The 139415-nt window shown below is 38.6% G+C and overlaps 2 protein-coding genes across 4 annotated transcripts in view; one reads left to right on the top strand and one right to left on the bottom strand.

The window, feature by feature from the left end:
* Positions 1-18074: 18074 nt before the first annotated feature.
* On the top strand, positions 18075-75697 carry BFSP1 (beaded filament structural protein 1). Its single transcript, XM_072634515.1, has 8 exons — positions 18075-18436; positions 24197-24257; positions 37808-37903; positions 39582-39674; positions 56174-56281; positions 66805-67025; positions 72231-72316; positions 74344-75697. The coding sequence occupies exons 1-8, from the start codon at positions 18075-18077 to the stop codon at positions 75258-75260; spliced, it is 1944 nt and encodes a 647-aa protein (XP_072490616.1). The 3' UTR covers positions 75261-75697.
* Positions 75698-82296: 6599 nt separating this feature from the next.
* Positions 82297-139415, bottom strand: part of PCSK2 (proprotein convertase subtilisin/kexin type 2) — a 318578-nt gene continuing 261459 nt past the window's right edge. For all 3 annotated transcript variants that reach the window (XM_072634512.1, XM_072634513.1, XM_072634514.1), the window contains 4 exons: positions 108790-109005; positions 104218-104318; positions 94285-94512; positions 82297-82996 (listed from right to left, as the gene is read on the bottom strand). In XM_072634512.1, the coding sequence (XP_072490613.1) occupies positions 82510-82996; positions 94285-94512; positions 104218-104318; positions 108790-109005 (1032 nt within the window). In that variant the 3' untranslated portion in view covers positions 82297-82509. The remainder of the gene's footprint in view (positions 82997-94284; positions 94513-104217; positions 104319-108789; positions 109006-139415) is intronic.

Below are 139415 nucleotides of genomic sequence, written 5' to 3'. Positions count from 1 at the left end.
TCTCTGTCTCTCCCCTTCCTCTTTTCCTTCTTCCTCCCTCCCTCTTTCTGTCTATCTCTCTGTTTCTCTCTGTGTATCTGTCTCTGTCTCTGTATGTGTGTATGTCACACACAAAGGGTAGAGAGGAACGAACATGAGAGCATCTAAGAAAGAGTGGATAATCAACAGTGTCAAAAGCTACAGATATGTGTGTCAAGTAGGGTATAGACTGAGAGAGGCCCTTTTGATTTAGTAGTGAAAAGATAAAATATTAATCTTGGAGAGAACAGTTTCATCTGGGTGGAGTTACAAACTAAGTTGTAGATGAGGAGTGAGCTTCCAGGTGAGGAAATGGAGCCAACATGTATATACAACTCTTTCTTGGAGATTGTCTGTGAAAGGGAAAAGCAATATAAAATTTCAAGGTTTTAAAAGGTCAGGGAAGATATGGGTGTATTTGTAGATAGGGGAGGAGCCAGTGGATAAGGAGAGAGTAAAGATGATAGAAGGCAGAGTGATGGAGATTCAGGCTTCTGGGGGAGATGGGAGGGGATGGAATCAAGGACATAAGTGGAGAAGCTCACCTTGGGAAGTAGAAAGGACATCTGTTCCTCAGAAACTAGAGAAAAAAGGAGAAAATGAAAATGACTGAAGATGAAGAAACATTTTAGATGTGGAATAAGCATTTATACTCACACCCAAATGTTTTGGTAACTTTACTGTGTCCATTGAGAAAACTAGGAGCAAAAGATCTTATTCTTATTTATCTTTATAGATTCTAAGTCATAAAAATCGAGAAATAAAAGATGAGCTAGTCATGTTTGAGGGCAGGAAGAGGCACATATTCATGCAGATGGAGTTGGAACCATATATTTGGGCATTTGCCAAACAGGAAGCAGCTTGACTAGTTTATGTTTAACTTGGCTTCCATAATTCGATATTGGATTTTGTTCTTTGCTCTGTGTCTTAAAATGTCAGAGTTTACTTAGGGATGGCTTCTTAGAGTGTATTTGAAGTATCTGAATTAGATGTGTATCTTAAAAACCAAGATATTTTGCTTTCTCTATATCTGAAAATAGAAATCTGTTTCTTGCCAATTTTTTTCTTTTAAAATATGCATCTGTCATGTTTGTTACTGTAGGTATTCTTCTGAGGGTCTCATTTTTTGTTTGTTTAGTTTTTAATAGCAGTTTGATACCCTGTCCATATGTATGTTCCTAAGCATCTAAGGGAAAAAAATAACCATTATTCGTGAGTAAAAGAGTAGTTTTCACTAGATTATACTAAATTTGACATCCTTTATATATATCTATATATATTATATATGTTTATATTATATATATGTATATATATTATACACACACATACACACACATATATATATGTATATATATATATATTCTTTATAACTACAGTGTCAGCTACTGTCTTTGGGGTTAAAAATAAAAAAGAACAAAGTCATTTCCAGTACAACCATGTGCTTAGATCTTTGGTCAAAGAGGAAACGATTCCTCTTTTCTCATACTAATCTTTCTCTTCCCTATTTAAGAGGCCCAACAAATTGTAGAAGATAGGTCTTTCAATACTTACGAGTTTCAGCTTCTATATCAGGTTTCTAATACCATGCGTTCAAAAACCAAGGTATTGTGGATTTTATTTTATCTCTGCAGACTCTTCTACCTTTAGTAGTTGAGTGGTTTGGCAACCTACAAGTGAAATCTGAGATAAGTTAGACTTTGTTTTGAAAATAGTTTAGAATAATTATTTTTACTTTCTCTGACTTAAATTAAGCAGACTTTTAAAAGGACACCTGTCCCAGTGGGAAATGTGAATGGATTTCATTGCTTTTTGAAGCAACAAAGTAAAATTCACAAAGCCTGCATTTATCATGTAGGGAAAGAGGGCCCCAAGTATAGAGAGGCCCACCTGTGGCAAGAACTGTCCTTGTGAAGTTTGAAAGGAGGCAGAACAGACATTTCTAACCTCTTTTCCCTCCACCCTTCTCTATCAGGAAAGGAAATAGGAAGTAGGGGCTAGAAGTTTCTCAGTTCTCCTCAGAGAGAGGGGGTGTACTAGGCCTGAAGTATATGTATCTGCTCCCTTAATCATTGTTAGTCTAGGAGGGGATTTGATTGGGTTGAATCTAAATTCTGGTCACTGTGTCTTGTTAAGGGGGATCCCAAGCTCTGTATTCAAGTCAACCCCTTTCTCATGAAATACTAGTTTCATAATGAATATACATAGTGAATAGCAAAGAAAACTCATTTAACCAAATCCGTAGCAAAACAGAAATCAGAGAAGGTATACAGAAGAGGATATATACCAAACAACACAGAGGGAAGTGAATCTGTCCCCTTAGGAGCAAGATCACTCACCTCAATTAAGAGAGAGTCATTGATCTTACTCAAAGGGAAACTCCCTGCCCTTTCTGGTGTAGCAAGCTGGAGACATGGATATAACAGAGACTGCTGACTCCTTGCATCTCCTCTTCTCAGAGTATTTTCCTACAGCGCTTTGAAGTGGGGTTGGCTTTTTCCATCATCCCTCTAGAAGCTGGAAGCCAGAAATGTTTGAAGAGACTTGAAGCTCAAAGAATACTTGAAGCTTGCAGGGTCCTGAAGAAGAATGAAGAAGTCTGTAACTCTTTTGCTTTTGCCAACTCTACCCCATCCCACAAACAGGACAGGGCCTTTTACTCTACCAATTAGGAAAGAGTCCCACACCACTGAACAGGGATTTGGAGCAGGGGTTACAATTATCAGTACTTCTTTCTAGGGCAAGTTACTTAACCTCTCTTTTCTCTCATTTGTAGAATGGCGATAATGATCATCGTATCACCTAGCCCAGAAAATTGTAGTCAGGGAAACATTGTTGGTGTAGGAGCAACACTTGTTTTACACAGGCTGGGCTGGGTCCTTTGGAGGGCCAGGGAAGCCATTTGGTTTCTTTGTTGCCTTAGGTGTAGAAGGTCCTGCCCAGGAGAGTTAGAATTAGAAGATTCACCTTGCTGCTTTCTGCTTGCGAGGAATTCTTCCCTGGCTGTATTGATTCTATCTAAGGAATCAGGAATTGTTTATTAATATCTTATATTTTTAAATGGTTCTTTCTAATCCTGTTTTAATAAAGTTAGATTTAATTTGTTTTATGTTTTGTAAGTGCTCATTACCCCTTTTCAAACCATGGAACTCCTTGAAGCTCAGCCTACAGTAACTGTTTAAAAGTCAAAAGACATTAATAATGATAAAAACAGCAGTATCAACAATAGTTTTGTTTGTTCTACTTGTCTAGTTATAAATAGCTAGCCTTTACATTGTTAATAGCTATTATTTGAAATGGATTGATGTTTCAGTTGGTCTTGAGATGGGGCCCTTCAGACTTGGACAAGATGTATCTGACTAGCCCACAAAATAGCTGTGTTCTGAATATGAACATACTACTGAGCATTTCATGTAAAACTTCCTATGCAGGCTGGTTCTGAGAGTTGAGGATAAAGACTTTTGTAATAACAAGCATTCTTTACCCTTAACTATGTCTGAAAGAAGTAGGTGACAAAAAACAAGCCTCCAACTCTAGTCTGAGGTTGAAATGTTGGCCAAACATTGTAAAATAGTTAATTCCTCTTTTCTTGCTAGTGGATGAACAAGAATACAGATTGTTTGCTTATGAAATACAGGTACATATATCAACACTGAGCATTTAATGTTATTAGAGTACAAATAACAATACTAGAATAAAAGGAATGGAGTTTTGTTAAGATACTTTCTTATCACATTGGGAGAGGAGGCCTCAAGTGTAGAGAGGTTCTTAAACTATGTCTAAAACAAGTGGTTGACAAACCAATTTCCCAACTCCACACTGAGTTTGAAATATTAGTCAACCATTGTAACATAGGTAAATTCCTCTTTCTTGCTACTGGATAAACAAGAATTATTTGCTTTTTAAATGCAGGTACATGTATTAATACTGAACATTTAATATTATTGGAGTGCACATAACAATACTAAAACAGAATAGTTTTGTTGAGATACTTTTGTCATTAATCAATTGTTTTATGTTGCATGAGACAAATTCATTAATTTCAATCAGCGACTTGCTTTTGGGTGTTCCAAAGAGAGAGGCTCAGGTAATCAAGGCTGATATGTATAGGGAAAACAGAAAGAATAGAGGGATTGTAGTATGGTATATTGCCCTTGGAGGTTGTGTTGGGAGAGCATGGAAATGAGGACTCAGTAAAGCATATGAGTCAGGGACATTGAGATCATCTCCTTTGGTGGTTCCCAATTAGTGGTTTGAGAAGCCCTTGGGGGTTTGCAACAGTGGTCCAAAGGATTTGCAGGAAAAATCCTTTAATGGCACCTTAAGTAGTAAATAATTACCTGATTATGTCACAAATGTGTTTTTCCTCTGTGATACCAAGATTGTGCATGTTTGAAGCAGTATAGGTTTGTTTGTACAGCGATTCAAAACTGTCTCATGCACACAATGATTTTGGTATTTTTACATCAATTACATCAAACTCTGACTGCTTCTAACTAAGCACGTGTTCTTTCAGTTTCTCAACCTGCCATCAAATTGTGTCCAAACCACCACAAGGGTTCAATATTCAAAAGCAAACCAATTCCCAATGGATGTTCAGATGCATGCTCATACTGTCATTTCTATCCTGTATGTTGTGCTAGAATAGTTTTCTCATTCCCTTCCTTTAACTGTATTTCTAACTCATCAGCTGTATAATTACATGACCAAGATGTTATAAATCTTTGAATTCTTGCAACACAAATGTCAGAATGCTTGAAAGCCATGAATGCTGGGCATGTGCCATTTTGAAACCATTACAGATCATCGCAAGTGTTCTACAGAAACAAACCTTATATTGTCTCTTATTTTAAATCAGAACATAGAAATGAATTCAATGTGGAACAGGATTTAAGACTATGTTTGTCTGGTGTTGAAGCAAGATTGCTAACATTTGTTCAAATAAAAAAGTCCAAAATTGAAATTAAATTTGTATGTGATTATAATGTTAAACATCTTCCAAGTTGTAACTCATTTCACTAAAATATTACGTATAGTCAATAAAATTTATAAAATAAAAAAAATTAATGTGAAGTCTTTCAGATAATGGTAGACATATGAGATCTTGCTGGATTTCTTCTTTTTAATTCTTATAGAACATTCCACATAAAACATTTGTACTTATTTTATAATTAATTTTACATTTTAATGTATTGAATTGAATAATTTTGAGTAGGATACAATTTGATTTGAATAATTTTGAGTAGGATACAATTTTACATTTTATAATTATGTAATGTAAATTTTAATTTGGAGCTTTTTTGGGGGCAAAAGTATCATTTAAAGTTATTATAAGCACTTAATGAATGTCTAAAAAATAATATGAATAGCCTATCAAATTACCCTCTGGGGATCCCGACACATTTTGTTGTTGCTATTGAAAGAAGTTCGTGGAACAAGAAAAGTTTGAGTCACTGATCTAGTATAACTCCTTCTTAGTAAAGATAAGAGACTGAGGGCCTTAGAGGAAGTAGTGGAGAAACTCCTCCCTCAACCCTTCCTGACTTCTGTTGACCTTGATACTATATCATTATGCTCATGGGTGACTCAATAACCTCAGTCCTTTCAAGGCAATACTGTGCTCATGAAAATTACTTGGGTCAGAAAATGGTATATTCTCTTCTTCCAATTAGCACATTATCTGGAAACTATCAGGCTCCCCGAGATTTTATTAAGAATTCCAGCTCTCTGCAATATATATTTTTTCCATTGCCATATTCCAACCACATCCATGTAGCTCACATCTAGTAGTGCTTTGATAAAAGAATATTCCCTGTTGGCTAATATCTCATCTTCTTTCTTTCTTTTAGACTTACCACTTTCTTGGGTTTACTACTTCAGTCATCAAGGATTAAGAGAAATTAATATAGAATATTTTAACAACGGTAATAAAATACACACTCACACACACACACATACACACTAATCCCACTCCCCTCCTCTCCTCCTTCTCCCCACCTCCCCAAATTCCCCAAATTAAAACAACCTTGTTAAAGTCTCCTGTTATTTTGTGCTATAGTGTCCTTTGAAAAGGTCTTGCTGAATGCCAGGATGAAGAAAGCTATTTGGCTTGTCTTAGGGTTGGTCCTAAGGGTTCTGGTCTAGTTCTAGGCTAGTTTTGGTCTAGAGTTGCTGCAGATAAACAACTTGGTCTAAATTGTGGGTTTCTTAGCCTTTTTTTTGTATCATGGACACTTTGGCAGTCTGGTGAAGCCAATGCATCTTTTCTCAGAATAATATATTAAAATGTATGAAATGAAATATGTAGGACTATTAAGAAAATCAATTACATTGAAATAATTATCTCTATATACATCTCTGTATCTACATATATACACATATACTTTATACACATACACACACATACATACAAAATTCAGGAACACTGAATTAGGGATTCCTGACAAAAAGATTCTGCCTAAAAGACTGAGCTTTTCTGGTGGCCCTGACCATGCTTGAAATTTTGATTTCTGGTTCTTTCTTAAAGAAACCCAGAATGGACCAGGTCTTTTGTGGGGAATGGCTAGGACTGATCCCACTCCTATGTGTGGGAAGATAGAGGTGCTTTAACTTGTCACTGGCCAGGAAAAGCTGCTGTTTTCTTCATATAAGAGCACAATCTGAGCAAATAGGAACACACCCTTATGTTCCTTTTCCCTTGTGATATGAAACTTAGTCAGACTTTGGAATCTTCTTGTTTTAGCACAAAGTGAGATGCCAGAAAGCCAGCTGTGGTCTGGTGAGCCTATCAGACAACTGTGCTTGGAAATCTATTCCCAGGAAAAAAGAGGGACTGTGGTCAGGTGTCGGACCAGCTGAACTGTAGAGTGCTAGTATTTTAAAAAGAAATCTTAAAGATGATTATAGAGTAGAAACATGAATAACATAGTTGAATTTAAATGTACAAAAAATTATATATGTAAAAGTGACTTCTTTCAGTTGAGGGTTTATGATAAGGACTGCTAGGACAATGCCTCATTTTTGGGTCCCCACAGTCTCTTGTTTGACCCCTCCTACCTTGCCAAAATTATGATGAAATAACAGCTGTGAAAAATAACTTAAATTCTTCTTTCTTCTTTAAAAAAAAATATTATGAGTTCCACAAACATCAACTAGCCTGAACATTTCTGTGGACAAAGGACAGAAAGAGAGGAGAGTACTTTATGTGAAACCATAAATATTTATTATATACAACTCTACGCATTTATTACGCAGCCATACATATATAGATAGATATACATATAATTTAGTATAATAATCCAACTCTGTCCTACTGGTCTGTACTTTCTTCTGAACTTCCTTCTTTTCTATACTGTGTATTTTTTAGATATTTCTTTAGTATTCTTTTCTTTCTTTTTCCCTCACCAAGCACATGAAAAATATCTCAATAACATCCCTAAAGTGTTCCAGGTTTGGGAGCTCAAGGCCCAGCTTTTATTTCTCTGATTGATGTCAAGTTAAAGCCTTTTAATAGTTATAGCAGTTAAATCTCTGTTGACTGAGATTATAATACCATCTTGTGGTTCAAATTGGGGAATTATCTATTTTCCATGTGGTCAGTATTTTTCCTTCATTTTTTTCTTCTAGAATCCTAACAGCTGTTCTCAACATAGCATTCCCAGAGCACTGGTGCTTAATTTATTACTTGTTGAGTTGAGTTATTAGGGAATGCTCTTCTGGGTAGAAAGATCTTGGAGTGCGATGCAGGAGCAGCCCAGATGTAAACTTTACTAAAAAGGACTTTGATTTTACTCACTGAGTTATTTTGGAGAGGCTGGGAAGGCCTTAGAGGGGCATGTTAAATATTTAAGGAAGCCTTGTGTGGTTGCACTCAAATAAGGATTTTCAAATCCTTTGATGATTGTTTCAGAAAAATCTCCACTTTGTGTTGCTCAATTCTTTCCTGGGGACATTTTTTAAAAAATGGTCCCTTACTACTTTTCCTTCCTTCTTATATTTTTCTCTCCTCCACTTTATGATTCATCTACACTGACCTTTTTGTTGTTTTTCTGAATGTGACACCCAGTCTCCTGACTCTGTACCTTTGAACTGGCTGTTACCCATGCCTGGAGTGCTGTCCCACATCACCTCCACCTCTTTTCTTTCCTGGCTTCTTTACAGACTCTTTTGTAAAAGACCTTTCCCATAGTCTTCCTCACCCCTCCAGTCCATTGCTGGTGCCTTCCCTCTGAGATTATCTCTCATTTACACTGTATCAATCTTGTATGTACATTGTTGCTTGCAATGTTATCTCCTCCATTAGAATGTCAGTTATTGGAGGACAGAGATTATGTTTTTTACTGTCTTTGTATGCCCAGTTTAGCATGGGTGCTCTACACACTGCACCACCTAGCTGCCCAGTTTTTCTTTTTCTTTTTTAAGGAGACCAAACCAAGTTTATCTTGAAATGATATTCCACACCTGACTTACAAATGTGTCCTACATGGAGATTTTTCAGAATATCCATTATGTGAGGGAAAGTGTCCCCAGCAGCCTCTAACCAGTACTTGATAATGATTCAATTTGTATCGGTACAGGTTATGCTGCCCTTGGAAGTGATATGTGTCCACGTGGGTTTGTCTAGGTGTAAATTGAAAGGACACAGGAATCAAGATATCTAGAGTCTTTTCTACCCACTCTCTTCCAAGGAAACTTTACTTCTACTAGAAGAAGAAGAAGAAATTGGGCCTAGAGGTTGGCCACTCTGTTCTCCTCAGAGAAAGGAGAATACCAGACTAGATTTACATCTATCTCTTCACCAAATTATTGTTAGTCATGGGGAAATAGTTTTTAGGCTTAAACTAAGCTACTCATCACTAATTCCTTAATGGGGAAAGAGTGCCTTAGGGCACTATAGGTCCAAGGTTTGACTTTTTTTCACCAAATACCAGTTCTTAAAAAAAATGTAACAAATAGCAAATAAACCCATTTATTCAAACTGCTAGTGAACAGAAATCAGAGACAGGATACAGATAGATTAAACCAGATAATACATAGAATAAATGAGTTTCACTGGGAGTGAGATATCTCAGCTGAACCAAAGAAAAAGCCAAAAGAAAGCTGAACCCAAAGGAAAATTCCTCCAAGTCTTTAGGGTATTAAACTGAGGATGGGGCATGACTGAGGTGCTGGTTCCTTTACATGTTGAGTTTTTCTCTTTCTCCAAGAACCTAAAGAAATATGGAACCACACATCTTCTTTCTCAAAACTGGAAACCAGAAGAAATGCGCTCTTTTATGCTCTTGCCAGCTTGGCCCTTCATGTGGGTTTGGAGCCTTGAGTAATCAGTGTCCACCAATGAAAAGAGTCTTATGCAAATGAGCTTTGAGCCTTGAGGTATATATAGACATGTAGAAGACGAATTACTTTGATTCAAAATACCATTATTGTAGAACATAGTGAGGCTTAACAGTGATTGTTCTTTCATATTTCTGCTTTTCTGTATTCCTTTTTCTTCAAAATTTTCTACCCCATATTTTTCCTACACCATTGTACCTCTCCTTTGGGATTATTTCTCCCACAGCCCTTGAAAATATACATTACTGAGTACAGGTCTTCCTGACTCCAAGACGACTTCTCTAACCACTATTTTGGGCTGAGTTTGTGACAGCAAAAAAACAAAACAAAAGAAAACAAACCAACCTCTTTTATGGTCTTAAATTGTTCACTTGTTGCTTCATGTTTATATGTCTTGTCCTCCTAGGCAGATGGAGAGGTCATGATTTCTACTTCTTGTATAGGGGGAAGCATGATGGTGTAGCTGCAGAAGAATAAGATTTCAGAGGAAGAAGTCTCGGGTTCAAATCCTGATTTGTCACTGACTAGTATAGATCCAAGGTGACTTCATATCTTTGTTTCCTTATCTCTACGATGAGAGGGCTAGATATTCCAACTGTCACTCCTATAATTTAGTCATCTTTCTAAGCATTTAGGACAGCACTGGGCACACAGTAGGAGCTTTAATAAATTGGTTTATTTTTAAAGGTCTTAATAATAGTGGTGCTGTCCTTCCATTTTAAAGCTTACTAGATAATTGTCTGTAGCTCATTGTCTCAGGCAAGTAACAGATACAAGTAGAGACATGCTTGCATTGTTGGTGGAGCCATGAACCAGTATAATCATTCTGTAAAACAATTTGGAGTTATGCTACAAAAATGGATTTGTGGTAAATACTCTTTGACTCAAACAATCCCATAAACCCAAAAGAGGTTAAAAATAGAAATAAGGCTTAATATATTCTGAAATATTAAAAACAGGCCTTTGTTGGGGGCATGGGGTGGCAAAGAACTGGAACCAAAGTGGTTTTCCATTGACTGAGGAATCACTGAACAAATTATGGTATATGTGAATCTAATGGATCATTGTGCAGCAAGAAGTGACAAAGATGAGGGATTCAGAGAAACATGGAAAGATCTATCTGAACTGATATAGAAGGAGATAAATAGAACCAGTAGGACAATATGCACAGTGACTAAAACGATGCGTATGAAAAGATCGTGAAAAGGAAGACAAAATGAGTCTGAAAAACCAGCAGTGGTCCTGGAGAATAGAAACTAAATATAGCTCTCTCTACTCTTTGAGAGGAGGACTACCAGGACAGAACGTTGCCTATAGTGTTGACATTGTATTGCTTTTTTTCTGCTCCTAAACTCTTTTACTTTGTTAGACATGAAGTTTTTATTGCAGGGTGCAGTCCCCTGGGAGTGGTGGGGATGCATATCTAGGATGGATGTGATATACAAACAAAAGGCATCAATGACATTTATTTTTTAAGACTAGAGAGGGCACTGGACTTGAAATCAGAAGACCTAGGGTCTAGTTTACTTCCTCCCACTCCTTAGCTATCTGACCTTGGATGTATAACTTACTTTCTTTGCACCTCAGTATCCTCACCTAGTTTTTAATAAAGGTTTATAATCTCTAAGATTCTTTCCAGCTTTAATCCTCTGTGACTCTCTCCCTCCCTCTCTCTCTTCCCTCTTTCTCCTTATATTCTCCCTCCTCCTCCCCTTGGCCCCTCCTCTTTTCTCTACCCTTTCCCCTTGTCTTTCTTTCCTCTTCTTTCCTCTCCTCTTTCTCTTCTCCTCCTCTTCCCCCTTCTCCTTCCTGCCACAACTGTTCAAAATGAACCTCCCTATTCCTAATTTGCTGAGCCATAGTTAGGTTAAATAGCCTCCAATTGCCCATAAGTGATCCTTTTTTGCATTTCTTTTGCCTTAGACTGCTAAGTTCCTAACTCCACAAGTATAAAGAAAAGACACTATCGCCCTCTTATGGCAACTCTAGAGTAGAGGCACAGATGCCTACAGCGATAATACATCTTGTTTTATGGGTCATTTGTATGCATGAAAGTGGAAATATTCACTGTGAACTGGAAAATATCCCATTTGTTGAGATATGAAACAAAGCACACTGAGGCTGTAGCTTATTTGCAGAGTATTGTTTTGCAAATCTAAAACATCAGATCAAATAAAAATTCATTCCATTAATAAATTTTGAACAGCCTTTAGAAGATTTTTTTAGGTCTATTTTATGATTGTGAGAAGACAGAAATTAGATTTCACATTCAAATTTGTGAATTTGAACAAATATTTTTAAATGGAAATCTAATAAGCTGAAACAAAGAAGTTAAACATTATTTCAGAATGAACCAGTTTCTTCACTCCATCTTTCAAGAACATTTACAAATTTTACTTCCCTTTCCCTTCTCCTTCCTCTTCTCTTTCTTTTTCTCTTTCCAATGTGGTCTCCTTATCTTGTCCAGGCTGGAAGTGCAGCAGCTACTCACATGATGGATCCCCCATATCGATCAGCATGGAAGTTTTGACCTCCTGTTTTTCGGATGGCAGGCATGTTTGTCTCTCCTTAGGCAGCCTAGTGGCCCTCTGTTCCCAGTGACTCACCACATTGATGCCATGTTTAGTGCAGATACCTGCTTGGCTCTACTATAGCTTGCAACTCCTGAACTCAAACTGATCCCTTAGCCTCAATCTCTGTAGCCAGAGGGTGTTACTGGAATGCACGACCACATACCGCCCATCTATAAACTTTTTAAGAACTTTGTAATGGTTCTGTGTTATTAATTCCTGCCGCAATATTTGTAATTTACTTGGTTATAGTAATCATACTATTACTCAGGCTTTTAAAAAAACCTTTCTAATAATGATTATGAAAATAAGACATCACTAAGCATATAGATTAAGGATTTTTTTCATTCAATACTATTGACAGTCACTGCTTTCATAGGAAAGTCTTTATTTTATCAAAGTCTCAATATTTTTCCATTGATAAAAAGTACTTATTCTAAAAAATCTAGTTTTATTTTTATAGCAAAAATTAATGAAAATAGCAAAATAAAAGCAAAAGTAATTAACCAAAAGTGTTACCTATTACCTGTTAATTTTCAATACTTCAAAGAATTTCTAAGCTCATTGATGTGGGTACTTCTTCCAATAATGCAGACTGCAACCTATCCATTCTTGCTCATTTTATGTGATTCCAGTCCATATTCTTCTATCAATTTTCCATAGGGAATTCCTTCAGCTAGCTGTGAACTTTCCTCTAGATCCCTTCACATTTTATAGATGCCAAGGAAAGGCTTTTTATGCACTGGTTTTTCTTTCCTTCTGCTAAGTGACTGGTCCATTTTTTTCCCCTCTTGGTTATATGTTGATGTCCTTACATGACTTATGAAATTCCTTGTAATGTGTACTCCTACCACACTCCTCACTTCCCCTTCTATGACCCTCAACTTTGATTCTTCAGATACCATGGTGTGCTATGACTCATAGTCATGTAAGCATTGCTGGAAGAATATTATGAAAAATATATGCGTTTGTTTCAGAGAGAAAAATTTCAAAGCCCTGCACAGACTTTTAAAGGCAATCTAGTCTGCTTTCTTTCTCCATAACTGTAATTGTAGACCCAGTTCATTTTCCATTAGCTTTGTCTGTCCAGTGGACCAGCGGCTATGGTTCATTTAGTCACTTAATCATAAACAGGACAAGAGGTGTTATTTATTCACTTATTTTTTCTCTGTGGATAGTTTAACAAAATTCTTTTGAATGATTCTAGGTCTTTTTTAGGAGGCTATGCAGTGGACTGGGACTTGATGCAATTAGCAAGATGTCATTTGTAAACAAGAGCATCTGTAGGACCTTTCTATCTAGGTGGAATTGATCAATCAATCAGGCATTTAGTAAACTCCCACTTCTGCCACACAATTGTGCGATTAAAAACACAAACGTAAAGTAGTCCTTTCCCTCAAGAAGTCTGTATTCTTTTGAGTTATCATACTTAAGGTTTAGAAAAGCACTTTACACATGTTATCTCATTTGATCTTCACAACAGCCCTGGGAGGTAGATATGAATATTAACCTCATTTTGCAGAGGAGGAAATTGAGGCAAATGGGACTTGCCCAGGGTCACACAGTTAGTGTCTGAGGAAAATTTGAACTCAGGTCTTCCTGACTCCAACTTCAACACTATTCATTGTGCCACCTTCCTGAAATTCTAAGAGGTGGAGGTGAACAGGGAGACCCTTTCAGGCATGTGGGGACAGCCAGTGCCAGGGAGAGACAGAGGATGGAGCACCACATATGAGATGGAGCAACGAGGTCAGTTCAGCTGGATTGTAAAGTATGGGAAGAAGGCTAATACGGAAGAAGACTGGACAGATAAGTTGGGGCCAGGTTGTGAAGAGCTTTAAGAGCTAAACAGAGGGGTTTAGAGTTGATACAATAGGAAATTTATTGAGTAGATGAATTAAATGGTTAGACTTGAAATTTAGGAAAATCATTTTCTCAGCTATAAGGAGGATGTATTGAAGTTCAGACAGAAGAGGCAGAAATTGTGAAGCCAGAGGTAATAAAGGCCTGAATTAAATTATGACTATGTGAGTGGAAGGAAGAGGGAAGATGCTAGACACAACGTAGAAACAGAAATGATTCTTTAATATAGGTTTCGTGCTGGATGTTGTTATACCTTTGTCAAACAAATGGCTCCCTGTTTTATGTCTAACCAAGTATTAAAGTATATGCTAATTTAATATGGAAAATAAATCATTAAAATTTCCCTGCATCATCTTCTGCAATAGATGATGGTATATAAACTATAATATTTTTTTTAAAAACCCAATCTATTTTTTTCCTCTTTGCTCTTCACTCTCCCATTGGGGAAAAACAAAACAAAATTAACAAAACCCTTAAGGGTTATGTTTAATTATATGCATAATTAAGCAAAACAAGTTCTTAATTTACCATATCCAAAAAAGATGTGTCTTATTCCTCACCTTGAGGCTATCAATGATTTATTTAACAGGAGGTGGATAGCATGCTTCATCACTGATTTTCTGGAATCCTAGTTGGTCATTGTGTTGACCAGAGTTCTTAAGCCTTCCAAAGCTGTTTGTCTCTGGAATGTAGTTGTTATTATCAGTTCATATAAGTCTTTCCAAGTTTCTCTAAAATCATACCTTTTATAAATTTTAATTAAAAATATTTTATTTTCAATTCAGGGAACAAAACAAGTATTTTCATAACAGTACAATAAAAAAGATGATTGCATATGAAGTTGCAAATCCTCCATGTACAATTTGCTGTTTCCTCCAAATATACAAAAAAGTTTTCACATAAATTTTTTTCCTCCTTTTTCTCCCCCCACCCTAGAGATGGCTACCATTAGACACAAGTAGGTGCACATATATGTAAAATTATTCTATATATACTTCTATTTATCAGTTCTTTTTCTGGATGTACACAGTATCTTCTTTCAAAGGTCCTTTATTTTTAATTTGTGTATTTTTAATAGTCAAAATGACTTAGTCCCTCAAAGACAAAAAGAATTTCTCTGCTTTGTACTCTGCAAAAGATAGTGACACGAACTGCAAAAGTCTTCTTGGTGATTTGTTTGGATTTTTATTCACTATGAGCTTTAGGAAATAGAATGACAAAGTGACTCTTGGACTGATGTCTCTGGTCCCCATTGTGCTTTTAAGGAAGCGCCCTGTGCTAATGCCTTCATTCATCTCTAAGAAGAAGCTTTGTGGTGGTACTTTTTTCTGTAAATGCTGAAGAAGGAAATGGCAAACCTCTCCAGTATGTTTGCCAAGAAAACCCCAAATGGAGTCATAAAGAGTTGGATGCAACTAATTGACTAAATAACAAGAGCAGAGAAGCATCTGTGTGACCCTGTAAAGACTGACGGGATCTAGTTAAAGACTCCAGACTGAGCTCCATTCCTCATTCTGGCTAAAAGTCTTGGTATAGATTACAGATCATAGTTATTTCACTATATGACAGTCATGTGGGGCCAGAGACACCCACACCTTGAATATTGTGCACCTGTTAGAGTTCCTTATTCTTATAAAGGTTCCCTTTGGAAACCTCTTCTCTCTGTCAAATGATGTCATAACCTATGGATGTAAAACTTTCTATTAATCAATATCTCAGCCATTCAGCAAGAAGACTTGTTTATACTCCTTAGGAACTGTACTAATTTTCAAATTCCTCTTTTGCTCTGAGCTTTGGAAATAACCTAAGATTTATAAACCTCCATCCAATCAGAAAACTTGGTAACTATATTACACAAGATTATGTTATTTGATTGATTCCTTCCATTTGTCCTTGTACCAACTGAGTTGGTCTAGAACCCACGTTATTGGCAAATTGCCAGCCATTGCTAATAAACTGATTGTGCTTGGAACTTTTTGCTTCAGTTTCTCTTATTCACAGATTTCAATCACCATAGTTGGTCAAGGATATGACATTAAGAATCCCCCAAAGAGTTAATCTTTTTGTGAATTGATCTAAGAACTGTGATTCTTATTGATGTTTGGTCATTTCAGTCAGGTCTGACTCTTTGTGTCCTCATTTGGGGTTTTCTTGGCAAAGATACATTTCCTTCTTCAGCTCATTTGACAGATGAGGAAACTGAGGCAAACCAGGTTAAGAAACTTGCCTAGGGTCACACAGCTGGTAAGTATCTGAGGCCAGATTTGAATTCAGGAAGCTGAGTCTTCCTGACTCCAGAATTCTTATTATCTTTATCATTACAATAGTGAAACACTTCCTCAGCACCCTTTTAAAGGAGACTATCAGCTAACAGAACTTGTCATTCCTTCAGTTTGAGAGTAGAAGTCCAGATGGAGAGGTGGGGAGGTGAGGTTTCTATCCTTGTTGTTCTATTTTTTTTTCCTGCTCTTAGATGGAGTATTGTGATCTCTGAGGCAGCTAGTTGGTGCGGTAGAGAGAATGCTGCATCTCAGGGAGACCTGAGTTCAAATCTAACTTTAGATATTTATTTTGCTGGATGAGCTTGGGTAAGTCATGCCTGTCTGCCTCGGTTTCCTTAACTATAAAATGGAAATCATAGTAGCACCTACTTGATAGTGTTGTTGTGAAGATAAAATGACATAATATTTGTAAAGAGCTTAAAGACACAGTACCAGGCATGTAAAAGGTGCTTAATAAAAACAAATGCTTGTTTCCACCTCATCCCCCACTATGTGGGCTTTGTAAGGTAACCTGCCAGAGATCCAGGATCAAGAGTCCGTATCTGAGCTGCTAGTAGCCCAGCTCAAGGAAATACCAGCACAAACCATAGAGAAGGACATATGGGCACTAGCCCAGGGGTCTAGCCCCCAAAGAGCAGCTCCTTCCATGGCTATATCACATTCAAAAGTGAACAGGTAGGACCAATGCTTTTTAGCAGTGACTATTTTAAGTTTAAGCCCACTGCCCCCAAGAACCAAGACCAGCCCCCTTATGGATAACAAATCAGGCTAAAAGTAGTAATTAGCTCATAGGTAGGCTGAGTCAGTATGATAAAAATTACAATAATACCTAAATTAATTGACTTATTCAGTGCCCTACCCGATCAAACTACCAAAAGATTACAGTTAGAGTAAAGCAATAACAAAATTTATTTGGAAGTACAAAGATCAAGCATCTCAAGGAAAATAAAGAAAAAAGTGAGAAAGAAGGGGGCTTAGCATTATCAGATCTCACAAATCTTACAAGATCTCACAGATCTTACAAAATAGTAATCATAAAAATATTTGAACTGGTTGAAAAATTGAGAGGTCAATTATTTGAACAGATTATGTACACATTATACTAAAGCAAATGAACCTAATAGCTTTGTGTTTGATAAACCCAAGGACCCCAGCTTCTGTGTTAGGGGCTCACTATTTGACCCAAACTGGGAAAACTGGAAAGCAGTTTGGCAGAAATTAGCAAGTTTGTAATTGATTTTGGATCTTCTTATAACTTAAACTTCCTAGAATATTTTTGCTTTGGAAAAGATAGATGAATTTTATATTCAAGGAGTACCCACGGTGGTCTCATAGAGAACTTCACAGACAACAGAGCTCCTGGGACATGCCTAAAAGAAGTAATATATTTTATTATTTATATACTGCATTACTGCTTAATTTATTTACTGATGGCCTCATGAGGATTGAGAAAGCAGAACTTACTTGTCCTTTGGTTTTCTTTATGTATACCAATCTGCCCTCATTTCCTTCACAATAACCTAACAATGAAACCTATCACAGAGAAGTCATGCCTCTCATTCTTACTAGGCCTGCCATTCAGTGAAACAACCAGAGGCCTAAACAAATATAGAACAAAAAGCTACTGACCCATGATCCCAATTTAGCCTTTTCATTCTCAGGGCCTCTGCAGGGCACCTGATCCATGGCCTTCTAAACCAGCTTGCCAAAGACAAAGCCCCCTCTCTTTTATTTTCCATGAGCTAGGGGATGGTGATACTCTGCCCAAATGCTGACATGGTTCTAGAAAGGCAGAGAAGAGTGACGTAAGGGCACGCGGATGTTTATTTAGAGGATTGCTGGAATTCAGGCTCTTGGGACAAATGCAGAAAGCCAAGCATTTAGTTATTGTAATCGTCTTGTTCCCCTACCACCCAGAAGTGTTTTATTTGGTACCACATCAGAAAGAGGGAGACGCTGCCCTTGGAAGGACAGGGGAGAAGGAGGTTCATAGGTACCCCAAGTAGTCATGTATAGGAGCACCTACCTGCGTGAGACCCGAAAGGAGAAATATGAGAGGGCCGATGAAGTGCATGGCTCAGGAGAGCTGAGTAGCTTGGGCCGTGCTCAAGGGCTGGAGAATCTACAAGAACTCAATGAGCGTTTTGCCAGTTACATCAACTGGGCCCGGGGTCTGGAGCAGCGCAATGCCATCTTCCGAAAGCAGCTAGAGACTTTCCAGCGTCTAGATGAGTTGACTAGCTTGGAGGAAGCATTTTCTGAGCAAATAGAGCTGAACCTTCAGCGGGCAAGGGACCTGGCTATTGACCGGGCCAAGCTGGAACGGGAGGACAAGGATGCCCAACGGGTACTCGATGAGTTCCGAAATAAGTAAGCTTTGCTGGGGTGGACTCAGAATGAGACATGGCCCTCAGGAGGTGGGAGTCGTGGGGATGCTTGGCAGGAGCCAGTTAGCTAGAATAGGACTTTTCTAGGATCAGGGTGGGCAATGTCCATGTTACCACTTACCAATGACCACAGTCATATTGCTTCAAAGGGGGTGAAAATATGATTCTAGAAGTTGTTCAGAAAACTGATTTGCTAATTGGTGCATGAGCATGGTACTCCTAAGTATTTTCTAGGGCCTGGGTTTTTTGCATGTCCCATTAAGTACTAATACACATACATATACATATATGTACAGGTACATATAAACACATATATGTTATATACAGAAATATATATATACATGCAAATCCAGAGTTAAAATAGTTTGTTTAGATTTACTATGCATATTAACAGTAGGAGACTTACATTTAACAAGAATCTTTGTTGATGAGTTGTTTCAGTCATGTCTGATTCCTCGTGACCCCTTTAGGGGTTTTCTTGGCAAAGATACTGAAGTGGTTTGCCATTTCCTTCTCCAGCTCTCTTTTAACTCTTTTATATTGTGTCTATCAAATGATATAAATTTTTCGCATGATGCCCTTTATTTCTAGCTCTGATTATTGTTGTTTTTAAAAGTGTGATAAGGACAGAGATTCATATGTGCCATATCCAATAAAAGGATCAAATTTTGGCTGACTGCTTTTAGATTAATTTTCATAAAATTCATTTATGTAAGATGTGTGCTATGAGCCAAAGTAAAGGGGGAAATTGTGTACTTGTCCTAAAATCCAAAAAGGTTATCAGGATCATTTGGGTCCCAGAATAATCTTTGTCTAATAATTTAGGAAGCAACTTATTTATTTAGATCTTTGAATTAATGGTGCTATGAGCTTTCAGGTAATGAAATCCCAGTTTTAATTTTAGTCAATTTTTCTTTATTTTACTTGGTTCTTTTCGTGCCTTTGTGATTTATCTGAGAAATTTCGTTCCTTTAGAAATGATCTGCTAGGAAAGTTTGCACTTAGGAGAGGAAAGTTGAAACTTATTTTAAAAATGAAATTACTTTTTCACAATGCCATTCACATATAACTTGGTTATTCCTCAGTTGAATTCACAAGTAGTTCGAGCTAGAAAGTAGTAAAAAAAAAATTGAGACACCTTGTGCAGAAATATATGTGGCCATCTTTTATGAACTCTACTAATTTAAGATTTATTCTAGACCTATAGAGGACTTTCAAGGGCAGAATTTTAATATATGAAAAGTAGCAAAAATTTCTACTGAGGGATTTATAGGCCAAGTTTAGGCTATTTGTTTTTTGAGTCCAAACCTATGATTTTATCCCTTTGGGGGATTCCTCCATGCAGACCATCCCTCTACCCATGCAGGAAGACAATTGTTCTGCAGTTTTTAAGTTTAAACTTAAAAGTGACCTTAGGTAAATCATGTAAAGTAGTAAAGACTCAGGTCTTTGAGAGATTTAGTGACTTGTCCTCAAGTCATAATCTCGTATGGCAGAAGGTCTTCCTGACTCCACAGAGAGGTTCCCTGTTCACTATGTCATGCTTCACACTAGAGTAGCAAAATAAAATAGGGTATTGAGGCAATAGTTCAGACTATTTAACAGAAATACTGCTTTTGTCTCAATAATTTTATACTAATAGCATATTAGAGTGAAAAGAACATTGCCAGAGGAGTTGCTCACTGGGGTTTACTACCCATGCAACCTTGGGCATATTACCTAACTTTTCCTAAGCTTCGGTTTCTTTTCCTATAAAATGGGAAGAACAGGGAAATGAATAAGCATTTATATAATACCTACTCTGTGCCAGGCACTGGGCTAAGCACTTTTTTTAAAACAAATATTGTCTTGGGGGCAGCTAGGTGGCACAATGGAGAGAGTGCTGGCTCTGAAATCAAGAAGACCTGAATTCAAATCCAGCCTCAGACACTCATTATCTGTGCCACCCTGGGAAGTCACTTAACCCCAATTGCCTCCAAAAAACAAAACAAAAAATATTATCTCCTTTGATCCTTAAAGAAACCCTTCAAGTTGGATCTAATATTTTTACCCCCATTTTTCAATTGAGGAAACTGAAACAGACAGAGGTTAAGTGACCTGCTCAAGGTCACACATAGATGGCAGATATCTAAGGCTGGATCTGAATGCCATTCTTCCTGATTCCAGGCCCAGCACTGTAGCCACTGTGCCATCAGGTATCTAAAATAATGGGATAGGATTAGATAAAGGCTTCGGTCCCTCTTATGGTAGCTCAAGGTAATAATAACAACTAGTACTTTTACAGTGCTTTAAGGTTTGCAAGGGGCTTTACATATATTATCTCATTTTGTCCTCACAGGAATCCTGTGAGGTAGGTGCTATTATTGTCCCCATTTTACAGATGAAAAAATTGAGATGGAGGTTACATGATTTACCTAAGGTCACGTAGTAAGTATCTAGGGCAGGATCTGATGTCAGGTCTTCCTGACTCCAGGTCTAGTACTCTTTGTCACCTAGAAGCCTGGTAGCAAAACCCTGGTTGAAGTTTTTAGTAGGAAGGAGAGAGGACAAAGTTCATGAAGTTGACTTCTATTTCCAAAGATATGCTCAAAACTAATTTTATCTGTTTAAGAAACAACTCTTGCCTTGATTAAAACTACTATCACAAAATCATAGAATTTTGGAAGTGAAAGGGAACTTAGAGACTTTGTAGCTTAAAGCATCATAAAATCGGTTTTTAAAAATGCATTTTGAAATACATTTTTCTTTCATTAAATATTTCTTAACTATTTAAATTTTTTATAATTTTGAGTTTCAAATTCTTTTCCTCCCTCCCACCCCTCCCTTACCCCTTGAGAAGGCCATATGATATTGATTATACATGTGAAGTCATGCAAAATATATATCCATTATTAGTCATGAAAAAAATATAAAACCTCGGTTTTTAAAAAAAAATTGACAACCTATTTCAGTGTGATTGGCTTCCTTTGTAATCCTATGTGTTTTATTTTATCTCTTGGAAAGCATTCTGAGAAGGAGTCCACAAGTTTCACTTGTGGAGAGGTCCCTAACACAAAGGGATCCTTGACACAGAAAAGGTTGAGAACCCCTGATCCAGCCCACTGCCTCAGGAGAATTCAAGCCTTTCTAGGTGTTTTATCTAAGGTCTTACATGCTAGTAGGTTGGATCCTAGTCCTGTGAGTCTATCCTTGGACCATGGGCCTCTTCCTTTCCCTCCTCCCCCTGCCCATTATGAAATATAAAAGTTATGAAATTCAAGTATACTTGCAAAATGCCAACACACTCCTTTGTTGAAGGCCAATAATCAAGACAAAATGAGGGGAATAGTTTGATAATGTGGACAGAGTGACCTAGGAGTTAAGAAAACCTGAGTCCCAGTCCCTTCATCGACAGATGTGTGTGACCCAGGGTAAGTCACTTGACCAACCAGGGTCCCAGTCAACTCTCTAAAACTATCAGTTGCAGAGAAGGTGCCAATTATGTTGACAAAGCAAATTCATCATTGGAAGTGCCACCTATAATGATGACATTTCAGGTCTTGTTCTTGTCCTCTATCTTGGAAATAAAAATTTAAACACACAATTCAAAAATTCTCTAATTGTATTTCCCTGTAGCAACCTCCAGGTTAGACTGGGTGTATGTGAATACATAAAAGAACCTGTGCTGAGTTAGGTAGGGGATGCAAAGGAAGGAGGAAAGCTATTTTAAGAATCGGCATCTCCGCTCTCCACTTCCTGCATGTGGAAAGATTTCCCAAATTTCCTTTTCTCAGTAGAACATTTTGCTGAGTTGCTCTCCTTTGTTTCCAAAGCAGTGGTATTTTCCCTAGAGTTCGTGAGAGAAACCCCACAGAAATAAGAGGATGCTAGTCTGTTAAATTGCAGTACTTCAGAAGGTCTGTGATTTTATCTCTGTGGGTACTTTCTCCATTAACGTGGATTTTAGCCACCTTACCCCCTTTACCGTAGCAGTAGATGGTCTTCATAAAAGGGAAAGGGGGTAAGCATTTATATAGCACCTAATAGGTAGCTGGCACTGTATTAATGATTTTTTACAAATATCATCTCACTTGATCCTCACAAGAACTCTAGGAGGTAGGTGTTGTTATTATCCACATTTTACAGTTGAGGAAACTGAGGCAAATAAGGGTTTAAGTGACTTACCTAGGGTCACTCAGCCAAATTTGAGCTCAGATTTTCCTGACTCCAGGTCCAGAGCTCTATCCACCATATCATCAACTGCTTCCATATGCCTTCATGAAATGTTGTGGCCAAAAAAGTCATTGCCTACTGACCAGTACAGTGGCCACTAGGCTGATGGGCCCAGGGTCTATCTCCAGGCTTATCCTGTAACTAAACCTTTCCAGCTTGGTAGGATCTATCCAGAGCTTGGACTGTTTGCTATAGCCTTTGAAAATCTGGGGTCATCCCTATACCATGAGGAAGTTAGCTTCAGAGGAGGACTTTAGTGTAACATATACATATATACATATACACATATATACATATACACATATAGACATATATTTATAGAATGTGTATGTGTATGTGTATAAATATATGTATATAATTGAGGGCAGCTACGTGTGCAGTGGATAGAGTTCCAGGAGTCAGGAAGATTAATTTTCCTGAGTTAAAATCGGGCCTCAGACATTTTCTAGCAGTGTGACCCTGGGCAAGTCACTTAAGCTGATTTGCCTCACCTGTCAAATGAGCTGGAGACGGAAATGGCAAACAACTCCAGTATCTCTGCCAAGAAAACCCCAAAAGGAGTCAGGACTAGTCAGATATAACTGAACAACAACATGTATACAATTCTGTAAACCTTTTTAGGATATAATAATAGGTAGAATTAGTGCTTCAAGTGCTTTCAAATATTTTCAGATTTCAATATTTACAAATATTATCTGATTTGATCCTCAGAACAACCCTGGGAGGCAAGTGCTACTATTATCCGCTTTTTGCAGATGAGGAAACTGAGGCAGACAGTGGTTAAATGACTTGCCCAGTATTCACAGCTAGGAAATGGCTGAGACTGGATTTGAACTCAGGTCTTCCTGATTCTCAGTCTGGTGCTCTATTCCCAGCACCACCTAGCTACCTTTGAATCTTTTGAAATCTTTGAATCTTTTTGAAAAATCATAAACAGAGGTCGGTTTAGTATATATACCTGTTATATGTTGTGTACAGATTGTAGTATCTAATTCTCTCTAGGGGAAAATATAAACTCCTTTGGCCTTTAAAACCCTTAGCAACTTGGTCTCAGCTAATCTTTTGAGTCATATTATATACAATCTCCAGCACACACTCTATGGTCTGGTAAATATGGTCTTCTTACTGTTCCTTATACATGGCACTCCATTTCCTGTCCCTGTGACTTTGCCTTGGTTGTCCCTCATGCCTGGGGCACTCTCCAGCCTCACTTTGACCTCTTAGAATCCTTGGCTTCCTTTAGGGCTCAGTCCAAGTCCTCTCTACACAAAGCCTTTCTTGAACCCCCAGCTACTCAAGCCTTCCCTCCTTGTATGATACATGGTAGAATGTAAGGATAGGGTAGTCGTTCATGAGCAGGGATTGTTGAATTTTTGCCCTTGTAGCCCCAGAACCTAGTTCAGTACCTGGCTCATAGAAAGTGCTTAATAAGTGCTTGTTGATTGATATTAGAAGGCTTGTGGATTGTTAACACAATCTGTGTGATCCCTGCATAAGCTGCTTACCTGTTGTTTATGTGTTCAATTTGCAGGTATCAAAATGAATGCGAATATCAGCTTCTGCTGAAAGAAACGCTTGAACGACTGAACAAGGTGAGCTTATTACATCTTTGGGTTTGGGCCACTGTACAGACAGTGCTGTAAATTGCTCACATGTCTGCTTATTGTATTTCCCCTTTAAGCAACTTTACAGTTTAGATTTGGTTAAGTAGTTATTGTATTCTCCCCGTTTCTCTCTGTCTCTGTCTCTCTCTCCCTCTCTCTGTCTCTGTCTCTTTCTGTCTATCTATCTCTCTCCTATGTCTCTCTTTTTCTCTGTCTTTGTCTCTGTCTCTGTGGGGTGGTTACTAGAGGCATTGTTATTCCCACTTTATAGGTGATGAAACTGAGGGTCACAGAGGCAAATGACTTTTCCAGGGTCACAATACCAGTACAGAGCCACACGATAAATGTTAAGAGGCTGGACTTGAAAAGTCTCCACAGTTGTTTTGGAGGAATATATTTTTAAGGGGGCTTGTTTGCTTTTTTGTTGCAAAGTGTCTGTTGTATCCAAAACAAGTATAAAATTTAAGAAAAATATGATACATCATGGACACATAACTAGAAGGGATAGTAGGTCAGGATAAGAGTCCAGAAGGTCAAACCAGCTTGTCTAGTGACTATACTTCAGGTAGGTCAATCATCACTGGAAGCAATAGTTCACTAGTAGGGGTAAGCACTTCCAGGAGTAAGACTGGTGAGATGACCTGAAGCTAAGGGTCAGATAGGCGAATGGCTTCTTACAGGGTCAGGGCACTGTAGCCTGAACAAGTAACTTGGCAGCAGGTTCTGGAAAGAGCAAGGTGGTCTAAAGGAAAGATCAGGTGTCAGGAGAGCTGGGTTTAATCCACAGTGTGTGCCCAGAAGGAAGACACTTAATCTCTAAAAGCCTGTTTCCTTAGCTGTAAAATTTGCATAATAATATTTACATTACTTGTCTTGTAGGATTGTTAAGAGTAAATCTTAAAGTGATACACACATATGTACCTAGATCTATATCTATCTATATTCCATATCATCTCTGAAGATTTTTATCTTAACTACCAATCTTACTGATGACTAGAGTCCTGGAAAAATGCTACCTTTTCCCCTTGGTGTTCTTGGGGTACCTTTGAACAGTCAGGGTGGTCTCTAATGCCACAGGTCCAGTGTGCTTCCCCCAGGATGATCAGGTGAGAATCATTTTAGTCAGCCAGCCTTCAGAAACTTTTAGGAAGGGTATTTTATGAAAGTTTTTAAGAAGGAAAGAAAGAAGAAACAAGCATTTATTAACCATCTATTACGTATGTGCCAAGTACTGGGCTAAGTACTTCACACATATTTTATTTTGATCTTCACAACAACCTTGGGAGGTAAGTGCTACTATTATTCCCATTTTACAATTGAGGAAACTAAGGCAGATAGTTAAATTACTTGCCCCAGAGTCAGACAGATAATCTGAGGCAGGATTTGAGCTCGTCTTCAGTAAGAACAGTTGATATAAAATATCTATCAAAAGTTTGAGACTTTTTCCCAATGCAAAAGACCAGGGAAAATGGACTTCACTTTCACTAGCACATGTGGCAGAAGGGTAGCCCACAGTTCCTGGTTGTTGCAAACCCCTTTCTCTCATTTGTGAGCTGATTAAATAGTTCCCCTTGGGTGTGATGTAGTTTCTTTCCCAGGTTCCTTGCAGAGTCACACATTTATGGCCAGTCTATCTCTGGCTCCCAATACTGACAATGACATTATTTGCTCTGAGGATGCTAAGGACACTGAGGGGAACATGGAGTCTCAAATCCTTCAAAGCTTAAAAGGTCTTCCTATGGCTAAAAAGGAAGGAGACCTAGGGCCAAAACCAAGGCCTCTCTTCCCCAATCAGGTAGTTCTTTCTCATGGGGGTTTAACTTCCTCCAATTTCTGGAGAAACTGTTGTCCTAATGATATAAGATCCCTAGGATACGGTCTAGGACTTCTTATGTAATGTCTCTCCAATTTGAAGACATCAAGTCTGAAGTCTCCAATTAACTGATTAATCCATCAATTACTGAGCATCTTATCACTTTAAGTGGGGGTGAGGTCACTGGAGCAATTATTAAAGGACTCCATCCTTACACACACACACACACACACACACACACACACACACACACACACACACGCCAGGGGCCATCCAGCACCAGGCTCTGACCATTGCAGACAATGGTATCTGAGCTAGATCTGGCTCCCCAATAGCTGAAGAGCTGGAGCCCTCCAGTTTAGACCCAGAGCTTTGTACAAAGTCCTCACTTCTTTCTCTTGTTTTAGGCTATTATTTCAAGCAGCTATGTGGGAAGGTTACTCAACTCTTAAGAACGGTTTTCTGTTTCACAGAAAGTTTTTCTACAAAAGGAAAAGAAAATAAGTCAAAAGTTTGAAATGGGATTTGTGCAATCTTCAGGGTTATGAAAATAGTAGATCCTCTGCTGCTCAGTTTTTTCCCTTCTCCCTCCCCCTCACTTAAACAAAGGGCAACAGTCTTCTCTTTAAAAGAATGTCGTTCTCTCTCTCTCTGTTTCTCTCTCTCTCTCTGTCTCTGTCTCTCTCTCACTCTCTCTTCTTTTCTGCACAATTCAGTAGGGAAAGGGACTGGACTCGTTATTTCATCCATAGAAGGAATTCCCAGATGAGGAAATACCTTCCACTAATACAAATTGGCACCTGCTGTATAACATCTAGAGAGCTGTCTAGACCACTGAGCAGTTCTAAGTGCCTCACCCAGGGTCAGGCAGCCAGTAAACGCTAGCAGAACATGAAGCCAAGTTTTCCTGGCTCCAAGGCCATCTCTCTAACCACTGTGTCTAATTCAACTGAAAACAAAAATTTGGGCGGTGTAACTCAATAGCTAGTGAAAACAATTCAGGTCTGTTGTTCAACAAGCGTTTTCTTTTTAAAGAAATAGTTTTGGTCAAATAGCATAAACACAAAATTAAATGGAGAAATGGAAACTCTTAATCCTGGCTGAAGAAACAAGGAAGAGAAAAAAGGAAAAACAGGAAGTGAAAGGACTGGTTGACAAAAAGGGAAATTTGACCTTTATCCAGATTGTGAAAGGGCGGAAGGGGGAAAGGAAGAGGGTTGCCATCTTGTCCTTCTGAGTCATCCAATAAGGAGGAAAAATCCAGCAGATCCTGCCCTGATACCTCCACCACCCATCCATTCCTACCCATTGTTCTCCTCCACTTTTACTCACACACACTTTATTCTGACCCTCTCTCAGCTATGCATGGTGAGTCCTCCAAAGTTGCCTGCAGTGGGCTTCCTCCTTCTTCCTAGAAGTCTATTGAAATTCAAAGTCAGGAGTAAGAGTACAGGAATCTTATAAACTCTGGATAATCTGACCAACCGGTAGGTGTGTCCCCCTGCGAAATTTTCTAGGCAATATTTGTGGGTGTGGTAAAGGCAAATCACACATAAATATTAATTAATGGATTTATTTGTGAGTGTGGCAAAGGCAGATCACATATAAACATTAATTAATAAATTTTTAATTGGTGAGAGTGAGATTGGCAAATGGATAGAGAGCAAATCTGGAACCCAGGGAGACCTGATTTCAAATGTCACCCATGATGCTTATTGGCTTTGGAACCCTGGGCAAGTCACTTAAGCTTTTGATGTTCTAGGTAGCTCTCCAAGACCATCTAATTTTCAGAGAAGTGGCTTATCTCCATTGACTGAAAGAGTAGGATCCAGGAATATCTTACAACTAATGAAATCACAGGTGGAGTCCCTATCTCTATCCTTGTTGATTGATGTTCCTTCCACACCTATATCCAGTACCAAGGCAAATTTAACTTGCTAAAAGTTTGAGTGTCTTTGTTTGAACTGCAAACCAGTTCAGAAGTGTGTACCTTCTGTCAAGCTCCTTCCTCATAACTCCATCCACCTCATGCAATCCTTCTTGTACTTTGCTTCCATTGTCATGTTTCTTGGTAATGTGACTCCCTTGAAAAGTCAGTGGTACTATTGGGGTAGGTGGATAAAAAATTAGCTGGCTCTTTACCTCAGAGAATATAGGTAGGGGAGTAGGATAATTTGGAATAGGGGTAGCAGAGACAGAAGCGACTCTCTACTCTGGGGAAGTCAGGGGAGCTGAGCCAGTCTGGGAGCAGAAATAAGAAATATTAGAGCAGAGGTGGCCGTTGACTGATGGATCCTCCTTGCTCTCCTCTTGGGGTTGTGGATACAAACAGTGCCCTAAAGGTTAATATTAGAGGTTGCTTTTTCAGTACCTTGTGAGGCCCCTCCTGCCCCTTGAGGGCACCCTAAAGTCTCTTCCCCTTATCTTGGAATACCATAAAGCTTCCCCCTTAACCTGGATCATAAAATTCCTTGTCTCCCTCATCTTGGGTCATAACATTTCCTTGTCTTTCTTATCCTGCTCCTTATAAAAACAAGCCCCTGTCCCTCTGTAAATTGTTAGTCCTTCTTCCATAGTCAGCCTGCTGCTTTTGTATCAATAAAGGAGAGAATCATCTAAGTAAATTCTTTCACACTTGAACCAGCTCTCCCAACTCTAAACCTCATCATCAGGAAGTTGGGCATTGCATAAATACAATGGCTCAGATTTCTTCTTTCAGTTGTATGTTATACTTTGAATTAAGTAAATATAGTAACTGAGCCGCCAAATCTGACTGAGAATAGCATTTGTGATGGACACATCTCTGATTAAATAATTCGATCAAATAAACAAAGTTCTAGCATTCTTGTAGCATCTTATCTCCAATATCTCACCACCTTTTTCTTAGTGTCTTTTCATCCCAAATGGTATCTTTAAAAAAAGAAGGCACAACCTAGAGTTATGGAAACATTCAAGTCAAGTCCCAAAACATTTCTATGTACCAGGTACTGTGCTAAGATCTGGGGATACAAATACAGCCCTCTCAGAAAGACCATCCTTGCCCTCAAGGAGCTTATATTCTTTTTGTTGTTGTTGTTGAAAAACTTAATTTTATTTATTTTTATTAATTTCTTCATTTGTTTCCAGTTTTCAACAATCACTTCATAAGTTTTAAATTTTCTCCCTCCTCTTTCCCCATTTCCTTCCCAACACAGCCTTCAGTCTTATATGGGTTCTACACATACATTCTTAATAAACACATTTTTCACATTATTCACGTTGCATAGAAGAATTAAAATGAATGAGAGAAACTATGAGAAAAATCAAACCAAAAAATAATACAAAAGTCTGTTTCATTCTATGTTCCAACTCCATAGTTCTTCCTCTGGATGTGTTTGACATTTTGCATCAAGGGTCCTTTGAAAATGTTTTAAGTCCTTGCATTGCTGTGAAGGGCTAAGTCTATCAGCGACAGTCCTCTCATCCTGTGGCCATTACTGTGCAAAATATTCTCCTGTTCTGCTCTTTTACTCAGCATCAGTTCATGTAAGTCTTTCCAGGTTTTTCTGAAGTCCTCCTATTTGTCATTTCTTATAGCACAATAGTATTCCTTTACATTTATATAAAACAACTTGTTCATCTATTCTGCAATTGATAGGCATCATCTCAATTTCCAGTTCTTGGCTACCACAAAAAGAGCTGCTATAAATATTTTTGTACATGTGGAACCTTTTCCCATTTTTATGTTCTCTTTGGATACAGCTCTAGAAGCAGTATTGCTGGGTCAAAGGGTGTGCACATTTTTGTAGACCTTTGGGCATAGTTCAGAAGCTTACATTCTAATAGGGGAAGACAACACATAAAAGGAAGCTGAAAATAATATTTGTCTTGTGGGGAGGGTACCCATTGGGGGTATAGTGAGGAAAGTCTGGAAGGTCAAGAGTGGAAGCCAGAAAAGAGTAAAGATGTGATTGGCCTTGTGCTTTCCTTAAAATGAAGGTACTGGGAGGAACCAACCAATTAGAGAAAAGATTTGCAGGGACACTATGTATGGCCAATGTGAGGACACCCAGGTCAGAGATAGCTGCTAGGGTGAGGAGGCTGTGGAGGAGGCAAGGTGAACATTCAGGTTGGGGATGCTGCTAGGATATGGTTAGTGGGTGAAGACTAAAGAATCAGAAATGAAATCCAGAATGGAATGAAGGAATTGCATTCGAAGGTAAGGTAAAAAGAAAGTGCCTTTTTAGAAATAATTGTTTGAATAATTGCTTCTCCAGGCTAAAATGTTATTATGCATTGAAAAAGCTTAGTTTTAAAAATTATTTTCACAAAGCCCATCAGACATAAGCAGTACTCATTGCACAATGAATGGTAGCCCTGTGGCTACATCCTTCAAACAGGTTAGAATTAAATTTACATCACAATTTCTCAAGAAATTCTTTTAGTGTGTGATTTTGTTGAGAAACTCTGGTGATGCTCAAATCACAACTTTTCAAACTTTAAGAATTGTTATGAAATAGGAATTCTAGTCAGTTGAATGAATACCCAGAATGCTTTTGGAACTCTTTGTAAGTAATTTAATTTGACAGGCTTATTAACTACTATGGGGATGGGGAACCTGTGGCCTCGAGGCCACATGTGGCCCTCTAGGTCCTCAAGCATGGCCTTTTGACTTGGATTCTGTTGAAGGGCAGCACTTGAAGACGTAGAGGGCCACATGTGACCTTGAGGCTGCAGGTCCCTCACCAATGGACTACTATATTCATTGTATTTGTATGTAGGGGTGGGTGGTAGCGGAGAGGAGAATTAGGGGTTAAAAGAGGGAGGATATAAAAATTCATCCATTCATTCTTCTGGCAAAATTCATTCAGGGACTATCACATACAGAGCACAGAATTCCTAAAAAGGGATAAATTCAAGGAGAGACAAAAAGTTTGGGTAAGATAACAGTCCTTAGCTTTTATGGACTTTAGTAGGGGAGTAAGACACAAGTACAAATAACTATGGTACTTGACATTATATGGTACCAAGGTTGTTGACATAGTGGATAGAGCACTGGACTTGGAGTCAGGAAGTATTAAGTTCAAATCCTGCCTGAAATACTTACTGTGTGATCCTGGGCAAGTTACCCCACCTCTCTGTACTTTGGCTTCCTCATCTGTAAAATGAGGGGATTGGACTAGCTAGCCTTGCACTTCCAGCTCTAAAATTATGCCTTAGAGAGCTGTAAAACAAAGTGAAGTTCAAGGAGAGAGAGCAACTGTGATCAGGGAAGCCTTCCTGGAAGAGGCACTTGAATTAGGCTGTAAAGGAGTGGTTGGAATTCAATGGGCAAAAAGGGAGGGGAAAGGCCTTTTAGACTTTGGGAATAGTGTCACGGAAGGTGTAGAGATGGGGAGGTGCTTTGAAGCTAGGGGATAGGAAGGTCAGTTTCGATGGAGGGTGATACTCTGAGATAAGACTGGACACATTTGATGTCACCAGACTATGGAGTTGGTGGTGGTCTATAATACCAGGCTAAAGGGTTCCAGCTCTACTTATTGAGAATTTGGGAAGCACTGAAGGGTTTTGAACAGGACTGACCAGGTCATTTCTGGCAACCATATAAAGAAGGTATTGGAGTTAGGAGTCTGTTATAAGAGTATAGGTGAGAAGTAATGAGGGTCTGAACTAAGGTACAGCAGTGAGGATGGAAAGAAGGGGGCAGAGGTAAGAGAGACTAGAAAGGCTAAAATAAACTTTTAAAGGGATTAGATTTTGGGAGGGTCAGAGACAGATGATGAAGTTAACAGACTGGGTCACTGGAAGTCAAAAGGCATAGAAATTTGGAAGGAGGAGTATGTTTTAGAGGGAACAAGATGAATTCACTTTGGGACATAAAGATTTGGATAATTCTAGACATAATAAATGGATGTTGAATTGAAATTGTTGGCATGTTGAAGTCTAGGTGACTACAGGTCACATCCCTAGGTGGAGATATCTAGCAGAAAGTTGGACTTGTAGGATCAGAACCTGGATCCAGGGACCTGGATAACCTTGATATTTGAAACCATGACAGTGATGGAGATCACTGAGTATAGAAGGAAGGGAATGACTATTTATTAAGCACCAGACTGTGCCAAGTGCTTTATAAATATTATCCCACTTAATCTTCATAAAAGCTCTGTGAGGTAGGTGCTAATATCCACATTTTGTAGTTGAGGAAACTGAGGCAGACAAACATTGTGACTTGGCCAGGGTCACCTCCCCCTCACATCCCCTTCCACTAAGTGTCTGAGGTCAGACTTGAGGTTAGGTCTTTCGAACTCCAGGCCCAAGACCTTTATCTATTGCTCTATGTACCTGACTCTAAAAGGCAGAATTTTGGGGGACACATTTAGAAGGTAGGAGGAGAAGAAAGGATAATTGGCAAGAGATACAGAAAAGGATGGAAAAGATTTACTTCCTTACTTGGCCTAATTTTGCATATCAGTTGATCAGCCAACAGATATTTATTAAATGCCCACTAGGTGCCAGGTGCTAAGCTCTGAGAATATAAATATAAAAAAAGATGGTCCTGCCCTCGAGGAAATCACAGTCTAATGAATAATAATAGCTAGCATTTTACATAGGGCCTGCTATGTGCCAGGCACTGTGCTAATCATTTTCCATATATGATCTCATCTGATTCTTACAACAACCCTGGGAGGTAGGTGTTATTATTATCCCCATTTTACAGTCAAAGAAACTGATGCAAACAGAGGTTAAGCAACTTTTCCAGGGACACCCAGACAGTGTCTAAGGGTGGATTTGGACTCAGGTTTTCCTGACTTCAGGCCTGGTATCCTCTCTACTGAACCATCAATTGCTGGGCATTAAAGTAGGCAACAGGCTTTCTTTCTTTTTCCATTTAGATTATTTTGAGAAAGTCACTTTAAAAAATGTTTAAACAAGTGCTACATAACTATGAGTTGTCACTTTTAGTATTATTGTTGTAAGGAAGAAGAAAAGGGAGAGTAATGAAAAGAATGGGAGTAGTGGGTTGGGGAGGAGGGGATAAAAGAGGTGATTGGTGCTTCCACCAGTGGGAGAACCTCACCAGCACTTGTCTTGTGGAGCACCTGAGCAGTATCTGTTCCATAAGCTCATTAATTACCCTTGTTGAAGGATCTCATTAATAATAATTCTTCACTTCTGTTAGATGCACAGAAAGTCCCTCAGAAGATAGTTCATGCTAACCTCCCCTGTCCCAGGATCAGGAAGCAGATCTTGAAAGCATTTGATGCTTTGGACGCTGAACCTGAAATCTGCCAGTTTTCTCCCAACACAAATACAGTAAAATCTTGATGAACTAGAACCCAGCTCATTGGAGTCCTCAGTCAAGCAAAATTTATCTATCTGTGCTTTAACTTATTCAATTGAGAAGAAAAAAGTGATCTAAGGATTTTGTAGAGACAAATAACTTTCAGGGGTTAAGATGGGGCTGTAACAAAACCGACTCCATCAACCCTGGCAGCTACATGTCTCATAGCTATTTCCACAATAAACATTGATGTGAATTATGACCTGGAGAAATGAGAATATCCTGAATTATTAGAGAAAGATTAAATACGGAGAGGTGCAATATTGTAGTAGCAAAACCCGAACCAGAAGCCAAAAGGCCTGAGTTTAAGTCTCAGATCACATACTATTTAGCCATGAGGCCATGGATGGATCATAGAATCTCTTTGTACTTCAGTTCCCCTATATCTAAAATGAAAGGAATCATCTTGTAGTATCTATCTTGCAGGATGGTTGTGAGCAAAGCACTTTAAAAACTATAAACCTGTGAATATGAGTAATTATTAAATTTCAATAATATTGAATAAGGCAGGAAGGGAATTGGAAGAAGTCCTTCTGTAGTACCTACTAGGTGCCAGGTACTGTGCCAAGTGATTTGTGAATATCTCATTTGATTCTCACAATAACCCTAAGAGGTAGGTCTTGTTACTATCCCCATTTTATGATCGAGGAGACTGAGGCATGCAGAGGTTAAATGATTTGCCCAGGTCATGCAGTAAGTGTCTGAGGCTAAATCTGAACTCAGGTTTTCCTGACTCCAGAGCCAGCACTCTAACCTAGCTTCCCCTTTAGACTTTCAATAGCAAAAACTGAAACAAAAAGAACTTTCTGGTTAAACGGTATTTAACTAGAAATTCAAATCACATCTATTCACCGGCTGAGCATTCTGGATTTGAACTGAGGTTTTTGTTATGTTTATGAATTCTATCAGTGGTTCCCATTGTAAAGCCTCACCAGGCCCTCATTGTTACTTTGATCCTCTTTTCAATAGCTGATCCTAAATGTGATGGGGCACATGCGTGTTTTTGATGACTGGGTCAGAATGGGTTTTTAGAATCAGTCAGGATCTCAATGAGGAAAAGAGAAGTTTTTATTGAGGGCTCATCTGAAAGACCAGCTGACAGTGTTAGTGGCATAATGAAAACACATGCATCTTCACTTCTTAGTTTTGGAAGCATGGGTGGTGAGGGAGTTGGGGAGGTCAGTGGGGGTGGGGAGACACAGAGAGAATCCCCTCAAATGCAGTAGCAGCTACAGTCTCATTTGGGGTCAGGCTAAGGTAGCAGCTTGGGTAGCTAGTGGATAGAGTGCTCTGCCTGGAGGCTGAAAACTCATTTTCCTGAATTCAAATCTGGCCTCAGACGCTTACTAGCTATGTGACCCTGGGCAAATCACTTAACCATGTTTACTGCAGTTTCCTCATCTGTAAAATGAGCTGGAGAAGACATGGCAAACCTCTTCAGCATCCCTGCCAAGAAAACACCAAATGGGGCCATGAAGAGTCGGACATGACTGAAAAAATACCTCAACAACAAGGTAGCAACTCATCAGATAAAAGCCCTTAAAGGAAGAAGAAATGCTATCAGAAGCAAGTCAATAACCCTTGATTTTGATAAAAAGAATTAGTTGTGTCTTAATAGATACTCTGAACAGGTGCAACTTTAATTTGAAAGACAATGTGCTGCAGTCCCAACCTGGACTCTAACAAGGTCTCCTCCAGAAGTTTTCCCCAGGGCCTTAAAGACCTTGTTCCACTTGGACCTCGCGTGGTATTTGACTTGCACCTCTCTTATGCACATGACTTTATTTTGTGTTATAATAATTTCTGCATGCATCATGATTTCCTACTATATTGTAAACTCCTTGTGGATGGGAACCACATTTTACCCAAACTTTGTATCTTTCTTAGGGCTCAGTACAGCAGGGAGGGTGCCAACTCCATTCCATAGGTGCTTAACAAACATCCATTTTAATTTAATTGTTGGATGATGTTTCACAAAGAATTCTTGGTAAAATTTGTTTTAGTTTAAATGGCCTAGATTAAGAAAAGAAAAATCTGACATACTTTTTATTCTTTCCAGTTTCAAAGGCTTTTCAGACTCTGTTCTCATTCTGTTCACCGTTTTTGATCTTCTTTGAAACTGTGATCCTGTTGACACATTGTCAGGTGATTTGGTTAGTGATAGAACACCGCAAACCCAGAGCCTATAGCAGTGGCTTTCTCCCAGGACTTTGCACTAGGCCCACTGATGTTTTCAACAGTGACTTGCTTGATTTGGAAAAAAAATTTGCTCATTAATTTAGCAGATGACCCCACGCTAGATATAGCCGAGTGCTGACTCTTGGAGGTTAGGATCAGAATTCGGCACTTGTAATCGAGACTTTTTGATTTAGATTATATGTGGGTCTTCAGTTTATTCAGCTCTTTGCCCTGCTGTCGAATGTGTCTCTTGCCCTGTGGTCTCCAGGGTAGGTGCCATCTTATTGCTTTCCGCTCATTCAGTTAAATTAGATCTGCATACTTCTGCATTGTTTGTGTTCTCTTCACCACCAAGAAACAGACTTTTTCCCTATTCCAAAACCAATCAATCACTTGACAAGCATTTATTAAATCCCTACTATTTGCCAGGCATTGGGTTAGATGCTGAGGATTCCAATATAATTAATAAACCAATGCCTACACTCAAGGGAGTTACATTCTAATGGGGGATAGAAGAAGTCCATAAATCTGATTGTTTTCTTTCAATTGTCTATCAAATTTCTATGTGAGGAATGTTTTCAGATTGATTGATATACCTTGATCCCGATGAATGTTTAGTCCTTCTGTTCATGCCCATCGGCTCAGTATTCTAATTCCAATGGATTACTCAGACTGTGGGAGTAGTTTTTCTAATTATCTTATTACGTTGTCATATTTATAAAACTTTAAATATGCAATTGAAATGCTATAGGCATGTTTCATCAAAGAAAGAGGGAATATTAGAATTGTTTAAAATAAGGGTAAATATGAGTAAGGACCAGAAGGGTTGTCTAAGATATAAAGCATATGAGCTTTTGTGGCATTAATTTTGACTTTTCAGAGGACTTTTCTATTGAACTAATCAATCTGCTAACATTTATTAAACTCCTTATATACCAGATGCTGGACTAATAGGTCTCAGAGTTGATTTGGGTCCCATGGGATAAAAGCCTATGAATATGAACAGCTTCTCCGCTTCTCCCCTGCACTGTGATTATCTAACAGTTGCCCTGGAGTAGAAACACGTGGAAATTAGATGTATTTGCACTCACAACCCAGAGGAAATTCCTAAGTTCTGGAATCCAGCCTTTTGGAAAGAAAAGGGAACATTCCTGGGTAGAACCAGCCTTGGGGTTGCAAGCACAACTTCCAGAGTTTTGGGACCCAGCCTTCTAGAGTTTGTTTTTCTTTCAGGGAAAGTTCAAGTCTTTAGGATAGTATCAAATGTTGGGAAGCCTATATGCAAAAATATGTTATTAGATGTTTAATAACTGACTTTCCAGGAAGAAAAAAATTACTGTGACATACCTTAAAATTCACTTTTTAAAGTCCAGAATGATTAACAAAATGATAAATCAACCTCTAATTTATAGCGTTTACCAATTTCTGAGGTATAAATGTTCACACTGAAAAATTTAACAATCTGCTCTACTGAGCCAGTACAAATTGGCTCCAGCACATATCACTGCTATGGGGTCTTTGGGGTGGAGATGAGACTTGCTGTAATTTTTGGTGGCTATTTCTCTAGCAACCCCAAATTTCTTCCTTTTCTGAAGAGAATCCATACCATAGAATATTACCAATGAAACTGGGGTCTTTTGGGATCCTGGATAGAAATGGAGAATTCAATGGAGTGGGAAGAAAATTGTATTGCTTGTTCATGAGTTATTGTGGGAATTTTCTGAGGGTGAAGTAAAGGCCATGCGATCCATTCTTCATGGATTCTATTTCTTAGACTGAAAGATTAAGTCGCTCTCTATGGCTGGGGCCAAAGAAATTTAGGGTTCAGGCACTTATCGTTTGGGTGGTATAGGTAAGAACACATGCATTTTCATATTTATATGAGTACATACTATATATATGAATAAATACTTTATATATGAGTACTTTAAATATACAATTGAAGTCCTATAGGCATAAATCTCATCAAAGAAGTGGGAATAGGCAAGTCTCAGGTACCTGTGCCCACTCGCTGCATCCTTCAGAGTACAGCTCAAGAACCTACAGAAAGTTGTTTCTGATTCTCTTAGCCTGCTTTTCTCTGATAACTGAATTTGAATGTACCCAATAACTTCCTTACTCATATACATGTTGCATCTTCCATTAGAATGTAAACTTCTTGAGGATTTACTCTATCTCCTGAATTGGGGAGACCAATGTGAAATTTTTCCATTTTTGGTATTTCAGGAAGCAGATGAAGCCTTGCTGCATAATCTGGAACTTCAGATCGAATCCCAGTTTCTGCAGGATGACATCAGTGCAGCAAAGGACAGGTACAAGAAGGTAATATGAACCATTTCCCAAAACCTTCTCACATGTCTTAGTCAGTCAGATAAGTCCAAATAAATTTTAAAGGGGCTGAAAACCTGAGACCTCAACTGCCTTTCTTTTTGTCTAATTATGTCTATGCAGTCAGCTGGTTACTCAATAACACTCAATGAATATTTTCTATATAGGTGAATGGGCTCTAAACTATGTGATCTGGTCATTGAGATGAAGAGTTATTATCACTGATGCTCATCAGTTATTCCAATTAATCAACTGTGGTTACTGAATGTAGGTTTTTCATGAAATCTATCTTGAGGCCTACCTGGTTAAGGAAATAATGAATGTCAGTGAATCTTTAACATATGGTGGCTGAGTGCTAGAGGCTACTGTCACATATCCTCATCCTTTTATCATTTAATAATTCATCTAATCATACTTTACTCTTCACATGGAAAATGAACCTGAAGATAGTTTGCTGTCCTTGTGTTTTTCAATTTGTTTTTCCCTTTTGTTATATAATATTTGCCCATTGTCTCATCCCATCCTTAGATGTTCTATTTCTTCTGCTTATTTGCTAACTTTGATCCCTTGGGAAATCATAGTGGGTAGAATGGTGGGTGGGTCAGAAGTGGCCCAAGGCTACTTTTAGGAGTTGAATGGGAAGAACATCTGCATTGGGAAGGGCATTTTTTGCCCTCCCCATCCTCAGATCTTAAGTGGATGATTCCTTCTTCTTCCACATGCCTCTTGTATTTGCTCATTGAGTTGGGTGATTCACAAGATCGGATGGGCTATTGTAGATGGTCATTTCTCTAATAGCATTCCTGGCAACCTACACTTTGTCCTACTTTGTCCATATGATAGTGTGTCAAAATGACCAATCCTTTCCTCGATAGAGGATTACAGGGTAGTTTTAGAGCAAGAAGAGATCTTAGAGGCCATATAGTCCAACTCCTTCATTTTATAAATGAGGAAACTGGGGCCCATACTGATTTGTCCAAGGTCAAATAATAATAAATGGCAGAGGCAGGATCTGAACCCAGATTCTCCGACTCCAGATCTATTGTTCTTTTTATTTGTACTACACGACTTCCATTATCACTCCTGAAGAGCTTACCACTATGTCCTAGAATCATGAGAACCTGTCTAACTTGACAGTGAGACCTGACTCTCTTATGATCAACTCCAATTTTCTGTATGAGTGAAGGAAAACAGTGGCACAGACAACACAAAGCCAATAACCCACAATTCTTTCTTATTGGACTCTGGAATTACATATATATCTGTATACAGATATATATGTATATATTTTAGAGTAGGGTGCAGCAAATTAATTTTTATGGTTATGTGTTACTTAGGTCAATATTATAACTAGTTTGAATTTCCTCAGCATCAGGAAACAGGAAGTATACTATTCATCTGGAAAAAAATGACCAGAGATGAAAACTTTCCATGCTTAATCTTTGAAGCAGAGGAGAGAAATCAAAATAATCTAAATTCAGAGAAATAAGAATGGATAGACCCATGACTTTACAGAAAATCTAAACTTTGAGAAGTCAACAGCATCAGAAAATACTCTCACAGTCAAATTAAGAGATTTAGGATCCCTCCACCCCATTACCTAGCATAGTCCTAGAAGGAAAACCATAGCAAATGCAAAGTTTCAATGGAAATACTTCTGTTCCTCCAACAGAATCTCTTGGAAATCCAGACCTATGTTAGTGTCCTCCAGCAGATCATACAGAACACTCCTCCAGTGACCACAATTACCATTGGCGTAAATGAGGTAAGAAACTGGGAGAGGGTTTAATGGTCCAACTTCCAGAAAGGGAAGGATTTTGATAATTGAAGTGTGATTGATAGATGTCCAGGGTGGTATTTTCAGGTCTTGAAGTGTGTCCTTCTCTAAGACCTGTTCTCTCATGCAAAACAATATTCACTTTCCTTACTTCACCATCTAACATTTCTATAGGACTTTCTGATTTCTTCAAATCTATGTGAATGAAGCAGTATGAGTGCTAGTCTTTTAGTATCTAGACTAGAAGAAGAATTTAGAGATTGATTTCATTCATCCCCTTCTTTTTATATACGAAGAAACTGATACTCAAAGACATTGAGTTACCCAAGGTTGTCCAACTGGTGTGTGGCAGAGATTGGATTTGAACTTAGGTCTTCTGATTCTGAGGACACTGACTCATCATGTCACCTCTCTTCTTCTGAGAGTACACATAGGCAGAAGCCATCCTTTTAACTAATGACACCCAAATGCCCAGGGGACCACATTGTGATAGGAACCATGTGTTTCACATGTTGCTCATACTAAAGTGGTTTGCTATTTCCTTCTCAGCTCATTTTACAGATGAGGAAACTGAGGCAGACCAGTAAGTCCAGGATCAGACAGCTAGTAAATGTCTGAAGACAGATTTGAACTCAGGTCTTTCTGACTTCCAGGCCACGCACTCTACTCATTATACTACCTAGCTGCCTATAGCCATAGCCCTGATACTTCTACATCATGAGTTACTTTTGTTCTCCCTGATCAGCACTAATTTCAGAAAAGCAGTTCCACTTTTGGCTTTCCTTGTTTTTTAAAAGAGAAAACAGCAAGAAAATGCTCATTTGTAAGGGACAACTAGGTAGTATAGTGGCCTGAGCACTAGAGCTGGAGTCAGGAAGACTTGAGTTCAAACCAGCCTCAGATACTTATTTGTGTGACCCTGGGCAAGTCATTTAACTTATGCTAGATAACTAGGTTTTGCCCTTCTTTCTTTTCAAACTAAGGCTTTTATTTTCTATTACTGTGCTACCATCCCATCTGTTTCTCCTTTCCTTCTGGGCCCAATGGGAGAAGAGTACTTCAGTGAGAACCCTGATTCCTTCTCTGCCCCTCTTCTACCACTCTTCCAGGAGTATGATTGGAGGAGGACCAGGAGGAGTTTTCTTGCTTAAAGGAAGGGTGAAGTTAAGGATTTTCTGGATCCTAAAGGCTGTGGCGAATTCAACTTGTACTAGACTCTTTTTTTTTTTATTTAACTTTTAACATTTATTTTCACAAAATTTTGGGTTACAAATTTTCTCCCCTTTTCTCCCCTCCCCCGCCAAACCCAAGCATTCTAATTGCCCCTGTGACCAATCTGCTCTCTCTTCTATCCTCCCTCTCTGCCCTTGTCTCCGTCTTCTCTTTTGTCCTGTAGGGCCAGATAGCTTTCTTTACCCCTTAACCTGTATTTCTTATTTCCTAGTGGTAAGAACATTATAGTTGATCCTAACACTTTGAGTTCCAACTTCTTTAGCTCCCTCCCTCTCCACCCCTTCCCTTTGGAGGACAAGCAATTCAATATAGGCCAAATCTGTGTAGTTTTGCAAATGATTTCCATATTAGTTGTGTTGTATAGGACTAACTATATTTCCCTCCATCCTATCCTGTTCCCCATTACTTCTATTCTCTTATGATCCTTTCCCTCCCCATGAGTGTCGACCTCAGATTGCATTCTCCTCCCCATGCCCTCCCCTCTATCCTCCCCCCCACCCTGCTTGTGCCCTTGTCCCCCACTCTCCTGTATTGTGAGATAGGTTTTCCTATCAAAATGAGTGTGCATTTTATTCTTTCCTTTAGTGGAATGTGATGAGAGTAGACCTCATGTTTTTCTCTCGCCTCCCCTCTTTATCCCTCCACTAATAAGTCTTTTGCTTGCCTCTTTTATGAGAGATAATTTGCCCTATTCAATTTCTCCCTTTCTCCTCCCAATATATTTCTCTCTCACTGCTTGATTTCATTTTTTTTTTAAGATATGATCCCATCCTCTTCAATTCACTCTGTGCACTCTGTCTCTATGTGTGTGTGCGTGTGTGCATGTGTGTGTGTGTACTCCCACCCAGTACCCAGATACTGAAATGTTTCAAGAGTTACAAATATTGTCTTTCCATGTAGGAATGTAAACAGTTCAACTTTAGTAAGTCCCTTATGACTTCTCTTTGCTGTTCACCTTTTCATGATTCTCTTCATTCTTGTGTTTGAAAGTCAAATTTTCTTTTCAGCTCTGGTCTTTTCATCAAGAAAACCTGAAAATCCTCCATTTCATTGAAAGACCATTTTTTCTCCTGAAGTATTATACTCAGTTTTGCTGGGTAGGTGATTCTTGGTTTTAGTCCTAGTTCCTTTGACTTCTGGAATATCCTATTCCATTCCCTTCGATCCCTTAATGTAGAGGGTGCTAGATCTTGTGTTATCCTGATTGTATTTCCACAATACTTGAATTGTTTCTTTCTAGCTGCTTGCAATATTTTCTCTTTCACCTGGGAATTCTGGAATTTGGCCACAATGTTCCTAGGAGTTTCTCTTTTTGGATCTCTTTCAGGCGGTGTTCTGTGGATTCCTTGAATATTTATTTTGCCCTCTGGTTCTAGAATCTCAGGGCAGTTTTCCTTGATAATTTCATGGAAGATGATGTCTAGGCTCTTCTTTTGATCATGGTTTTCAGGTAGTCCCAGAATTTTTACATTGTCTCTCCTGAATCTATTTTCCAGGTCAGTTGTTTTTCCAATAAGATATTTCACATTATCTTCCATTTTTCCAGTCTTCTCGCTATGTTCTGTGATATCTGTCTTTCTCATAAAGTCCTTAGCGTCCATCTGTGCCATTCTAGTTTTGAAAGAACTATTTTCTTCAGTGAGCTTTTGAATCTCCTTTCCCATTTGGCTAATTCTGCTTTTGAAAGCATTCTTCTCCTCATTGGCTTTTTGAACCTCTTTTGCCAATTGAGTTAGGCTAGTTTTCAAGGTGTTAATTTCTTCAACATTTTTTTGGTTCTCCTTTAGCAGGGAGCTGATCTGCTTTTCATGCTTCTCTTTCATCCCTCTCATTTCTCTTCCCAGTTTTTTCCTCCACCTCTCTAACTTGATTTTCAAAATTCTTTTTGAGCTCTTCCATGGCCTGAGCCCATTGGGTGGGCTGGGACACAGAATCCTTGATTTCTGTGTCTTTGCCTGATGGTAAGCATTGTTCTTCCTCATCAGAAAGGAAGGGAGGAAATGTCTGTTCTCCAAGAAAGTAGCCTTCAATCGTTTTATTTCTTTTCCCTTTTCTGGGCATTCTCCCCAGCCAGTGACTTGACCTCTGAATATTCTCCTCACACCCACCTTGCCTCCTGGTCCTCCCAGACAGCGTTTGGGGACTGAGATTCAAATGCTGCTTCCCGCCTTAGGGCTTTTGGCGGGGGCAGGGCTGCTATTCAGTGTGAGATTAAGTTCAGGTGGTCAGGTTGGGGCAGGGCTGCCTCTCAGGCTCAGTTCCCTCAGGGGGTTTATGCACAGACCTTCCACAATGGATTCAGGCTCCCGCCCACTTGGGGAGCCCCTGTCTGCAGCCACCTCTCAGCTTCTATCTCCCGGGGGGGCCCGAGCCATGGGGGCACCCCACTCCCCTCTCGACCCGCCAAAGAGACTCTCTCACTGACCCCCGTCACCTGTGGGTGGAGGGGCTTGTGCTGCCACTGGAGATCCCATCCCTGAAGCCTGCTCAGATCTGTACCTCTCGGAGCCGCGGCCACCGCAGGTCTGGGCTGGGCTCCGCGTCTGCAGTGCGACGGACCTTTTGCGAGAGGTTTGCAGGTCCCTCTGTGGGTGGAGGGACCCGCGTGGCCGCTGGAGATCCCGTCCCCGTAGCCCGCTCGGATCTTTTCCTCATGGTGTCGCGGCTGCTGCAGGGCTGCCCTCTGCTCCCAGTCCCAGCGCCCTGTCCACAGCACGAAGGACCCCCCGCGAGAGGTTTGCAGGTCTCTCTGGAACAGAAATCTCCCTCGCTCCAATATTCCGTGGCCTCTGGGTGCAGAATTCACAGTGAGTTGGTCCCCTCTAGCCGTTCTGTGGGTTGTGGGTTCGGAGCTATGTGTATGTGCGTCTTTCTACTCCGCCATCTTGGCTCCGCCCCCTGTACTAGACTCTTAATAAGAATTCAATAAGTAGATCTGGTTTTTAGAAAACCGTTTGGCCCCAAGTGCCCTGTGTCTGCTTCTTGGGTTCCCCTGCCCTTTGTGGGAGAGATTAAAAATTAAAACCCTCTTTTCTGGCAATAATAATAGCAACTACCTCCCAAGGTTATTGTGAGGATCAAATGGGATAATGTTTGCAGGGTATTTTGCAAACCTCAAAGTTTTATATGAATGCTAGCTGTTACTACTACTATTACTACTACTACTACTACTACTACTACTACTACTACTACTACTACTACTATTACTACTACTGCTACTACTTCTACTACTTTCTATACCCACTCAGAAAGTAACTTGTCTGCAAGATACTTTTAAGTACTTTCCTTCAGGCATATTTAGACTTCCTTTGGTGTAGAAGAGCTGGTGGACAGAAATACATTTTAGGGAAAAGATTATGGGTTCTGATTTAGATGGTTTGAATCTGAGAAGCCTAAAAATGTCTAGTGGTAGTGGTGGTGGTGGTAGTGGTGGTGGTGGTGATGGTGGGAATGTAGACTGGAATTCAGGAGGGAGGGCTGGATATATAAATATATATGAAAGTCATATGTATAAAATGATAATCAAACCCATGGAAGCTGAGATCACCAAAAGGGAAAGTTTTTACGGACATCAGAAGATGGCCCAGGCCAGAGCCTTGGAGATCTATTCACAGTAAGAGGAGGAATATGGATGATGATCCAACAAAGGAGAATGAGGAAGAACAATCAGACAGGTCGAAGGAGAATCCAGAGAAAGCAGTAGTGTGAAAACTCAGAGAGCAAAGTGACTAGGAGGAGAGAAGTTGGTTATTAGGAAGAGGACTGAGAAGAGGCCATTTGATTGTTAATTAAGACAACATTGGTGATGCAGCACAGAGCAGTTTCATTTGATGAAGAAACAAGTAAGAGAAGAGGAATTATTGAGTTTTTTCGGTTGTGTCCAACTCTTCATGTCTCCACTTGAGGTTTTCTTGGCAGAGACACTGGAGTACTTTGCCATTTCCTTATCTAACTCATTTTACAGATGAAGAAACTGAGGCAAACAGAATGAAATGACTTGCCCAGATCACGTGTGTCTGAGAACAGACTTAGAAGGAAGATGAGTCCTGACTTTTGGCCCCATCCTCTAGCACTACCTAGATACCCTAAGTGAAGAAGAAGTGATGAGTACTATAAACAGTTTTTTTTTTCCCTATGAGTTTAGTGATGAAAAGAAGAGAAATAGGACATTAGTTTGAGTTAAGGGTTTTGAGTTGAGGGTTAAGTGAGTTTTTTTTTTTTTAAAAAGTGGGAGCCTTAGATATGCCCATAGATAGCAAGAAAGGAGCCAGTCTACAGAGAGAGGCAGAATATTGGTGAGAGGGATGGCTGCAGGAGCCATCTGCAGGAGGACATTTTTATTCTTGTATTATTTTTGTTATCAAGAATACAATAAGGGTAAGGCGTTGGTGAGGAGATGGAAAGCTAGGCTCCTGTTGTCATGAGAGGCTGAAGTCAAGGAAGAGAGAATGGGGAATGAAGTGAATAAGGGGTTTTAAAGATGGTAACTAGAAGGAGCCCAAGTCAATTGGCCTGGATTTCCTCAGTAAAGTTGGAATGAATGCTTCCCTCAGCTGAGAGGGAGGGAGGAGTTGCTGGTGGAGGCTTGAGGAGATAAGAGAAGTTTTAAAACCACTGCCATTGGTGTGTTAGAGAATCAAATACAAAGTAAAAGTATTTTCTCCTGGCAATGGGGTGGCCATAGGAGATCAGATATCACACATATGTAATGGACCCAGTCAGGAATTGTGGGATTCTAATAACATTGAGCAGCAAGAAAGTAGGAATGAAAGAACTAGATGGTAGAGATAATCTGGGGGTGGGGCTTGGCAAGGTTGGAGCTGCAATAGGGATGGGGGCAAGAGATTTGAGAGGGAAATTATGATTTCTTTTGTTCATTCCTTTTATCACTGTCCACATTATTTGTATTTTAGATCTCACAATGGTCTATTTCTATTCATTTTTTGGGGAGGGGGTAGGGAGGTAATTGGGGTTTAGTGACACAAAGCTAATAAGTGTCTGAGGCTGAATTTGAACTCAGGACCTGTAGAGAGCAAAGTGCTGCCCCAATAATTTGTTTCTTTAAAAAATTTTTTTTATGGATGGCTTTTGTTTCTATATTTTCAAGAATTCCAAATATATACATCCATTTCTCTCCTAGAGAAACATTCCTTATAAAATATAATTTTTTAAGAAAAGAAAAAAAAGGAAGAAGAGAAAGAAATTCAGCAAAACTGATCAACATATTAAAAAAATCAGAAGTTATTTGTAATGTTCACATCTGGGAACCCTTCCTCTGCCAAGTCAGTAGGGACATGTCCCATTTTTTTCCTTTGGAGCCAAGATTTTTCTTTATACCTTCATAACAGACAGTTTTGATGGTTTTGTGGTTCTTGTTCTTTTCATTTATGTAGCTAGAGTCATTGTTTTCCTCACCTGCACGCTTTATTTTGCATCAGTTCATGTCAATCCTTTTGTACTTCTTTATATTGATCATATTTGCTATTTCTTTATATTCTATAAGGGCAGCTAGGTGGTGCAGTGGATAGAGCTCTGGACCTGGAGTCAGGAAGACCTGAGTTCAAATCCAACCTCGAATACTTACTAGTTGTGACCCTTTAGAAGTTTCTTAACCCTGTTTGCCTCAGTTTCCTCATCTGTAAAATAAACTGGAGAAGGAAATGGCAAACCACTTCAGTATCTCTGCCAAGAAATCTCCAAGAGGGGTCACAAAGAGTCAGAAACAATTGGAAACAACTAAACAAAAATAATATTCATTACATTTAAATATCACAATTGTTTAGCCATTCCCCACCTGACTAATATCAACTATGTTTTTGGTTTTTTGCTACCACAAAAAAGTGCTGCTATAAATATTTGGATGGAGGAATTCTTTTTGTCAATGACCAGCAGAATCTCCCAGTCAAAGATTGTGGACTTTTTAGTTACTTCATTTGCGTAATCTCAAATTGCTTTTCAAAACAATTGTATTTATTCACAGTTTCATCAATAATGCACTAGTGTGCCTATTTCTCTGTAACCCCTCTGGATTGACTCTTCTCTTTCGTCATTTATGCCCATTTGCTCGATGTGAAGTGAAACCACAGAATTTTTTAACTTTAATTTCTTTTATTTGTGATTTGGAGCATTGTTCCATATCGATTTTAATAATTTGTCCTTCTTCCTTTGAGAACTGTTTTTGCATATACCTTGACAACTTCTCCATTGTATTAGTACTACTTTCTTAACAATCCTTGCTGCTTCTCTTCCCCTTCTAGCAGATCAGTTTTAAACAAGCTGTTTGGTCTTCCATTGTCAGGGGTGAGTCTTACAGAGTCTTATCCCATCAGACCCCTGTAATAACTGTGAGATTATAGTCATCTCCTTGTGCTGAAGTGACAATTTAACTTTATTTCCCATGTTCTGTGCCTTAGGATAACATATCGGAGGTCAGAATATTCTTCTTCCCTTCTTCCCAGATGCTTTTGTTTAGGCAGCTAGATGGTGCAGTGGATAGAACCCTGGACCCAGAGTCTGAAAGTTGTGAGTTCAAATTTAGTACCAGTCACTTATTAGCTGGGTGACCCTGGGCAAGTCACTTAATCTCTGTCTGCCTCAGTTTCCTTATCTCTAAAATGAGATGATAACAGCATTTACCTACCTAGGACTGTTGTTTGGATCAAATGAAATAATATTTGTAAAGTGATTAGCTTATTGCCTGCTATCTAGTAGGCACTTAAGTGCTTGTTTCCTTTCTTATTTCTCCTTCTATATTTACTAGCTATTTCATAAAGAATCATAGAATCTCATAATTAGAAGAGACCTCAAAAGTCATCTAGTCCATTTCATACTTGAAGAGGATGGCTCTTTACCATATTCCCAAGACTAGTCTAGGATTTTAAAGCTGCAAAATTTTTCCGTCTGCTCTACTAGGTTGTATCAAATCCCAAGCTATCCCATTTCACTTTTTGATAGTTCTAGTTGAAGAGAACTTTTTATTCCTTAAACAGAAATTTCTCTCTCTACAACCTTCATTTATTGCTTCTAGTTCTGTCCTGTAAGAATAAGCAAAACAAATCTAACTCTGCTTCCACCCAACAATCCTTCAGCTATTGAAAGACAGTTGCCATGTCCTCCCATAGGTCTTTTCTTTTTCTCTGTGACAGACAATCCCAATATTAGAACTATTTTAAATACCTAAATTAACTACCAAGGATCTATGAAGGAAGATGCTATTTGCATCCAGAGGAAGAACTGATAAATAGAAGTATATATAATAATTTTACATATATATATATATATATATATATATGCACCTATTTGTATCTAATAGTAGCCATCTCTAGGACAGGGGTAGGGGTGGGGTAGAGAGGGAAGTAAAAAAAGAAATTTTCATGATACTTTATTATATATTTAAAAGGAATAGCAAGTTATACATAATAGATTTCCAGTTTCATGAGCAATCATCTTTTTTTATTATGCTATATTATGGAAATGCTTGTTTTATTCCATAAATTAAAAATAAAATAAATTTAAAAAATTTTGAGGTTGCCTAGGAAAGTAAAAGAGATGTACCTGGAAGATAATAAGAGGACAAAGTTGTTGGCAATTGATAATTATCCTTCTCTCTTACCTATTTAGTATCATTGTCACTGGCATTAGATGATATGATGGGGTATAGATAGAAATATAGTTATCAAAATGTTTTTTAAAAGTTCATAGATCCTAGATTAACCAGTTCTAGAGTGAGTGAGTCGGGAGGAATCTATCTGGGTGTGTGATGACAAATGTTTAAAAACCAAGTCTCTGAAAAAAAAACCCATCAAAAAAACCAACAAACCCAAAACATATGCATGACTCAGTTTGACCTGATTTGTAATGTTTGCCAGTTTCTTAGTTATAAATGCTCACGCTGAAAATATCACATCTCTTACATACGAATTGACTCTGGTACATGACTGAATGCATCTTATGCATCAAGACATGATGTATGGGAGTGAGAAAGAGAGGAAGAGTTTAGGAGCCTGGGGCCCCATAGTGATTATATACTTGAGAAAAATAGTCAATGTTATGGTAGGGGCAGAGGATAGTATCCTCGGGTCTGAACTGAGGTCAAAAGCAAGGAAAACTGTATATGGGAGTCTGGTTCCTAATGCTTTTAAGTAGCTAGAGTCAAGTTTAGAAGTAAGGATGAGGATCAGATTATGCATATGATATCTGAATGGATTACCACCTGTATTCTTCATATGGGAAAAGAGTATGTCTGGGGACACAGATGCTTATATTGAGGGGTGTGCTGGTAAATGCTTAACAAATCACTCTCCAAAAAATGTATATGTGGCATTCTTTTAAGTTTTATCTGCTTTATTAATATTTCTCCATCACTTTTTAAAATCTAGACAATCAGCAAAACAATCAATCAAGCTGTGTTTTATATTGACATGTTAATGCTCACACTGCAAATTAAACAATTGCCTTTGAAGAACCTGTTTGAGAAGTTCCATCACACCCCTGCTTATGTCCCAGAACTTGGGATGTAAGATCAATGGCGACCAATGAGTTCATTGACTTTCCAAGTCAACTGACCATCATACAAAATAGTTCGGAGACCCTCTGCCATCTGGGTTCCTGTTTTTGGCTAGGTTCCAGTTTGTTGATATCTCTCATAAGGTGCTGTTCCCAGAACAAAAGCAACCATCTCAGACGAGGTCCGATCAGGAGAATATGGTGAGGCTTACCCTCCTCCTTCTTATTATTGCTTCTTTCATTAAGGATTCTTGTTATCCTCACCGAGGCCAATCTGACAGTTTTCATCTTGGCTCTCTTCTATACAATTTTGCTGTTAATTTTAGATAGGTCCAAAGACTCATGCAGTTTCTCACAGGACCACTTGGTGAATGGTCCTGATAAATCTGCATTTACGTTTATTTTGGATATAAGGAAGTATCAAGCTATCTGTGAATACATTTTAAGATACACAGTGCTATTTATTGTATGAGACTATGACCTTCAAGACATATGGAACAGATGTTGATTATCAAGAAGGTTATAAAAAATAAGGCTTAAGAAGTAAAGTAAAAGCTTATTCTTAATACAATATTCCAGAAGTTTTCCTGTGACTGCTACCTATTCTGTGGGGAATTTGGATGTGTATGTGTATATACGTATGTGTGTGTATTTAAAATAATATGTACATATACATATGTATATATATACACACATATACATGCACACATATTTTAAACAACTTGAAAGAGTTCAACTATCCTAGCAGTAACAAAATGCTTAATTAGAACTTGAAAGGAATGCTATTTTTTTCTTTTTCATAACTCCCTTTATTCTTCCTGTAGGGGGCAAAGTAGGCTGGTAAAGATTTTGCTGAGCCAATAGCATTTTATATTTATTTGCAGGGCTGGTTTAAGATTTCTCATCTGCTGTATAGTGTCATCTTTTCTATTTCTTTTTGCCAAATCCTTGCATGCAAAGGAGTTCTGCATTCTGTTAATATGGATGACAAACTACATTCTTTGGTGTAGCAATTTAAATTCAGTTAAGGAACAGCTGTGCCATGGGGGATGGTGGGGGTTGGAGAGACATTTTTAGCCTTTACAGTGAAATCACTGTCCTGCAGCCCACCTTTCAGCATTCCAAGTTCAGCACCCTTAACTATTCTCTTTGATTAATATAATTGAGGTTTGCTCCAAATGCTTTGAACATTTCCTTTTGAGTGTGAGTGTTAAAGCCTAATTTTCTCCCTCAGGGTTTTCCTTTGCAAACATCTCAGTTCTAATTTTTAAAACTTGAGTTTTCTTTTCCAGTTCAGCACTAATTTATATCAGAGTGCATATAAGCGCTCTTGAACTATACCTTTTAACTGAAATGATTTAAAATTGCAATAATTTAGAACTCACCCATCTTATTTATAAATTTTAGTGAGTTTTTAGAGTATTAGTAGATGTATAAAATTGCCTAGAGAATTTCTTTTAAATCATGGAAGCTGGTATAACCCTGTTATCAGATTGCTTATTCATGTAGCATACTGTTCTTAGAAAAAAAATTCTTTTCAGTTATCCACAGATGAAGCTACAGACTGTTGTTGAGTCCTTTCAGGTGTGTCTGACTCTGTGCTCCTATTTGGGGTTTTCTGTCAAAGATCCTAGAGTGGTTTGCCATTTCTTTTTTCCAGCTTATTTAATAGATGAGGAAACTAAGGCAAACAGAGTTAACTGACTTGTCCAAGGTTAGATTTGAACTCATTCCAGGCCTGGTTCTCTATCCACTTTGCCACCTACCCACCCCAAAAAGTACAAAATGTCAGTGATACGTATAGGCCTCTATGATGAATGAATAAAAATGACTTATTCAGCACTTCCTATGAGCTGGACATTTGCTAAAGTGTGGAAATATATTTATAAAAGTGAGATAGTCCTTGCCCTGAAAGAGCTTACATTCTGGAAAGGGTCAGATGAGATAATAATTGTAAAGCACTTACTTCAGAGCCTGGCACATAGTAAGAGTTATACAAATGTTAGTTATTATTATAAAAAGAGAGATAGCATATGTAGAAGAGTAGTAGTCAGGAAAGGGAATTTTGCGCTGAGTAGTCACAGGGATGGTAAGTAGAACCATAGGACAGCCAACTGACAAGCACTTTTCAGATAATACCATTACTGTGTTGATAGCCTGGGTGTCGGTATAAAGCATGGTCTAGGATCAACAGATAAGATGAGCTAGGTGAGCTTGTACTCACTTACCAATTAATTACATCTCATACCACAGAGCAGAAGTTCTAAAGCTGAGTGGACTAATGGATATCAACTAGATAGTCAACAACCTTCCTTGACAATAGAAATTATCTTAAATTTCTGTGCCTCTCACCTATAAAGCTTTCAATAAGTATTATTAGGTTATTGGCTTAGGTGTTTTATTTGTGGCCCAGCTTCACTCCCCAATGGACTTTGGGCTCATAAGGACAAGGCTGAATCCCAGGGGCCTGACCCCTAAAGATCCCTTAGCATCTCCCTTTGATTCTTTGCCCTCACTCTGGAGCTTTACTCCAGGGGGCATCTGATTAAGAATGGTTTGTGTTTAGGCTGACTCACATGTTGGTAATGGTCACTAAGACCTGAATAGGCATGCGGTGCATAATACATGGATGTTAATTGTGGGGCAACATTTAGTAATTCCCACTAGAAAAAACATTATATGTTATTTATATGTATATATTATATATATTTTTACTTAAATACATACATATTTACTTTATATATGTATATAAAGTGCATTTACTTATACACACAGACATTATATATATAATATGTATATAAGACAAGTATGAAGCAAAGGATTCATTAAAACCCATGAAAAAACAAAGAAGCATAAATCACTCAAATAGTTCATTAGACTCCCCCAGAAAGGAAATACACTTTGGGAGATTACTGGACAAATACTCCCCATTCATTCACCTAGCACTTGCTCTAGCTAAGCCTTCATGACAAAGTTTTGCACTTGGTAGCTTTCTCAGATCGATTGGGGGCACTCATCAGTTTTAATAAGCACTCCCCTGATCATCCCCATTATATGTGGATCTATAGAAACATCCATGCATCAATTATGTACTTTTCTTGTGCATTTAAACTTTGGAAATAATAAATAAATAGTGGAAAATGTTGAGAAAGGGAAAGAGAACTTGACAGAGGAAAAATAAATCTTTACCTCTGCATTTAAAAATCACTAAATAATTTTAAAGAATCTAAATGTATGAGAAAAGTGTATAAGATTGTGTATTTTATGAAAATCTATACAAATCATCCTCAAAATTAACAGCTCATCAGGACTGTTTTACCACTGTTTCTCTCCCCATTTCCCTACCCCTTTTGAAGCTTGATGTCTCAGGTATTAATGTTGACAGGTTTCAGTTTGGAAGTTGCCTATTTTAAGCATAAATTAGTTGAGAAGTTAGTCTTTATACTATATCATAGACTCAAAAAATGTTAAGCCTGGAAAAAACCTAGGATTACCTAGGTGAACCCCCTCATTTTATAGGTGAAGAAGGTAAGATCTAGAGATCTAAGGTCACATAGCTAAGTTAATAGTAGAGACAGACCTACAAGCATCTTGGTGGTTCAGGAGATAGAGCTCTGGGCCTGAAGTCAAGAAGACTCATCTTCTTGAGTCCAGATTTGGACTTGCTGGGTGACTCTGGACAAGTCACTTAATTCCATTTGCCTCAGTTTCCTCATCTATAAAATGAGATGGAGAGGAAAATGGCAAACCACTCTAGTATCTTCGTCAAGAAAACTCCAAATGGGGTCACAAAGAGTCTAACACAACTAAACAGCAAAAAAAGGCAGACCTATGTATGCTGGAAGACCCAGCTTACATACCGCCTTACTCATAAAGTCCCATCTTATATATATGTGAAATACAGTAATTACTAAGAACAGTCATAATTATTAATAATTATGTTATATATTTTATGTATTTATATAGTATATTTATATAATAATTTTAATTATTGTTATTGCCTCCACCAGAAATGACTTCCCCCCTCCCTCAAATCTCATACATACCTTGCTTATGTCTCTCTGGTGTGCTCATCATCTTTCATTTTCTATTAGTTATTTGTGCTAAGGATTATCTCTTCTTTATTAGATTTGAGGAGAAAGAATGTGCCTTATTCATCATTGCTTCCTCTCATGCCAACCAAGCACAATGTTCTCTCTCTTATTGTTGAATAAAGGAAGGATTTTAAATTTTATACTAAATTTCCTCATGGGATTGTTGTAAAAAAAAAAAAAAAGCCAACATTGATGCCTGCATGTAAATTGTTCAAATTTAGATTCCTTGACACCTGACCCTGATCTTATGGCTGTCCTCTTTTCTCCAAATTTTCTCTCTTCTCCAATCCATCCTCCATACAGCTCTCAAAATCATTTTCCTAAAGCACAGGTCTGACCAGATGACTCCTCTACTCAAAAAGCTCTAGTGGCTCCCTATTGACTGCAGGAAAAAAATAGAAATTCATTAACTTGAAGTTTAAAACCCTGTAACAATCTGGCTCAAACCTACGTTTCTAGATTTATATCACCTTACTCCCATTCCAGCCAAACTAACCTTGCTGCTCTCAGAACTTGGCATTCCGTAGCTGTCCTTTGTACCTTTGCATAGGCTGCTGCAAATGCTTGAATTTATTTCATCCTCACTTCTGCCTCTAAGAATCCTTAACTTCCTCAGAGTTCATCTATACTGCAGCTCTTCTTAAACTAGGTCTGGACCTCATGCGTTGCACAGTTTAAGAAGCATTGCTAGGGGTCACGAGGGGAAAAAGATTAAGAAGCCCTGATCTGTAGGAAACATTTCCTGATTCCATTGGTTGTTAGGACCTTTCTCCTCTTCAGATGACCTTGTACTTACTTATATGTCTCCATGTGGTATCTCTTACTAGACTGTAAGTGTCCTGAGGATAGGAGCTGACATTTTGTCTGTCTCCAGCCCCCATTAGATTTTTATTGTAGTAGTGAATAGGAAGGAAACAAGCATTTATTAAGCATCTGCTATGTTCCAGACTCTGAGCTAAGTGCTTTATAAATATTATCTCACTGAATCCTCACAATAACCCCAAGAGATATTATTATCCCCATTTTACAGTTGAGGAAACTGAGGTAGTCAAAGACTAAGTGACTTGCTTAGTGTCACACAGTTGGTAAGTGTCTGAGGTTGGATTTGTTAACTCCAGGCCCAGTGCTCTATTCACCATGCCACTTAGGAGCCATGAATAGGGCAGAAGTTCTTAATTTGTGCATGTGTCATGAACTGCTTTGACAGATTGGTGAAATGTATGGATTCCTTCTCAGAATAATTTTTTTTAAAGTTCATAATTATAGGAAATGCTAAGTTTGGTTAGAAGTTAGTGAAAATAGAGATGTATTTTCCTAAGTTCATCAACCCCCTAAAATTTACCCACAGACCCCTTCAGTGTCCATGTACTCCAGGTTAAGAAACTCTAGAATAGAATGTGCAAAATAGAGAGGAATTCTTCTCATTCTTTACTTGGACTTGTATTTATAGCTCTCCCCCTACAAATTTATACGTGGAATATTTTGTCTAGAGGAGAGGAGATTTGAATTTAATAAAATTCTAATAATATTGGTAATCAAAATAGCCATAGTATAAGCTTTCATTCCTAGAAATAGAACTTGAGAATTTTTTTTTTAAAGAAAAGAAAGCAGAATTTCTCCAGCTGCCTATTGGGTATCTTGTCAACATAACCAAAATTGAACTCTGCCCCCAAACCCCCCTCCTTCCTAACTTTCCTGTTTTTGTGGAGTGTACCACCATAGTCCCAGGAATCCTGGGCTCAAAATCTAGGTGTCATTCTCAACTCTTCACTCTTTCTCACTGCCCCTCCTCCAGCCTCCTCCACCCCTCAATCTGTTACTTTTGAGCCCACTTCTCTGGTGAAAGTCTTCATCACTTTATGCCAGTAGGCTTCTGGTTGGTCTTCCTGCCTCCAGTCTCTTCCTACTCCAATCCATCTTCCACTCAGTTGTCAAATTGATCAAGTTGATGCACAGGTCTAACCATGTCACCCTCATATTCGTTCAACTCCAATGAGTCCCTGTTACCTTTAGGATCAAATATAAAATCATCTGTTAGATTTTAAAGCCCTTTGAAATCTATCCCCTTCCTACCTTTTCTGTCTTACATCTTATTTCCCGACATGTACTCCTTATCCAGTAACACTGACTTCCTTGTTGTTATCACATAACACACTCCATCTCCCAACTCAGGCATTTTCGCTGGCTGTCCACCATGCCTGGAGGTTTTTTTCTCCTCATCTCCAGCCCTCTGGTCTGCCTGGCTTTCTTCAATTCTGAGCTAAATTCCTATCTTCCCCAAGAAACCTTTTCCAGTCCTCCTTAATCTATGTGCTATCCCTTAGACGGCACCTCCAATTTATCCTGAATATATTTTGTTTGTACATTAGTTTTTGCATGTTGTCTTTGTCTCTTTCATTCAACCATAAGCTCTTAGAGAGAAGGGACTTTTTTGGGAGGGGGCTTTTTTTTTAACCCTACCATTTAGCAAGGTGTCTGGCATTTAATGGGTACAGAATGCATACATATGGACTTGACTGGATTTGACTTAACCTCCCTCTCTATTTCTCCCTCCCAATCCCAACGCCCAACATCTTTGCCTGTTGCTTTTGGGATTTCATCTGCAAATTTTGATAGTGTGTTATAAGCAGCAAATATTTTCTTATTTTGTTCCAGGAGAAGCTCATAGCTGAAAGGAGAGTGCCTATTCTGCAGAGCCAGCTGGAAGAGTACAAAGGGATCCTGGCCCAGCTACAGATGCAGAAATCCAAGCTGCAGGCTGAGGTACCTTTCATGCCAATCCCCAGGGACATTAGGTCCCCCACCCCTTTACCACCATGACACCTGCAACAGCATTAAATTGCCATGTGATGCACCAGTGCTCCCCATACTTCTTTAGACTGTCATGATGAAGAGGAAGTGTGTCTTGATTTTTTATCCAACACCCCATTTTCTCTCTGTATGCTCTCTTGTCTCCTTGTGGTAGCACCAAGCTTAGAAAACATAATGATGCATGTCTTCTCTTCAGGCTAGAAGTTTGGTTGGAACAAACCCTAAGCGCGTGCTTCATTGGGAATCGAGTTTGTTTGGAAAAACAAAAGAAACCAAAGAGCAGCTAACTTTAGTTTCTGTCATTTTTTCTTACCACATGCCTACCCCAGCCCCAGCCCACAGTTTCTACCCCTGCTTTTGCTCTTCCTGTTTTCATATCCAGTGTTAAAACCTCACACTTTAAACTAAAATGGCAGCCAGCTCCAAAAGGGAAGAGAAGAGAGTAGGCATTTATATAGTGCCTACTATGTGCGGGGCACACTATGTGCCAAGTGTTTTGTACAAATATTATCTCATTTGATCCTCACAAAAATCCTAAGAGGTAGGTGCTATTATTTTCCCAGTTTTACAGTTGGGAAACTGAGGCAAATAGAGGTTAAATGACTTGTCCAAGTGTCTGAGACTGGGTTTAAACTCAGGTCTTTCTGACTTTGGGACCAGCATTCTACTGTGTCACAAACTGCCTCAAAACAAAATTCAACCAAAAATACAGAAACCATATCAGAGAATTTTCTTCCCATTCTAGATCCCTTTAAGACTATGATTAAATTATGAATAGGAAAGCCAAATCATCTTGTAGAGGGATTAGAAACGGGCGAGGGGAAAAGGCTAGGGCAGCTAGGTGGCACTTTGGATAGAGTACTGTGCCTGGAGTCAGGCAGATGTGAGTTCAAATCTGGCCTCACACATTTACTAGCTGTTTGACCTTGGGCAAGTCACTTTACCCTGTTAGTCTCATTTATCAAATGAGCTGGAGAAGGAAATAGCAAACCACTCCAGTATCTTTGCAAAGAAAACTCCAAATAGGGTCACAAAGAGTTGGGAATGACTGAATAATGAAAACAGGGCAAAGAGTTATTTTCTGGGAAAGCTTCACTTGAGTCATTGTATGTATCAGACTACTGTTGCCTATTGACTGTCACAGAGAAAGAATTGTAGAATCTCAGATTAGGAAGGGAACCCAGAAATTAGATAGGCCAGTCTTAATCTTGACTTTGAGAGTAATGCTGCTGCTTATGCAGGCCAAATCACTACTCCTGAAATTAAAAAGAAAAGTTGTATCAAGAAGATGTAAATATTGTTTGTATTTATTGTTATATAACATTGTTATAGAAAGAAACTTATTGTTTCTTTCAAGAGGAGATATAGTATAATCATCGTATCTATTACCTATTTATCTGTATATATATGTGTGTACATATAGATACATATATACACACACACCTATAAATGGATGCTTGAATCTCTATGGGATTTATGTAACTATAGGCACTAAATATCCTATACTATGAACTACATATGCACATATATAAGTTCATATATATGTATGTGTACATGTGCATGTACACACATATACACATATGTATGTGTGTGTGTGTGTGTGTATGAACTATTAGATCTCCAATGGGATCTTAAGAAAGGCAAAGGAACCAGCAAAGAACAAGGACTACAATGTGACAGAAATGAGTAGAACTTAGAAAAGGTGCAAAACTAAGGAGGGTGACAAATACTTTTACTGCCAAAATAGAAGTAAATCTGTTAGATTCAGTGTCAGAGAAGTTACTGTTAGGAAGAAAAAGCGCAGTTGAGGCAATGGATATTGTAGCCAAGTCACTAGCTTGGATTGAAATTCTGTATCAAATCTCACAAAATAATTTTTCAGTAAAATGGTTTGGCACCACCTTGTGGTAGGTTTTAGCAAAGCTACGTGTTAATGAAGCATGTAAGTAGTTCAATAGATTTGGAAATGAAAAAGCACCTGAGAGGTCATTTAGTCCCCAACCTCCTCATTTTTAACAACATTGTATAAGTGAACAGTGTTGAAAGATGTAAGCACTCTGATCAATGCAATGACCAAGCATGATTCCAGATCACCAGTGATGAAGAATGCTTCTCACCTTCTGCAGAAGAGATGATGGATTAAATGTGCACAATTTGACACAGGTTTTTAGGACACGGCCAATGTGGAAATCTGTCTTATTTGACTATATGTGTTTGTTACAAAGGTCTTGTTTTTCTTTTCTTTCTTTCTTTCTTTTTTTAGCAGTGAGGGGAAATTGGGGAGGTGTTATAAAAATGCTTGTTAATTGAAAAAAATGGTTAAAATAAAAAGAAAGTGGATCCCAGAGATGTTCGATAACTTCTTGCCTAAGGTCACATTGTTAGCCAATCAGCCAGTGAACATTTATTGAGCACCCTATAGGGAGGGTCCAGGCACTATGTTAAGTGCCTGGTTCTAAATACAACAAAGACAGTTCTTACTTTCAAGGAACTTACTATCTAATGAGGGAAGAAAACACATAGAATGAAGCTGAAAAGGAGGGGAGAGGAACCCCAAGGGATGGAGAAATTAAAGGAGTGTAGCCATGAGAGAAATGAAGAGATGATTGAAGAGAGTGGCAGAGGCTGCTGCTGAGGTATGAATGGCAAGGTTGATGCTGTCTTTGCGGGATGATAAGGTTCCTGATGGTGAGGTTTCTGGGGGCATGATGGAAAAGGCCAAAAAAGGGCAATTGAGTGTGAAATAAAGTAATGAATGAGGATTTGTACCTAGGTTCTCTGACCCACAAATCTAGCACTTGAAAAAACAGTTCAATTGCTGCCATTTGTTTTTTGTACTGAAGTTAATTCCTCACCTGTCATGGAAACTTCCCTGCTAATAAATTAAAGTAGTTAAGAAAAACTGACTGGAAAATAAAGACATCTGCTATCATATACATCATGGAAATTCAACATTCTGCTCCTAGAATCCCTTACCTTCTCTAGAGAAAAGGAGAGTATATTTTATTATCTACCTTCAGACACAAAGGCTGGTTGCTGCTTTATTTCAACATGAACTTTTTAAAAAAAATGTAACTTTTATTTTGTTTTTCTTTTTGCCAATTATTGAGCATTTTCTTTCCTTCCTGCTTCTGCCCCCATTGAAAAAGAAAAACAAAACTTATGTAACCAGGAGTGCAAGGTTAAATGTTTAACAGCCAACTCTAAAAAAAAAAAAACAACAAACAAAACACTTTTAAGTTGCATTATAAATCTGCATTATTAATATTTTCCTCATCACTTTATATAGTCTAGATAGTAAACAAAATGATAAATCAAGCCCTGATTTGGAGCACTTGCTGATTTTTGAGGTGTAAGTGCTTGCACTGAAAATCAAGTTAGGGCTGCCTCTAGTACCCTCCTACTTACAACTCATATGAATAATCAAGCAAGACAAATTCTCCCATTGGCTATATCCAAAAATGTATGTTTCCTTCTGTAGTCCGAGTCCATCACTTTTCTCTTAGGAGGTAAGTAGCATGCTTCGTTCTTGGTCCTCTGGAATCATTGCTGGTTATTGAATTGATCAGAGTTCTGAATTCTTTACTTCAGCTGAAGCATACTAGATTTTGCTACAGGCTTTTATTTTAACTCTATGTGAATGTTTGAAGTGTGTTTTTTTTAAACAATATATTGTTGGATTCTCCTTTCTCATCCATTGTGCTATCATCTTCCAGTTATGGGTGAGTTTGTTCCATTCACATTTATGATTTCTTCCTTTCCTTTATTTCCCATTGCTTTCCTCCAGCAGGTACTTCTAAGTCCTATTAACGCTGGCATATTACATTTTAAGTTGCCTAATTTCTCACCAAAATGCTTAAAGAGAAAAATATTATTTATTTTATTTTTAAAATAATTTTTTTATATCACCATAATTTCCCTAGTAGCTTTCCCACTCCCCCTGCTGCAAAACCTTTTCATATAATAAATAGCAGTTTCTAAAGATGAAAACAAAAGCAGAGCAAAAAGATCAGTATATTGAAAATATGTATACTGTACCACATTTATGTACCTCTCATCTCTGCAAAAGGAGGATATTATTTAAATGATAACCTTCAGTATTCTTTTACATTCACAAACTATAAGCAAATTTTTATAGCCCTTTGAGGTTCAGTTAAAATTAGAAAAAATTCTTGTCTCTTTTTTAAACATTTTTTCCAATTACATGTAAAAACAATTTTAACATTTATTTTAAAAAAAATTGAGCTTCAATTCTCTCCCTTGTTCCTTCCCTCCCTCTCCCCTTCCTACTCACTGAGAAGGAAAGTAATCTGATATAGATTACATGTATGCAGGTATACAAAACATATTTCCATATTAGTCATGTTGTGAAAGAGGACACAGAAAAAAAATGACAAAAAAGTAAAAATTACTATGCTTTGATATGCTTTCAGACTCCATCAGTTCTTATTCTGGAGGCGGATGACATTTTTCATTATAAGTCCTTTGGTATTATCTTGTTTTTTTGTATGCTAAGAACAGCTAAGTCATTCACAGTTGGTCACCATGTAATGCTGGTTTTGCTTATTTCGCTTTGCATCAGTGCATGTAAACCTTTCCAGGTTTTTCTGAAAGTATCTTGCTCATCATTTCTTATAGCACAATAGTATTCCATTACAATCATATAGTACAACTTGTTTAGCCATTCCACAATTGATGGGCATCCCCTTAATTTCCAAATCTTTGCCAAGACAAAAAGAGCTGTTAAAAATATTATTGTACGTATAAGTCCTTTGTCTTTTTAAAATTTCTTTGGGATATAGACTTAGTAGTGATATTGCTGGGTCAAAGGCTATGCACAATTTTATAGCCTTTTGGACATAGTTCTAAATTGCTCTCCAGAATGGTTGGATTAGTTCACAATTCCACCAACAGCACTTTAGTGTCCCAGTTTTCCCACATCACTTCCAAAACTTGTCATTTGCCATTTTTTGTCATATTAGCTAATCTAATAGACATAAGGTGGTACTTCAGAGTTGTTTATAGTATGAGTTTTTTTGGGTGTGGTGCTTGCTCATCTTCCCAGTCAAATACTCTTCTACCTCTCTTATTTGATTTTTACAACCCTTTTTGAGCTGTTTCTGGAATTCCTTTTGGGCTTGACACCAATTCACATTTTTTTTTTTTGAGGCTTCACATGTAGCTGTTTTGACATTTTTGTCCTCTTCTGAGTTTGTCTTTTGATCTTTCCTGTCACCATAGTAATTTTCTGTGGTCAAGTTGGGTTTTTTTTATTGTTTGCTCATTTTTCCCAGCCTGTTTCTTGACTTTGGACTTTATGTTAAAGTTGGGCTCTGTTCCTGGGGTGAGGGGTCACTCCCCTAAACTTCAAGTTTTTGTGCTCCTGTTTTTAGAGCTAATTCTGTCCACCTGTAAGTTTTCAGTTCTTCCAGGGTGGTACAATCTAAGGAGAAGTATGGTTAGTTACTGTTCTGGACTGTGCTCTTATCTGGAGTAACCACTAGAATTATTTTCTACCCTGGAACTGTGACCAGGATTCCTGCTTCCCTGTAGCCACATGCTCTTGTGTATTAATTCTCCTTTTCTCCCTGTTACTGCAACTCGGGTCTGCGACCTGGATCCACATATGGCCAATGCAACAAAATTCTGCACCCAGTGTTAGCAAAATGTCCCTTGTAATGTCATTCTGACTAGTTGTTCAGTCTCCTTCCTGTTTGTGGGCTGAGACCTCCAGATGTGGCCATGATGGATTCAATTGCCCCCAAGGCCTATGTTGGTTTGTGGGGGAATGGGGGAGAGGGCACAGCCTGCTGTTGGCATCCTGTACTCTGCTGGAGACAGACCTTTCCTGTCAACCTTCCAAGTTGTCTGTTTCTCTGATCTCTAGAGATCATAGGATTGTAGACTAAAAGGTAGAAGGGACCTTAGAGGTCATCTGTCCAACCCTCTTAATTTATAGATGAGATGAAAAGTTTGACTTCATGTTTCTCTTATGCTAAGGAATAATTCTTGCCTTTTGAGCCTTATGCTTCTTGAGCAAGTCCCCAGGCTCTTTCAAATCCTTTTGTTCCTTGGAAGCTTTTCTTTTTCAGTTTGTAAAATTTTTGTCAGGATATTGTAATACAAGGCAGCATGACTTAGTGGACAGAGAACTAGACTTGGAGTCTGAATGACCTGGGTTCAAGTCCTGACTGACTTATTCTGGCTGAGTTTCCTCTCATGACCCCAGGTAATTCTCTGACTATAAACTGCAGGATAGTTGAAGACATACATTAACACAGGCATTTCCTCACTTTTACATCTCTGGTTTGATGAAGTCATACATCTAGACCCTTTCCCTTTGCCCTCTTTTTCTCCCTTCCCACCTCAAAAAAAGAATAGATAAGTCCTACATACACTCTGACAGAAAAAGTTAGTATGTATTGTCTGGAATTTGAGTACATGTGTACTTTACTTTATGTAATAAATGTGTGCCTGAAAAGGGTAGTTAGGTGATGCAGTGGATAGCATGCTGGGCTTGGAGTCAGGAAGACATCTTTCTGAGTTCAATTCTGGATTCAGATACTTACTAGCTGTGCAACTTTGGGCAAAGCACTTAATCCTGTTTGCACCAGTTTCCTCTTCTATGAAATGAGCTGGAGAAGGAAGTAGCAAATCACTCCAGTATCTTTGCTAAGAAAAACCCCATATGGGATTATGAAGAGCTGGACACAACTGAAAAACGGTTGAACAGCAGCACGCCTGAAAAATGGTGTATGTATCCATTTTTTGTAAGTTTATTTAAAGGAATTTTGCTGAATTCATTTATAATTGCAGTGAGGTAATTCGCAGATACAGATCCAGCTTGGATGATACATTCATTTCAGTTTGAAATTTGGAATTTTTCTTTGTTAGATTCTTTTCTCCCAAGGCACATCTCGAGCTTGTGTGCATCTCTTCTAAACAGGGACAGTGCTATATGAATATTGACCAGAATGATATCTCAGGGAAGCGATGGGAGGTCTATCTGTTTACCAAATGAGGAAATGAGACAGAGAGGGAAGACTGAAATATTAAAATATCAACCTTGTAGATATAAATACCAAAAATGTACCAGGCAATAAACATTTTAATGAGTTTTTCACATGAGGAAATTTGCAGGTTGCAGCTACTATGTTGGTAGTAAAGTCAATTAAACAGAACATTTATTTCACCTTAATCTTTCTTGTCTGTAATTGTTATTTTGTCTGGGTAATTGTGTGAGCCAATATTCCTATGAATAGTTCTCTTTTCTCTAGTGCTTTAATGTTCAAAAAGTGTTTTTCTCAAAAAGTGAGGTAGCTAGTGCAAGTGTAAGTATTATTTTCTCCACATCCCCTTTCCCTGCACCCATTTCACAGGCAGGGTAATTGAAATTCAGAGAGATAAAGAGATTTGCCTACAGTCAGAAATGGGATGAAAGCAGTAAGTAGGATAGGGTGACCAGGGTTTTCTTTTTCTTTCTTTCTTTTTTTATTTTTTTGGCCAGGGTAAAATCTTTAAAAGGCTCTGCTCTAATTTATAATCCTTCATCAGTGTAAAAATCAATCAATCAATCAATCAACATTTGTTAAGCTTACTCAATGCCAGGCATTGTGATAAATTGTTGAGATTACAAAGAAAGACAAAAATAGTGCAGGCCTTCAAGTAGATTATGTTTGAATAGGGAAGACAGCATGTATGTATAAATAGGTATTTTTATATAGGTATATTTATAAATACCTACACAAGCATATATATAACTATACCTTTTATATACCTATATATGAGTATATAAACATTATACCCATATATAGGTATATAAAAGGTATGTACAAAATAAGAAGCACCTAGGTGGCTCTGTAGATAGAATACTGAGCCAGAAGTCAGGAAGATCTGAGTTAAGATTTGACCTCAGGGACTTACTAGTTGTGTGACCCTAGTCAAGTCACATAACTTTTGTTGATTTTAATGCATTGGAGAAGGAAATGACAAACCACTCTGGTGTCTTTGCCAAGAAATCCTCATGGACAGTATTGGTATATGATGGTCCAAGGTGTCATGAAGAATTGGACATGACTGAACAACGACAAAATGGATCTGAGCTAACTTTAGAGAGGAAGAAGCTAGCCATTGGGACTGGGAAGGGCCTCCTGAAGAAGATAGTGCTTAAGCCAAGACTTGAAGGAAGACAGGGATCTTAAGAAGTCAAGATGAGGAAGGAAAGAATTCTAGGTGTGGGGATAGATAATGCAGTGTTGTATAGATGGGAATGGAATATTGTGTGTGAAGGTTGGCAAGAAGGATAGTATGGCTAGAGTGTAGAGTTTGTGGAAGGAAGTAGTATAAGAAGTATGGAGATAGAGGAAATGGACAGCTTGTGAAGAGGAGTTTTTATTTGATCCTAGAAGTAAAAGAGAGATTTTAGAGTTTACCGAGTAGAGGAGTGACATGGTCAGACCTACTCTTTAGAAAATCATGTTGGCAGACATGTGGAGGATAAATTGGAGCTCCACATCTAATTAGAGAGAATAGTTATTTAAAATAAGAATTTGCCAGATGGTGTGAATTTCTTCCCCTGCCCAGCTCTGATCTCCTTCCTTGTGTCTTGAGATTTCTGCCTTCTGTCAAGGCATGATTTTCTACTCTCTCAAACCCCTACAACCATGTACCTTTTTTGTGTTGCTTGATATGGGTATAGTTTGTAATATTTGTCCCAGGCACAAAAATTCCTACTTATGGTTCTGTCTGGGACTCAAACTTCAAGTCTTCTGATTGTGAGACAAATTTTCTGCTGTTATCCTGCTTCCAGGCACACCTGGGCATTTTTAACTGACAAACACACAAACAATTTGACTTAGCAGAAGTTATGAGAAAATGGAAAACTCTCATTGCTACTTTTGGATAAAGGCAAAATGAAAATAATTTTTCATTCAGAAGATAATTTTTCCCTTCATTATTGCAATAGAAAAATCATAGTGTCTATTTATCATATAGCATATGTACCATTAATTCTTCTGACATTCTTTAGTAATCAGGCTTATATTTGATTAATCTAGTCCTGAAAAATGTTGTACTTTACATTATATCGATATTTTAAGGAATATTTTTTTATCTGACTTATCCAGGCTTAATTTATTAGATAGTTTGGATGCATATGTACAGATTTGGTAACACATTCACATGTATTTTAAACTTTTTCCTTATCTGTGGAATCCAAAATGATGGCATTTTTGTCAACCATCATTTTTCATATGTGTATGTGTGTATATACAATATATTTGATTATATATCACTATAAACATACACAAAAACCATAACTGGGTCTGTATTTGACTCCTTTCTAGTTTAGTAGAAACATATACACATGTATTATGTATAACATATATCACAATACAAATATTATACAATATGCTATATAACAAATAATGTAATTATATAATATATAATATATAATACATGCACTTATGCATACATGCACACACACACAGAGCCACTGGGGCCTGGAAGTGACCCTGAGTTCTCAAATACTATGCTAGCAAAGACCTGGAATGTTTTACTAAATTAGAAGGAAGTCATATGTAGACGTTTACATGCTTTTTTCATTTCTTTGTTACTTAAAGACTGATCTAGCTGAATTTGAAGAGCCCTATCTCTGGGTTGGTCATTTATAAAACTGCAAAGGATTGTGATCGACATCAGGGGAGGGATTATCCATACTGGCAAAATTCCAGATATTTGAAAGAATGAATGAAAAAACATTTAAGTACTTATTATGTACCAAATACTGTGTTAAGCACTGGAAATATACATTCAAAACCTAATATTTGCTTTCAATAAATTTACAATCTTATATGGAAAGATATTGAGGTCATTTTGATCTGCTACGTCACAAGGAAGGTGAATGGAACCACAGTTCATCAAGCTGATTGATGAGCCAATTAACAATAGTGGTGTTGATTTGATAAGGATTTCTAGTATAAAATGTAGTAAGTGATGTGTGTTGCGAGGGGAGGAGGGCAAGGGATCGAGGGGGAGAGTATAAGTAGGGTAGCAGAACAAAACGGCAAGAAGATGAGTCGGCTCTGTGAGTTTGGGCTCAAGTACTCATTACTCAGGATAATCTGGGCCCCAGGGCAAATGTTCAAAGCTAAATGTATTAAATTACCAGTGGCATGGTCCCAGGAGATCAGTCTTAGAAGTGTGTATTAGCATAATGGATGTCAAAAAGAAAGCTGAAGTGGGTGTTTTGAATAATATTCACACACACACACACATATATACACAGAAACACAGAGAAATACACACACAAATGTGTATGTATATATATATATGGATACATATATATGTATCTATATCTATATCATATATTTTTCCTAAGCTTTCTTGAGCTTGCTCAAGAAAAAAATGTATCTTAAGGGAACATGGTAAAATGTTTATTTTCTTTCTCTCTGTATGCTTGTGTCTTTGTTCAACAGACTGTGACACTGGAACAAACTATTAAAAATACCCAAGAGAGTTATGATGATGAGATTCAACTTTACAACGAGCAAATTGAAACTCTGAGGAAAGACATTGACGATGCAGAGAGAATGCTAGAAAAGTATACTAGTGACTGCCGCCAGTTGGCAATATACCAGCAATCACTGGAAAATGAATTGGAGCGATACAAGCGCATCATCGAGAATGAGGATAACAGGTACGGTGGTCCCAGGACACAGAAAGGGAGCTTTTCATTTTTCATGATCCTGGGAGCTTATTATTTTGGGAGAACTTTGACTCTTACAAGGGGCATTACACAGTCAAATCTCTGAAGAGAGTAAGAGATTACCCTTTTAACTTTATGCTTTGAAATATGTGTTTTTTAAAGTCATGAAGATAGCCAGATTGGAGGATTCTCTCAGGAATCAGGAGTCTTTCTGTAGGCTCAGAGTCCTTTATGTATGAATTGGGGAACTTATTTTTGTTCTTTTGTTTTTTAAATAACATTTTTTTAATCATCAAAATTTTTCCCAGTATCCCTCTCCCTTTCAGGGAGAGCCATCCCTTATAAGAAATAATATTTCTAAATAAAAAAGGAGAAAAGAAGATGGCAAGAACCGATAAATAAATAGAAAAAGTTTGAAAATATGTGCTACGTACTACACCAGTGGACTTCCCACCTCGGTAAAAGTGTGGTCTGGGTTGTCTTCTCATATTTCTTCTTTGGAGTCATACTTGTTCTAATTTTGCAACATCCACTTTTGATCTTTTTGTGGTGGTTCTTTCCATTTATGCTCTTGTAGCCATTGTTTATACTGTTTCCTTGGATTTGCTAATTTCACCCTGTATTAGTTCATATAAATCTTTCCATGTTTCTCTGTCTTTATCATGTCATTTCTTATAGCACAGTAATATTCCATTACATGAATTTGTCAGAATTTGTTTAGACATTCCTGCCCCACCCTCCCCGACTGATAGATAACCATTTGGTTTGTAGTTCTTTATCATCTTGAAAAAATATTGTTGCCAATATTTTGATGAATGTGAGGACTTTCTTCTTATCAATGGCCTCTTTGGGATATAAGTCTAGGAGCAGAATCTTTGGGTCAAACGTATTGATATATTAATCACCTTATTTGTAAAATTTCAAACTGCTTTCCAAAATGGTTGTATTGATTTGGAGGCTTGTCTTTTGCCATATTCTTGTCCAAATATGACCTTAAATTTCAGCTCATTTATCACTAAGCACAATCTGCAGTTAAATAGTCTGTCAGTATTGATTATTGAAAAGTATTTATTCTTGGTTCCAGATCCTGCACTCAGTAGACTGAATCTTATTCAAGAACACACACACAATTTGAGACACAATTGTCAAATGAAGATTTAAGAACAGGAACTTTCAGGGAAATTTCTGGTGCAGTGCAAAACTATAAATGCACCAAAAATGATCTCTATAAACAGAGAACATATTTTTTTCCTTTTTTTAGAGGAGGAGATGAGACAATTGGAATTAGGTGACTTGCCCAAGGTCACACAACTAGGAAGTGTCAAGTGCTTGAGGCCACATTTGATCTCAGGTCCTCCTGATTCCTGGGCCAGTGTTCTATTCATTATGCCACCAACCTGCCCCTGGAGAACATAACTTTACACAATAATTTTGCTTTTTTTCGGGGTGGAGGGAGAGGTCATCATGGTTAAGTGACTTGCCTAGGGTCACACAGCTACTAAGTGCCTGGGGGGTAGATTTAAACTCCCAGGATCAATGCTCTATTGCACCACCTAGCTACATAACGACTGTAACAACTTTAAAGAGACATACACAAAAGTTTTCCTGGATGGAATTACTGTAGATAAGAAATAATTGGTATCTCTCTTGGGGTCTTCTTTTGCTTATTTGTAATGAGGTTGTGTTTGTGTGTGTATGAGAGAGAGGGAGAGAGAGAGAGAAAGAAAGAGAGAGAGAGAAGAGAGAGAGAGAGAGAGAGAGAGAGAGAGAGAGAGAGAGAGAGAGAGAGAGAGACAGAGACAGAGACAGAGAGAGAGAGAGAGAGAGACAGAGAGTGTATGTATGTGTGTCTTATGGCTAGACTGTTTCTGTGCCTCCCAGAAATACATCCTCTGACCTGGTCCCCAATAAAATAAAATAAAGCAAGAAATCTTGCAAATATCTTACCTCTATCCTATTGCTGCTGATCTAGCTGGACGATATTTTATCACCTTTCCCCTTGCTGTAATATCTGTGTCCTGATCCTCATTTGTCTCTGAAAGTTGGATGGAACGTTGGATCTTTTGCATGCCAAATTTTACACCAGATATGAGGGTCATTAAGGTGGACGAGGGGGCTGTTACTTTTAAAGGGAGACTTTAGCTTTGAATAAAGAAGGTCCAATCCTATTAACAACAGAAAATCATCTCCTTAGTCTAGTCACAGAGTCTTGTGGGGGACCTTTGTCCAAAACTATTGTTCTGAATGGATCTCAATCTGTTATTAAATGTCCTAAAGACTGAGAGGTCACAAATTATTAATCAATAGTTATGATATTATTAACCTCTTATCAGGGAAGTTTTATTGCTCATTAGGTACAGCTGATAAGTCAAAGCCAGAAGGTTTATGATGAGAAATTCAGGTTGACCTATATTATGGACTGATTTACTCTCTTAGCAGTAATAATTACAACTTTTTCTCCTGGCTCCTGAAATTTTGACAACTATTTCAAATATTCCTATTTCATGGGAATCTCTGTTGGGTTGTTTTATTTTTCCAGTTTTTTTCATCAGATATTCCTTGGTCAAGGGAGAATCAGGATCTGGGTTCCCATAAAACCTCTTTCCCTTCAACAAAGCAGGAACTCTCTCCTGGTGTCCTGTATTCCTGGGATGGAAAAAGCTAGCAGGGTATGGAGGAAAATCCAATCTACAGCTTTTTCTATAAACCCTAGTCCCAATTTCAGTCACTGAGTGACTGGTACTCCCAGCACCCTACTTCCAGTTAACCCTCTTGCTTCCATAGATGAAAAGTCTTTGTGTACCTCTTCATCAAGACAACAACAACAAAACACTAGCATTTATAATAGTACTTTAAGGCTTGCAAAACACTTTACAGATACCTCATTTGAACAACCCTGGGAGGTAGGTGCTATTATCATCCCCATTTTACAAATGAGGAAACTGAGGCAGGCAGAGGTTAGGTGACTTACCTAGGAGGTCACACAGCTAATAACTGTCTGAGATAGGATTTCAACTCAGGTATTCCTGACTCCAGGTCCAGGGCTGTCTATCTGCTTTGCCACCTAGCTGCCTGACACAGTTTACTTCTGTACTTCAAAAGAAATGTAATTTCATCAGTATGGTTACCCTCAGCACTGATGCAGACTCATGTAACTCCCTCCATATCTTTGTAGATCATCTCCTTAATTTGCTCTGCTTTCTCCAAAAACCATTAGTAGTGGCAGGCCTCTACAAATTTAGCTAGTCCAGTTCTCAAATGATAGAGAGCTGGTTTGTGCCTGGGGCTCTGCACAAAACCTTCCCACCTTCAGCTTTGATCCCTGGGCAAAGCCTTTGAGAATCCTGACTCCTCCACACAACCTGGTAAGGCCTAGGACTGGGACATTAGCTGTGACATTCTATATTAAGACACTATTCTTTGTCTTGAAATAGATAATTTTTATTGGTGTCATGATGCAGTGAAGGAAGGAAAAAAAATCCTACCAAAAACCCAACACGAAGCAGGTTTTTTCTTTAGCTTGAGATTTATGACTGTGGCATTGGGTTACTGCGTACTTAAGAGCCCAGAGCATGCTTACATTTTCTTTCCCTTGGTCGCTGTAACATTTTTTCTGGTAATTGTGACTAGTGAGCTTATGTTGTGGAAGAAGCTGTGTACTTAATCCTGAAAGCAATAGGACTTGAAAGAATGTTAAGATGTCACCAAGGTTTTGGGAAAGTGTTGCAAAGAAAGATAGCTAGTTTCCCTTTGCCTTTAAAAAGATGCTTATTTTATAACTTGTTAATATTCAGAAAGTGTAACACATAGTGGAGAGACTTAAACATTGGTTATTTGGTATAAAAAGAATGTGCATTTGTAACAGAAAGTTGATGCAGGAGAGCTTCTGATAATTTTGTCTGCCTCGCTAGGTATGCTCCTTGATAAAATTATAGGGGATGGATCTTTTTCAGTGACTGGAACTACCTTTTGCTGATGGGTGACTGAGAGTAGGGGCTGGATGGGGCAGGCTTTTGTCTTTTCCATAGCCTAAGAAGATCCATCCTTATATCTTTGGGGACTCTTTTTCAGTGCGTTTTCTCCCTTGCATTCCCAGCAGGGGTAGAAGAGATTTGTACTCTTGGCAGGTGTGGTTTATAGTAGAAGCATATGGCAGTGGGGGACCATGTGCTTAGCCTAAGACTGGACCTCTACTCCATGACTGCCTTTTTCTGCCCTTCTATTTCCTCTTTCTAAGAATTTCCTCAACTCTTCACTCTGTCACCTCCAATATTCAATCACTCATCAAGGCCCTCATGGCATCTTTCACATATGCCCTGTTCTCTCCTTTGATACTGTAACCATGCTGGTCCAGGCCCTCATCTCCTTATGTCTGGATTATTACTATAGCCTGCTGTTTGGTTGCCTTGCCTTGAGTCTCCCTCGACTCCAGTCCAATACAAAATTCTCGCACATGTGAAGGCATGTAATTTAGATTTTGATGAAAAGCAGCTGTTCTGTTTCTAAAGAGGGCACCGTGACAGGACAATTTGAATTAGATATCAGAAACAACTACTTGGCCTTCAGATTTGTGATACCAAAAAACATAATCTAAGGGGGCGGTGGGTCATTCATAACTGTCTTTATGCGGCCATCTAAATGGAGTCTTGTCAGGAGTCAAGCGGACCAACTAGATGACTTCAAATTTTCTTCTGATGTTTGGATGATTTTGAACTAGAAATAATTTGAAGTCTAATAAGATATAGACGACACTATATGTTTATTTGCAGATTTTCTCCCCCATTAGATTGTAAGCTCCTTGAGGCCAAAGACTATCTTTTTCTTCTTTTTGTATGCTTACTGCTTAGCACAGTGCTTGGCACATTGTAGGTGCTTAATAAATGTTTACTGATTAACTGATAGAGTAAACATTTATTAAGCACGGGCTCTCTATATCAATACTGTCTTCCATGTATTATGAGAGGCAGCCTTGTGTATAGATGGATTATAATCTTGGTATAACAAATATATGTATATTATTTTTATTATTAAATCAACTATCTATTTGAAATGACCAGTGACATAATCAATTTGATATAGAGACCATATCTTTATTTTGCTTAAAATATCAATCTTGCTCCCTGGTTTTTAAAAAAATATTATTAATAATTGAAGAAATAGCTGTGGAAATAAAATTCTTCTGTTTGTCTTTGTTAGGCTGAATTCTGCTATAGTGGGGACACCGATTACACTTTTTACTCAGAGCTACCAAGCTTCTTATAACCAGCCTTCCAGCAGAAAAGGTAATACTCTGCTATCTTCCTCTCTATCAAAAACAAAGCCTTTCATCTTTCGGGAAGTGAAGAGAAAGCTTGTTTCAGACTTTTATCTGCATGTCCTTTCATTCTTTCTAAAAGATGTTATCATTAAGGGAGCATGTCAGATATGAGTATGTTGCTTTCTTCCCTCACATCCAGTACGCAGTGGGTGCTAAATAAGTGACTGTAATCTAGACTGAGAGAGGCCCAGATGTCATTCTGAATGAGAGGTAGATTACACCAAAAACCATTTAATTCAAGATGCTACGGGAAATATGTGGTGGCAGTGTATTACCTTACTTCAAAATGAAGTAGAAATAGCTTTTGCTCGCAAACCTGGCCTATCTCGCAAAAGACAATTTTGTTTTATTGGTATGATTTAATGGAGCTTACTTTCAGGTCAAAATGACATTATTTCACTTCTTGGTGATGCTTCTCAGTAAGGAATCTGCTTCGAATGGCAGTAATGAAGATGTTTTTAACGTGAAATAATTGGACATTTTACTTAAAACATTACAGACATAAACCCAAACAGTTCCGTGCAGAGTACGGATGTGCAATCAGAAATCAAACCACTTAGGGTTTGAATGAATAGAGCATTTTAGAAGGAAAGAGAAAATGGTTCTGCTGATAATATCTGATGGTAGGGTTTCTCTTACAGTGTTTTTCAGGGAAGGTTATGATAAGTTCTGAAGGGTTTGAGGATATGGTGTCTCTAGAAGTCATATGACTATAACTTCTTTCCTCTCTAATATAATCTTTTTGTCCCCCTTCCCCACCTTTTTAAGGCATGCCAAAAAAAAAAAAAGGAATGTTGGCAAAAGACTTATAATTAGATTACACATAGCAAGCTAATAACAAAGTGATTAACTTTGAGTAGAAGCATAAGGGAGAAGATGCAGTCACTCTGGAAACTGAGTTTGATCCCATGTAAACCATAATCCTCTCTGTCATTAGTCAGTCTTACAGATCTATCTTGTACATGGGTGAATGTTGCCAAGTGTACCAGCTGATCAAACTTCAATTTCAGAATGGAAAAGAAGTTATAGCTGCAAAGCAGTATAAAATCCCTATATGCAATTCAGTGAAATATTATGGATCATATCTTGGACTTTTTAATTCTGCTTGCACAGATGGATAGTGACATTGCTAATAGCACCATTTTTGAGACTGTGACAATCCATGGCATTTCCTGAATGGTGCCTTTGTACCTCTAAAAAGTAAATAGGTAGTTTGCTCCCAGAGAAATTTCCCATTGACTTAAAGTATAATTCTAATTAAAAAAAAAATCTATTCTATGGAAAATGCAGGAATCTAACTTTTTTAGTGAGGGTATTAATTTTACTAATATCTAAAATAAATTCATACGTTGATGTAATGTGATATGCACAAATCAATAATGCCTGAAGCTTTATAACAAAATTGATAAATTTTCTAATCAGAAAAATATACTGTATTTTAAAGTATATACTGTCCCTTCCAATATTATAATTTCATGGCATTGTGAACTGTGGAAAGAATATAGGACATGAAGTCAGAGGAACTGGGTTCATACCCTAATTCTGCTAATTACTAATAGTGAGATTTGAGATTAAATCATTTCACTTCCTTAGATCTCTGTTTCTTCATCTGTAAAATGAAGGGTTTGAACTAGATCAGGGATTCTGAACTTTTTTTGTGTCATGGATCCCAATGGCTGTCTGGTGAAGACTATGGACTACTTCTCAGAATGTTTTTAAATGCATAAAATAGAATACATAGGATTACAAAGGAAACCAGTTATACTAAAATCTAGTTATCAAAATATTTGAAAAGTTCATGGGTCCCAAGTGAAGAACTCAAGTAGGTATCTCTAAGATGCCCTTCATGCTAGAACCTAGGAAAATATAGTAAGCTATTTATTTCCTTAGTTTTTGTCCCCAAAATATTTGTTTTTGATTATTTTAAAATGGAAAATATTTATATTTTGTTTCACATGGTGACATTCAAACTAGTGATTTTTTTTTTTTAAGATATCACCCGGGCTATACAGGATATAACAACAGTAAAACCAAGACAAAAAGGTCTACCAAAGAAAACTTCAAGAAAAAAGGAGATTACAGCTAAAGACAAATCAGATGACACTTTAGAGGACCAACTTGCCAAAAAATCTGGGGAAGGCAAAGATACAGTACAGCTTCAAGATGAGCACCAATCAAAGCTGGAAATGAGGCATGAAGAGCCAGGGACCCTAAAACAAGAAGTAGACCCAGAGGATGTGCCAGATGGTGCACAGATAAGCAAAGCCTTTGGGAAAATGTGTGATTTTATTAAAGAGAAAGTAAGAAGTGGCAAAAAACCTGAGCCTTCATCTGATCTTTATACCAAAGGGCGTCATGTACTTGTTACAGGGGATGCCAGCTATGTAGACCCTGACTTTTGTTCCTCATCCATCCCAGCCAAAGGTGGGATTGTGGTTTCTATCGACCAGATATGTGAAGGCGATGATGTGGAGCCAGTACCTGAGCTGCCTGAACCCCCATGCCCGAATGGAGATGAGCCAGAAGAACATGATGATGAAGATAAACATCAAGAACATTCTGGAGATGAAAAGGATGAAAGCAAAAGCAGAGATCCAAAACAGAGGAAGGTGGGAGAAAAAACTGACGACATTCCGAAAGATAAGGGGGCTGTGAAGCCCTGCCCAGTAGACATACATGGTCCAAATGGACAAACGGAGGGCCATTCACAGAAGATCAGGAAAGATAAAGCTTCTGAGGCAGCAGAGAAAGGCTCCCATGGATCCATGACCTATGAGAAGGTAGAGGTGGTAGAATCCATTGAGAAATTCTCAACTGACCGAATTCAGACTTATGAAGAAACAGCAGTGATTGTAGAAACGATGATAGAAAAGACAAACAGGAAGAAACCAGGAGATAAAAGCTCATAAATGGCCCAAACTTTCAGTAGAAAATATGTTCAAAAAGTCTTTGAGTGAGATAATTTATTTTAGAGTGAATGATGAAATAACGAGTTTTGTATTTTGTGCAAGATGACAGTTGATACATCTGTAGTCTCTAAAGGAGCTTTAATCCTAAAATTAAAAAGTTCTCTTTCTTTGAGTAATAAATTAATTAATTTATAGTGGCCTTGGTAAATATAGATTTTCCATACTTACAGGAAATGGAACATAAATATTTTTACATCTATCCAATGAAGTTCCTGTCAAATAATATTTATACTTACTGAGAAATCCTCTTTTCTAGCATGATTGTTTCAGGTATCATATTTCAAGAATTATCATTGTCTTGTTTCCAGATTGAAAAAAAAAAGTTAGCTTTCATCATTTGGCTCTTTTTGCATTCAATAAAAGCATTATAACTTCCAGAATGTATTTGTGGTAGATGTGTTTTCACCTGAACATGAAGTTAAGACTTACAAGCCTTCCACTGGTAGTGATATGAATCAAGTACATTGTTAGGAGGCTTCTGAGACACTGGGCAAAGTGCTTCACCATATTTTCATAACATATTTGGAAATTACTCACTTACAAATTACAAACTTAGGTAATAATAACTCAAACATTCTCAGTGCACCGTGTGCAACTTGTCCTTTCTTATTTATAGTGGAATGAACATAAGCTGGGGTCACCTAGGCTGCACAGTGGCTAGAGTGCTGGGCCTGCAGTCAGGAAGACTCATTTTCTTGAGTTCAAATCCAACCTCAAATACTTACTAGCAGTGTGACCCTGGGCAAGTCACTTAGCCCTGTTTGTCTCAATTTCCTCAACTCCCAAATGAGCTGGAGAAGTAAGAGTGAACCATTGCAGAATCTTTGCCAAGAAAACCCCAAATGGGGTCACAAAGAGTCAGAAATGACTGTAGAATATAAGCCCCCTGAGGTCTTGGGACTGTTTTCTCAGTATCTAGCTCAACGCCATGCGTGTAGTAGGTGTTTGATGAATGCTTGAATTGAATTTGAATTAAATAAAAATGTACAGAATAAAATAGGACTTTATGAAAAACTAAGGGAGATTTCTTGGATTGATCAATGATCTTGGCAAGTAATTTAACCTCTTGGGGCCTCAGTTTTCTTGGAATGAGGGGTTTGGGCCAGAGGGTCTCTGAGGTCCCTTGTAACTCTAAATAAATGAACCTATTATTTCTCATCTTTCTACTGTTGCTTCTAAGTCTCCTTTTTTATATTCATAGTACAAAAGCAAATCTTCACTGTTAACATTTGCAAGCCTACCTTTAAAAATTCCAGAATGTATAATAATACTGAGTAAATGTTCTTAAATGGATTATTACTTTAGCTAAAAGTAATTAGCAGCTGACAAGACAATTATTGCATTTTAGCTAAAAGAATTGACAAGGTCATGTGTTATAGTCTACTGTTTCACTATCATATACAACAGAAAGAACGCTAAATGCAATTAATTTTCTCTGTGGGGCTTTAAAAAACCTTGTTCTAAATTCATTTGGGTTTTTGATTTCAGGAAATATTTTTTAAAAATTCTTTTGAAGGGAGGAGTAATTAACATACTCATTTGCACAGTAGTAAAATATTTATAATTTAAAAGCCTATGTCAGTGATGGAAAATGTTTCTGGGAGCCCAAATAGAAGCCCCAAACCTAAGAATCCAGGAAAGTATTAGAAGGCGCAGAATCACTTTGCTACAGCTGAAGTACTGGGGGGAAAGTAATCCATTCTTTTTCATTAAAAGAATTTTCAGTGCCAATAATGCTGTGTAGACTGATATTCTTATGGAAAATAAGGAAATTTGTTTTTGGAAAGAAAGACTATTTTTGTATGGAGTTAAGTATGCTTTATTTTGGTGTTCTAGGACTGCCTGAGGGTGAAATACATCTACACTGTATTTTGCATTAACAAATAGTCTTCCTTATTGAATAGTTTCTTTAACAACTTTTATAGAATAGCATTAAGAAACTTTTTCTTTTCTTTTATTTCATGGTTGTTAGGAGACCAGAGTTCTTGTCCTATATTTGATATTTCTTATCTGTCTTTCTTCCACCCTTAATAAAATCTTCTCAACAAAAGAAAAATAGGTTAGATCAGTAATTCTCAAACTTTCTGGTATATCAGGACCCCTTGACATTCAAAAATTATTGAAGACAGCCCAAGTTTTTGTTTTTGTGGTTTATAGCAATATTTACCATATTAGAAATGAAACCATCTTAGTATTATTATAAAAATAGTTTTGACCTCATGGAACTCCTTGAAAGCATCTAGGACATTGGTGTCAGAATTAACTAGGAAGAGGGCCACTAAAAAGTATGTAAGGATCATATTGACTTAGGAAACCGCCTCCGCCCCCATATATTAACATTATCTATATTCTATTGCATTTTTATTTTGTTAAATTTTTCCCAATTAAATTTTAATCTGATTCTGGCCTCACTCAGGAATTTTGCTGCATGCAGGTGGCATGTTTGATACTTTTGGACTAGGACAAGGGTGGGGAACTTGTGATCTCAAGGTCACATGTGGAACTCTCGGTCCTGAAGTACAGCCATTTGACTGAATCCAAATTTCACGTGTAGTTTGGATTCAGTCAAAGGGCTACACTTGAGAACCACATGTGGCCTTGAGGCTGCAGGTTCCCCATCCCTGATCTAGGAGATTCCCAGGAGTTCTTAGACCATAGATTGAGAAGACTTATTATAAGCTCCTAAAAGCATAAGTGGAATTTGAGCTGAATCTTGAATGAAACCAGACTCAGCTCTCCCCCAATCATTCTCTTGCCAAAGTGCTGGAAAGGGGGTAGGGCCTCACGAGAAGCCTGAGGATTAAATGTTTCCACTACCTTTATCTTTTCTTCCTCCTCCATCCCTCAGGCTGAGGATTCAGGGGAATGCTGGTCAAAATTTGTAGTGGATCTCCACCCTCCACTCCCATTCCCTTCCAGCCCCATGTTAACATTTTGACTTGTAGCTGGTTCTCAGAAGAATATCTATACCAAAACATGCAGTGGGAAAACCTATGTATGGATGGTTTTGTTGAGTAATGTTAACTGTCACTGTCAACAAGTGTTTATTATATGCCTACAACATGCCAGAATGGGCTAATTCAGTTACTACAAAAGCAAAGGCCTCCTCCCTGATGTCCATGGCAGCGACCATTAGGACTGGTGGATGCATAGTCTCATTCAGCTCTTAAATATTACAAGAAACCTGTGAGTGGCCTTGTTTATCATGACCCAGGAGTTGATTATTTCTGGCAGTATACTCCAGGGAAAGTAGAATTCTGGGAGGCTTTGTGGTGGTGGTAGTGGAGGTCAGGGAATAACGCCATTATACGTAGAAAAAATAAACCTTTTAAGCCAGAAATATCCAATAGGGCTCTTAAAAACAAAACAATCATCCTTTCTACCCTGGCTTCATTTCTTCCCATAAGTCTGATCTGACTGCAATGAAAATGAAAAGGCTGAGCACTGGGACCCCCTGTTAACACGTATCATATGGACTACATTGTTTGAAACTCAGAGATTTCTGTCATATGAAACTCTCAGCATCCAAGCACTTTCTCTGGATGGACAGTGTTTATTAATTCAGACATTACAAACCCCAAATTTGTAATAATTTGCAAAAGGATTGGGTGAGGTTGACCTTTTTCAGCATTGTAATTACTTGAAAAGGGATGAAGTACACCTCATTTTCTGAAAGAAGGGTTTGCTGAACCAATTACTAGTTTGTTGCTAGTATAGTTACTAGTCATGGGTGGTTGGGGAGGAGGTCCAGACTTTCTAGAAGCACTAATTTCATTGAGATTGAGAGTTTTAAATTGAGGCTGAGAGTTCATTAAAATGAACTACTAAAGCAGATCCTCTAAAGACCCTTCTTGGGCAACCTTTTGTTGCCTTTCTTTAGCCACTCTACATAACTAAGAAGAATAAAACAGCACTTTATAGGAGAATTTTCTACAGTTTAGACTGTCCCTTAATTCAGACTGATTTTAATGCAAGTTTGTTCAAATAGTGAGGTTTTACTGTGGTGTTTAATCAGGGAATTTTTTTCAAGTGTCCCATTTATGGCCAATGTCTAGTATAACCAGGATGAAATTACTTCTGTTATGGGCTAGAAATATTGCTTGTGGATTGATAGGAAATAGCTTTGCTGAATATATAGCACATCCCACATAATTTCTGGCAGGTAATTTTTTATTGAGCCTCCTTATTTACAACATAATTTCTTCATTTTACTTATAAAACATCATCACAAGGATTGATTTTTAAACAAAGTCAACCTGTCTTAAATTATCATTTGCTTATTTTCATTTTTATTTTTTATAAATGACTATAAATTAACTTTATCTTGCAGCTGGGCTATCATAAAAACTTACCCTAATTGGATGCCTTTCATTGTTAATACTGGTGTGAAAAATGGAGTAGAGAACCAAGGATTTATATATGTTTATATAATGCTATCTGTATATGTAATATATATAATTTATATATAATATTCTCATATCAAAACTTACAATTTATTTTAAGAAGCTAATTGTGTTCATTGTTAATGCCACAGTTGTGAAAATATGAACAGCCATTTTATAATTTTGCTGCTATATGACATTTAATGTTTATACAGAGATTTGCAAAATTACAGGATGCAATGGGGATCAATGTATGCTTTCATCTAAACTCTGACCCAATCATGATCTTTTTGAAAATTTCTTTAATGGATGAGTATGAGCTCTGTTTCATTAGTAAATACACATACACACATGTTAGTTCTATGTGTATATACACATATACAAGTGTATTTATGTATATATGTATATATCTTACATATGTATATATTTCTGTGTGCATTTAGACAGGCATGCACACATATTATCCTTTGGTTTATTTTTCAGACTATCACTATGTAATGTATTTGACTGTTAGCATTTGCTATTTTAACTTTAACCGTTTTTTTAAAAAAAAACATATGAAACAGGTGGTAAACAAAAAAACCCTCAGACTCATATCCAATAAAGGCCCCCAAGCACACTAAACATAAAAGTAGATGGTGTGAAATTAAAATGGATTGTTTTTGGCTCATGTTAACTTGGAAACAGAAGAGAAAATGACAATGGATTGTGACTGAACCACTCTTGACTTGGACTTTCCAAACCCTTCCTTTCTAAGTCAGCACCTTTCAAGGTGATCAAATGTGTAGGTCTCATTTTCTTGGGACATATTGACTCTAGAATCCAAGACTCAGCAAGATCTTACTATCCCCTTAATAATGTACTTTCCCATTTCATTTTTGCTCATGTCCTTTCCTCTACCCTTCATCTTCCCTTCCATTTCTACCTGTTGAGAACTTAAAAGCTATTCTTCAAGTCTGACTCCAGATGCTACACTCCTTCCAAAAGCTTTCTCTGATTTGCCCAGGTGGGTGTGATCATGTTCCTCAGATGATTTGCACCAATGATCACATCCTGGCTTGTTATTTGCATCATCACTTTATAATACCTATGAGATTAGACCATATTTGATCACCCAGAAAGGTGGATGACTCTATGAGTATCAGGTGGTGGTTCTTATATGTGTCTATATATAACTCTCGAAGTACTTAGAACAATGCTTTGCACAAAATTGGTCCTCGATTGGCTAAATCAAATTGAACTGAAGACCCAGTGGGGGAAGAGAGAGAAGTGTCCAAGAGAAAAGGAAACATTAATATCTACTCCTTCAGAGTGAATAGAGAAGTTGATGGGAACAAAAGCTTTGCAAAGAAAACTGATGGAAAGAAACTTGGAAGAAATGACTATTTGAGAATGAAATGATGATGATTTTCTGAAGTGGATGGTATGAATCTTATAACCTTTGAATTTTATTTTAGGTATGTTGCTTCAGGCCAATGAATATGGATCTACTTAATTATTATCTGGTTACCAAGATGATATTTAGATGCTTGCATGTACATTTATTTGAATTCATGATGATCTTTTCTTCAAAGCTCTGAGCCTTCTTTTCAGCCCTTTTGAGGGGTTTGGAAAAGAGGACCAGTGCAGGGATAATGGTACAGGCCAGCATCTCCAAACAAGCCACATTGCATCCACAGTTCACATGTTTTTCAACAAGGAATTTTAGACACACCAAAGAGATCCCACTAGACATTCTTCCCTTTTCAGTCTTTTGGAAATAAGAAAACCAAAATATGTTATTGCAATATCAACAAATACTTTTCCCCCTTCCTCTCCCACCCCACCCTCCCCACCTTAAAGTGACCCAATCTTTATTTTTTTTTTAAAAAGAGGCTTTTGCAGCATCTTCTAAAAATGGATGTTAACTGCAATCTTGCCTGCCTCCTTTACCAACTGTAAATTATTGATAGCCATGGTATTAACCCCAGAAAACAGGGGTAGATGAACATCATACAAAATGAATATAATTTGTGCTGCTCTAGCAATCTTCAGTAATCGCTATAACTAAGAGTGATAGATGGTGATACTACAGCCCAAAAGCTGTTTCCAATTCACCATGCTGATTGGTTAGACTACGGTAACCTTGGTGCTAATGACTGAACCTCCCCTCCCTCCCCCTCCCTATCTTCCCCCATCCCCTCTTGTGCTTCTTGAACCGTCTCTCCCTTTCTTAGAATGTCTTTCTCTGAATGGCACCTCTAAACCACCCCCCCCTTCATCCATGGAAGAGACTAATCCAAACAACTGAGTCTTTTCAAAGAATCCATGAACAGGTGGGTTTCTAGCATCTCTTTGGATTTTAGAGATGCAAACATCACCTTCCAACTATATTAAATTTTTTTCTTTCAAGAGTTACCATCTCTGTTGAGACCACAGAAAAATATGGTTAATGCCACAAAGTGTAGGCTTTCAAATTCACTCCTTTCTGTTCTTATATAAACAAGTTTGCCACAGAAAATATGAAGGGAAAAGCTATCACAGTTTTGTTTGCAAGATATCACCTATTTGAAGGACACAGAAAATAATTCATAGTCACAAACTGTACACAGGCGTTGGTAGGGAACAATATATTTGAGGCCTACAGTTAAAAAATGCTTCCATTGTAAGGAAAATAATCATTGACAGAATGTTTGAAATAAAATCAAGGGAATGTGATTTTGGGGCAGTGACAGTATTTGCTACAGGTCTAACAGAAGTACTAAGAGAAGAAAGATGCTTAGAGTTGTGGGAAAGGAAGGAGTGAAGGCAAAAACAGACATGCAGCATTAGTTTTTGCTCAGTATGCTCTTAAGACTTCTTTCCACAGCTTCATCTAATTCTTCCTCCAGTTCTTCTTTCTTGGACATCGCCAGCTTGGACTGGTAATCTTTCACTACTTGGTCTATGTAGGGGGCACTTTGTGTTCCATGCAGCATCAGTGTCCATTCCTTTAGCACTCCCCTCTGTGGTGCGCTCCCAACAAACCCAATTTCCAGAATCCATGTGCCTCTGGCATCTTCCCCCCAAGTGTGAGTGGTCATGAACGGCCATTTGTCAAAACCCACCTTAGAGTCATCATCTCTTGGGCGCCGGCTCAGCAAAATGGATTTGGTACCCATGGGGGAGGTCATGTTGATGTTCAAGTCTCCTCTCCTTGTTGCATTCACTGTGATGACAGCCTGGACATGTTCAAGGTAGCGGACAAAGTTTTCCTTTCCCTCGCAAGCATCAGTTGTGAGTGTCAGAACCAATTTGTTGTTGGATGGTATTTTCCTGAGAGTGAAAATGACAATCAAGTATATGTATGTATTTAAACATATAAAATATATTTTATACATAGCATATATAAACATAACATATAAACAAATATATAAAATATAAGATTGGGCAGATGAGTGAAAAAATCAAGAAGTTTAGTAACTCTTATGAAGTATTTTTTTCAAATGACTTTTCTGAAAGGCTAACCAATTCTAAAAGTACTAGGCTTAGCTATCATTGGTTGGGTAGACAGAGACCACTTGAAGGGTACCTTTATTCTAAAAATAAATTAATACTAATTGATTTCCTACATAACTCTTCAGGATTCACAAAGGGTGTTATAAACATGAACTCCTTTGTTACTCAGGACAACTTTGTGAAGTAGGCATTGAAGGTATTATTTTCCCTATTTTACATCATTTTGCAGATGGGGAAACTGAAAGTCAAAAGTGGAATTTAAGCCCTTGTCGCTCTTGCCTTTGGGACAAGTGCCCTTTTCCTTGTTACTGCTTTCCTAGTCCACTTCTGATTTAAGGATTACTATTCCTTATCCAAGGCCACAGTAGTGGGATAAGATAATGAACTTGATTAAAGAATCATTTCAGTTACTTAACTTCCATTCATTTGTGATAGTGAATATTCTGAAGGGGTCCAGACAGTTAATCCAATTGGGAAAAAGCCCCACACATTTCTTTTCCATATCTCTATTACCCTTAAATTAGTTAGTAATCTCTTTATGTCATGCAAGGCTTCTATTATTCTCATTCAATTTGAGGCATATTTTGCTAAACTTAGTGATTCATGTACTTGATTGTTTTCTCTTTCCTGCTACATTGCTTGACCTCACTACTTTCTTAGGTCTCTGTCTGACAACATTCTCTTTATTTTTTTATTTTTTGAAAGATGCAAGAGACCATGCTGTGAGCAAGAGAAGATTTGCATGAATAGCTTGCTGTGGTCATTACTTAAATACAAAGCAAAATTAATCTGGCATCTGAATTATGTGAATAATGAATAGCACTTAGCCACATGGTACGTAAAAAGGTTGGGGACATCATAAGGAGGGCACTAGAAACAGAGGGCTTCCAGGCTATAGTCTTTCAAGGAATTTCAGATCCAAGGAGTTATCCATTAAAAGGGAGGGATTCCATCACTGAAGAAGGGACTTGAGAATTTGAGTATTAATAGTGCTTCTGGCAAAAGAGTACGTAAGGCACGAAAGACCCTGGGGAGCTGTATTTCTGATCAGCTTGGGATGAGAGGAAGCCAATGGAGGAACAGGACTGGAGGATGGGGATTTTGGCTAGAGCACGAAAGAGAGGAGAAGAAAGAACTGTGGAGAGAAGAGGGGTGGCAGAGAGTCTTTTCCTCCAGTAGTGAAATGCATGAAAGTCAGTAGGTGACATCTGTAGTTTTTCTCCTTAAACTCAATCCTCTAAAGAAGACTTTGAAAGGTAAAGGTAAAGGGTCATGTCGAGGTATAGTACTGTGTGTGTGTGTGTGTGTGTGTGTGTGTGTGTGTGTGTGTGTGTGTGTGCGCTCACTTACTCATGAGTGTTTACTCAGGTTACTAGGAGCACTGAAAGAAACACACACACACACACACATGCACATGAAGGAACCAATGATCCTTGTTTGTTTTTCCCTGCCTTATTTCATCTGGGTATGACTAGCACTTGTTTCTAAGAATGTCCTTGTATTCTGTTAAAGACTGAATCTGGCTGATCTAACCTTATTTCTCAAAAATGCCTGTGGCTGACCCCATTCTTTACATCTCTTTGTAGCCCTGTTCACGTGAGGATGTTAGATAGATCTGAAAGTCACATGGGAGAGTTATCATTTCTAGATCAGGCTTGGGATCTCATTCGCTGGCCCCTCTCCTATCCCATTCCATTGTTAAGGAGTTTTCTCTTTCTAACTGACTTTCTAACTACATTTCCAAAAGCCTAATCACTATGAATTTAGGACCTTTAAATATGCCCCATTAGGCCATGAACTTAAGTCTGTTTTGACCCCTACTGGTGACACATGCTTCTTGCAAGAATGCTAAACAGTACACAGTAGAAGTTGAAATGATAAAAATTAAAATAAAAAAAAATGAGGCTACTCTCAGTCAAAACCTTAACTAGCAGTTTTAGCACCACTGTTATAACTGGGCAAATGGTACTTTATGCTTCTTGTTTTGAAAATAATACAAGACTACCCTTTGACCCAGCAATATCGCTACTAGGACTATATCCCCAAGAGATCATAAAAATGGGAAAGGGTCCCACATGTACAAAAATATTTATAGCAGCACTCTATGTAGTTGCCAAAAACTGGAAGTCAAGGGGATGTCCATCAATTGGGGAATGGCTGAATAAATTATGGTATATGAATGTAATGGAGTACTATTGTGCCATAAGAAATGATGAACAAGAAGACTTCAGAGAGGCCTGGAAGGACTTATATGACCTGATGCTGAGTGAAAGGAGCAGAACCAGGAGAACTTTATGCACAGCAACAACCACAGTGTGTGAGAGTTTTTTCTGGTAGACTTGGATTTATGTAATAACACAAGAACTTCTTACCAAAAAAAAAAAAAAAATCCCAATGGAGGATCTCAAGGCAAAATGCCTGCCACACTCAGAGAGAGAAATATGGAAGTCACTCATATATTGTAGCAGATCATGTTTGTGTATGTGTATGTGTTTGTGTATCATGTTCTGATTTGTTATACGATTTCTTTCATTTATCTTAGTCTGACTACATAGCATGACTATAGTGAAAATATACTCAATAGGAAAGTATATGTAGAATCTATACAGAATTGTATGCAGTCATGGGGAGGGAGGGGGGGAGTGGGGGGTAGGTGGGGGGGATAAAATCACAATTGTATGGCAGTGATTGTTAAACATTACAAAATAAAAAAAAAAAAAAAGAAAATAATACAAGACACCATTAAAACAATTTTGTCCTAATGAGAGGGAGAATTGGTTATTCAAGTTGCTTGGCATAGAGACTCTCAGAGCTTGGTGGTCATCTAATCCAGGTTGGATTAGATTTGGGGGTCCTAAGTTTTTTCTATTTCAACACAGAGGACTTTACAAGACTCTCACCACAAAGTGCTGAGGAGGAAAGGAAGTAATAGGTTGATTGTCCTTCTTGGGAGAAGCAGGACTGTTTGTAGAGAAATAGGAGAGAATGTCCTGCCTGCAAGATGGACCAAAGGGGAAGATACGGAAGAGAAATGGGGCAAGGTTGAGGAAGATTGGGATTTCTTTATTGAATGGAGGTAGAGAATGAGTAGGCTGTGTTTTACTATGTAGCAGCTTAGAGCCCAGCCCTCCTCAATCCTGCATCTGTGCTTGTGTTTTCTAAATTTCACTCACTAGGGCAAAACTAGAGTGCCTTAATCTAGTTGTATCTCTGCTATGGGCTAAAGTTTCAAAGAAATGAATTCATTTTACCCATCAGTCTCCCTTTGGCAGCCCAAGATCTTCAGATGGATAATGTAATTAACTAAATATCATTTGGCTTTTGAAATGCCTGCCTTAATAACTGTTAATATACTCCTTTGCCACTGTTCTTTCAAGATCATAGTGTATGTGGCAAGTATACTCAGAGATACCAGCTCAGCACAGCAATCCATAATTCTTCAGTATGAGGCTGGTCACTTTTGACAGAAGCACTTGACAATCTCTGCCCTCCATAGGGGTGTGTGATGGTAAATGTTTAATAACTGGCTCTCAAAAAAAAAAAAAAGAATCAGGACACACTTTTCAGTTTCATCAGCATTATTAACATTTTCTTCTTCATTTTTATAAGTCTAAACCAACAAACAATAAACCAAGCCCCAGTATGTAGTCTTTGCTGATAAGCTAAGTGTAAATGGTCAGAATGAAAATTTAACAATTGACTCTCATGAGCCAGTACACTGGATCCAGAAGACTGCTGTGCCTGAAGCTCATTTGCATGCAGTGAGGGGAGGACAAGCTCTGGAGTCCAAGGCAGAGAGCTAGTCTCAAATGCTGTGGCTTACTACCTGAGTCACCTGGGCAAGTTTTTTCACTTTTCTGGGCCTTAATATTCTTATCAGCAAAATGAGGGGTTGGGACTAGGTGGTCTCTGAAATCCCTGGTCCTGATCAGATCAAAGATTCTCTGAATATTTTAAAAAATGTTATTTCTCAGGACTCAGTGGTATAACACTGGAGTTGAGGACGGAAGGCATGTTCTAGCTTTGATTTCAGTATTCATTTGCTTTGGCCAAGTCCCATCATCCTCTGGAGCCTCACTTTCCTCATCTGTATAATAAATACAACAGTATTTCCCTCATCTCACAGTGTTATTGTAAGGAATAAGTGAAACAATATATGTGAAAATGCTTTGTGAACCAGCAAGCCCCATGCAAGTAGTAGCACACGAGTACAAGTCTTGATGTTAAAAGACTCATTGGATTTCATAGTGATCAGGGGACTCAGAGGTGATGTGGTCCAACTTCGGTCCAAAAACCATAGCTGAAGGATATGAAGCTGAATCAGCCAGTAAGTGGCAGACCAGAAGACCTTAAACTAAGGACTTCTTACTCCAAAGGCTTGTGCTCTATCAATTCGACCATACTTCCTTTCCATGAAATGCTCATTATTTGCCTGCAAAGAGGTGACCTCTGAAAATAGGAAGTGGGCTTCATAGACTGTAGCTCCAAGAGGGCAAGGAGCATGTCTTATCTAAACTCTGTATTTCTCATACTGTCTAGTGCTGGAGTGGGGAACCTGTCTCCCTTGAGGTTGCACGTGGACCTCTATGTCCTCAAGTGCAGCCCTTTGACTGAATCCAAAATTCAAAAGAAAATTCTGTGAAGTTTGGTTTCAGTCAAATGGCTGCACTTGAGGACCTAGAGGGCCTCATGCAGCCGTAAGGCCGAAGGTGTGCTCTGTACACCGTTAGGTACTCATTGAATTCACTTAAAATATTCAGGAAACTTCAGGACACATACTTTTTCAGAAGCCTTTATAAAGAGACATTTGCTTTGAGAATATGGCAAGAACCAAAGTACAAACATTTCCCTCTAACACCTTCAAAGAACACTCTCCCCTATACTGTGACTTCAGTCTCTGATAAGGGAAGGGAACAAGCATTTATTAAAAACCTACTAAGTACCAGGTACTGGGCTAATTTAATTTTCACAGCCTGGGAGATAGGTGCTATTATTTCTGTTTTATAGCTGAAGAAACTGAGGCAGACTTGCTCAGAATTACACAGCTAGTAAGTGCTGAGGCTGGATTTGAACTCAGGTCTTCCTGATTCCAGGTCCAGTGTGCTATTCACTGTGCCACCTGGCTCCCACTCTGAGGAGAGTGGATTTATTTTTTATCACTATTTCTATATAACCTTTGTCTATCAAGTTCATGTCCAAATGTGGTATCCCTGTCTGATGAGTCTTTATTTCTACTCTTGCTGGACTAGGTCTCTAGTAATATCCTTGCTCCTCAGGACAATGAGGAGCAGCTGAGCTGGCTCTGATCCCTGGATGACCAGATGTCTGGACATCCAAACAGCTTGCTCTGGGACAGCTACTGTCAATCAGGATTCAGTCATCTAATCATCTGGAGTAGGTCACTGAGCCTCAGGTTGCTTCAGCTTTCTCATCTTGAAAATGGGGCTAATCCCATGGATGTGTTACACCAAGCAACAAAAAAGAGATTAAAAAAGCACAAAAGGTAGTGAAGTAATTCCCACTGTGCCAATTTTTAGGCTGCTTTGGGTGATGGTTGATCTGAGTATCATCTTGGATAAGGAAGTGGCCTAGCCAGGGGTGAGTGGGAAGGAAGTTCACAAACGAGAAGAGGGGAGTCCTTTGAGGCTATCCATGAGGATCTGCCCCACCAGCATCTGGAAGCTCCCACATCTGGCCAATTTCTGGGATCTTTCCTGCCCTTGGATCACTGGAAGTGAGTGGGTGAAACCTGTGAAGGCCTTTGGAACGAAATACCAAGAAACAGTAGCAGCCCCTGTTCCCCATCAACCAGACAGTCTGCAAAGTCTAAAAATATGTTTGGTGAAACATCATTATCTCCAAATAGTTGGGGGCAACTGGTGGCCTTGAATTCAGACAATAGTCCAAGGAGAAGTGGGTGAATTCAAATACTTTTAAGAACTCAAATGATCTTGGTTTACTTTTCCTTTCTGGGTTTCTCCTACAGAAATTAAATATACAAGTTGGAGAATTTTAGAATGGCTCTAAAAACTGACCCCTTATGTGACCCTCACAAAGAACTATGAGATAATGAGTGTTACGTGATATAAGCTCTGGGGCAGTCAGGTAATGCAGTGGATACAGTGCTGGATCTGGAGGCAGGAAGACTCATCTCCCTGAGTTCAAATCCGGATCCAGACACTTGACTTGGCAAATCATTTAACCCTATTTGCCTCCGTTCTTCAGCTGTAAAATAAGTTGAGAAGGAAATGGTAAACCATTACAGCATCTTTGCCAAGAAAACCCCAAATGGGGTCCCAAAGAGTCAAAAACAAATGAAAAATGACAACACCAAAAACAAAAGTATAAACTCTATATTACAGATGTAGAAACTGAGGTTGACAGAGGTGGGGTGATCTACCTTAAAAACATTAAGTTAGTGGTTGAGTCAGGATTCACATCCAGGCTTTTTGACTTTCGGTCCAACACTCTTCCAATTCATGACATCTCTCAGGTTGGGAAGTAAAAGAATGGGTTGTTTTTCTTTGGGTACTTCCCAACTCTCTGTGCTTCCCAGAGGAGCAGTGATTCATAGATATGCACAATAGTGAGGAGAAATTATTAGGGTCATGTTAAATCTACTCTTCAGCCTGTAATGAGCTTCATGCCCTTCCTAGATATCTGAGTGGGGCTAGCCTGAACTGCTTAATGAGGACTATGGTGCACAAGGCAGGATATCCTGAAGCTGTGTTCTCGCTATGAGTAATACTGTTCATCTGGGGATAAATTATGGGGACTGTAATGCCTCACTAATTACTTCACCAAATGGAATAACTGCTATGAAAAGAAAGGTTGCAAAACATAAGCTAAGAAAATCTCTTTTTCTATCTACAAAATATGATTAGAGTAGCTATTTTCTGTGGATACACACTGAAAGCCCATTTAGAAAATTAATGAGCTGAGAGACTGATGCAAAAATGACACAGCTATCATATCAAAAAAGGAAAATGTTTCTTTGGGCTTCCAGAGGCAGCTGGTAGTGCAGGGGATAGAGTGCTAGACTTGGCATCAAGGAGATCTGAGTTCAAATGTGGCCTCAGATACTTATTAGCCGCGTGACCCTGGGCAAGTCACTTAATGTCTGTCTGCCTCTAATAATAGCACCTTCCTCTCAGGGCTGTTGTGAGGACAAAATGAGATAATGTTTGTAGAGTGCTACATGAATGTTAGCTAGCAGTCTTATCTTCCTCTAGGGATGATACAAAGATCTGTCCCTAGGCTGACAAAATCACCTTGCTCTGATTCTCACCATTATGACTGCAGGCAGGTTACTTGACCTCTTAGTTTCCTCCTTTGTAAGAAGGGGTTAACAATCCTTACACTACCTACTTCACAGAGTTGTTGTGGGAAAAGGACCTTGAAAACTGTAACTCTGCCCCGCCCCCAATCACAATAACGCAGAATGATAACAATAGGTGTAAGCAGATGACTGAGCCAAGACTCTATGCAGAGAACTCATCATAGCTAAGCAGATTATCTTATAATAATAATAGCTCATATACGCATAGCACTTGAAGGTTTACAAAGTGCTTTATAAATATTGTCTCATTTAATCCTCACAACAACTCTGTGGTGGTGGTAGGGGAGGAAGCGCTATTATTATTCCCATTTTACAGATGAGTAAACTGAGGCTGAAGGACGTTAAGTGACTCACCTAGGGTCACACAGCAAGCAAATGTCTGAGGCAGGATGTGAACTCAAGTCCTCCTAGCACCAAGGCCACCACTCTATCCACTGAACCACCTGGCTGCATCTTCTGCCCTGAATCTTCATGGTTCTAATCAGGGGCTGGGGTGGTTACTCCCCTGATCCTATTAAATATTTGGTGTTTTCTCCCTCTGAAAATTAAATTGCACTTACATATCTGTGTGCCTGTTGCATGCCTCCGTAGAATGGGAATAAGTATTTATTAAGCACCTACTATGTATCAGGCCCTGCACTAAATGCTTTACAAATATGATCTCATTTGATCCTCACAACAACCCTGAGAAATAGGTGCTATTATGATCCTCATTTTACAAATGAGGAAGTTGAGGTAAACAGAGGTTAAGTGACTTATGCAGGGTCACGCAGCCAGTAAATGTCTGAGGCCAGATTTGAACTCAGATTTTCCTGACTCTACACTCAATGCTCTATTAACTGTTTTGTTCCTTCTTTGCCTTTGTGTATTATTTCCAATGTGTCATTCTGTACATGTCTTGTTTGTACATAGTTGTTTGCTTGATGTCTCCTCCATTAGACTATAAGCTCCTTAAGGGCAGGGACTGATCCTCACCTTATTTTTTGCATCCCCAGTGTTTAGCACAGTGCCTAACATTAATAAATAACTGATAAGAGTTGAGAGGAGAGGAAATCTGGTAAAGAAGGAGTCTGAAGTGGGAGGTGAGAGGATATGGAAAACAAGTTGGGAAATATTTAGCAAAATAAATAAAAATCCAAAGGAACATAGATAATGTTAATATTTGATTTTCTACATCAATATGTGCTTGCAGGGATTAGTAACCTCTGTTTTCATATGAGTTTGACATCCTTGCTGTAGAGGATAGCAAAGCCTTCCAAAAACCACTTGTTCCTCTCCAATAAAGGCATTTACCATTCAAAAAGAGGTGACAATCTCAAATCGTACTGTTTGTCTTAAGAAAGACTCATTTATGTATCCTTATGAACTGATCCTTATCCCTGGAGAAAGGAGTTGGTTTAGTTTACAGAGTGCAGTAAAGAATGGTGATTTGCTAGGATGGATGATCATTGATCTGGAGTTAGAGGAGAGCTTTGAGGCATCTCATCCAACCTTCTCCTGCAGAGAAAGGGTCAGAGGCCCAAGAGGTCGAAGGGATCTGATTAAGGTCACTCAATCAATAAGTGTCAGAGGCAGGCTTTAAACCCAGGTCTTCTGACTCCAGAGCCAGTTTTCTTCTTATCATAGTACTCACTGTCTTACTGAGGGCCATGGGGTTGAAGTCATTTGCCCAGTTATCCAGGCATTCAGTGGCAGAGGCAGAATTTAAATCTAGCCCCTCTGATCCCCAAAGCAGTGCTCTTAGGAGCATTTCTTCCTAGGCAGGCAGTCCTGCTTTCTCACTACTCTGCATTCCCCTGGTCTCTGCTTTCTATGTTAATGAGCTTAGACTTCATTTCCAGCTTTACCATTAATTGTGTGACTGTGGTCAAGTCCTGTTACCTCTTTAGATTTCAGTTTATTCATCTGTAAAATGAGATGATCCCTTATGGCTATAATATTCAGCTTGTCTACAACTTGGTGACTTCCCACCTTTTACTCTAGAGGTGAAAGACAGGCAATGGTTAAGCACCAATAATTGTTAAATATGTAAGTTATTAATATTATTGAAAAGTACAGCTCTGAGGCCAATGGCATAACTTAGAATAGCTCTGCTTCTACAGGAACATTTTTTTAATTGGTCAAAGAATTCATAACTTTCTGGGGATGAGCCTTTCCACACTTAAGTAGACTGGTCTTCAGATAAGGTGACTGAAGTCTTTCTAGTTTGGTAGAACTTGCCAGGACTTCAACTCCCTTGGTGTAGGCCAGGAGAACCTGGGGTCAGTGCCATACCTTTATGAAATAAGACTCAGTGTAACTGCAAGTAATGGAAGACAACGGGCAAAGCAGTCTAGCTTCAGTGGATCAATCTACTGATCACTGACAGTGGAATCTCAGAATTAGAATGAATGACAGAGGCCATTGAGTTCAAGCTGTATGTGACAAAGAAACTTCTATTTCCTTCCTTCCTTCCTTCCTTCCTTCCTTCCTTCCTTCCTTCCTTCCTTCCTTCCTTCCTTCCTTCCTTCCTTCCTTCCTTCCTTCCTTCCTTCCTTCCTCCTCTCCCTCTGTCCACATAGGGAGCCATACCTTTACCTATAGGTGCTCTGTCCAAAGGAATAAAAATTTTTGAAAAAGAATTCTGGAAAACCAGGCTTTCATGAAGTCCGTTGGGATTCAAATGGAACAACCTGACATGCCTTAAACCCAGATCACTCTGGTTCTCACTGATTGGCCAATAATAGGTCTTAGCCTGAGCCTCACTTGCTTATTGCTTGTGTTTTGATGGTGCAGAATTTGTATTAATAGCAATTATTTTTGTTCCAGCCAGAAACCCTGAGGGTCTGCCCCTCCCATTGTTTTTTTTTTTTTTTGATTAGGCAAACTAGGCCATCTTTTGTCTCTTCTCTTGCCTAGCTTTAAATCTCTGAATGGGTGTTGTTGCCTCAGACAAACTGAGACTGGGGAAAGAGCTTAGCTTATAAAGGCTGAGGTCTCCCACTGCATCTGGAGTCATCTCCAGTTGTCCTGACCTATGTCTTGCCACTGGATTCAGATGACCCTGGAGGACAGAGTGAGCCTGAACTTTGCCCAGTCCCCTCCCCCTTAAATCCAATTCATTTGCAAGTCAAGACATCACCCTCCTGATGTCACCGGTCCTCTTTTAGAAGAAAGGACAAACCATAACAACATTATATATCTTAACTGGATGCTTCCCCATTCTTATTTTAAAGATCTCAAGGGAGGATTAGCCTGCTATCTCCCAAGGTGGCCCATTCCATTTTCAGAGAGCTCAGATTATTAGGAATTTTTTCCTTATGCTCATTTCTCTTACTGGTGCCTTCTGAGGCCAAGCAGAACAAGCCTGATCTCTCTTCTGAGACAGTCCTTTAAATACTTGAAAACAGCTATCATGTCTTGCTTAAATTAAGTCTTATCTTCTCCAGGCTAAACATCTCCAGTTCCTTCACTTGATCCTTATATGGTATGATCTTGAGGTCTGTTACCATATGAGTCTCCTTCCTTTGTATACTTTCCAGCTTACAATAATAATAATAATAAATAAACATTTATAAAATGCTTTAAGGTTTGCAAATTATCTTATTTGATTCTGACAACAACTCTGGGAGGTAGGTGCTATTATTATTATTCCCTTTTACAGATGAGTAAACTGAGGCTGAGAGAGGTTAAGTGACTTGCCTAGGGTCACATAGCTAGTAAGTGTCTTGGCTTCCAGGGTCTCACTACCATTGATGGAAGTGAGCAAACATTCGCTCTCACTCACTCAGGCTCTTGTACTGAACCTCCGACACAGTGGAATCTCTCAGGCACTGTCTTCCAGTCTTTAGCCATCTTCACCATCGCTCCTGCATCAAGGACCCCATAGCCAAACAAATGGTTGAACTCCAGGCCAACTCCATTCCTCCGCCACTGATGGACCTCATCGTGAAGCTGGTTCCTTTTGGATGTGAGCACGGTCAGGTGCTGCATGTCTCTCCATGTTAGTTCCCGGCTAAAGAAGGACAGAGAAAGTGTGTCAGGTCTGGAACTCTAGATCCTTCTTTTCTCCACGGTCATGACATAATCAAATAGGCCAAGCAAATGACAAAATCACACCATCTTTGAAAATCTACCATCCACCAACGGTACTCTCAGCATTTTCTATTTCTGAAAATGCCATTGGTTTTAAGAGTTCTCTTTGATGGTAGGCAGAAGTCAAGTAATCCTGGCAATTGAGAATAGGATTATAAGGTATTAAATTGGCCAGTATGGCAGATTAGAGGCTACCCATCTGGACTTTTTCAGCATTTCCTTCCAAAAAACTTTAAAATAACACCTCAAATAAAATTTTGGATTAGGAGAGCTAACAAAAGGTCAGGGTGAGACACTCTCCTGGCCTAAGAAATCTTTGGAGGGTGACAGGAGAAGTTTGTGACACTGGGGTGGAAACCTGTCTGGAGCCCACATATGAGGTGGTAGCAACAGTGGCCATAGCAGCAACAACTTTGGGGGCTTTCAGCCCCAAGACAGTAAGGAAGTTGGACATCTGGTCAGTGGGCACTGGGTACAGCTGGTACTGATTGTCAACTCTATTGACCATATGCAGTTCTGGGGTCACATTTCAAGGGCCAAGAGGAGTGCTGGTGGCTGATCACAAGGAACTGAGGACCTTGGCCATAGTTCCAGGACAAAGAGAATGCTAGTGCTTGTGGCTGCAGGGGACCAGGGTTCCTTCCTGGGTAAAGAGCAGAGTACTGACTAGGAGGGCAGTGACTATACTTCTCCCAGGATCACACTTCCTTGGAAGCACCATAAATTTGTAGACCCCCAGAACCAGCTCTGAAAGTAGCAGCAAAAAAACAAAACAAAACCCCGAAGCTTGGGACAGTGCCTCTCCATCCCCAAGTGAACAGAGTTCAACTTGAACGTAAAGCTGAAAGTCAAGAAATAAGATGGGAAAATGAGCAAAAAATAGACAGAGAAGACCAAGACATGAACTCAAACAAAAACAACAATGTGAAAACAGCTACAAAAAAGTCTCAAAGAAAAATGTTAATTGCACCCAAGCCCAACAAGAATTCTTGGAAGAGTTAAAAAAAAAGAGAAGAGTGGTAGAGGAAAAATTGGGAAAAGAAATGAACATGACAATTCTGAAAGGAGAATTAACAGCTTGGTAAAAGAAGCACAAAAAATGCTGAAGAGAATAGCACCTTAAAAAACAGAATTGGCCTAATGGTAAAAGGGTCAGAGGAATTCACTGAAAAGAACTTAAAAAGCAGAATAAGTTAGATGGAAAAACAAGTACAAAATTTCACTGAAGAAAATAGTTTCTTAAAAATTAGAATTGCATAAGTGGAAACTAATGATTCCATGAGACATCAAGAAACAAACAAACAAAACCACGAGTAGTAGCAATCATGATCTCAGTCAAAGCAAAATCAAAAATGGATCTAATTTAAAGGGATAGTCAGGGATTCTACATTTTGCTAAAATGTACTATAGACGATGAAGTAATACACAATTTTCTTCAGCAAGTTTTTCTGAGTATAGAACTTAGTCAAATTTATAAAAATAAGAGCCATTCCCCAGTTGATAAATGGTAAAGGGTATAGACTGGCAGTTTTCAGAAGACAAAATCAAAGCTGTCTATAGGCATATAAAAAATGCTTTAAGTCACTACTGATTAGAGAAAGGCAAGCTAGTACAACTCAGAGGTACCATCTCACATCCATCAAAAATGACAAATGCTGGAGGGAATGAAGGAAAAACAGACATACTAACAAACTGGAATAGTGAAATTGCCTAACTCCTCTGCAGAACATTTTGGAACTTTGACCAAAGGACTATAAAACTGTGCATACCTTTTTTCCCAGCAATGCCACTAATAGGTCTATAGCCTTAAGACATCAAAGAAAAAGGGAAAGGACCTATAGTTAAAAAAAATGTTTATGGAAGCCCTTTTTGTGGTGACAAAGAACTGGAAATTGAGGGGCTACTCATAAGTTGGGGAATGGCTAAACAAGTTGGGACATATGATTGTGATGGAGTGCTGCTGTGTTGTGGGAAATAACAAAGGGGGAGGGTGGTTTCAGAAAAACATACAAGACCTGCATGAACTGATGCAAAGTGATCACAATCAACTGTGAAGGACTTAGCTGCTCTGATCAATATGATGATTCAAGACAATTCCAAAGGACTCATGATGAAAAAATGCTATCTGCTTTCAGAGAAAGAACTGATGAATTCTGAGTGCAAATTGAAGAATAATTTTCTTACTTTATTTTTCTTGCTTTTTAAAAATTATGGGTAATATTGGAATGTTTTACATGATTTCACATGTATGCTTGATATATATTGTTTGCCTTCTCAGTGAGTGGAGAGCGTGAGAGGGAGGGAGAGAATTTGGAACTCAAAATTTAAAAGGAAAAGAATGTTAACAATAAATAAAGATTTTTAAAGAAAGTATTACATTAAAATATACTCAAAATGCATTGATCTGGAGTTTTGAACTGTTGCTAAAATGTTACACTGATTCATTTAGTCTCAAAATTTAAAAAGTTTGGCTTTTAAGAAAATGCTGAGCAAAAGGCCAGAAATTATTATTTTTTATTATTTCGAAAGGCCAGAGAACTTGTTGGACATGTGAATCTTTGAGGTATTATCTATGGAATTTATGTGCATCCTGATGTGTCATTTCAAAGCAGTTTACAACTTACCTATACCTTAGAAGAGACATCTTAGAGAGTTGCTCAGTGAATCTAAGTACCTGGTCATAAGCTAGACAGTGTCAGAGGTAGTATTTGATCCGAGCTCTTATGAGGCAGGTTTCCCTGCCTCAACTATCTCCCCACTCCAGCCCATCCTCCACACTTCTGTCAAAGTAATTTTCTTTAAGTACAGATATGATCATGTGACTCTCCTACTTCATCAGTTCCAGTGGCTTGACTTTTTAAAGCCCTGCACAAGCATGAGTTCGATCTCTTTTCCTAGTTTCATTAGACATTACTCCCTCTTCCCCAGCCTGATGCAACTAATCCAGCCTTCTCTCTAACTCCATTTCCTGACTTTGCACTGTCTGTCCCCCATGCATGGAATACATCCCATCTTTATCTCCTCCTTGCAGAATCCCTCTCTTCCTTAAAGGATGTATTAAATATGTTGCTCCATGAAGCCTTTCCTCCACCTGCGAGTGCCCACCCTTTCAAATTGTCTTGTATTTTATGTGGGTAGGTATATTTGTATATATTTATCAATTTGACATAAATTCTGAATTTATTTTTATATGTCCTTGTCCCACTAGCATTCACACTCCTTAGATCACTCTTTTTACCTGCATCCTCAAAGACTGCCAGGCAGGGCTGGTACATGGACACTCAATCAAGACCTGATTGATTGATTGATTTCTTACTCCAGGTTTAGCACCTACCAAATGAGTGATGGTTAGCTAGAATTTACATAAACTATGCATGGAACTTATGTAAACAAGAATAAAATTTTGCATCTAAAAACTTACTCTGGCAAAAAAAAATACTTTGGCTAGAACTTCCTTGTATTGACCAAAAAATCAAATATGCTTTTGGAATGTGAATCTGCATTTGGTAAATACCACACCTATTATTTTTCATGAAATCTGATTCTTTTTCTGATTTTGCTATTTTTGTCAATGGCTCAGCCATTTCCTTATACTTCCATATTTTAAATCTTGGTATTCTTTCATTAGACTCTAAACTCCTTTGAAGGTAGAGACTTCTCAATTTTTTCCTTTGTTGTCCCTAACCCTCTTTGCATCATTTCTGGGATATTGAAACCATTTAATAAATACTTGTTAATTGATTGAGTTTCTTTGACATTTCCTTCTTCCTCTCAAAGGACTTACTATATCCTATCAATTCTACCTCCTTGATATATTTTACCATTTATTAGCTCCTTTCTAATCTTTTGATCAATCTAATATAATACTCTGCTCAAAGTTCTTCCCATCTTCACTCTCTTCCCTGAAATCCGTTACAAGATTACTCTTGTAATCAAAACTTTTCAATAGCTCTTTATTGTCTACCAAGTAAACTTCAGACTCCTTAGTCTGGCATTAAAAAATCTGTACAATCTGGCATTTCCATACCTCTCTACCTTTCTTTGATACTATATCCTTGAAGACATTCTATGCTGTAGCCAATTTGGACTAGTTTGTTTTTAAATTTATACAGCCATTTTTTATTTCTACCTTCCACTTCCCCTCCCCTCACTGAACAATGAATAAATAAAATTTCCACAAAAATCTTTGCAACAAGCATGTGTAGTGCAGCAAGGCAAATTCCCATATTAACCATGTCAAACTGGACTACTTTCCATCCATGACCTGTACCTTCTGTTTCATATTGCCTCAATTGCTTTCGTCTAAGCCTGCTGAATTCTTATTGAACCTTTAGAACCCAATGCAAATGCCATCTGCTCAGTGAAGTCTTTCCTGATTGCCACAGTGAGTAATGACTGTCCCTCCAGGGATCTCACTTAGCACTTATTTTGCTTCTCTCTTATGCATTTGTAATTTTGTATATGTTGTGATATAGTTGGTTCTCAACTAGCCCTGATGGAAACAGTGCCCACATTGATGAAATTAGAGATTCACAAACACAGAAATATAATCATTTGTGTATGTGTCATATCCCACTATTAAATTCTAAGTTCCATGAGGGCAAGGGCTATGTTTTGGCTTGCCGTCTCCCTACAACCTACCACAGGGCTCTGCACAAACAGATACTTCATAAATGTTGGTTTAACTTGATTTAATTGAAAAAAAATTAAAAAAAATTTTTTTAAATTTTATTTTGGGAGTATCTGGGGACACCAAAAGATCTGCTGTTAAGGATCCTGGGCTGAAGGAGAATCAGGTGAAACTGGAAGGAGAACATAGCTTTTTCAGTGAACTCAGGGCAGACTTCCAGGAATAAACTGCATTTGATTGGTTAGAAGAGGTCTCTAGAGCCAAAGCAATTCAATAAAACTTGTCCGGGCTGTTCCCATCAATGTAAAATAAAGGACTTGACTTTGATGACCATGGTGGTTCCTCCCAAATATAAATACAAACACACACACACACACAGAATAAATTGAGATTAAACAATAGAGGAAAGGCATCAGAATCAATTTTAGCTGGAACCTAAAGGAACTCAGGTAAACCAGGAGGTGGAGATGAGGAAGGAGACAGTTCCAGGTATAAGCAAAACCCGGTGAAAATGGGTAGCGTCTAGAGATTGAGTACCTTGTTATGAGCAATACTTGGAGCAAGTGCAGGAGGGTGTAAGAAGACTGGAAAGGTAGGAAAGAGCTGTTGTGAAGGACTCTGAATGCCAAAGAGGGAATTTTATATTTGACCCTAAAAGTAAAAGTGAACAACTGGTGCTTATTGAATGGGGAGGGGGGAGGATGATGCCACATATGATTTCCTTTCACTCATTTTGTACTTGAGATAAATTGGCCTACTTGTTATTCCCCAAACTTGGGATCCAGTCATCATAAAGTTTGCCTTCCCAGGCTTCTACTTCTGTCTCTTGGAGTCTCTTCAAGGCCCTTTTCCAGTGCTATCTACCATAGAAAGTTGTTCCTGATTCCCTTAGTAGGTGCTTTCTCTCTCTGTCATAAGTTATAATGTGTGCGCTTATCTGTTGACATGCTACATACCCCCAGTGGAATGGAAGCTCTTTGAGGGTAGGACTGTTTTTCTTTTTGCCTTTGTCTTTCTAATGATTTACTTATAGTTGGTGCTTAAAAATGTTATTTTGAATGGAATAGTTCTGTGCAATGAGACCCTTGGGGTGGAATTAGGGTTTCTTTACCTTATTTTGTGTCATAGGTCCCTTTGGCAATTTGGCCAACCCTTGACCTCTTGCTCAGAATAATGTTTATCGACCATACTATTAATGGAAGGAATTGTGAAATTTCAGTTATAAGTTAGTGAAAATAAAGGTACATTTTTTTTCTCATTCAAGCTCATGACCATGATGGTTCCTTCCAAATATAAACACACACACACACACACACACACACACACACACACACACACACACACACACACACTAAAATGAGATAAACAACAAAGGAAAGGCACCACATGGTTGGAGATCTGTGAACCCCAGGTTAAAAATATCTTGATTCGATGACCTCTAAGGCATCTTCTAGCTCTAGATACTCTGTTCATATGATTTGTTAGAGGAGGAGTCTGGAAGATAAGGGACTGGACTTTTCTCCAGAGGCAAGAGCCATCAGAGGGAGCCCTATGCTCTTGAGTGGTACCAATGATGGCAGATATCTTGGTTCCCCCAAGTTCCCCCAAGCTTTCATTTTTTCCCTTGGCTTTGAATAAATAAGTATAAAATCCAGAAAATTTGATAAACCTATGCCTATATCTCCATGGTTTGAGAAGTTCTCTCCCTCCTAATTCTTTCTCCATGATAACAATGAAAGCTATGCCATTGAATTTCCCTGGAGCCCAATTACAAACTGACTCCTGACCCTCAAGGCAGAAAGGAAAATTTAAGAGCAGCCAGATTATTCTTGGCTTCAGCTGGAGATTGTGAAGCATGTGGGAGACTGTTCACTGTTAAAGTCATAGAAACAGCCTATCAAACCAACTTCCTTCTACCTGAGGAGGCCTGGGATTCACATGAAATTTTTAATCCTCACACTTATTGTCTTTATGAAGAAGTTATATTCAACTAGAAGAAAACAGTTTTGAATAGACTGGATCATTTCCAGTCCCCTGAAAATATGCCTTTTTAAGTCAAGCAGGTTCTGGAATGTGGAAAGTTATACTTTGCAATAGTCCCAGTCTGAGTCTGTAATCAGCATGTAGGACAGCTGACCCATCTTTTGTGGCTGACTGTCACAAGTCAATTATGATAGAGGCAGTAGAAATAAATGAATGAACAGAAACCACATATTGTCCAAGTTGAATGGGACTCCAGAGGCCATCTAGTCCAATATCTACAAAATCCCCTACAAGTGTTCATCCAGACTGCTTGAAGACCTTCAGTGAGGGGTAATTCACTAGTTCAGGGGTGGGGATCCTGTAGCCTTGAGGTCACATGTGACCTTCTAGGTCCTTGGGTATGGTCTTTTGATTGAGAACAAGTTTTATAGAACAAATCTTTTTAGTAAGGGGATTTGTTCTGTGAAGTTTGGATTCAGTCAAAAGGCCACACTTGAGGACCTGGAGGGTCCACAGGTGGCCTCGAGACTGCAGGTTCCCCATCCCTGCACTAGTGCAGTCAGTCAATGAGCATTTATTATTTAGTATGTTTCAGACACTGTAATAAGCCTTGAGGATACGAAAAGAGACAAAATCTTGGTTCCTAAACTCAGGATCTCACATTCTAATGAGACAGACCACATGCAAAAATCTATGTACATATAAGATATATCCATATCCATATAAATGGGAGGTAATCTCAGGAAGAAGAAACTAGCAATTGGAGGAGGAGGAGAAGAAGCCAGAAAAGGCTTTTTTTTTGGTTTTACGTCACTTTCATTTCTAAATATAGTCCTTCCTCTTCCCTACCTTGCCCCTCTGTCCCAAACCATCTTCATTAACAGGGAAGGATTCTTGTAGAAGATAAGATTTGAGCTGGGCTCTGAAGGAAGCCATTACCTTCCTTTTATGACCTACTCTAGACAGAAATTTCGTGCCACACTGTGGGCACCCAAAAGGTACTTCAGAAGAATTGGCACTGTATCCTCTCCCTGTTGAATTGCTTCTCGTTGTGTAACACTCAACTCAAATGTCACCTCCTCCAGCTATGCTTCCCTGATCTCCCAGTCAATAATCAATCATCTTTCTAGCTTTGGCCCCCAAATAGTACTTTGCCACTTTCATGCATTTACCATGTATTATTTTGTTTTCCAGGCTCCCGTGCATGTGTCATATCTCTTTGTAAGTTCTGTGAGGGCACCAACATGGTATACAGCTCGCAGTAGGCTCAAATGTTGCCACTGGGGGCAGGGGGAGTCAGAATTTAAGAGGAAGACCATTGTCCTAGGTTGTAAGGGCTTGGTTTCTCCCTTCTTGCTTCCTCACCACCTACCTGCATGATCTGCAGCTCTATGGAGCTCAGCTCAATTTTCTTATTTATAAAATGAGGGATTTGGGCTGGAAAAGATGTTTTCTAAGATTCTTTCTAGATCCAAATCCTTCCATCTTATGATCCTAGCATGGGGTTTGGGTTGTCTGGATCCCAGCTATACTTATGTTCACCATATTTATAATACTTATCCCCTTCTCTATACTCATACTTTAATTCAGACTTGTAATCTCCTCTTGCCTTGACTTATTACAGTAGCCTCTACACATCATACTTATACACACAGTACACATGCAATACAATACATGTATGTATACATATATAATGCATATATACACATATCCACATATACACATGTGTGTGTGTCTTATCATTGCCTTATGTTTTTAAATCATCTAAATTTCCCCTTGTTTCCATCCCCTTCTCTTTATCAGAGAGTCATCCTAAATGGTTTTAATTTGGTCTCACTGCCTCTAGTCCTGGAGGACTGGGGCTCAAATGCTGTCTCTGTCACTTACTATTTCAATGACCTTAGGCAAGTCTCAATCTCTGTGGGACTCATGTTGAGGTGACTGGATGAAATGGTCTATGAGATTCCTTTGAATTCTAAATCTGTGATACAATGTTATCTCTCCAACATAACTTCTGCACAGATACAACATTAATATTTTTAAAACACAGACCATATCAAGTTATTCTGCTACTGAAAAATTTTCAGTGGTTCCCTATGGCCTCTAGGGTAAAATGGCAGATGTTCAGCCTACTAGGTAAAGTCTAACCCACTCTGGCTTTCATTTACCTCTCCAGTCTTATTACTGTGCTCCATCTCTTCTCAGCTCTGCTTTTTCTGGTATTTATACAAGGCTATTTGACTCCCCTTGTACAATGACAAAGGAACAGATTGCCCCTTGGACAAGGGACCCACCATGTCTAGATTTCATTCCCATCCTTTTCTTAGTTTCAAAGAATTCTCTATGCTCCATACTCCCCCCCATATATCCCTTTGAGATTCACAAGGCATCTTCCATACATGATGTCTCCTTTCAGCTTCTTAGTAGACACTATCAATATAATTTTCTCCATTTTCATATGAGGAAACAGAATCAGAGACATTAGGAGATTTGCTCATTGTCACACAGCTAAGTATTAGATTTGAACAGAATTGAACTTCGTTCTCTCCATCTCCAAGTCTTCACACTTCCTTCCTTCTCTGCTGCATCTAATCTAAGAGATTAATTTGAGTTCAGGTTGATGGTCTACTGGAAGAGCTAGAATTTGGGCTAAAGGAAGAGGGGTAAGCTAGAGGTTTTAGATAGAGGGGTGAGGAGAGGGCATTCTGGGTAAGGAGAATGATCTCAACAAAGGGTTGGAGGGGAGAGCAGGTTCTCATGTTCAGAAGAGACCACAAATTATGGTCCAAATGAGTCATGCGGCATCTCTTGGTGGCAATGACTAGATGAGGGCTACCCAAAAGGCATCCCCAGACATGGGAACTGATCATCTATTCTTGGGACTTGCTAAGCTCTAATCTCTCAGATTTGTTTTCCACCTCAGTCCTAAAGAGTGGTTCCATAAACAGGCAGGCAGACATGTTTGAAAGAGCTGTGTAGAATCGATGCTGGGCATATCTGCTGTTCACATACTTAGCCTCCAGCGCCAAGGCAAACACTCCAGCAGCCTCAGGGGCAGCGGCGGATGTTCCCGAATGCCGCAAAGTACAGTTGCCATATAAATCCGTGGTCGCCTAGGAGGGAAGGGGGAAAGCATGAATACAACAGACAATGACAAACTGAAATGACTGCCTGAAAGCTGAGCCCAACAGAGGAGTGAGAGAAGTGGAGCTATTTGAGAATAATTTAGTATCTTTTTCACTCGGTCAGTATTTCTTTTCCTGCTGTGAAAGAAGGGTTTGCTTTTTCAATATTAGAAAATCAAATATGCCCAAATTCACGGGTATTTAGTTTGACAGGGCATTAAAATCAGGTAATAAAATGCCACTTACAGAGTGCTTTAAAATTCACAAAGCACTTTATGGAGATTATTTCATTTGAGGCTGCTCTGTGATTTCAGGATTTTTATCCCCATTTTGTTGATGGAGAAACAGAGAGGTAGAGCAACTTGCTTAGGGATACATAGCTAATATATGTCAGTGGTAGATTTTGAATAAAGGTCTTCCTGACTTTCTATCCAGCACTTTATCAGTTATACTAACTCTTTAAATCAGTTGTCTATAAGAAATCCAGAAGATATTGACTAAGTGAGTAAGTCATCTTGGTATAACAAGCTGAGTTTCAAAGAACTCCATCAAATGAACCCCATCCCTCTTCCCAATTTGAAAAAACTTTTTAAAATTAAGGGTATAGATAAAGTTTCAGGCATATCCTATCTTTTCTGATACTCTGTAGATGAGTCAAGTAGCTCTCATGTTATGAGGGAAGAGTCATTTGGGGACTCAAGAAGGCCCTGACTGAAGAGTCTCTGGAAAAGCAACTTGCTCAGTGAAGTAACTGGGAAATAGGAAATGTCTAGGGAGGTTCATTTTGGTCTGTAGGTAGACTTTAAAAGAAATCAGGAACATTTTACATTATGTGAAATTATCCAGGAAAGAACAATTAGAAATTATTTTTTAGAAAAACTAGAAAATTTGAGAGACTTCCCTTTCCACACCTTGTTTTCTCTCCACCTCTCCCACCCCCCCAAAACCTCTGAAAATAATGATAATGGTAATATTTGACAAAATAGTGTTTAAAGGGAGTAGAGGCATTCCCCTCCTCTGCACCACTTAAACAGCAATTCTGCTTCTGAAGTCGCATAGCCTTCACCTCAAGAATGAGTTAATGGATTTATGAAGTGCCTATAGAGAACAGCATAGTTCCAAAGATGTAGAAATGAGAAATCTGTGGGGGCAAAAGCTTCAATTTTTCATTTTTTTCTCTTTAACCCAACAGCACTCAAAATAGAAATGCCTATACTAAGTTGACAAGCATGACTGAAAAGGTACAAGCATAAAATAATAATAGTTAATATTTCTATCAAGCTTTATACCTTTTTCCTCTCAACAACCCAACAATGTAGGTAAAACTATGATTGTTATGCCCATTTTACAGATAAGGAAGCTGAGAGAGTCCAACAAGTTAAAGAGTGGTTTTCCCCCAAGGTCACACTGTTCCAGGACCAATGATAAAATCCTCATTTTCTGACTCCAAGTCTGCTTCATCTTTCTGCCTTCTGGAGTATACACATTTATATTTCTAAATCCAGCCTGGAAAAAAGACAAACATCCTAGTACAGAAAGGTAACAGAGATGATTCAAAATCCTTTATTTTCTTTTATTTTGCCACGCCTGCTGGTTAGCAAATGATTGAGAGCTTGGTCCTCTCCCATTAATTTTCACTTCCAATTAGACTCCATAATAAAGCTGCAATGCTAAATCTGTAATATCTCAATTATACTTCTAGCCAACAAAAGCTATGCCAGGAATGTAGGCTCAGCACTTTGCAGCAAAATGAGCCCCTGGTCCTGAAATACAGCTACTGCATTGATCTCTTGGATATGAAAGCTGTTCCCTCTTTTGTAATAGCGTCAGTGTTTGAGCACAATCTCAAAAACCTCCCCTCCACCCCTCAAATCTGAAGTCTGAGATTCCTATGGTGACTTTGACCTGTCTGCCTTAGTGTTTTATGTATCTGGAGACAAGCCAGACAAGCCTTTCTCTTGGAGATTTATCTTCTATGAAAAAAATAGCATTCCTCTCACTGGATACTGGTAAATGGATTCCATTTCAAGGAACTCCCTACTTTCCTCCCAACCCCACTACTCACTATGTAATTTGCTTGAGGAAACAGAAACATCGCTACATGGGTAGATCCAATAAACAGCTATATTATTTTTGGAATCAAAGAATGTTAGGAAATCCCTGAATCAAAATAAAAAGCAATAATTCAGAATGGAGTCATGAAAAGAGCTGAATTGGCATCCAGAAAACTTTAGGTCTGGTTTTGACTCCATTGTTACTACCTCTGGATAAGTATCTTCACTTGCTGCAAGAGAGGTAGCTTTGTATAGAGGATGGAGTGCTGGACATGGAGGCAGGAAGACCCTGGTTCATGTCTCGGCTCAGACACTTGCTAGATGTGTGACTCTGAATGAGTCACTTAACGTCTCTGAGACTCAGTTGACTTCTCTGTAAAATTAGAGGGAGCTAGATGGCTCAGGATAGAATGCTGGGTCTGGAATCAGAAAGACTTGAGTTCAAATGTGGCATCAGACATTTACTAGATATGTGACCCTGGGCAAATCACTTAACTTCTGTTTGCCTTAATTCATTGGAGACAGAAATGGCAAACCACTCCAGTATCTTTGCCAAGAAAAGTCTATAGGGTCACAAAGAATTGGAAATGACTGAATTACTAAACAACAACAAAATGAGGCAGTTAGACTTGATACACCTCTAAGATTTGACCAGTCTGTGCCTCAGTTTACTTATTTCCAAAATGAAGGTTTTGTTTTAAATGAGTTCTACCAATCCTAAGCCTCTCTGATTCTATAATCCTATGGGGTGCTCTAAAAGACTTCATATAGTTCTAAGCTATTAAAGCTCTTTCAAGGACTTTTCCTAGCTGTGTGACTCTAGGTAAATCATTTACCTATCTGTATGCCTCAGTTTCCTCAATTGTAAAATGGGGATCATAATATCACCTACCTCCCAAATGAGATCATCTTTGTAAAGCACCTAGCACAATGCCTGATTATTTAAAGTTATCAGAGCTTTAAACTGCACAAGATGTTGGGAACACCCTGGTTTGATGGAGAAGATACGTATTCGCTAACCTTTTTCATGAACATTGGCAATATCTCTCTACTTCATTTCTTGCTTGTATCCTCAAGATTCTGTGTCTCTAATAAGCAGGGTGTGTGTAAAACCAGAAAGATGCTGGCAATAAATGTCCTAACCTTCTGACTAACTCAGAGCAGTTGGTGAATGATGGAATGAAGATGAGTTATCCTTACAAATCTATCCTTGGGGCAGAGATTAAAAACCCAGAGTTTCCTAACAAAAGGCAGTTGTGCTGTTAACATGTTTGACACGTGATGCTCCATCTGGTGGAAGTATTTGCTTTCTACTCAAGATGCAAACCTCAAGTTTCCACTTTGCTAGTAGGGTACCAAGTGGAGCTGGTAAAATGCACAGTGTTATCCTCCTAGCATCTGTTCATTCTTTAAGGAAAACAGTTCATTTTCAAAAAAAGTGTCAAGCAGGGGAAGATGCACAGAAAAGAAATTATAACACCTTTCGTTCAAAGAATTTTCACGTATGTCTTTGTATTTTAACTATATCTATAGAAATGATTATTCCAGGCTATTTGCAGCCATGCACCTAGACTCAAGTCATCATCTCCATTCCCTTCCAACCCCATGGGAGACTCTCCCTGTAGAACCAATTTGGGCTTTGCTAGCCAACTTTGGCTTCTCTTGCTTGGCTCCAGGCTTCTAGGAAATTTCTGGACATGCCATTGAGGGCTTACCCTTTATGTGTGGTCTTCCTTCAGAATATAAATGTTTTCGCTGATCAATCACAATTCCAGAGGCTGAGCAATGAAGCATCCTACTTGCCTTCTGGTAGAGAGGTGATGGATTCAGGGTGCAGACTGACATATATTTTTTGTATCTGGCCAATGTGGGAACTTGTTTTACTTAACTAAATGTATTTGTTACAAGGGTTTTATTTTCCTTTTTTTTCCAGTTTGGGGAAAGGTGGGAATAGACGTTAATGGAAAAAAATAAAATGAGATTCAAAAGTAAATAAACTATATTTTAATAACATAAAAATTATTAAACACATTTAAATATAATTATACCATCATATTGTATTATATGTTATAACATCATGTTATAGTAACATGAAATAACAAATTAAAAAATAAAAAGATGAATAAACATTTAAAAAAGGAATGCCAATTCCTTGAGTTCAGGAGCTATCTTGGCTCTATCTTGTATCCTCTGTATTTAACACAGTGACTGGTCCATAATAAGCACTTATATAAATTCCAACTCTGTGTGTATGTCTATCTATCATTTTATTGATGGGGAGACTGAGATTCAGGGAGGTTAAACTGTAGTGCAGTGGAATCAGTGGCAATCCCAGAATTAGGCCCAGGGCCTCCTGAGTCTCAGACCAGAGGAAATTTCTTTTGCAACATACGTTCTGCACTCACCACACCGGCTTCTGGGTTTCTCTTCCTCCCATTGCTGAATGTGGATGCTAAGGTAGAAGAGCAGCTTTCGTCATACAGAGCAGTCCGGCCATCATTGATGGCTGAGTTGATGGAGATGGTCCACATGCTCGAGGCATACCCATCACAGTTGCAGTCATCATAGCTTCCTCCATCCCCAGAAGCCCACACGTAGATGCTGCCTTTGCCCCCACGGCCCTGAGAGAAAAAGGGGGACAAGATGGATTTGTGTCAGATTCTAGCACAGTCTCTTACAGAGAGCCTGGTAGCTATAGGCCAAAAGGCAGAGATTCACAGGGCTGGGGAAAGGGTCCAGTTTTAACGGAAGTCCTTTTAGCATCTGAAAGATTTGTGTGGTTTTAAGATTTTTAAAGACCAAAGCCCTTGCTTATCTCTTGTCTTCCATAAAAAAAACCAAATAAAACCCAAAAAACAAACAACACACCACCCCTGCCAAAATCCCTTCCTCTGTCGGGTCCCAATCTATCTGAAAAAATTACTTGAACATGGGAATTAAATCAGGATAAGGTTGAGTCAGTTAGAAAGTATATCAGCAGAGATCAAGTCCAGCTCCCTCACCCAACGGATGAGAAAACTTAGGCCCAGAGAAGACAACTTGGGTAGTTCAGTGGCCCAATGAATACAGTTTAAATTCAGTTTCAGATAGCTCCTAGCCATGTGGCTCTGGGCAGGTCACTTATCACTCTGAGTTTCTTCAATTGTAAAATGGGGATAAAAATAGTACCTATCTCACAGACTTGTTGTGAGGATAAAATGAGATAACATTTGTTAAAAAGTACTTAGCAGAATGACTGGCACATAGTAGGTACTTAATAAATATTTCCTTCTCCCCTTTCCTTTCCCAAGGTAGCAAGTATCACAGTCAGAGCCCAAACCCAGATTTTTTGTCTATAAATCCAGAGCACTTTCCATAAGTAACATTCTACCTCTGTCCTTCTCCAGACCCAAATCTGCATGGGTCAGATCATCCTTTGGAAGGAAACCCATGATTTTGGTGTTTCTGGGTAATTTTTAATTAAATGAGGAAGGGAAGATCTCACATTACGTATAGGCACAGCCTTCACTGTTCAGTTAGTTTTCTTTTCAGCCCTTAGCAAAAGATGGCCAGTTGAGTAGGGCAGAATATCCTACATTGTCAGATGTGGTCACTGTATTGACTGGCTTTCTTTGTTACCAGGGGGAGTTTAGTTGGGAAGGCTGGGGGTCGGTATTTCCAGAAATGACTGTGATATAAAAACAAAAACATCAATAAGGTTTTTTTCAAAAGTGAGTTAGTTATACATGTTAGACATATATACATAGTTAGCAATACATGACTCATAACACAGGGAATCTCCAAGAAAGAAAAAGTCTCTTCTAGAAAAAAGAAAAATGTTCTAGTCACTGCTTATGTGCTTTTTTGTGTGACTTATAGATTATGAATAGCCCATTTTTGAAAAATCACCTGCAAAAGTGGGTGAACTCTTCTCTCTTTTTGGTCACATGGAACACTTACAACATGGCAACATTAAATAAATGGCTTATTATGGTGGAATAGATTCTAAATTCATGGTGTGATTTATTTGATCCCAAACTCATGTTTCCAGAACATTATTTCAGTAGTGGTCCTTTGAAGATCTTTAGGGGAAATTTGGGAATGGAAAGGTAGTTACTTCTCAACCAGGCTTACATCCCTTGCCTCACCCTAGGACTCCACCTAAAGTAACTGGGGTGTCCTAAAGTTCTCATCCAATTCCAATAATTTCCAATTTAAAGGGGAAAGGAGAGGACCATGTTATATGAGCATACATTGAATTTAATTTTACAATGCCCCAAAACTTAAAAAAAAATCAGTTTGATCCATACTCATGACATTTTATTGATAGTCAAGTTATTTTTCAGGCATGTCCAACTGTTTGTGACCCCATTTGGAGTTTTCTTGGCAAAGATACTTGGAGTGGTTTGCCATTTTCTTCTCTAGCTCATTTTACAGATTAAGGAACTGAGGCAAACAGAGTTAAGTGACTTGTTGGGGGTCACACAGCTAGTAAGTGTAGGAGGCCAGATTTGAACTCAAGAAGATGAATATTCCTTACACCAGACCTAGCATTGTAGCCACTGTACCACCTAGCTGCTCCACTCATAATGTACATGCTCCTTGATATTCATGCCCTATTAAAGTCTGACTCCTATGTTTCATCATGGCATGGAGTTGATGCTAGATTATTGAAGTCTGGATCATTGAAGCCTTTCTAAACTTAGCCAGATTGGTCTTTGGAAGACTCAGTCCTTAGGCATATATGAACCAATCAATCAAAAAGCATGTATTAAGTGCTTACTATGGCTTTAGGCCCTACACAGTATAATAGTATCTGCTCTCAAGGAGTTTGCATTTTAACAGGGGAGACATTGTGTACCTATTTAGTCAGTCAGTCAGTTAGTCAGTTAAATAGCATGTATGAGTGCCTGCTCTGTACTAGGTACTATGTTGAGCCTTGGGGACATGAAGAAAGGAAAAGCTATAGTTCTTGCTCTCAAGGAACTCAGATAGGGAGATAACATGTAAATGGATTCAAATGAGCCATAGACAGGTAAAATTAAGGATGGTCTCAGAGAGAAGTCACTAGATGAAGGGGGACAGGGAGAAACGTTTGGCAGAAGGTGAGACTCTAGCTGAGACGTGAAGAAACCACAGGTAGCTGGGAGGTGGAGATGAGGAAGGAAAGAGTTTCAGGCATGGGGGACAGGCCTTGGAGTCAGGAGAAATAATAGCCTGGAGGCCAGTGTCATTGGATGGCAGATTGCTTAGAGGAAAGTAAGGTGTAAAAAGACTGGCAAGGGCCAGGTTGAAAGGGCTTTAAAAGTTGAATGAAGGATTTTATGTTTGATCCTGTAAGTAAGAGGGAGTTGCTGGAGTTCATTGACTGGGGGGAAGATAGGGTCAAACCTGTGATTTAAAAAGATCAGGTTGATAACTGAACACAGGTTGGACTGGGGTGGAGGAGAGATTTGTGATGGAGAGGCCGAATAGCAGACTATTGCAGTAGCCCAGGCATGAGGTGATGAAGGTCTGTGTTGGGTAGTGGCAGAAGGGTTTGTTGTGACAAGGAGACAGGCCATCTCTTAATGTAAAATAAGGATGAAGGAGGAGAGAGTTGCAGAGAGCATCTGAGTAATGTGAGACAAAGAACAGGGGAGAAAGACAGCTCTCTAAGAAGGGTCTCAATTTTTTCCAGTGACATATGAGGTAAGGTTCTCCTTTGAGAGCAAATGGAGAGTGGGAGGCTATTGGAAAAGCCTCTGTGGAAAGTGGGATGGTGAATCACTTAGGGAGGTATAAAAGAATTACCTTGATGTAAAAATGTGTGTATGTGTATACATGTATGCGAGCATACTTATATGTATTTAATTGTGTTTATATAATATATATACAAAATTCAGCTTGGAAGGTCTTGTCGTAACCTGTTGACATAGTCTTTTAAAACTCAGGGTTCATCTCTTTGCTACGAGGAGGCCCTGGGAAAAAATGCTTTCATCCTTCTTCTCTCCCTCAATATATGCATGAATGCACCCCCTCCCCAAGTATACACTTATCACTGTCACTAAAATTACTTAGCTCTCAGGCTTTACATTTTTCAGCCTCACCAACCTCTTATTCCTTTTTGACCTAACCATGGGACTTTCCTGGAGAATGTTCCAACCAGGATAAGGTTGATTTTCACTCCCAGGGGGAAAGGGTTTATTTCAGTCAGCCATTGGCCAAGAAGTAAGGGGAGAGGTGCAAAATACAAACGAGTTCAATTGCAGATATGTTTTTGCCTGCCCTGTTTGCTTTCAAGCTGGAGGAACAAGTGAGAGTTATGAGTAGAGCATTTTTCTAGCATGGCTTTTAATGTGCCAGATAAATATGAGCTATTACTATCATCTTCAAAATGGGATTCTGGGTAAAGACAGCTAATGGTCACAGGTAAGTAGCATTGTAAAAATGCTGTACCACATCTGTGTGCCAGTTTCCTTGTAGCCCCTTCAACATCTGTCATTTTCCATTTCCCCCCCTTTTTGGGTCAACTTTGCTAATCTGATGGGTATGAGGTGTCAATCAATTAATCACTATTGATTAAATGCCTACTAGGTGCCAGGAATTGGGCTAAACACAAGGGATACAAAAAAAGGGGACAAAAGCCAGCTCCTGGCCTTAAAGAGCTCACAGACTGAGGAACTGGGGGAGGTGCAGCAAGCAAACAAGGAAAGCACAAACAAGCTATATGCAGGATAAATAGGAAAGAGAGGCTGGGAAAGGCTTTCTTTAGAAAACCTTTAAGTGGGGATTCTAAGTGGAATCTCAAAATTACTTTAGTTTTAATTTCTTTAATTATTAGTGATTTAGAGCATTTTTATATGGCTATTGATAACTTGGATTTCTTCCCTTGAGAACTGACTCTTCATTTCCTCTGACCATTTATTAATTAGAAAATGACTCTTATTCTTATGAATTTAAATTAGTTCCTCATATAACTTGAAAATGAGAATTCTATCAAAGACATTTTCTGTAAAGGTTTTTTTCCCCCTAGTTAATTATTTCTCTTCCTAACAGAGAGAAGATGAACTCCGTTTGCAGAATAAGATGTATGTTTTTGAATGTGGCCAATATGGGGATTAGTTTTGTATGAATATATATGCATACACACATTGTTACAGGGGTTTTCTTTTTCATTTTCTTTTTTTCTTTTTTCCAGTGGGGAAGAGCAATGTGGGGAGCTGTAAAGTGAAAATAAACTATTGTTAATTTAAAAAAATGCTGAGCCAACAAATCCTCCTTCTGCTGCCGTAGTATTTGTGAAATGAGATAAAAGAGTATGTGTGGAGTATCATATAGAATATCAATATTCTAGAACATCAATGGATTTTTTATCTAATTGATGTGGGTAAACCATAAAAAAATAAAGATTGTAATCGACTTTGTTTCCCCCCATTTATCCATGCCGTCATAAATCTGCCTGGAGGCCTGTGGGTCTTCTTCACATGCTCTCAACATTGCGTAGTTGTCAACAGGCTATGCACACATCAGTTATCTCCTGACTTCATGATTGTTTGATCTTTCTCCCCCCAAGTCATACATTTCTCTAATGACTTTATGTTCTATTTCGAGAGTAGTTCCTGATTTGTAATGTGTTGCAGCCTCATGAAAAATTACAGACCTACAATATAGCTCAGAACACTAAATGAAGCTTGTAAAATACTCTTGAGACCTCATCTGCCCCAGTGCAAGAAGGAATTAGTTGACTGCCAAGAACTCGAGCACATATCACCAGTGTCTTGCCAAATGGCTTTGATTAAATTGTAAGAGGCGGCACTTGGACCTGCCCTCACCCTGATTAATCACCTTTCTTCTTTCCAGATGAAGGTTGGAATAATGCCCCTCATCCAGGATGATCTGTACCAGCAATATTCTTGTCCCAAGGAGAAGGATTATGTGGGCAGATCCTGGGGTAGCACCCCACTACCCCCTTATTAGAAGCCTGAAAGCTTGATTATCTTTTTTCAGCATATGGCAATATGGTAAGGTATTCCATATCTGCAAAGGCTTGTTGGTGACAGGGGAGACCTGTAAGTGAAAAGTAAATCTCTGAGAAGGGAGATAGCCAAGTATCATGTAACTAGACTGAGGGGGAACCTCTCACTCCTAACCTGTCATGTCCATTAAAAAGAGATAGTACCCTCAGTGTAGAAATTGTGAAACATGAGATTAAGGATGAAGCCTTGAATCCAGGAGGTAGGATTTTGTCTTCAGCCTCCAGGAAGAATTAAGGAACATACTATAGAGAAACTAATATACAGGTCCAAATTTTTGCTAAACTATCTGAAATGTAACTAGATTAGAACATCTGGCCAGTAGGTCCTATCATTTCTTTCAACTTTTACAAAAATGGACATGAAATGAGAGAGATGGGAGAGACAGAAAATAGATTTTTGTTACTTGAAAAAATTAAATTAGAAAAAAAGAAATGGACATGAAGGCTTGTGATTGCTGGGGGTCAGGATGTATGTAGCAGGAGTATATCCTTTCTTGTCAGCAACGTAATATGTATCTTACCATTCTTTGTTATCTGTCTTTCTGTCTGTCATTTTCTCTCCCCAGCCTCAGGCAATTCAGAATTTCTAGATTTAGCATTTGGCTTTGCCATTCAGGCAAGAAATAATTCTGGAATGTATGAATGCCAATATGTCTACTCTAATGTCAATTTGGAAAATTTTATCTTCAGATTTGTCTTATTTTTGATAGATTTATAGATGTGAAAAGCTAGGAAAATTTCCCAAAGTATATGTACTCGTGAGCCCTGTGACTTATTTAATAACACTGTTTTTGAGGATGTCAGGTATGCTTTAATGAAATTCAACCTATCCCAAATACTTTATTGGACAATGGCAAATGATCCCAGTAAGCATGGGATATGAAAGAAAGTAACTGCCCATCTTTTTGCCCGGGGCAAAAACTGTTAACTGTGGTGCAGAAGATAATCCAGTTGGGAGTGAGGGGGTGGGCAGTGGTGGTGGTGAGACTGTGGCAGGGATGCAGAGGACAGAAGATGTCAGGTACATTCATGCCAGATAGTCCTATCAACAATGCTATTTCAGGGCTTGAAGGGAAAGCCTGTTCCTGGGAGAGAGCCATAATGGTGGCTGAGCCTTGGGTATCAGATTATAGGTGGTGGTTTAATGCAGAACCATGAAGTACAAGGGTCAGAGATAGTAATCTTCAGGCTGCGGGAGGAGGAATTCTCCTGCTCCTCAGGCATGCATCTTGGAGCCAAGCTCCATTTGCCCTACTCCAGGGATGGTTCTGGTGAAAGGAAGGTGATACTCCTTCCCCTAACACTGTTGACAACACCATGGACCTAACAGATATTACTTCCCATGTGCGTATCTGTTTTAACCTGTGTCTTTAAATATCCAGGAGATACTCACTCTAGTAGTAACTCTTGAAAGTGATTAATAGGTAGGTAAGAAATACTTTCCTCAGGGCAAAACCAAGACTTGAAAGTGTTGCCCTGGCTGTCAGACTAGGAAGTGAAGTCCATGAATCAATTTGTCACCTCTGAGGCCCTCTGGCTGCTGCCTGAGTGATTCTGTTGGGCTGTTAAGAGCAATCAAGAATCTTGCCTCCTTCTTTAATGGGCGGTTTTCTGTAATGCATCCAATTTCTTTCAGGGCTAGACCTTTTGCAGTCATGGCAAATGAATGACCAAACTAGGCCTCTGCTATCAGGGCAGATGGTATCACTTATCGAGCATCAACCTAGAGGTGCAATGTTCATCATTAGACAGTCTCCTTATTATGCCAACTGTGTGCCATGGATGTTTTGTAATATTCCCAATTGTAAATGTTCTGTCACCTTATTGCTTAGAAATCACTCTTCTCTCCAATGCGACATCATGGTAGAGGAGCGATTCTGAACTTTAGAAGGGTATGTCATTAGAGAACAAGCTTGGGCAGTTTCCATAAAACTAGAATGACCTTAAATATGAGTTTATCAATACTTCTCAATCTTCCAAGGATTCACCACCAGGTTGATTATAGGAAGATGAATTTGTTTTGTCATGGAAACTCTTTTAATATCTGAGGTGTAGAAAGATTAACATCTGTGTTGGTGGAAGGAACACCCAGATTTGAGGTACAGTATCTAGAAAGTATTTTCCTCAGCTCAACATTGTGAGGTATTTCTGTTGAGGACATCATTACTCTTTCAGTCAACCAAGTTTGTACCTCCTTGGTTCTTCTCTATCCCTCAGACTCTATATCCAACCAGCTGCCTAGTCTTGTCAATATTATCTCTACAATTTCTCTTGCATCTGTTCCCTTTCCTTCACTCGGCACAGTTGTTCCCTGAGTTTCAGAATCTTTCCTGGGCTATTGAAACAGATTCTTCACTGGGTACTCAGTTTTCACATTTCCCATCTCAAATCTATCCTCCACACTGTTGTCAAAAATAATCTTCTCAAAGCACAAGTTTAATCATGTCACTCCCCTCCCCAAGAATTTTCAGTAACTACCTAATACTTTTGGGATAGAAGATAAACTCCTTTGAATGGCATGTAGAAGCCTTCACAATTTATGTCCAGACTTCTTTTTATACACTCTATGTTCCATTCAAACTGACCTTCTAGCTCTTTCCTGAACTCATCTGTCTCACCTTCACACTTGTGAAATAAGTTTTCTCCCATGCTTAGTCAGCACCCTCTCTTTAACTTAGCTTCTTAGAATCTCTAATGACCTTCAAGGCCAAACTCAAGTTTTATATCCTACGGGAAGCATTTCCCGATCCCCCCTAGTTATCAGTGCTTTCTCCCTCCTCAAATTATCATGTATGTACTTCTCTGTTTACATGGTTCCTTGTAGAACGTAAGCTCCTTGAGGACAGGGATTGCTTTTTATTTGGTCTTGGACTTTTAATAAATATTGTTTGGATTAGATCAGGTTAAGTGTGCTTTTCCCATTTTACAGATGAGGCAATTTAAGCTCAGAGAGGATGAGTGATTAGTCATAGGACTAGCAAATGACAGTCCTGGCTTTCAAGGTCAAGGCTCTGGCCTCCAGATGCATTGCTCCTTCCAGTGCATATTTACAAAGGCTCCATATTCTTCTTGACTTCTCTACAACATTTGATACTGATTGCCACCCTCTCTTCCCTAGGTTTTTGTGACACTGCTTCTTCTAGGGACTCTTACTTTTTTGACCATCCCTTCCCAGTGTTCTTTGCTGGATGACATGACTTGCACTTGACTTTGTTTTGAGTGAGGGAAGGCTGTGCAGGTCACCAGCCTCACTTCTCCAATCTAGATCAGAGGTATCAAACATGTGGCCTGCAATACTTCTGGAGTGTTACCCAAACCAGAATACTGGGAAATTAACTGGAAAAAATTTAACAAAACAAAAATACCATAAGACATAGATAATAATTAGATTTTAAAACTAAGTCAGATATGTAGTCCAGAGGGATCCTTATGTATGGATTAGTGGTCTGCTTTTGAGTTTGACACCACTGATCTAGATTTAAGAAAGTAATAAAGAAAATGTTAATACTGCAGATTAAACAATCCATAGAGTGTCTTTTTTTTTTTTTTGGAGAATTAGTTGTTAAACATTTACAAGTATACCACCAATAAGCCTTAAGACATTGAAGAAACTCCCAGAAGAGATTTATAATAAGATATCTGTAACTTTCACTATGTATAGCTCACTGCACTAGACACTGGGAGAGATTAAAAAAAAATTAGTTAAGACACAGTCCCTGGTCCTAGCCTTCATAAAGCTCACTTGCAGTTCAATAGGGAGATTGGTCACTAACACAAATCTTATACATAGTATTATATAACTCTAGTACGTTATAAAATAGCTAAGGCTATGTGAGGTCTAAGATGGGAAATCCTTCCTGATTAGGGAGAGATCAAACTAAGTGAAAGCAGTGCTTTAAGGTGTCAGGCATTGAAGTTTAGGGACTTGGTGAACAGGATTTGTGCAGGGAGTACCACTTACTCAACAAACATTAATAAGCTCCTACTATGTGCCAAGGCACCTTAAACATTTACCAGCATACAATTGGATATAGTTCCAAGTGCTAGATACTACTTTGGGCAGTGAGGTGGTGCAGTGGATAGAGCACCAATGTAGGAGTCAGGAGGACCTGAGTTCAGATCTCACCTCAGACACTTGACACTCACTAGTTGTGTGACCTTGGGTAAGTCACTTCACCCCAATTGCCTCATCCTGGGTCATCTCCAGTCATCCTGATGAATATCTGGTCACTGGATTCAGATGGCTCTGGAGGAGAAGTGAGGCTGTTGACCTTGCACAGCCCTCCCTCACTCAAAACAAAGTTAAGTGCAAGTCATGTCATCATTTCTCTGATGGCATGGTCTTCTTCGGCAACAAAGGATGAATACACACACATCTTTGCTGGATGATAATCCATGTCACAGTCATTAACTATGAAATGTTGAACCCCAAGGTTCTGTTTTGGGCTCAGTTTTCTTTTCTCCCTATATTTGTTTCACTTGATGACCTCATCAGCTCCCATGGGTTCAATTGTGATCTCTACACAAATGACTCAGATCTAATTATCCAACCTTATTCTCTCTTCCTGAGCTCCATTCTTGAATCATTAACTGTCTATTAAACGTCTTAAACTGGCTACGTCATAAGGGATCTCAAACCTGATATATTCAAAAGAAAACTCATCATCTTCCATCTTTCCAAAACCAAATTCTCCATCACGCTTAAGAGTACCACCTTTCTTGGGCAGCTAGCTGGTGCAATGGATAGAGTGCCAGGTCTAGAATCAGGAAGATAAGTCTTCCTGAGTGTGAATCTGGCCTCAGGCACATGTGACCCTGGGCGAATCACTTAACCATGTTTCCCTGAGTTTCCTCATCTGTAAAATGAGCTGGAGAAGGAAATGGCAAACCACTTCAGTATCTTTGCCAAGAAAACCCCAAATGGGGTCACAAAGAGTTGAACACAACGGAACCACCTACTGTCCATTCACTCAAGTTCATAAAATTATTGTCATCCATGACTACTCTCACTCAACCCACATATCCAATCAGTTGCCAAACTGTCATTTCCATCTCCACAATATCTCTTTCATATATCTCCTTTCTACTCAAATAGATGCTACTCTAATTGAGGCCTGTATCACCTTTCATTTGGACTATTCTATAGTCTTGTCTCAGGTCTTTCCCCATTTCAATCCGTCTTTCACACAATTACCAAAGTAGTTTTCCTGAAACACAGATTTGACCATGTTACACTCCCATTCCTCCAGTTCCTGTGACTCCCTATTACCCCAGGATCAAATATATAAATGCGTGTATTTGTCATTTAAAGTTCTTCACAACATGGCACATTTTTCTTCTTTCAAGTCTATTCACACATTACTTTCCACTGTAGTCCAATCAGTGTTGTTTCTCACTCAGAATTGTCCCTTTCTCATCTCTAAGCTTGGCAATGACTCATGCCTGAAATGCTTTTCTCCTTCACCTCTGCTTCTTGGCATCTCTGATTTCTTTGAAGACTTAGTTCAAATGTCAATTTTTGTGAGAGGTCTTTTCTGGTCTTCCCCAGCTCCTAATAACTTCCCTTCCAATGACATCGCACATTTGATTTGTGTAGGTCTTGTATATATCTACATATGCTCATGGTTTTCCTCTTTTAGCATGAAGGTTACAAGTAGCTATTTACTAATGATATTTTCTCCTGTCTTTGAGCTCCATTCTTGACTCACCAACTGCCTATTAAACATCTTAAACTGGCTTTGTCATAAGGCATCTCACACCTAATATGTTCAAAAGAAAACTCATCATCTTTCCACCCCAAAGCCTTTCTTCCAAAATTCTCCATCACTCTTAAGAGTCCCACCTTCCTTGGCAGCTGGTACAGCGGATAGAGTGCCTGGTCTGGAATCAGGAAGATGAGTGTGAATCTGGTCTCAGACACATGTGCTCACCAGAGCAGCTGGCTAACAACAGCTGCTTAATAAATGCATGAAGATTGTTTCAAAAAGGCGATATTTTGCCAAAAAGTTGAATGAATCAAGTTAATAAATATTATAAAAAACTATGCACAAATTACAGAACATTTGAAGGCGCAAATACGGATCATCACAGGCTTAAAAAACTTAAGGGCAGCTCAAATGTTTGCTTTCTACATGATGCCTCTCCTTGCTCTCACTCTGGAGTTACTTTGGATAGAGCTGGTATTGATTTCTCTAGGTACCTGCAGTTTCTCCCCAGTAGAATGCCCCAGAGGGCAGGAACAGTTTCTTTCTTTTTTGTTGCTGTATTTTTATTCCTATCATGTAGCAGAATGTTTTTAACATTGATCTGAACGGACTGCTCTCAAAAGTGCATGCACATTAATCCATATTGTCCACATAGGAATATGTGTCTTGCAGGTGGCCCAGAGATGGTGCTAAGTCACCTGCTATGTGTGTTAACTAGCACAAGAGCCTATCTAATCATCCCAATTTTCCCAGTGTTCTGTCTCATTATGTCTTGTCTTTGGAGATATGGCTGCCATCCATGGTGAGAATGGAAAAAGTCAGAGCAGAGACAGGCAAAAGAATTGTCACTACTGAAAAGCAATGGCCAAAACTTCCAGGGATGAGCTAATATCTTCAGGGAGAAAAGAGGTGGGGGGAGAAAATGAGACAGAGTGAGTAAGAGAGAGAGACAAAAACAGAGATATAGACACACTGGTTAGACCAGTCAAAAATGGATTTATGATAATATTAATAGCTACCTTGTAAAATGCTTTATATCTTTTATCTCATTTGATCTTCACAACCATCCTGCAGAATAGACTCTATTTCTCTCCTCATTTTACATTTGAGGAAACTAAGGCCAAGAAAGGTTAAGTAATTTGACCAGGATCATACTACAAGTAAGTGCCTGAGGTAGGATTTGAACTCAGGTGTTCCTGAGGCCAGGCCCATTACTCTCTTTACTACAACATGGCTTCCCAGATGTAAATTTATCTTAGAAGGGATTAAGTTAAATCCAAGTCTACGTGAGATATTGGAGTTCTACTGTAGAGAGATACAAGATTAAAGATCTGGGATGCCTTGGATCAATGGCCTTTGAGCCTGAGTTTCACCTTTGGACCATATTAACCTTCATCTGAGCCACAGAACTTGGAGCTGGCCCCCTTCTGAGTCTGACTGATGAGCTGTTGGGAGTGCAGGCCTGGGCTAACAGGCCCACACCAGAAGGAATCTTCATGGGGTTGGAAACATGCTATGTTTTCCATGGTATATTTAAATGATGCTTTGAATTTCAACTTCAAAGTTCACAGTAAAGAAACAAGTTGAAAGAGACAGTCAAGGAGAAGTCAAAAAGAGAAAGCTGAGTTCATTCATTTATTCGTTCATTTAGTCATTCGTTCATCCACTCAACCAGAAAATATTATTGGACATTGACAAAGGAGGATGTGGTATAAATCTAACACAAATATTAACATTGACTTTGGTAGAAGTAGTCGACTGACTCAGTTGTTGGTATAGATTCCCACATGTATTTTCCTTTTAAAACAGACCAAAAAAATGGAAACTGCTAGGATGAGATCTTCAACAATTTATTACTCTCAGCTCTTTCCATCACCCGGGAACACTGTCTTTAAACTTCAACTTAAAAACAGGAAATAGAAGGCTCATGGGGAATGGACAAGGCAACTGAGAAATCTTTGTTCAACACACTAATTGTTTACTTTGCTTGCCAAAATTTACAGAGGCCTCATCAGAAGATGAATATTGAAACCCTTGGTGAGTCTGATGGTAAAAATCATATTTTGTTCTTAGGCATGAGCATCATCAGTGTAGCGGAACATCAGCTCCTTGAAAGTAGGAGCTTGTCTCACTTTTGTTTCTATCTCCTTAGCTCTGCCTGGCACACTGCAGGCACTTAATAAATGCTCATTGATTGAGTGGTTGGTTGAATGGCCTGAACCACCCATTTCACATATGATAGGGAATATTGATATGCTTCTTTACAAAACACTTTCCTTGCAAAAGATAGATGGGACAAGTGTTATTATTCCTATTTTATAGATGAGAAAAATGAGGCTCTCTATATGTGACTTGTCCACAGTTACATTCTATGGGGCTCAAATTCATGTCTTAACTCCGAGTGAAGAGTTCTGTCTGCTATCAACAAGTCAATCAGCAAGCACTTATTAAGCATTTAGCATATTGCTAAATGTGTTAAGGCTTTGCACATACAAAGACTAAAATAAATCAGTCTCTTCCCTGGAGGATCTTAGCAGAGGGAAAAATATTTCCATATGTAAGTATAAACAAAACAGTTACAGATATAAAATAGATACTGGATGAGTGTGTGTGGGAAAGCACTGGTAGGTGGAGTAAGGGGATCAGGGAAGGCTAGTAAACCAGGGATGCTGAGAGGTGGAGGTGAGTAGGAAGTAAATTATTGGCATGGGCAGCCAGTGTAAAAGGCCCAGAGGTAGAGGATGGAGGGCGATGGATGAGAAACAGTATGAAGGCCAGTTTGACTGGACTGTAGTGAATGTGGAAGAGAGTAATGTGCAATAAGGCTGGAAATGGAAATTGGGGTCAGATTGAGAGGAGATTTAAAAGCCAAAAAGAAGAGTTTATTTGACCCTGGAGGTAAGAGGAAAGGTATTAGAATTTATTTAATAGGAGAGTAACATGGTCAGGTTTGCACTTTCAGAAAACCCTTTGGCAGCAGTGTACAAGATGGATTGGTGAAGGGAGAGACTTGAAGCAGGGAGATTGGTCAGTCAATCAGCCTTCATTAATGTGTAATTATGTTCAAGGCCCTATGCTAAGCTCCAAATACGAGGCCACTGCAATAGTCTAGGTGAGTGGTGATGGAGGGATGGATGGATGGAAAAGATGCTGTGAAGGGTCATATCAACTAATACTTTGAGCAGATTAAACAAGTTAGGAATTGCTAATTGAATCATATGAGATAGGCATTGGCACTAAATGTTGAATACAGTCTTGCATCTTAAATTAGGCAATTAGAATAATAGTTTATTTTAGAACCTTCCTTTTAGGTCTTCGATGCCAAGAATTGCTTGAGCTTATGTACAGTATGCTGGTAAAAAGGGACATCTGCATTGCTGCAAGGCAATCATATCTTCCCCTGGGTCTCTGCTGTCAGCTTTTCCAGGGCTTCCATTTGCATTCCTCTCTTACCAATAAATCATAAAGCAATAAGCCTTCTATATTGATTGCTACTGATAGAGCCTGACACAGGGAATTTTGCAGATAGATTTTTGAGCTGTTCTCCTGAATGATTTTTAAGGGTCCATGCCTTGGGGTAGTTTCACAGATGGTGATTTAAGATTGAAGCCCCTAAATTCCCTAGGGCTTCTGGCTGAAAATTAATTAAACTTCTAAGAAATGTCTATGCCACTTTTTTCTTTCAAAGGGATAGTCCAAGTCTAGCAATTAATTCCCTTTTCTTTTTTGCCAACAAGCCTATAGAGATCCTGACACATTTTCAGTAACTTTCTTTGCCTTTTCATACATTAATTCTTTCTGTCTTCACACACACTTGATCTTGTAATACTCTCCATCAGTCTGCTCCATCCTCTTGACACATCTTGTTAATGAAAGCCCTACACAAATTACTGGGAAAAATCAGACCTACTGACACTATAGTTTAGAGGACTTCTAATTCATCCAAGATAAAACTTCAATTGTTCATTTGGTCTTTTCTCCCCCTACCTCACTGAAGGGAACTCAATAGACAGGATTGACCTTACATGCAAACCTCATGTGGCAGGTACCTCAATCAACCAATCAATTAATAACAAGCATTTATTAGTGGCTTACCATGTGTCAGGCACTGTACTAAGCACTAGGGATACAACAGCAACAAAATAAAAACCAGTCCCTGCTCTCAAGCAGCTTACATTCTAATGGAAAGACAACATGTATAAATCAGAATGTATAGGAGTAATGCCAGGAAGATGGAAGGTAGCCTTAGAAGGGATGGTACTAGCAGCTGGAGGCAACAAGAAAATGGCTTCTTTCTGGAGATGGTACTAAAGCTGAGTCTTAAAAGAAGCCAGGGAGTCTGAGAATTAGAGTGTGAAGACACTGGGAGTATATATGAACTGTTTATGTGCTTTCATTTATCTTCCCGTTCTTTGTTTGATTCACAGGGTCACTGATGGGAGGGTACTGCCTTGAGTCATACAGATCTCAACCTTCTTTGTATGTCATCCAGTATAACTTGCCCATTTTTTATTTTTGGACTGGTGCTGTGAGACTGTCCTTTTTTTTTGACATTGGGATAGGTTTCTTTGGAAGTAATGTCTACTTGCATTTTTCCTCCAATATACAGTCTTAGTTGCCTGGAGCACCAAGAGGTTAAGTCACCTATTCAGGGTCACACAGCCAGCATAACTCTGGTGGGGTTTGAACATGGGTCTTCTTGACTCGAATTCTGCTCTCTCCTGACACTTCTCCTACCTGTCTGACCATTTCTTCGAAGTCTTCTTTGCTGAATTATCATCTATGATACTCACAAATTGTGGTAACACCCCAAGGCTCTATCTTGGACCCTATTCTTTTGTTTTGTACTATCTCAGTGAAGCAGCAAGGTCCTCTGGGAGAGAGACAAGTGACCACATATACCAGGTGACTCATTCTGCTGCCACCACTTCAACAATCCTCATGCTGTGATTCTACCTTGTGACCTTGGGCAAATCATTGAACATCTCCAAACCTCTTTTCTCTTCTATAAAGAAAAGTGGCTTGAGTGTATGATGTCTAAGATCCTTTTCAGGCTTCAAATTCCCTAGTTCTAAGAGGAAATAACCATAAGAACCACTAAGGAACCATAAAGAACCATAAGTAACCATAAGTTTTTAAAAAGTACTTATTGAAATGTATGATAGAGTTGATTAATTTTATGAAAAGAAATCATGAGTCATCTTCTAAGGCCTGATCTTTGGAAGGAAATATATTGAAAGTATAAAGTATAATAATACTCAAAGTAAATAATAATAATGACACCAATAATAATATTTAAGCCTCAACAAAGCAATAACGTATTCCCTAAAAAAAGACTATAAGTGATTAAGAGTTTGACTCAGTCATATCCTTCTAAAAATTTTTTTTCAAGTATTAAACTATCAAAAACATGGATAGATTAGAAAGATTTCTATGATATCTATGGGCTGTAAAAAGTCTTTTTTGACTTCTTTGAGTGAAAATGAAATAAATTTTTATATGACCATAAATCAATAATATATATCCTAAAAGAGATAAGTCCTTTACAAAATTTCCAAGTAGAAATATTTTGTATTAAGTTAATAACGCATAACTTAAATAAAATGCAGTAACTTAAAATTGTATTGTACATACATTTTTTCCAGAAAGACTATTATTAAACCTTTACCAGTACATCTCAGTTTTCACTTCTAAGAACCCAGTTATTCAGTGTACTCCATTCTGTTGACCCAAAGTCCCTAGCCAGGCATGCCCTAAGCCCAAGTCACTTCTTTCCTACTACCAGTGCATCAAAACTTCCATATATTCTCTTGTTCCTGATTATGGCTAAATATCGAAAAAAGCAAACTGGCTAACCAAATTCACACTCAAATGTGAGTGTGGTAGCTTTGGGCTGCTGTATTTGCATTATATAAGAGAAGTTTGTTAACCAATCTGAATTTTTAATAAATGAACTAGAAATTTATTGGTCAGTATGAAAAAAATGAATGTAATAAGAAATTCCAGGTTACATCCACTGAGTCATCCCCAAATTTAATTGTTCAGAGATTAAAGTGTTCTGTGAGTCAGTTATTGGAAGAATGGTGGTATTAAATAATATGAGGTTTCATTTCAAGGAGCAGTTCAAGATCATGGAAGGAGCTATGCAATTTCTAAATGGTAATTGAGAATGTTCTCTTCCTCCTGTCCCCATTTGAATGGAGCTCACTGCTCAGTTACAGTGTCTACTCCAGGCATATGTTCTAATGCACTAACTCAGTGAACTGGCCATCCAACTGTTTGCCATGGTCTATGCCAGTGGTCTGCAACCTTTTTTTTTGCTTGAACATCTTGATCAGTTAGAAAAAAAAAAAGTACTCACGAGACCCAGATATTTGTATTTTAATAAGTGTGTAAACTGTAAGATGTATGCAAAAAATAGCAATTAATAAATTTCATAAATAAATAAAAGCCCCTAATTCAGGCTTCTTTCTATTCATTTAGATATTCTTACCTGACAAAAAAGGTAGAAAATATGGAAAACAAATAAGAAATGCTTTCAAAGATTTCACCTGCTTTTCATCCTTCCATGGATATAGATTGAAAAGCATTTCATAGCATCGAGCTTTAGTCACCAGTGATCCGCAAACCTCCTGATCTCCTGTCCTATTCACCATGCTCATTTCTACTTCTAACCTTTGTCTTTGAGTCTTTTCCCTGGAAAATGATGACCACCTCCTTGTCCCTTACCAGTCCAACTCATATTTCTTTTAATGACAACTCTCTACAATGGAGCTTATAAAAAAATTCCACTTTATGGCTCAGTGATTTCCTGAAAATTGTTAATTGACTTTCTAGAAGAGGGGTACCCCTCAGCTTCTACCAGCTGTTTTTAATTTGCTATACCTTATATTTTTTGGAGACCAGGATTCCCAATATCTTTAAGCCTTATTTATAGAATGGCTGCAAATCTGAACCCCATAAAATAATTATAATCTTGCTTAAGAGAAATTTAATGGAAACCCTTAGCATATAGACTATAGACAAAAGAGAAACTCACTAATGAATATGAAAATCTAGTATAATTTGAACTATCAAATGCACGGACTATTAAGGGAACTTTTAACTCAGCAACACACATGTTAAAAATGACTCCTATATAATTATATAATAAAATAGAATCTTCAACAATAGTCTTGAAAGAACAAGGCATACAATTATTCATGTAAGGAGAATTATAGTGGATTACAGTTATAATTCAAAACCTAGTAGAGCATGTTTGGATGGGGCTACACAGACTTTCCAACTACTAGGGAGGAAGAGGGAGAGAAAAAAGTAGAGGAATGGAGAGGAAGAGAGAGAAAGGAGGGGAGAGAGAGAGAGAGAGAGAGAGAGAGAGAGAGAGAGAGAGAGAGAGAGAGAGAGGGAGAGAGGGAGAGAGGGAGAGAGGGAGAGAGGGAGAGAGAGAGAGAGAGAGAGAGAGAGAGAGAGAGAGAGAGAGAGAGAGAGAGGGAGAGAGAGAGAGAGAGAGGGAGACAGCAGGGAGAGAAAGAGGGAGACAGCAGGGAGAGAGAGAGAGAGCACATAGAAAAGTTGTTGTGGGGTGGTGGTGGAATGGAGCCTTTTGGACACCCCATACTGTTCCATCCTTTGACTGATGAAAAACTCAGAATATAAAGTGAGTACTGTGGCTGTTTTATGGCCCTTTGTCAAGGATGAGAAGGAAGATCAGAACACTTTCATTATTAGCCAGCAAAGGAGAGAGACAGGAAGGAAGGACATTGTTTTCCTGATCTCAGTTTGAGAGGAAGGGGAAGGTAGAACTAGAAAATTCTTAAAGACCTGTGTCCTGAAGTCCTATCCTCTACTTCCAGTCCAGTTAAATCATGTGCTTTTAGTCATGTTCTCTCCTGGTAACATCCAAGACTCTAATGCCATTGGAAGCTTTTCCAGTGAAGAAATCAGTTTGGAAACAAGGGGAGTGATCCTATTGTATGAACAGAAATCCACTTTCTCAGATACAATCCACATGATTCATTGGAGATTATTCTATTGAATCAAGAGACAACTACTTAGGTGGCACAATAGATAGAGTACTGGGCCTGAAGTCAAGGAGACTTGAGTTCAAATTTAGGCTCAGACATTTACTAGCTGTGTGACCCTGGGCAAAACACTTAACTGTTTGCCTCAGTTTCCTTATCTGCAAAATGAATTGGAGAAGGAAATGCAAACCGTTCCAGTATCTTTGCCAAAAAACAATGTCATAGTTAGACACAACTCAACAACAACAACGATTAAGAGACAACTCAAACACCACTACCACCCACATTTTCCAATGAAAAAGTCCTGAGATTCATAAACAGAGGTGTGCTGGAGATAGCTCAAATCAGCTCATAAAAGATCTGAATGATAAATTTTCAGTGTGAGCAGTTACACTTTGAAAATGGAAAAATTCTATGAATTAGGACTTTATATATTATTTTGTTGATTGTTTAGACCTAAGAAAGTGCTGGAGGAAATGATAATAATACAGATTAAACTTAAAAATGTGTCTTGCTTTTTTGGAGAGGTTGGTGTTATACATTTACCATCATACTTCTGTTCATAAAGGAATATTCCTATGTTTCTGGGAGAAAGTGTGGGAGGATCTGGCTCTTTGATGCCCTCACTGACAGTTGGATGGCATCAGTTGCTTTCTGAGATCCTCTTTAGCTCGAGATATATTACCCCTGTGACTTCTGACCCAGAGTCCTGCCATCCTCTGACAGGGATGTCAATACCTTACAAATGTGTATAATACGTTCCATTGCTAGACTATATTTTATATTGTTTTACATCTCTCTACAGAGTGGCTATTGATTACTTAGGATAGAAAATCTTTTATTTTTTTGTTTTCCTTGGTCAATCGATCAAGAAATATTTATCAAGTGCCTTGTATTAGTCAGACACTGGGCTAAAGCCCCACAGTGGTCATTACTGTGCTGGGTACACAGGAAATGTTCAATAAATGCTGGTTGATTTTTACATAGAAGTAAGAGTTTATTCAGCAAACTCCCCAGAGTTTAACTTCAATTCATTGGCAAGACTTTGAATTTACCAAAAAAGTGTTAAACCACTCAGTGATTTAGGGGTAAAATTCTTTCACTTTCCCTGGGTATTTCAAATTCTTCAGGGTCAGAAGCCAGGCTCCCTTTGGATAGTACAATAGCTGCATTTGCCATCATGATCATAATAGAATTCTTCCAAAACACTAGAGAATGAAGTCATTTTCACAGTTTTAAGATATCGAATTATACATTGACTCAATTTTCTAAAGGTAAAATCCATCAGGAAATTGAAACACAGATATACTAGGTAATTTGCTCAAGGGTCCTCAGTGAATTGACTGCATAGCTAGGATGAGATTCTAGATTTCAATGTTGAATGCTCAATTCACTAGATAATAAGTTGTCAAAAGTGGGTCGTGTCTCTGAAATTCATTCAAAGGGAACATTTTTGATCTTCTTAAATGTATTATATATCATCCAAAAAGGAGGAAATAGTGTGGTTGAAGGAACCTGGCTCTGGAGACAGTTAAGTTTGGGTTCACATTCCACTCACTTACATTTTCCCAACTTCTCATCTTCCTCCTTGCCTTCTTGCCAGTTGGACAAACTTTCATCCTGAGACCCTGATCTTATAATTGATGACTCTATCTTTGGGACCACCATTTCAGGAAGAGCCCATCTATGCTTCAGCTCTGTTCATGCTTTGTCTCATTTTTCAGCTTTCTTTTCTGACTCCATTTCTCCCACTTCCCTGCCTCTGTGTGGGTACCCTTATTGCATTAGGATTATTCAGCCCCCTTTATGTGTTGTCTCCTCCCTCTCCCGTTAGACATTAGAATTAGATGTTAGCTTTTTGAGGGCGGGAACTGTTTTGTGTAATGCACTTGGATCTCTATCACTGGAAAGTATCTTAGAGGTTCTTTAGTTCAAAACTCTCATTTTACAGATGAGGAAATTGAGGGCTCATATCAACCTACTGTTTGCATCATGTAACCATCACCTTAGGTTCCAACATTTAAGTAAACCAGAAACAAGATTTGCATTTAATTCAAAACAATTTAACATGCAGTGATTCCTGTCCCCCCTCTCCAACTGAATTGAACTGTTTTCCTCAGTTCTTTCTCCTTGCTCCTGCAGGCACCTTTTTCCATTGGTGAATTTTTCCTGGAAACTCTATTTTGTGGAAAGACTTCAGACCAATCATCCATCATCCTCTAGACTTAGCCACTGTGTGACATTCAGGTACCTTCCTTCCTCTCTCCTCCCTTCTGTACTTCCATCCCAATCCCTCCCTTCCTCTCTTCTTCTCTTCCTTCCCTCCTTCTTTCCTTCCTACTCTCTTTTCTTCCTTCTTTCCTTCTTTTCTTCCTTCTGTTATATGCTCCATAAAAAGACATTAAATGTCCTTAGGGTTTCAAGAACTTGGAGAGGTAGAAAGTATTCTCAAAAGATTGCATCTGGTTGGTGAGATGAAGAAAAGCCTGTTACAGGAGGTAGCTTTTTTGCTGGCCCATTGAAGAATTCCAACAGTAAGGTGTGAGATGTAGAGGGTGTTGTCCCGGGCCGTGGTCCAAAAGCATTCTTTTGGATGGGTTAGGTTTGCAGAGTAGAAAGTCATTGATTTTGACTAGTCTTGGATACTTGTTGGGGAGGAGGGAAGAAAAAGCAGGGAGGAGAAGGTAATAGGAAATCAGTCTAGAAAGATCAGTTAGGGTAGAACATGGAAGGCCTTTAATTACAGGTGAAGAATGTGAATTTAATTCAGTAGATAACAGTGAAGTGGGATGGGGTAGTGAGCTGGCCTCAAAACCAGGATCTGGGTACAAGTTCTGAAATGTAATGGTTGTATGACCTAGTCATTCAGTTGTTTTCAGTAGTGTCTGACTCTTTGTGACCCCATTTAGAGTTTTCTTGGCAAAGATACTGAATTGGTTTGCCATTTCCTTCTCTAGCTCATTTTACAGATGAGGAAACTGAGGCAAACAGGGTGAAGTGACTTGCCTAGGGTCACACAGTTAGTAAATGTCTGAGGCCATATTTGAACTCAGGAAAATGAGTTTTCCTGATTCCAAACCCAGTATTCTATCCGCTGAGCCACCTAGCTGCCCTGTGTGACCTTGGGCAAGTTATTTAGCTTCTTAATGTTCTAGGAAAGTCCCTAAGACTGTATGTTGCAGACAATGCATTGGTAGTGGGAGTTTCTTCATCTGGGAATTCTATATATTCACAGGTCTGGTCCTTATCCCCATAATTGTGAGTCATTTAAGATTGGGGGGGAGGAAAGTACACTAATCATAGCTATGTCATAGGAAGATGAATTTATGTATATTGAATAGATTAGAGTGGGGATGTGTGTGGAGAGCTGAGGAGAAAATCTTTCAAATGACAATCCTCAAGGCAATACCTGACCTGCATGTTATTGCATTTGCAACAGAAGAATTCAAAGGTCCTGCTTTCATATTAAAATATGGATCAAATTAATTCTCCATAATATCTGAGAAAGGATGTAATAAATGAGCTTTCCCTTTGAGGTATTTGCCACATTGTCCCCAAAATAAAAATGAATGTTATTTTGCTATGTTGGAAATGTTAATTTTGCATTCCCCATAATAAAATCAAACCTTTAAGCTCCATGCCACTTCAAATCATTTCTGATTTATTGACTGCATTACACATCCATCTTTTCCAACTGTTTTTCCAGAAGATTCTTCACATTTCTTTGATGAATTTTTTTCCTCCTATAAATGTCATTTTCCTCTTTAGAACACATTTACATACTTTATGTGACCCTCCCTCTATTTCAACTATATTCATTCTTATCATTTATTCACAAGGAATCTTTCTATTCTATAAGGAACAAACAGTGTGATGATAATAAGAGCATCTTAAATTCTTTTTAAGGTTTGTTAGGGATATGTGACTTGATTTTAAATGGAATAAGCTTGTTACTATTCTGAAAGCATTAATATATTACCTTTTCAGTTGAGGTTTGTGCCTATGGGCTATAGAATTGAAAATCAGATTCAGTGACACTGACAAGATAATGTGTTGCCCAGTCAAAATTAGTATGCACATAACTTAAAACATTTTAAGCTAGAGTTCTCACTTCCAACTTTAATTTATTCCCAAGGCACATATTCACATGCATTTTTCTATTCTTCAAGCTTTAGAAATGTAAGAGAAGAAGGCTTTAAGTTGTTCAATCCACTCTCTTGCCTTTAGTATGCACAGAGAGATCTTTCTTTGCCTAGTTTTCAGTGTGTTGTGCTACATGTATTCATTTCCTTCCTGGCATCTTCTACACACAGAAGAAATGGTAAATGCTAAGGTTTACTGAGAATGTGACACATTTGAAGATGGACCTGTCCATCTGCAGGCTGGCGCATGTTAGGTGCCCAAATATGGAGAACAATGTATTACAAAACGACAAAGTTCATTAAAAATAAAAGTAACATCTCATCTATCTGGAACACAGCTGAGAATATGGAAAAAGCAAAACCAAAACCCAACCAACTCTTCAAAATGGGCAGCCAAAATAGGTCCTACAAAATCCTGGCAATAGAAGTTAGGCACTTTAGTCATAGGAAAGTCTTTGTGATCTTTGCTCAGAGTCAGTTTATCATTATTTTGTACACAATTCTTACATATTTGGTTAACTAGTTTCTAAACCCTTGGATGATTAGAAACAGAAAATTATAAGTGGAGAAAGGACCTATTGTAGCAGGAACATTGACAACATGCAGAATAATTGATGACAACAAAGCTGACAGGAAAGTGATGAAAAAGCAGTTAGAGGATCTCAAAGGTCAATGGTCATTTACTGCAGGGGAAAACACACCTGCCCCTCTGCCCCCGAGGGCTCACACCTCATCACGTCTGAGATTATCCAGCACCGCAATGTGTTCCAATGTAGCTTAATGATTAATATTCATAATGATGACCTTGAGTTATGAAGGAAAAGTTAAGCTACATTCATTATATTCTGCTTAAGAATGCAAGGCAGTGTCTAAAGCATTTTGAAAATATTTTCAGCCCCAAATAATTAAATTATGATTTGAAGTTAAAAGAGGGACAAACTCTTTATAATTCAGAAAACTTATGCAGAACAACTTGTTTTCTGAGGGTTTCTAAGAACTGTTTTATGATTTGAAAAAATACCTGTCCATCTGCAGCTGGTACATGGAAACTGCCTGAGTACAGAGTATGGAGAACAGATTGATTGCAATGCCACAAAGTTCATTAAAAAAATATTGAATAGAAAATAAATTTGAAAAAAATAATGCTTTAAAACAGACTAACTTTAATCAGCTTCAATGAAAGATTTTAAAATTAATTAAAAACTGCCAGCTCAATAAAGAGAATTCTAAAAATTAGCAGATATCTTTAGACTCAGGGTTTTTAAATTAAAAAAAAAAAGTCTTCTAATGACTTTTACTCTATACTTTGCTTCATGCAAACCAAAGAGGGTTTAATGGAAAGAATGCTGAGTTTGAGTTAGGAGACTCTTACATAGCTTAAATTTATTTGTGTGTGTGTGTGTGTGTGTGTGTATGTATAAAAATGTATGTATGTATATTTAAGTTAAATCATCAAGTTAAATTTATTTTGAAAATCCAGAAGATATAGGCTAAGATGCTATGTTCTGACATGGTAGGTCTTTTCCAACCAAGATAGAATGACCAAATTTTGGGACTGCTTCTTCCCCATGGGCTATCTTTATGTGGGGATCATTGCCTTAAGAAGAGAAGGCTATGGAAAGAGTAAAGCATTTATTTATCTGAAATTTCAGACTCCAAGTTATCCCTTGTGCCATTAAAGAAACCCGCTGCTGGGCCAACAGCATGATTTTGAACTTATAGTTTTAAATTTTAGCTAACGGCATTTGCTGGTTCAATTTTCTTCAAGCTTGGAAAAGAAATATGTTATTCACGGAGAAATGTTGCATTATTTTCAAAGGAAGATAAAGACCATGGGGTTGTCCAGTCTAAGTATATTTCTAATCTCCATAATCGTTTTGGGGGTTTAGGATTCAGGCTCAGAGCTCTTCTCAAGCATTGCTTGAGCTGAGGTTGATTGTAGTCACTCAAGGTCAGAAAAAAAAAGTTTCCAACAATGAGAGCTGACCAAAAGTGGAATAGACTGCCCGAGAGGTGGCCGGTCAACCTCTTTAGAGATCTTCGTGCACAAACTGGACAATGATATGTCATGTATGCTACAGTGGGGTTGGAGTTGGATTAAATGGCTGCTGAGGCCCCTTATAACTCTGAAATTCTAGTACCTCAAGGATCTAGGCTGTTTAATATTTTTTATGAATGACATGGATAAAGGCATAGATGGCACAGATGGCATGCTTATCAAGTTTGATGACCTCAAATTGGGAAGGATAGACAGCTAACACCCTGGGCAATAGTTGGATGAGAAAGGCTTAAGGAAGAGGAGCATTATACAGAATTTAGGAAGATGAAATTCAATGGGGATAGGTGACTGTTGAGGTCTCTTCTGGTCTTATGAGTCTGTGATTCTCACAGCTAGGTGGTGCCGTGGATAGACCACTCTTGGGTAGAGGGGAATTTTGAGTGAGAAGATCTAGGGATGAGTTCCAACTCTACCACTTTAGGAGCTGTTTGACTTTGGATAAATCACCTAACCTCTCTGAGCCCTGTAATTGTAATGGAGGGATAATGAGCCCTGCCATGTTATCCTGACTGGGCCACTGGGTAGAAAAGACATTTGGTAAGCCTTATATAAATGTACACTATTATTATCATTACAGGGGGATTATTATTATTAGCATTGCCGGCGGACTCTTAGGAGCAGCATTATTCCAATTCTAGGGCTGCAAAGTCCCAGCCGACCCTGTGAGGATGACAGGAAAGAGATATGATCTAATTGGAGCTGAGAGGTGGTAAATAGACATTGTCAAAGGCTAGTTTAGCCACTGTCCTCCTGAGCAGATCTCATTTTCTGGTGAGAGATTGCCGTCCTGATTCCATTGAATTATACAGGAAAGTTTCAGGTATGTGGAGAGGCCCTAAAGAGTTTGTTAAGGCTACTCTCTCAATTATCAAATAAAGGGGATTTTGCTATAAGCTACTGATCAGGCTATGATTATCTACTTAAAGGGCAGCAGTATTTGGAAGTGAGATGTTGCTGAAGTGTTGCTATGCAATTAGCTCATTCCTTCATAGGCATGGATTTTCTCCTTTAATTGGCTTTTGCAGGTGCTGGCACCTGTGGACACATAATCCTCTTTGATAGTACAGATTCCAGAGGTGATGCTGCTGATCAATGACAAAGAAAGAACTGTGCTGGGCTGAGGCATTCATTCTCTCCTCACCAAAGATGTTCCCTGAAAAATGAAAGGCTTGGCTAAACCCAGGCTGATCATCCATTTATTTTAATATTCAACCCAAGAAAAGTCTGAAGATGAGAGTATCTTGACAATTGATTTCTTTGTTGTAGTTCAAAGTAATGGGCTGTAGCCATAATCCATCCTCAAAGAGATTTTTTCTAGTGTCTTGTGTTTGGTACAAAAGATCATCAGGTCCAGAGTTATTGACCCACCCAAATGAAAGATATTGAAACAAAGAATCATAGCTTTAGAGGATATTGAGTCCAACCTCCTTATTTTGTAGATGAGAAAACTGAAGCAAAGAGAAGTTAAATGACTTTTCCTTGATCACACAAACAATAAATGTCTAAGCTGAGATGTGAATTCAGGTTTTTCTGATTTCAAGTCTAGTGCCCCATCTATCATGACTTGGTACTGTATCAATGATTACATATAACTAAACAGTTCTCTTGCATTTTTCCTAGAAACCTACAATTGAAATCAATTTAATGACCATGGAAAGAATGTTGGTTCAGATGTTTTCGGTTGGTATAGACCAATATGCTCAATTAAAATAGTACAACCACATTGGGAGTGAATATTAATGCTAATAACCATGCTTTGGATTCATTCATTCATATTTTGTTTATACAAATTGTGACTGTATCCTCAGGTTCTGTCCTGAACTTTCTTCTCTCATTTAATCTCATCAACCATCCTTTTGTTTAATTATCGTCATTATGTAGATGATTTCCAGATCTTTATATTCAGCCCTAGTCTTTCTCCCGAGTAACAGTCCCACATCACCAATTGCTTATTAGGCATTTCTATCTGGATGTCCCATAGGTGTCTTAAAATCAACATATTTAGAATAGAACTCATTATCTTCTTCCCCATTTCTACCCCTCTTTCATACTTCTTACGGGATAGCCCTAGCAAAATCACCACCATCTTCCTAGTCACCTAAATTAAAAATCTGGATGTCATTCTCAACTCTTCACTCTTACCACACAACCCCAATTGGTTGCTAGATCTTATTACTTTTATCTTTACAAAAACTCTTGTGTATGTGTATATGTATATGTATGTGTATATATACACATGTTTGTATAGTATATATGTGTGTGTGTATATATGTGTATATATCTATATATGTACATACACATTCTTTTATATGTATATATATATATACATATACACACATACTTTCTCCACTCATACAGCAACAACTCTAATTCAGGCTCATTTTCCCTTTTACTTGAACCATTGCGATGCTGTCCTAATTGGTCTTCCTACTTCAAGTCTTTTCCCTCTCCAATATATACTCTACGTAGTTGCCAAAAGTAATTTTCTGAGAATACAGGTCTGATGGATGTCACTTCGCTGTTCAACCAACTCTAGTAGTTCCCTGTTGCTTCTAGGAACAAATTTAAGTTTCACTGTTTGGTGCATAGAATCCTCACAAGCTGACCCCTTCCTACATTTCTAATCTTTTCTTCATGTTATTCTCCTCATACTCTGTGATCCAGCTTTGTTGGCCTGCTCACTGATCCTTACATGTGATACTCTAGCTCTCCTATCTTTCTGCCTTTGTATTGGGTATCATTCATACTTAGAATGCTCTCCCTCCTCACCTCTTAGAATACTTGGTTTCCTTCAATATCAGCTCAGTTAACTTCTGCATGAAACCTTTCCTGCTTCCCCTGGCTGCTAGTGCTCTTTCTCTCATGACTACCTATATTCATCTTGCGTATGTTACACACATATACACAATATGTATACATATTTTCTCCTCCATTAGAAAGTAAATCTTTTGAGGGAAGGAACTGTTTTGACTTTGTATTTTTAGTGTTTTATACAGTGCTTTGCACATAGTAAGTGCTTAATACATGCTTTAAATTTGTTCATTCACTGATATATTATTGTTCAATTAAGAGTAATTCTCACCATATATTAATATGTGAAGGATTTATGATTTTTTAATATCAGCGATTCCTAGTATGGGAATTCTTTCCATTAATGCAGATAACTTATTTAAGGCAATATATGAGTCCTAGGGGATTGCTAGAGGCACAGAGAGGTTAAGTCACCTGCCTATAACTATATAGCTAGTAACTATCAAAGGCAGGTCTCCCTTACTCTATACTCAGCACTTTTTCTACTACACCAAAATGTGTCTATAACTATAATCGTACTATTTTACAAAACATGTTGGATTCCAAGACAAGATACTCCTACAATCCTATGAACTAGAAAAGGGTAAATACAGAATTTAAATAATCAAAAACATTTAAAATATCATTGTGCCACAGCTTAGCCTTCCTCTTCTCCCGCCTCTTCTAAGTCTGTCCCCACCCCCTGTCCAATTTGTTTTCCTTGGTCTATTTTATGTTATGGAGAAAGCAATGACACATTTCCCAGAAAGGTTTCTCATCCACTCAGTCTTCTTAAAGAACCACAGAATCTTTAGAGCCGGAATGGGTCTTAGAGGTCCTATTCTAACCCTCTCATTTTACAGATGAGGACACTGAGAGCCACGGAAATTAAGAGACTTGTCTCAGGTCACACAGGCAGTAAGTGGTAGTCCAACTAAGTTTCAATCCATCTGATTCCAGTTTCTGGGCACCATTATCCATCCAATTCATTCTGCACGTAGTTTAAAGCCCATAGAGGTAAGGTGGCTTATTTAACATCATACATATAGTGACTAAAATGACAAATTTAGCTCAGGGTTGATCTTTTTTTTCTTTTTGGTTCATTTTCCCATATAATTTCTTCCTTTAACTTTCTTCTTGTATACTCTTCACTCTTAGTTCCATAAATAGACACACAAATGTCCCAGAGTTCCTAACTTCCCTCTGGATTCTTTCGACTCTCTGGATTTTGGCAGCTAATAAAGTGACACTTAAAAGAGCACTTGGGTTGTGCAGACAATCCTCATATGTACCCCTAGGCTTGCTCCCAGTGGGGAATGATGTCTTAGCACCAAAGACAGCCCAGTTTGTCATGCTTCTCTCTCTCTCTCTCTCTCTCTCTCTCTCTCTCTCTCTCTCTCTCTCTCTCTCTCTCTCTCTCTCTCTCCCCCTCTCTCTCTCCCTCTCTCTCCCTCTCTCTCTCTCCCTCACCTCTTTCCCTCCCTCCTTCCTCTCTTTTTTCCATGCTTTCCTTCTCTCTCTGTCTCCCTCCCTCTAACTTTCTACCTCCTTCACTTTCCCCTTCTTCCTCTCTCCCTCTCTTTCTCCATCCCCCTTTCTCCCACTCCTTCCTTCTCCCTCCCTCCCTTCTCTCTCTCTTGCTCTCTCTCTCTTTCACTCTCAGCTGCACTCTAATAGATTTGTTATTTTTCCTAGAGACAAGCTCAAGGTGAAACAGTATCCCTACTCAGAAGTGTCTCATCTCATCAATTCAATGTGTCAAAGTCTAACCTGCCAACAGCAGCAGGAGGAGAAATGTCAGCACTTTGTGCCTCCCGCATTAGATTTTAGATAAGGGAAGGAAAAAAGGAGGAAGATGAGAAAGGGAGAAACATAGGGTTTGAATTTTTTTGCATCTATTTTGTATGTATTTTGCATATACTTATTTACACATATTGTGTCCTGATAAAATATGAGCTCTCTGAAGGCAGATTCATTTGCATCTTTGGCTAGCCAGTGACAGAATATCTAGTCTATAGTAAGCACTTAATAAATGTTTATTGATGAATTGATTGATAGAAAGAAAATATGACATGTTCAAAATGAGTACGTGTGACAGGTGAGTTGTCAGGTATCCCATAATTCAATCCCTCAGGGATCAATGATTTTATCAGGATAGGTACTACCTCCATTACAGCAGTTTGAAACTCTCCTACAACTTTGAGAGCTGTTGTGGCAGAAAGACACATCACTTTTTGGTTAACATGGTGATGAGGCTCTCTGAGATTAGCTATACTGGTTCTCAGAAGATAGACATGCAACCCATCACAAGGTTTTCC

This window comes from Notamacropus eugenii, chromosome 1, assembly GCF_028372415.1.
Source record: "Notamacropus eugenii isolate mMacEug1 chromosome 1, mMacEug1.pri_v2, whole genome shotgun sequence".
NCBI lineage: Eukaryota > Metazoa > Chordata > Mammalia > Diprotodontia > Macropodidae > Notamacropus > Notamacropus eugenii.
Note: the sequence above shows the minus strand (reverse complement) of the source record. Positions and strands in the feature narration are given on the sequence as shown.

Bases quoted from the DNA above. Each gene is read 5' to 3' on its own strand.
- BFSP1 (XM_072634515.1), top strand. From the start codon at position 18,075: ATGTATAGGAGCACCTACCTGCGTGAGACCCGAAAGGAGAAATATGAG. The intron at 67,026-72,230 runs GTACGGTGGTCC...TGTCTTTGTTAG, and splicing joins ATCGAGAATGAGGATAACAG to GCTGAATTCTGCTATAGTGG. The intron at 72,317-74,343 runs GTAATACTCTGC...TTTTTTTTTAAG, and splicing joins CCAGCCTTCCAGCAGAAAAG to ATATCACCCGGGCTATACAG.